General features: G+C 40.1%; 3 protein-coding genes across 3 annotated transcripts; 1 reads left to right on the top strand and 2 right to left on the bottom strand.

The window, feature by feature from the left end:
• Positions 1–3,841: 3,841 nt before the first annotated feature.
• Positions 3,842–8,071, bottom strand: LOC127619575 (heat shock factor protein 2-like). The gene is made up of 4 exons (XM_052092454.1): positions 7,738–8,071; positions 6,957–7,065; positions 6,489–6,625; positions 3,842–5,361 (listed from the first exon to the last, which is right to left on the bottom strand). Exons 1-4 carry the CDS (start codon positions 7,864–7,866, stop codon positions 4,966–4,968), a joined length of 771 nt encoding a protein of 256 aa, XP_051948414.1. The 5' UTR covers positions 7,867–8,071; the 3' UTR covers positions 3,842–4,965.
• Positions 8,072–8,425: 354 nt separating this feature from the next.
• Positions 8,426–113,152, top strand: LOC127619570 (ribosome biogenesis protein bop1-like). The gene is made up of 16 exons (XM_052092442.1): positions 8,426–8,533; positions 9,322–9,573; positions 22,097–22,249; positions 80,059–80,213; positions 80,737–80,854; positions 82,555–82,656; positions 83,387–83,599; positions 84,306–84,467; positions 86,260–86,340; positions 86,844–86,913; positions 100,429–100,561; positions 103,486–103,666; positions 105,642–105,933; positions 108,626–108,710; positions 109,098–109,205; positions 110,679–113,152. The coding sequence occupies exons 1-16, from the start codon at positions 8,480–8,482 to the stop codon at positions 110,830–110,832; spliced, it is 2,313 nt and encodes a 770-aa protein (XP_051948402.1). The 5' UTR covers positions 8,426–8,479; the 3' UTR covers positions 110,833–113,152.
• Positions 43,095–55,766, bottom strand: LOC127619576 (basic helix-loop-helix transcription factor scleraxis-like). Its single transcript, XM_052092455.1, has 2 exons — positions 54,789–55,766; positions 43,095–44,276 (listed from the first exon to the last, which is right to left on the bottom strand). Exons 1-2 carry the CDS (start codon positions 55,365–55,367, stop codon positions 44,238–44,240), a joined length of 618 nt encoding a protein of 205 aa, XP_051948415.1. The 5' UTR covers positions 55,368–55,766; the 3' UTR covers positions 43,095–44,237.
• Positions 113,153–116,443: the final 3,291 nt, after the last annotated feature.

Genomic DNA, 116,443 nt, shown 5'->3' with positions numbered 1-116,443 from the left:
AAAACGGTAATATTGTATCCCAGAGCCATTAAAGCATAAAATCATGAATTCTATTTTAATATGTGTTCATTCTAGAGCCCTGGCTTCATAATTTAAATGTTTAATATTTTCCACTAGATGGCGCCATTTTTCTTATGCTTTGCCTATGGAGCAAATACATGCTTTTTTCCTAGAAATATATTGTCATATATATAAATAATATATTTTCATACCCCTAAAATCCCACAAAGCCCAATCTTGATGCAAAGTGTTTGAATAATTATTATCCCATTTCAAAATTACCATTTGTTTCAAAAGTTATGGAAAAAGTTGTTTTGTCACAGTTACTTCCTTTTCTGAACTCGACTCAGGTACTTGAACCATTTCAATCAGGTTTTATGACTCATCACAGTACTGAAACAGCTTTATTAAAAGTGATGAACGATTTGTTACTTTGTATTGATTCTGGTGATAATGCAGTTTTGATTTCACTGGACCTTAGCGCCGCTTTTGACACGGTAGATCCTAACATCCTTTTATCATGCCTTGAAAAGCGGGTGGTCATTAAGGATACAACACTACTCTGGTTTGATTCATATCTTAAATTCAGGACATTCTCAGTGGCTATTGGCCAGTTCTTTTCATCATCTGTCTCCTGTGGGGTTCCTCAGGGGTCTATTTTGGGGCCACTACTCTTCAATCAGTACATGCTTCCACTTGGTAACATCATTAGGAAATATAACATCTCCTTCCATTTCTATGCCCATGATTCTCAGCTGTACCTGCATTTAAAATCTTGAGACTCTTTGCAGCCTCTCATGGACTGTCTTGAGGAAGGATATTAAATGCTGGATAGCAAATAACTTTCTTAAGCTCAACAATGATAAAACTTTGGTCCCTCCAAAACTAGAAGCTCTATAGTTGGTTACTTAGTCTCACTCCTTATGTTAAGTCACACGCAAAAAATGTTGGCATTATCTTTGACTCTGAGCTTTGTCTTGAAAAACAAATTAGCTCAGTTGTTAAAAACAGCCATTACCAGTTGAGAGTCATCTCCAGACTTAAATCATCACTTTCCTTTCAAGTTCTGGGAAAAGTCATTGATGCATTTATTCCCTCACGTCCGGACTATTGTAATTCCCTATACCTTGGTCTTCCTCAATCTTCATTGGCACGTGTGCAGATGTTACAGAACGCAGCGGTTAGACTGTTAACGAGTGCAAAAAAACGTGATTATATCACTCCAATTCTAGCTTTCAATTCAATATTTTGCAGATTGTTTTTAAAGCTCTTAATCGACAAGCCCCGTCTTATATTCCTGACCTTATTTATTTGCGTTCATCTAAGCCTCTCAGGTCTGCCAATAAAGCTCTCCTTTATGTCCCACTGTCACATCTTAAAATAAAAGGTGACAGAGCCTCTGCAGTTGCTGCTCTGCGCTTATGGAGTCAATAGCCACCTGACATTAAGTGTGCTCCTTCAATCTCCATCTTTAAATCTAGACTTAAGACACATTTTTACTCTTTGGTCTTCCCAGGCTCTTAACTTGTTGATTAGTAATTGTTGTCTTTTATTTTATTGTATTGTATTCTATAATTGTTATTGGTCAGTGTAAGCTGAATTTAAATGTGCTTTTAAGTAAATCAAATTGACTTATTTTCCTATTTTCTGTTTGCTGTATTATAGAGCACTGCAGGTCAGTTAAATAAATAATGCAACTAAAATTGTGTGAGTGTTTTGGTATCGATGTCAGAGTGTGTTTTGTATGTGTGTATTGAGAAATGTGTGTGTGTGTGTGTGTGTGTGTGTGTAAAAAACAACAGTGGCATTATGTAAACAAACTGGCATTTAAAGGGTTAAAATCCTGAAAATTTATGAATATTTGGTAGTTATGATCAGGACTGATCTATGTCATTGAAAGTGGAAAATAATATTAATATATCATATTTTTAAGGACCTCTGAGTAACTTTTTGTATTGACACACAAGGGTTAATATTATGGTGATGGGGAAAAAAGTTATCATTGCCAAATCGATCTAGGAACTCAATAACAGTCCCTTAAAGATGCAGTTATCAAGCTTTACACATAATCACCCTCCATTACTGACATTTATTACAGTTTTACAGCAGTAGCATATATAGTGTATATTGACAAACAACAAAAATGTAAGTATCATATAAAATTAGCAAAACCATTTAGGAGAAATCAATTATACTTTTGTGTATTTTTCAACAGTGTTGGTAAATTACTCTAAAAAAGTAATTAGTTACTAATTACAAATTACATTTTCTACAGCAGGAAACTGATGGAGTGCGTACTCCGGGTAGGGAAGGAGGTAATTCCCCAAGTGAAGGAGTTCAAGTATCTCGGGGTCTTGTTCACGAGTGAGGGGACAATGGAGCGGGAGGTTGGCTGGAGAATCGGGACAGGTATTGCACTTGTTGTCACGAAAAGAGAGTTGTTTGTTCCTACCCTCACCTATGGTCATGAAGGCTGGGTCATGACCGAAAGAACTAGATCGCGAGTACAAGCGGCCGAAATGGGCTTCCTCAGAAGGGTGGCGGGCTTCTCCCTTAGAGATAGGGTGAGGAGCTCAGTCATCCGTGAGGAGCTCGGAGTAGAGCCGCTGCTCCTTTGCGTTGAAAGGAGTCAGTTGAGGTGGTTTGGGCATCTGGTAAGGATGCCCCCTGGCCGCCTCCCTAGGGAGGTGTTTCAGGCACGTCCAGCTGGGAGGAGGCCTCGGGGAAGACCCAGGACTAGGTGGAGAGATTACATCTCCACACTGACCTGGGAACGCCTCGGGGTCCCCCAGTCAGAGCTGGATAATGTGGCTCGGGATAGGGAAGTTTGGGGCCCCCTGCTGGAGCAGCTGTCCCCGCGACCCGACATCGGATAAGCGGTTGAAGATGGATGGATCTTCTACAGTGTAATTAGATTACTGTACTAATTACTCTGTCTGAAAAGTAATTGCATTACTTATTACTAATTACTTAATAAAACCCTGATCAACCTCGACCAGATGAAAAATACAAGGATAGACATGAAACTGTTCTTTCAAATAAACCAAATAAAATAAATTATTCATGAGCTGGCCAAAGAATTTAAAGGGACAGCGTTAAATTAGAAAACATACATTTTAACTAAATTTCTATTTTAAATTCATGATTGTTTTATATAGAATTGTTCTAGAGTCTATACAGTATTTAACGCAATTATATCAGAAGTAACTGTAATAAAAGTACAGAAAAATTAAGAGTAATCCCTTACTTTACTTTTTTTTCAATAAAAAGTAATTTAATTACAATAATGAATTACTTAGTAATGCATTACACTGAACACTGTTATTCAAAACACATAATAATTAGTTATTATTGTAATAAATATATATATTTTAAATGTTTATTTATTTTTAGAAAGACTAGCTACATTGACAAAACCACAGAAATAGGGAGCCATTATTGTCTTGTATTCTTATCGCTTTGCATTATACATAGATATTAGGAAATAAACTGACCTTGTTTTGTAAACTGGCACTTTTATATTGATTTAACAATGCATTTGGAGATTTGGAAACAGTTCTCTTAAGTCCGATGAAGACGAATGCGAAACATTGAGTGAAATATCGCAATATATCGTAGTTATAGTGTCACAATAATATCGTATCATGACCTACAAATCAATATTTTGTCGTATCACAAGTTACCTTGTAATTCCCACCCCTAGAAAATATCAGTTACGCTAAAACATAAGCAAAAGAAAGAAAACAAGTAAAAATACATAAAAAAAATATTAATAAAAGGAAAAAAGATCAAAGGACTTACATTTAATAATGATTTTGATAACCAGTTTATTTTTCGACCTATAAATAGTTTTTAAGTACTGTTGCAGTTCAGAAAGCCGAATGTACAAAATGGGTTTCTGATTATAAAATGTACAAGTACATTAAACTTTGTTAACAAAATAAAAGGATTAATTAAATGAGCACTCAGCAAGTTTTTGTTCATGTCGTTTTAGATTTACACTGACACCTAGTGGCCTGGATGCAGTATAATTTAAAAGCAATAGTTTTAAATTACAGATACCAGTGTATAAATTCACAATTCACTGTCAGCCATTATTAATTTAATCCATGAGTGCAAGTGTCAAAAACAGGATGGTTACTGAGATTAAGCGAGAAGTATTTGACTGGTCAAATACTGCAAATATTGCAAAGATTTCAAACAAACTTCTTTCACGTTGTCATTATGGGGTATTGTTTGTAGGATTTTAAGGAAAATAATTAATTTAATCCATATTGGAATAAGGCTGTAACATAACAAAATGTGGAAAAAGTGAAGCGCTGTGAATACTTTCCGGATGCACTGTATATTTTCTTTCTTCTGCTGAACACAAACGAAGATTTTTAGAAGAATATCTCAGCTCTGTAGCTCCATATAGTGCAATTAAATGGTGACCAGACATTTGAAGCTCCAAAAATCATATAAAGGCAGCATAAATGTAATCCATACGACTCAAGTGGTTCAATACATGTCTTCTGAAGAGACCCAGATGGTTTTGGGTGAGAACAGACCACCTTAAATCTCCTTTTACTCTATAAACATTGCTATTGCAGTCACTGTGCACAATCAAGATTTCAAGCTCGATTACACATCCTAGTGCTTGATGCATGTGCAGAGATAAGGAGAGAAATAAATTACAACCTAAAATGCTTCACTGGCTCATCTAATAAGCAGAAACTAAATGTTATTTTGTTCCATTTATTAATGGGCAAGTGCAGAAAATAATAAGGTGCAAAATCCACACAAAAAAAAAAATCACTAGGTGAACAAAGAGAAATAAGTGAATAATGTGAATAATAATATTATGCTTTACATAAGAAATTGCAAATAAGCGTTTAAAAGTTAAAGGAGAGAACTATATTACAAAAAGGGAGACGACAAATTTGATACAACGTGAAAAAACGAAATAACAAAAGACAATCATGTTCACTTGTGCTGCTGCTGCATCTCAAACAACAGCTTGTGGACATCGAACATGGCCTGTGATCGATGTTGCTCTGGCAGCCTCCGCAACAAGTCTGCGACAGTTTCACCAAATCTAGTGTATTCGTCACCGTCTTTTAGAAGTTTCTGCTGGCTCTCCAAGCAGCGGGCCTCCAGGAGTATAAGCTGCTCGGAAAGACGTTTATCTTGTCCTCTCTTCTTTCTCTTCTGTGGCACTCTTGCACAAGTGAGTAGAGGAGAATGCAGAGGTGTTGTTGGTTTCTTCCCCTCACTGCCTGATGTACTCGGCTCAGAGGAAGAGAATACAGGTGAGCATGGAGATGGTATTTCTTCTGCTGGCATCTCGACAGCTGTTGTGCTGTAGGACTCATTTCCACCCTGGAAATGAGAAGAAAGTAGCAAAATGTTGGTAACCTGAAAATACTCTTACGTGAATTAACTCATGTGCATATAGACGATACGTCATAAATACCTCCTATTGTCTTTGTGTTATTTTTGACCAGGGACAGGTAAAGAATATGTTAAAAGACTGCATAGTTTTTGGTACTGGAACCAAATGTTGTGACTGTTAAGACCATTAAAATAAAATGAAAAAAGCATTTATTTTTGTATATAATTGTTTTTGGTTGCCATTTTCTTTTACCATTTTCTACACTTTAGCCCCACACTGTTCTCTAGGTCCCCCACATGGGGCACTGCATTGTTCCTACAAATTGCATCTTTTCACACACACATGCAAACGCACAGGCTCACGCACACACAGGCTCACGCGCACGCGCACGCACGCACTCACTCACTCACACTCGCTCAAGCCCGCTCACACACTCTCGCTCACTCGCTCAAGCCCGCTCACGCACGCATGCACGCACTCACTCACTCTCGCTTACACTCACTCAAGCCCGCTCGCTCACGCACTCACTCTCGCTCAAGCCCGCTTACTCACACGCTCACTCACACACGCATGCTCGCACGCACACTCACGCACTCACATTCGCTCAAACCCGCTCACTCTCACACGCACGCACTCACGCACTCACGCATTCACTCACACTCAAGCCCGCTCGCTCACACACTCACTCTCGCTAGCTCACACACGCACGCTCACTCACTCTCGCGCACTCGCTCACGCACTTGACTCTGCGTCTGAGACCGTCTATCCGCGCATCTTATCACGTGACTTGTTGAGTGCGTTACCGTGGAGACCTAGTGCATGTGGAGGCTTCATACTATTCTAAGCGGCATCCACACACAACTCACCACGCGCCCCACCCATGTGACTCTACTCTCCCTAGCAACCGGGCCAATTTGGTTGCTTAGGAGACCTGGCTTGAGTCACTCAGCACGCCCCACATATTAATTTTTTATCATACTCAACATTATGCCACAAATACCGAAACTAACACTTTACTCATATATTCTCAGATACGTTCACATTGAGAGTTCAGATGTATTAAAATGGGCAGATGTTATTTCTAGGCAAATGAGACGTGACCGTTTCCACTTACTGTCGTGACCTTTCTCTTAATATTCTCCAGCAGGTTTTCCTGTCCACGGACGAAATACAGATGCTGGAATTCTGTGTTGTCTTTCTCCCGTTTCACCTGTCCACCCTGCTCGATGTAGACAACTTTACGGAAACCATCTATGAGAGGGACATATGTGTATATAAGCACAGTGTTAATAGATTTGTAATGTTAACTCCTCTCTGCCTTTAAGTTTGTGAGTTTTATGTATACAGACAATACAACAGTTAATACAGAAAGATTCAGTTTGCATCCAAATTTTCAGGTTATTGAACAAAACTATAAAAAACTCCCATATTGAGTGATCTATAAGGATAAGTGAGTTTACATCAATCTGAACATGTATTATAGACATTATCAAGAATGTACAACATGACATCATCTGGGTTGGTCATTCAATTACGTTAAATGTGCAGATGATAAAAATGAGACTGATGTCCTTATACTTACACGTATTGAGCTGTCGAATGAAACTGGCCATGTTATTGTGCTTGAAGTATTTCGGAAGAACCTCTTTGGAAAATCTACCCTGGTCGAACACATGGAAGCTGTTGCCATTCTGTAAACAAACCAGAAATAATCCCGAAAACAGGAAGAGTTTAGTAAACCAACACATGGATGAAAACTAGTATCATGCTTAAGAGATGTATGGTTTTACATAATCAGAATACATGTACAATTATTGCATTTATAATCAGCATATTCGGTTCCAATGAATCCTGTTGTAAACACACCCTTCATTTTTTTTTTTTTTATGAAATATCCCAGGAGATCAGCAGTTACAGAAATGCTAAAAACAGCCCATCTGGCACCAACAATCATGCCAACGTTGAAATCACCGAGATCACATCTCCCCCATTCTGATGGTTGATGTGAACATCAACTGAAGCACCTGACCCTTATCTTCATGATATGATTTCCGCACTGCACTGCTGCCACACGATTCGCTGATTAGATAATCGCTTGAATAAGTGTGACAGGTGTGACTTATAAAGTGGCCGGTGAGTGTATATATGTATCTTCTGAAAAGTCACGATGAGGCTCTTTAGATCAAAACATACTGTGATGGAGCTCTACAAGACCACAAAAGATCAAGATACAGGGCCTTCCACTTTTTGATCAGGGTTTATATAAGGACACATTAGTCAAGGCCTTAACAGCACAAATTAAGGAAACCTGTAAATGTTACACGCACGCACTTACACTTAAATCACTTTGACTCTGAACTCACATGACTCCAACAGATTAACGGGTCCGTGTCCGGATCTTCCACCATCATCCAGAGTTTGGTGAGAAACGCAGGTACATTATTATTACCGGTGACCATCACCCCTCCGGATCCGACACTGTGATACTCCATCACAGATGATTTATCGACAATATCCGATGACAATTAATCTCTCCCCACGCCACTGTACAATAATGACTCCGTTTATTTTTCCTGACCATTCAGATCCCGTTAAAAGAGCGATATGTCAGATTAAATACATCTGAATGAGTGTTTCGATCATGTTGATCGAGCGTAAATTTCCTTAAAATCCAGAAAACAAGCGGCGTAGTTGGGGCGTCGCGCACTGATGACGCTTCCGCTACGTGAAATATTCACGCAACATTAAAACGAGCTAAAAAACAAACAAACACATTCAATAAAAGCAAGTATATTCCATTTTAATGTGTTTAAATGCATTTATAATAATTAATTTGGAAGATGTAGAGGTTTTAAAGGTGAACGCGGTCACCATTGAACTTTAACCGACCCATACGCAGTTAAAATGAAAGGCACATAAATAGAAACTATTTTAATTTTAACCAAATTAAATTCTCATTAAATTAAAAACAGTGTAATATAAAAATTATTAAGATAATAAATAAATAAAATTAACGTGAACGACTCGAGGTGTGACCCCTGACCCCGACGCGATTCAAATGCACATGGTCGCAGTTTCAGCACGCGTACGGCTCAGAACGGCACGATGAGTAAATTAAAGAGCAAAAAGAGAAATATAGAGGAGAACGAAGACGAAAAGGTATGGAAATATATGTTACGTCAATTCGAAGCGTTTAGACAGTCGTTGACAAAATACAGTGTGTTATAAGATTGTAACACGTGTGTTTATGTAGTGTGGGGTTGATTTGCAGTCTTCTGACTTGATAAAATATCTCTTCATAACTCTAATTACAACAAATCACCTTTTATAACATATTTAATAAGTGTTAATAGAGAATCTTGTCTTAAACCCTGCTACGCTCTTATTTTGTTTGTATATACACTATATGTTGTCTAATGTTTGTAGTGTACACTGTCTACCTAACTTTGCATATTTTCTATGGACTATTTTCTCATGTGAAATATATATATATATATTCAATACAATGCTAAATACACTAAAACATACATTTACATAAACAATGTAATGCCGTAAAATGTGCTATATATAAAGCAATATGCAATCTAGTAAATGAGCTGATATACAGTACAGACAGTTGGATACAGTAGATTTTATTGTGGTAGTTATAGTATTCCTAATAGGCTATAAAGGTAGTCATTTACAATTACAAATAAACCTCCTTTAACTTTGACATCACTGTCAATCATGGGTGTTGATGCCAGGGGGGATGGGGAGAGGTAACCCCCTCAATAATCAAAATAAGTATGTACAACCCCCAATATTTATACCATGATTAATGGAAAGGAGTAAATGCTTCACGCTGCAACCCCCCAATGTTCAAGCCAAATCAATGCCCTTGCTGCCAGTGGATGTTTAACTTGTTTGCTGATGCTCTCAATCTAAAGTCAATGTCACATTCCCTTCAGCTGCCCATCTTTGACAAGGACAGCAGTAAAGATGCTCATCTAGATGACAATGATGAAGATGAGGCTGATCTGTCGGATAGTGAGGAGAGCGTCTTCTCTGGACTTGAAGAATCGGGTAGTGACAGTGACGAAGATGATGAGGAGGATGAAGAAGAGGAGGATGGATCTGAAGAAGAGAACTCTGATGTAGAAAACAAGAAGAAATTTAGTGGAGACGTTCAGCTGTCTGACAAGGATGTCAGTAAACCTAAGGTACTGTAAATGCAACTTTATCTGGTGTTGGCATTGCAAATGATTCAGGGCTAGCATTTGACCTATAAGTGTTTTTTAATGGACGATAATGCCGCATTGCGGCTACATTAGGGTTGTGCCGATAGACGATGATATCAGGGATCGACGATAGCCAGAGATATCGCCAATAGCTGATGCCTTTGACGATATCAAGACATCATCCATAATGTTCTTGCGACACCGACACACGCGTCTGAGGATTATAAAAATGAAACATTGAAAATGTTTTAAAAACAGACTACAAAACTACATCCCACATCCAAATTAAATTGCAAGGTGATAGACCTATATGCACAAATTATGTCAAAAGTGCTTGTTATAAAAGAGACACATCATACAGTTGTTGTTTGAACCATGGTGAAAACGGCATCGTCATTCGTCAGCATTTTGTTTTCTTTGCACAGCACATTAACATAAAATTGTAATGATAATACTAATAACACTGCAATAACAAGTTGCGGTTATTATTATAAGATTAAAAATGATATAACCATCCATACCTCTGTAGTGTGGTTCTCCGGGATGAATGTCATTTCGAGACATTTTGCCTCCAGTTTCCAATACTCTGAAATGTCACACACATGTAGGGGGTTATGTTTATGTTTGACAACATGCCTGTTGTCAAAGTGACATAGTCAGCCGCATTCAAATCTTTAGTTCGCTCGTTTTATTGTACAGATAGCAGTGTTGGTGCTTGCGCCCCGGCAGCTCGTACTGTTTGTCAAAGGTTTGAAGTAGATCTCTAAAACTTGCCTTCTCAACTGTATGATAGGAGACCATCTCCTTTGTGATATACCGTAATTTCCGGACTATTGAGCGCACCTGAATATAAGCCGCACCCACTGAATTTTAAAAAAATTATTATTTTGAACATAAATAAGCCGCACATTTCTATAAGCCGCAGGTGCCTACCGGTACATTGAAACAAATGAACTTTACTCAGGCCTTAACGAAACACGGCTTGTAACAAAAATAAATAGGCTTTAACGAAACACGGTGTGGCAGCGGGCGTGGTCAAGCGCCCGTCCGGAGAGAAAGCGGTAAGGCGCTTACACCTGAGCTAAATTATGTCTAACACCGGTGTCTAATTTCAGTAAGCATGGGGAGAGCGGCATAAAAGGCAGCAGCCACAGAGCTGAGAGAGTGACACACGTCAGTCTAGTGTTGGCGCATAGAAGAATTGAGAAACTTTATAAAATTGATTGTAAACATTGCTGTGGCCATTAAAAGCCTTACCTGGAATGTCAAGTGCCCTGCTGAAAACTGTCACACTGGTGCCCGTGTGACAGTTTTCCCAAGAAGGACACGTGAAGCAGGGCACTTGAAATTAGACACCGGTGTTAGACATAATTTAGCGCAGGTGTAAGCGCCCTTACAGCTTTTCTCTCTCGGACGGGCGCTTGACCACGCCTCTTCTGCCACACACGGCTTGTAACAAAAATAAAAAATTTGAAGTAAACAGTAGCCTACCAAGAAAGTCATTGGTCACTATCTTCCTCCTCCTGCGCACTGAAACCACTGAAGTCATCTCCTTCGGTGTCGGAGTCAATTCCTCACGCTGCTGTTTCCAATGTCTTATCATCGACTCATTAAGACCAAGCTCCCGTGCAGCAGCCAGATCAATCGCCTTCAACTTGAAAGCTGCATCATATGCATTTCTCCGTATCTTTGCCATGAAGAGGGTGACAAAATGACTACCGTAAGGGAAGTTTGAGCACGCTCGATTTAATCTAAACAGTAAACAAAAAAGTTGTTTGACCTTAACCCGTTCGGTAATTTCATTGGTCTAATGAAAGCTTCACGCCACCAAAAAACTGAGCACGTCACAGAATTTTATTTATTTATTTTTTAATAACATTTGAAAGCGGGAAAAATCCATATATTAGCCGCGATGTTCAAAGCGTGGGAAAAAGTTGCGGCTTATAGTCCGGAAATTACGTTACTTGGAGACAGCTGCTGTGCACTGGGCCCACATTCACTGTTTCGTTTGTACTTCGTGCTTTTTGCAAAATCTCTGATGATAGATGGCTGACTTCGATCTTTGCCGACCACACCTTCTCTTGGTGCTAGCTTATCAGCATGGTGGTGGGCACGCAAATGTACATATAGGGTTGAGACTCCTTCATCGGCACAACTCTAGTGCAAAGTTTGCAAATTGCCTGTGTGATATCCATGGGCTCGCCTTTTGCATCTGGTTTAAAACCGACTAAAAACTGAAAACTGACATTTTCTCAACCAGCTTCTTGAGGAATCACCCTGGGATGCTTTTTAAACAGTATTGAAGGAGTTCCCATCAATACTGGCACTTATTAGCTGCTTTTCTTTATTATTCGGTCCAAGTCATCAATTTCAGAAACCTTTTTTAAATTTAATTTTGTAAAGAAATTATATGTTGGCACAATTATATTTTTGTCTATAAAACTAATTTCAACTATTTAAGCATGCGCCTTCAACTCAAAAGGTTTTTATGATCATTTCAGTCAAGTGACCCCAAACTTTTAAATGGCAGTGTAGACTTTAATTAGTGAACAATCCTCTCTGCCCATATTTGGATGACTTCCACCTCTGGTTGCAGTGATCTGAATCCTAAAACGATTGATTTAGCATGCCATGTTTAGTCATCTGATCCAGGAAAGCTAATATGTTTTAGCCAGATAGCACATTATGTGCTGAGTACACATTGTGCTTTGTGTGGATTATCTAATGACCTATTCATCCAATTACATTGTATATGGGCTAGTTTGAAAGTTAATCGCCTCTAAGTAATGGTGTGTGATTTGGTATTTTATGTTCTGTTTATTTTATAAGTGAAAATGCTCCATATAGGCTAAGCAACACATGTCAAAGATTATATATATTATTTTTGTCGGAGTAGAAGAAATAGGCTGATTGTATTCAACTATTTAAGAGCATATTGCACATGGCTATTTGATCAGTTTGATGTTTTTACCAATTACAATAAAATGTGCAGTGCACAAAAATGAATAAATAATCAAAACAGAGCACTTCTGATTTGTCTGCAAATTTCAAAGCACTTGTTCTGTTTTGGTCATCATGCATGCATGCATTGGAAATTAGAGCTTCTAAGCTTTCAAACAATACCTATTTTGTGTTGGTCAAGACTGTATTTATTAGTATTTAGATTTTTGACCCATCTGACCTAAAAGGGTTAAATGTGCATCAAACATATAAAATATACATGTCTAATATCTTCATTTATAAACAGATTATTCTCTTATGTCTTGAACAGTTAAAGGTTACGGTATTTTTTTTATCTTAATATTTTTGTCAACTGTATGATTTAATAAAATCGTTTAATTATCATCATGGTGAGTCTTTCATCTCGTATTCATAATCGTTGATGATCTAAAACCCATCGTCGTTTAACATATTCGTCTGTGATTTTCTTTATGGCTTCAGTATAAAGACACCTCTCGAATAAGGAAGGACATTGTCAAAACTGTCATTTTATTGCAGTTGATTTGGTCTCTATAGACCAGGGGTTTGCAAATTGGGTGAAAGTGAGCCTCCCCCATGAGAACTTGAAGACAGCCATGCTCCTCGACGGTCAAATAACTAAACTGGAAACATGTACAATAACAGCCACAGGCTACTAACGTTATCTCAGTTGAATAAGAGCTATTTTGGAGATTTTAGGCTACTTAAGCCATTTCAAATTACTTCCTGGTTTTGGTCCGTTTAGACGTCTTTGGTCCAAGTTGCGTTCATATATCAATCGAACCGCACTAGAGTTAGTTTGGAAACGGACCGAGACCCACTATTCAGGCAGTCTCGGTTCGCTTGTGTGGTGCGCAACAAGGTTCGGGTGGAAGCGTTCACAAATGAACCGCACTAACAGAGCATTCGCACCAGAGTTCGTTTTAATCAAACCAAACCTGCCAAGTGTGAACACACCCTTAATTTCACAAATAAAACCAATCAGAAGAGGAGGAATTGCGATCAAAATGATCTGTTGCCCTTCTGATAGGACTGTAAAATTGGTCCTGATGTTGCGCCTATTGCAGGTTGGCACCAGTTGGCACAGGTAGTCTTGAAAAAAAGTGTAGAATATTCTGAGAATGTCATTCAGCCGCCCATTTTGTCTACAGGGTAAGGCTAATTTAAGTTTGTGTAAAGAAAAGGCATATATAGGTCTAAAAATATATATATTTTTGTTTGGTAATTATTTTATTTGATGCTTTATTCATTTATAAATACCTTTTTCGTTGTTGATGTTTTAAATCCGCATCTGAAGTGTTCCGCTCCATGCATCAGTGCACCGTGCACAAGGCATCAGTGAAGTGATTATTTCGCCTCTAGAGGCCGCTCTCATACTGCGTAATGACAGCGAGCACTTCCCAGCCGCTCCAGCACCGGACGCAATGGGGAAAAACGATTAGTTGTGGATTTTTGCATATGCCGTAATTTCCGGACTATTGAGCGCACCTGAATATAAGCCGCACCCACTAAATAAAAAAAAAAATATGATTTTGAACATAAATAAGCCGCACATGTCTATAAGCCGCAGGTGCCTACCGGTACATTGAAACAAATGAACTTTACACAGGCCTTAACGAAACACGGCTTGTAACAAAAATAAATAAGCTTTAACGAAACACGGTGTGGCAGCGGGGGCGGGGGCGTGGTCAAGCGCCCATCCGGGAGAGAAAAGCGGTAAGGGCGCTTGCACCTGAGCTAAATTATGTCTAACACCTGTGTCTAATTTCAGTAAGCATGGGGAGAGCGGCATAAAAAGGCAGCAGCCACAGAGCCGAGAGGGAGAGAAACACACACACACACACGTCAGTCTAGTGTTGGCGCATAGAAGACCAAGAATTGAGAAACTTTATAAAATTGATTGTAAACATTGCTGTGGCCATTAAAAGCCTTAGCTGGAACGTCAAGTGCCCTGCTGAAAACTGTCACACTGGTGCCCGTGTGACCGTTTTCCCAAGACGGACACGTGAAGCAGGGCACTTGAAATTAGACACCGGTGTTAGACATAATTTAGCGCAGGTGTAAAGCGCCCTTACAGCTTTTCTCTCCCGGACGGGCGCTTGACCACGCCCCCGCTGCCACACACGGCTTGTAATAAAAAATTTGCAGTAAACAGTAGCCTACCAAGAAAGTCATTGGTCACTATCTTCCTCCTCCTGTGCACTGAAACCACTGAAGTCATCTCCTTTGGTGTCGGAGTTGAATAGCCTCAGATTTAGTTGTCTTTTTGCACTGAGTCAATTCATCACGCTGCTGTTTCCAACGTCTTATCATCGACTCATTAAGACCAAATCAATCGCCAGATCAATCGCCTTCAACTTGAAAGCAGCATCATATGCATTTCTACATGTCTTTGCCATGGTGAGGGTGACAAAATGACTACCGTAATCAGAATGATGGGAAGTTTGAGCGCGCTTGATTTAATCTAAACAGTAAACAAAAAAAGTTGTTTTGACCTTAACCCGTTCATCTAATGAAAGCTTCACGCCACCAAAAAACTGAGCACGTCACAGAATGTTTTTTTTTTTTTTTTTTTTTAATAAAATTTGAAAAATCCATATATTAGCCGCGTCATTGTTTAAGAAAATAACGGTAACCAATAGTTTCAGATATCTGTTATTGGTGCAGATTAATCGGCAAAACCAAGTGTGCCGCACAAGCCCTCAAAAGTGAAGCCAAATCGTCTCGATCGCCCCCTGGTGACTGGTCCTAGTATAGGTCATAAACCCCGCCTCCCCATGTTATTCAACGGGACGTCAGACCAACTAAACAATTAAATTACAATTCACATATCTTTTTTCCAAAGATAGTTTCTGTCATTTACTGTCTTTTCGATAACATTGATGTAATTTCAAGTGTTTGTTTTCAAAATAAGTTTGTTTTTAGTTATTTGATGCTATAAAAACGGTGCTGTGACATCATGATTGACAGCTGTGATTGACAGGTTCTCTGAGCGAAGTAGTCACTGAAGCACCAGCTGACTTTTTTCGGGATCTTCGGAGGATTGAGGAGATTGGAGCTTTAAATTTAATATCTAAATTTCTATAATTAATTATTTCACACCGTCATGAGTCAAAAGTCAAAAGTGCAGGGGCGTGTGCTTGCGATTGATTCAGCGAGAGTGAGGGCGGGGCCTTGATTTCGCAGCTTTACTTCCTGCTCACTACTGCGCAGGTCTGGTCCCGAAATCGCAACTGCGCAGACTCAAGTCCCAAGATGTCTGCTCCATATCGGGACACTGGCGGCTTCAGTTCTCACCAATGGAAAAGAGCGAAGGGGCGTCGTCCATCTTTTTTTACAGTCTATGGGTAAAACCGATATATATGTCAACCTCTACTTTTAGAAATGTAAGTACTCGCCTTGTTTTGATGAAAAGTGCTTCAGATTAAAGCAGATCGTTTCCTCCGTGTAATGTGTGTCCATCAAAGATGAGACGACTCCAATTTCATAGAATAATGTGTTTAAATATCCTTCCTGTTCTTTACAGTCAAATAAAAAGGTACAAATAAATATACATTTTAACCCCACGCAGCATGGATGAGCTAAAGAAGCGAGAGATTCTCATCGAAGTTCGTAAGATGCACGTTGAACTCTTAAAGTGACGGTGCTGTTGGTAGTGTTTTAGACTTAACAAATGTCTTTCCAAGCAGGCATGGTTACTGAATGATTCTGATAACCTCAAAGTAAATATCTTCTGATTTATCACCAGTGTAGAATATATTTCCTTCTCAGTTGACAGTATTTCATTTGTCAAGATTTCAGGTCATATCTACTCTCATTTGTCAGGATAAACAGCACCTAGAATGAAGATCGGGCCAAAGACTTGAGCCCCATATAACACCAGCGGAAGTGTCTGACTTACTGCGGGACACTATCTAGTTCTCGGCTTTGAAATCTCTGTCTGGAGTTGCGGCCGAGACCGTGGGACGATTTGTTCCTGTCTCAGCTTTTTAATCCAGCCCCCCCTCTCTCTGTTTTTTTCATTTGAGGGTCTTTCAAAAGACGGATCAGCGCTCTGATTGATGCACACCAGGCAGAATTAATGCAGCTGCCGGAGACATTACGATTCCTGCGAGAATTCCCGCCGCCCCTGCAGCCGTGTGTCTGATCCTTTCGCTGCCACGCTCACGCCGTGTCAGGGGGTGGGGGATGACATCGGGATGGGTGGGGGTGGAATAAACCAGGAGGGCTCGTCTTACTGTGAAACTTTCTCATGCTAATGCACGGTCATGCACAACGCACACCGCCGACACGTCTGGTCCACTTCCATCGACAAGACATGTGACGTGCGGGGGTCTTTCAGGGACCAATCGGGGGTTATGTGGGGGTTATTCACTTCACTGTGCATCTTGAGGGGTTTAATTGAGTAGCTACGATCTTAATTAAGTAGCAACGCGATGAGTGGCGCCGGATTGTTCCGTCCGCAACTCACTCAATAACTCAGCCAAAGTTCAGAGGAAGCATGGGCGACTTGAGGCCTTTGGAACGGAACAAAGACCGGGACAGTCTGCCAGCTGACATTAAAAACACGTTATTGGCTGGGGAAGTTGTGTGCAAACGGACGTGTGCTTGGTGCACATTTGCACACGTTGATGTGTGTGCGATTTCCAGATTGCAGGAGGTGCGTTAGTAGATTAGAAACGGATGTTTTGCAGTGTGCAGGTGTGCACCAAGGGCCTGTCAGTGCATTCATTTCTCGGCCTGATTCGTAGATCATAGATCGTACATCATTTGGAGCTTTCAAGGTGCTCAAGCGTTCATTCTGGTGGTTTTGGTGTGCAAAACCTTCAGCCCATGTTTTGTGGTCATATTGGGATTGAGCCACACAATGTTGGACGTCCTGAAGAGCTTGTTTTGGAAGGAGTAGTTCACCTAAAAATGTAAATTGATGTCATCATTTACTCTCATGCCATTACAAACCTGTATGACTTTCTTTCTTCCTGGTAACACAAAATGAGACATTTGGCAGAATGTTAACGCTGCTCTTTTCCATATAATGAAAGTCTATGGCGACTATGGCTGTCAAGCTCCAAAATGGACTAACAAAGCAACAAAAAAGAAAAAGGTCCGTCCATACAACTTGTGCATTATATTCCACACATTCTTAAAAAATGTACTTTGGTGTGCCATAGATGAACGAAAGTCAAATGGGTTTGGCGCGACATGAGAGCAAGAAAATTTCATTTTTGGGTGAACTATTCCTGGTAAAATCCACAGAAGGTGCTTGAATGGATTTGAAACGGATGTTTCAATGTGCTCCAAGAGCCTGTCAGTGCATTAATTTCTCGGTCTGATTCATAGATCATGGATCGTATGTCATTTGTAACTTTCAAGGCCCAAACGCTCATTCTCGCGCTTTTGGTTTGCAACATCTTAAGCCCACATTGGTTTTGTGGTCGCGCTGGCGTTGGGCCACGCTCCACTTGACGTCCTGCGACGGTTGTTTTTAAGTTACTACACTGTAAGCTCCTCTGTTCTGGCTGGTCGACCATCATCTGGACAAATCATCTGTCAAAGGCCGATTTCTCTTCCCCCACATCCTCGTCTTTTATTACTGAACTTGAGAAACAAGTTCAGACCCTTTACTGTCTGGTTAGCTGTGAAATTGCATCCTAGCGCTTTTACCAATTAGGTCTGGCTGACCATAGAGCTAAAAAAGTGTACGTCAGTATTTTTCAGATTTTTGATGATATTCACTTATAATAGCAAAACCTAAAAATAACCATTAGAGAACGTTCTGTAGAAGTTCTTGTTATGTTATCAGACAAACCTTCCTGCAACGTTCTGGGAATGTTAGTTTGTTTTAATAGCAAAACCTAAAAATAACCATTAGAGAACGTTCTTGTTATGTTATTAGACAAACCTTCCTGCAACGTTCTGGAAATGTTTGTTTTAATAGCAAAACCTAAAAATAACCATTAGAGAACGTTCTTGTTATGTTATCAGACAAAACCTTCCTGCAACGTTCTGGGAATGTTAGTTTGTTTTAATAGCAAAACCTAAAAATAACCATTAGAGAACGTTCTGTAGAAGTTCTTATGTTATCAGACAAAACCTTCCTGCAACGTTCTGGTAATGTTAGTTTGTTTTAATAGCAAAACCTAAAAATAACCATTAGAGAACGTTCTGTAGAAGTTCTTATGTTATCAGACAAAACCTTCCTGCAACGTTCTGGTAATGTTAGTTTGTTTTAATAGCAAAACCTAAAAATAACCATTAGAGAACGTTCTGTAGAAGTTCTTGTTATGTTATCAGACAAACCTTCCTGCAACGTTCTGGGAATGTTAGTTTGTTTTAATAGCAATACCTAAAAATAACCAATAGAGAACGTTCTGTAGAAGTTCTTATGTTATCAGACAAAACCTTCCTGCAACGTTCTGGGAATGTTAGTTTGTTTTAATAGCAAAACCTAAAAATAACCATTAGAGTACGTTCTGTAGAAGTTCTTATGTTATCAGACAAAACCTTCCTGCAACGTTCTGGGAATGTTAGTTTGTTTTAATAGCAAAACCTAAAAATAACCATTAGAGAACGTTCTGTGAAGTTCTTATGTTATCAGACAAAACCTTCCTGCAACGTTCTGGGAATGTTAGTTTGTTTTAATAGCAAAACCTAAAAATAACCATTAGAGAACGTTCTTGTTATGTTATCAGACAAAACCTTCCTGCAACGTTCTGGGAATGTTAGTTTGTTTTAATAGCAAAACCTAAAAATAACCATTAGAGAACGTTCTTGTTATGTTATCAGACAAAACCTTCCTGCAACGTTCTGGGAATGTTAGTTTGTTTTAATAGCAAAACCTAAAAATAACCATTAGAGAACGTTCTTGTTATGTTATCAGACAAAACCTTCCTGCAACGTTCTGGGAATGTTAGTTTGTTTTAATAGCAAAACCTAAAAATAACCATTAGAGAACGTTCTTGTTATGTTATCAGACAAACCTTCCTGCAACGTTCTGGGAATGTTAGTTTGTTTTAATAGCAAAACCTAAAAATAACCATTAGAGAACGTTCTTGTTATGTTATCAGACAAAACCTTCCTGCAACGTTCTGGGAATGTTAGTTTGTTTTAATAGCAAAACCTAAAAATAACCATTAGAGAACGTTCTTGTTATGTTATCAGACAAACCTTCCTGCAACATTCTGGAAATGTTAGTTTGTTTTAATAGCAAAACCTAAAAATAACCATTAGAGAACGTTCTGTAGAAGTTCTTATGTTATCAGACAAAACCTTCCTGCAACGTTCTGGGAATGTTAGTTTGTTTTAATAGCAAAACCTAAAAATAACCATTAGAGAACGTTCTTGTTATGTTATCAGACAAAACCTTCCTGCAACGTTCTGGGAATGTTAGTTTGTTTTAATAGCAAAACCTAAAAATAACCATGAGAGAACGTTCTTGTTATGTTATCAGACAAAACCTTCCTGCAACGTTCTGGGAATGTTAGTTTGTTTTAATAGCAAAACCTAAAAATAACCATTAGCGAACATTCTGTTTAAGTTCTTGTTATTAGACAAAACCTCCCTGCAATGTTCTGGGAACATTTGTTTATGGCTATATAAAATAAAACCTAAGGAGAACATTCCTCGAACGTTTAGGAATGTTTTGCTAAAACATAACCAAACGAGAACCAAATGCTAACGTTAGGGGAACGTTCTGTGTTTGCAGGGCATATTCTCTAAAAAGAAGTCTTGTCAGGTAAATGTAATATCTTGTTTTAAGGATGTTATACTGAAATAAAAGATATTGTTGGCCAAATAAAATTGATTTCAATATTCACTCAGTGTTGCTCAATTTTACATTTCCAGCTAAATCTTTGTGAACATGCATTAGGAATTTTTGATAGCACCTATTAAGAACGTCTGCTTATCCTAATACATCACGTCCTGGTTTGGCCTGCAGTTTAATGACTCCGAACAACCCTTCCTTTCTATAGCTCTTTTTCAGCTTATTTTTAAATCTTCAGTGCTTGGGGAAAAATTGGCCGTCCCTCAGGCTGCACGAGTCATTCAGGAACGCGGGACTCCTCCGTCTTGATATGGATTTAACTAGGCTTCAGGGAGGAAGTGTTTCACTTAGCTCGACAGTCCAAGAGATAGCGGGACATTAAGGAGCCGTAAATCAGTGCAGGTTACTCACCTGCACCATCACAGGCTCACGGGACACGCGGCGACTCAGAGCTGCTCTTCCTCTCGACCCTGCTCGGAGATTTTCTGCCCATACTTGAGTTTTCTCTGGAGTGATGTGCTGTGGTAAATAACAGCAAGCTTTCATCTCCGCTGTCCCGGCGACTCCCAGTATGTGAGGTTCTGGTGACGGATTTTCAACAGGACATGTGTAAATCACACAGAGGAAGTTTGTGCACGAAATGAAATAAACTGCATCTCTGAAACATGCAGATTGTCATGCTGCTATAAAAATATGGTGTCTGGAAAATGCTGAACTTAATTTGTCTTTCTAGGACCGTTTGAAAGCAGACCGGGTTAGTCACTTTAGTGATTAAAAAGTGCCGAGATTCAAAATTGATGATTTTAACGGTTTAGATGATTTAATTACTGTTGCAGTACAAGTTGAAAAATGTCACATCATAAAATATAAGGGGTAGTTTATTTTTTTTTTAACAAATAAATATATATGTCAGCATTTACTCTCCCTCATGTTGTTCCAAACCTGATCGACTTTCTTTTTTTTTTTTTCTTTTTTTTTTTTAGATTTTCATTAAAACATATATTAAATATATTTAATTCATGAAATGTCAATAAATTAATACATAAATGTATAAATAAATCCTAAAATGTGTCAAATAATTTAATGTCAAAAAATCATAAAATGTGTCAAATAAATTAATGTCAATAAATACATCATTTTTTTTTACATGTTTTTATTTATTAAAATATCTATCGAAAGATATATTAATGCCTTTAATGAAACATTAATTAATTTTTATAATATACCTCAAAATTAAAAGAAAACACATTTATTATTATTATTTTTACTATTTTCATGAAATTTAAGCACAATATCCAAATTTAGTCTTTTTTTAATATCGTTCCGTTTAAAATTATTACACTCAAAAAATTATTTTGATTTATGCATTTCTATTTCAGTACAAATTTTAATCAAATTTAATTAACTTTAATAATAATAATAATAAAAAAAACTGAATATTTTACGTTTATTAATTACATTTAGTAAAAAATGACACGGTTCAATTTGATTGAATTTTGTTATGAAATTGAAATGCACAAGTATTAAAAATAGGCTAAAATATTTAAGTGTTGAATCAGCATGAATTAGAAGTAGTGCATCAAATATTACCATTAGGTATAATATTGAAATAATATATGCAAAGAATATTGTTTTTATGGTGAATTAAAGTTTGGTGAGATTCAGCTGTAAAAGTGTAATAACATGAAATGTGTTTTTTTGTGTTTGAATGCATTTGTGAGATTTTGAGTCTTTAACAGTGAGTGTTTTCTGTTTCTACAGGCCGATGGCCAAAATTCAAAGGGAATGAAGAAGAAAAATACCAAATCTGCTTTACAGGGCGGAGGTAAAGAGAGCGTGGTGTCGGACAGAGACAGCGGCCTCAAGATTCCCTTACAGGTGGACGAGTATGAGCACGACACGTCAGATGAGGAGGTAAGAACACCTGGAACACCTGTTTGTAAATGACTGGACCAGTCACTCATATCATGAACTATAAACGCATCAAAACTGTGTCAGATCTGCCAGAAATGGCTGTCCTTACAAACAATTACCATGGTTACAACCTCATGACATTCCTGTGGGTGAACTGTCCCTCTAAACACAAACATGAGGTCCCATTATTAATTCACTAGTATTTTACAGTTGTTACTCTAGTTGTCTTGATACATTTTTGTGAGGGAGATGCTTAACGCCTTGAACTCTGGGGGTGTTTTTGGATTTCAGCCTGAATTTTGGCATACCCAAATTTGAAGGTCCCGCTTATTCACACACAGTAGTGCTCGTGCCAAATATTTTGTAATTTTACAGGAAAGCCTTTAAAATGTTCATTACAATTGCTAAAAGTGATCAATATTATTGTGTATGTTCACATTGTTATAATACATTGTTTCTGGAAAAAAAAAATCATGAAGTCTGAATTTGAATCACTCTGGGCATATGTCATAAACCTCAAATAGTTACACTTGACAGTCACCGTTCCCCCAGGACAACAGCTGGCGTGCGGGGAGCGTACCGGCGCACTATGGCTGCCGTCGCATCATCCAGGTGAATTCTGCGCACTGGTGGCGGGTGAGGAGACTCCCCTGTTCAGTGTGTAAAGCGCTTTGTGTCAGAAAAGCGCTATATAAATGTAACTATGACGTATTTTGGACCAGGAAGCATAAGGGGTCCGGAAGCGTAAGGGGTCCCAGAGTGTAAGAGGTTAATAATAAGGTTTAAATAAGCTCATTATATTCCCCTTGTCTGTCCTTGGCCAAACTATTTTCATTTTAGCAATTCTGTTTGGTGGCACACTTCAGCTTTAAAGTTGCTGTAAGCGATTTTGCCGTTCTAGAATTTCCAAAAGTTGAGCCATTGGATGAGCCACGCACCCTCTTTCCAAACCCCAAAGCACTCCAAAGATGCCCAATGAGCTTTGAGGCCGATGCCGGGCATATACGTTTGTCAAAAACAACAGCAGCACAATAGCGCCCTCAACTGACAACCATTATGAGCAAAATGGCATGAAAATGGCATTAAGCCTAAATAATTCGCTGCAACTACAACACTGAGAACGTGGCAAATGATTGACAGGCAGAAAGCGTCACCGTCCCGTGGTCCGCAGACAGTTTTTGTTTGTGACATCTCTAGACTCTGTTATCAGCCGAGACAGGTGAGATGTCACAACACTTTTTATATTGATATATTTCAGGAAGTAGGATTTTTTTTTTTGTTCACTTTCCCTAGAAAAAAATCGCTTTCAGTACCTGCGTCTGTTTTGACGTGATCTTTGCATGCTGTCCTCCTGTATTTTGTTTCCAAAGATGGCCATTTGACTTTCAGCTCTTTTATTTGGATGCATAACAAATTCATTATTTGGCTACCTCATGGCATTGTGGGTTTTTTTAAGGGATCTCTCCCAAAACACCATAAAACTCTGTGTCTTGCCTTTTTGGAAATCTAGCTGGAAGGAAAATGCCTAGGATGCTCTTGACTGAAGTTTGACTTTCCATGTACCACCGCATTGGTAGTTTGCCAAGCAAGACGTTTGGGCAAATATACTGCAGTGCTTGCATTTTGAGAAGCATTTATATTCGTTTTCTTTTTCATTTCGGTATCAGAATGTAATGCATCCTGTGCAACATAAAAACATTTTCCCAACGATTTGGACAAAAAATCGAATCGTGGTTATTTAAAAAAAATATCGCGATTGTGATTTGAACTGCAATATGATTATTAACATGAAGGGATAAAAACTAGTAAGTGTTTCCTTTTGTAAGGCAACCAGTAAGTCTTTACATTTACATTTATGCATTTGGCAGATGCTTTTATCCAAAGCGACTTACAGTGCACTTATTACAGGGACAATCCCCCCGGAGCAACCTGGAGTTAAGTGTCTTACTCAAGGACACAATGGCTGGTGGTGATCGAACCAGCGACCTTCTGATTACCAGTTATGTGCTTTAGCCCACTACGCCACCACCACTCCACTTTATAGAGTGACATGGCACTTCATAAACGAATAATAAGTACACTATAGACGAGCTAGAAATTCCGAATCTAAATATAGCGGTGGCTTTTTCAGCTGTTTGCTCAGGCACGATTACTTCAATGTTCCGTAGATGGTAAAATGGTTAGTTGTGTAATGTTTCATGTAAAGGAAAAAGATTTTGTCCTTTTCCTCGAGCTGTCTGAACCACAGTATTTGATACCGTTCCCTTATGCCTGTCAGACGTTACCGCATTTCTGTAATGTCTGTTTTGCCTTTTGCGAGTGGGGTCTTTAGGATACTGTGATGCACCTCCACAGTAAGGATTTCTGTAACGTCTCATATTTACATGTAGGACCATTAAAGAATTCGTCTCTCAGCTCTTTAATTTACATGCTTCATTGAAAATCATTGAACCCTGACACAATGTGGTCTGGATAATTTGCCAGACTGTACAAGCTAAACACAGCAGCCATCCAAAACACTTCTTGGCATTGTGCTACCAACCATTAATGTTTTGCAGAATTGTTTTTGGGAAGATCCCTGATCTTGGAGTAACACTTTATTGCCCCTTCAAAGTCATTCAGAACGCATCAGGAATGATGAGTACCTTAATAATTAACTTTGTTGAATTACTTTCTTTTTTTTAAAGGCTCTCTGTCTTTGGAGATGAGCTTTTTTTACTTTAACGACAAGATAAAATCAAATCTTAAATAAATGTGTCTTATTTTGGACCATTCACATATTTTCTCAATCTGTCCAAACGTTCAGAACTTTCTCTGCCCCTGAAACAATCTTTTCTGATGATGTAATCAAGGCCACATGGATGGAAAAACGAATCGTTTGTTTTGTCTTGATTTTTCTCCCCAAATTGGAACGCCCAATTCCCAATGCGCTCTAAGTCCTAGTGGCGGCGTAATGACTCGCCTCAATCCGGAGGGCGGAGGACGAATCTCAGTTGCCTCCGCGTCTGAGCCTGTCACCCATGCATGTTATCACGTGGCTTGAGCGCGTTACCATGGAGACCTAGCGCATGTGGAGGCTTCACGCCATCCACCGTAGCATCCAAACACAACTCCCCACCGAGTCACCGTGTGTGTGCGCATCTGTAAATGTTATATCACCCTCTTGTGGTCTCCCAATGCTATTATGCCAGAATGTTAAAGGAATAGAATTTAAATTTTTGGCTGAACTATCCCTTTAAACTGAGAGAATTGGAAAGCATGCAAAATGGGCTTCTAATTTAAATGTCGGCTAATTTTAATATATCAATGCCTCAAAAATATAATGATTAAATAACGTGCCGATCAATAATTAATATATGGATATTTTATATCCTTACTTGCAATGTACACATGCGCAGCATCAGAATATCCTTTATAGTATGCCAAAAACAGTATGCCAATGGAGCAGCATGTCCGAATCCACAGTATTCATGAAGCAGTAAGCCAGTAATACCCGGATGACCTACTATTTTTGGTGAGATTTTGAAGTGCGGATCGACTGGACACTTAATGATCCCACGGGAGCTGAGGCGACGTCACATTCAAAACACTGGATTTAAAAGACGGTGTATGAAGTATGTCCGAAATATATTTATACTAGCATGCATACATGCATATGTGCGTCCTTCGTCAAATACAGTGCATACTGTGACAGTATGTGGTTTCGGTTGCAGCAATGGTGTGAGACTGTAGGCATGGTTAAACCATCCCTAAAGTGGTACAAAATAATCTAGAAATCAAGTCCCACTCTACAATATTTACCACCTTATAATTCTTATTTTGCATGGAAATGCTTCTCATTAAAGAAGTTAAACGTGCACTCTAATATTAGTGTTTTAGTAAGTAGCGAAACTTATTGGCAAACATGCACGTCGCACAAAAACAGAAGTTCTCAGGTGCAGGAAGTCATGATTTATTTAACGAGTTAATCCAATGGTTGCAAACAATGGATTATCACGGTCTAGGAAAAATAGGCTGTACACGGACGGTCCGCGTCTTTACGGCTGAGTTTGAGCTAAACGAGTGTCAAAAAGCAGCCGTAGTGTGCATGTGTTGAACGTGTCCCTATTGACTCACGATCTAAAGAGTTTACTTTGAAAGGATGAGCGCTTGACCATGCACGAGACAGCAGATGGTAAAAATATATATACCGTAGACATTAGTATGTAGTTTGAACTCGTTTTGTATTGCTTGCTGGTCTCGTGGTCGAGATGAGAAGGCGTGAATCATTAGCTTGTCAGTCTTGTCTTTACCACCGAGGCAGCTCTCTTTGAAAGACCTCTTGGGCCTGAACTCTGCTGTGTTGTCAGATTGCACTGCGTGTGCTTCATGTATCCGCGGTTGTCGCGTTGCCATTTGGCTTATGTTAAATTAGCCCCCCCACCCTGTCGGCAGATTGGGTTGCCTCCATCTCTTCACAGCTCTCAGTACAAGTTATCTACAAATAAACCTCCAGACTTCTAAAGCCCCTGTTTTTTTTTTTTACCTCACGTCCCCCCTTTGTAATAAAGGGCTATTTCCTGTTTGCGAAGTGAAGAGGGAATACGGGAGAGTGCAGTGCCTGTCCGAGACTGATCCGGCAGGAAGGGTCTTTTCCCCCGCAATGGCTTTTCCATGTGCTCTACCAGATGAATGAAGACACATTGTGGAATAAAGGGGAAAAGGGGCTCTGGCTCCCGGCCGCAACTGCAGCTTCCTGCTTCTAAGTAGCTACCGCTTGCAAAGACCTTTCTGAGTCTGAGCCCCTATACGGTAGCCTAGGAAGAGCAACAGGGCGTGAAGTGGCTTGACAAACTGAATGAATGTACCTTCATCATCACCTTTCTTATTAACAGGAAGTGCTTTTATCATCAACTAGTCTAATAGTAGCATAACATTCAAGTCAAGCAGTATTTTCAATGCTCATGGTTTACACTCAAATTTAGTCCTGCAACAACTAATCCATAATAATAGATAATGAAAACAACAACTAATTGTATTATCGATTAGTCTGATATGTGCACTGTGCACAGAGAAGCTCTATCAGTGATGTCACTTTACAGTAGTGGAAAAATGATTTGCATGCATAAACTCTGAGTTAGAGATGTTTTGGAGTTTGATAAATTAATGAATGCAAATGTAACAATAATTTGGTCCAGTCGCCGCATCAGGGGCGTTCACTGTGTTTGTGGAGTTCTCTTATTTCTCTATAAATATTAGGATTTATCGATTTTACAGCAAGTGACTCTCTGTTCAAACACTTCACTGAGCGAGCCTGTGCACATCCGTGTCAATCAAACCATTCATAACAGAAAGGGACCAAAATATTTTATTCAATTGTGCAGTTTGATAAACATTTGTTGCTGGACATCAAATTGATGGATTAAGTGTAACCGTTAATGCAATCCAACAGTACAATTTAAAAAGTAATACTTTATAAGAAAGAACCTCAAATGTACAGTCCCTCATATTTATAGAATTAAGACATTCAAGTAATGTGGTAAATGAGGAAATGTTAGTGTTCCTTTAAAACAATGCAAAACCTCTGTTTTTGAGATTCTTTATTATACACACACTGGCGGCCAAAAGTTTGGAGTAATGTACAGATTTTGCTCTTATGGAAAGAAATTGGTGCTTTTATTCACCAAAGTGGCATTCAACTGATCACACTGGCATTCTAGCTGTCAGTTTGTCCTTATACTCCGGTGACATTTCACCCCACACTTCCTGTATCACTTGCCATAGATGTGACTGTCTTGTCGGGCACTTCTCACGCACCTTACAGCCTATCTGATCCCACAAAAGCTCAATAGGGTTAAGATCCGTAACACTCTTTTCCAATTATCTGTTGAACAATGTCTGTGTTTCTTTGCCCACTCTAACCTTTTCTTTTTGTTTTTCTGTTTCAAAAGTGTCTTTTTCTTTGCAGTTCTTCCCATAAGTCCTCCTGAGTCTTCTCTTTACTGTTGTACATGAAACTGGTGTTGAGCGGGTAGAATTCAATGAAGCTGTCAGCGGAGGACATTTGAGGCGTCTATTTCTCAAACTAGAGACTCTGATGGACTTCTCCTCTTGTTTAGTTGCACATCTGGTCTTCCACATCTCTTTCTGTCCTCGTTAGAGACAGTTGTGCTTTGTCTTTGAAGACTGTAGTTACACATTTGTGTGCCAATTTCAAGCATTGTATATTGAATAATTTCCTTCCGAAACCGCTAAATCTGTACATTATTCCACACTTGTGTGTGTACAACGATCATCCACAACATTAAAACCACCTGCCTAATATTGTGAAGGTCCCCCTAGTGGCGCCAATCCGCCTCTCAGAACAGCCTTCTGATATGATATTCTTCTCGCCACAATTGTACAGAGCGGTTATGTGAGTTACTGTAGACTTTGTCAGTTTGAACCAGTCTGACCATTCTCTGTTGTCCTCTCTCATCAACAAGGCGTTTCCATCTGCAGAACTGCCGCTCACTGGATGTTTTTTGTTTTTGGCACAATTCAGAGTAAATTCTAGAGACTGTTGTGTTTGAAAATCCCAGAAATACTCAAACCAGCCCATCTGACACCAACAATAATCCATGCGATTATCTAATCAGTCAATCGTGTGGCAGTTTTACATTGCATAAAATCATGCAGATACAGGTCAGGAGCTTCAGTTAATGTTCACATCAACCATCATGATTGTTGGTGCCAGATGGGCTGGTTTGAGTAAAAGTCCAATAATTAAATTGCATCTTTAATAATACACTTATCTCTAACTACCAGTACAGTATTTCACAACCTTTTGTGTGCCTTTCTTTACCCCCACGGCCCCATCCTTCATCAACACCCAAAAAGAGTTAAAAATCAAACCGTACATATTGTTGAATTCAAAGAGACTACTCACAAATGATTGTTTTTTTTATGAATGATTTACACCATTATAGTCTGCTGAGGTTTCATTAATAAGGCTTTTTTTGTGTTTTCTACACTTGAAAAGGAACTGGTCATTAGTTGTATCTATTACAGTCCTTATGTTTTTAAGTTGTAATTTCTAGGTTTGTTTTTATAAGTTTAAAAAAGTAATTTCAAAATCTTTCGAAGAACCCTCTGGACCCTGCGTAAAGAGGGAGTTCAAAAACTTCTGCGTAACACAAAGAGACACTATTCACTGTCTCTCTGCAATGAAAGTGAATGGAAACTGAGGCTAACATACTGTCTAACATCTTTTGTGTTCCACAGAAGAAAGTCATTCAGGTTTGAAACAACAAAAGTAAAGAATTTACATTTTTGTGTAAACTATACGTTCAAGTCCCATAGAGGGCACTGTTTCTGCTTTCTGCTGAGCATGCACAAGGCTGCAATCTCATTTCCAGTGTGCGGTAAGCCATGGATGAGTGATTCTCTTTTGAGGTTTTCTAGAACGGCTGTCTCTGGGCTCTAACGTAAAGCTCTGGTGACAGGTAGCAGATCGAGGTCACGTCTGCTAATCACATCCACTGAATCCAGACTCCCATGCAGTGACCCAATGTGGAGCTTTCATGTGCGGAGGGAACTTAACATCCTTTGCAACCTTCCTTGAATCTGGCAAACCCTGGGTTACCTTTAAAAACTCTTGCTAACCTCAGTGGTTGCATGGCAATTATTTTTGTTTTAATTGGTAAGGCTTTTTGGGTTCAGTATTTGCATATGTGTGGTTGGATTTATAAGGTGAAACCTTCAGTTTGGCAAATGGGCAAGCATGTCATGAATCTAGTTAATGTGATTGCCCCTCAAATTATGGAAGTACACATTCAGGAGGTTTTGTGGTGTGGAGTTTTAAACTCCAGTTTCTTCAGGTGCTCAAATCTTACTTTAGAAAGTTGTGGCTGTCTTTGTAATTTCCACTCTCAGAGATTTGAGAGAGATTTCGGCCCACGCCGTCTGAAAGAAAGGGCCCTGTTTGCTTTCCTGTTGAAGGTAAAACAAACACAACCTATAATGTGACCGGTCAGGTGTCCAAGATTACTCCAGAGTTAAGAGGGAACCCAGCCTTATCCTGCGGCGGTCCGTGCCACCCACTCCTCGGAAATATGATGAAATCTTTCGAAAATTAGATGAGGTACGCTTGTCTGGAGGTGAAATTTTTATTTGCTTTGCTCTCTAAATTTTGGTAATCCCAAAGTTTAATTTTGTAATTGGGGCATTTCCAACAGCCGGACTGATGAGTTCCAGATGGGTTCTCGAATGATTGCGGTTAACCTGATGACAGTTGAAAAAGGGGGAAAAGCTTGAAGTTTCAGCAGTTCTGGGCTCTTAGAAGGTTATTTAGAGAAATAACCCTGTTTCCCCAACCCTGTCCTTACTAGGATTGACAGCATTGAGCTGGCTTTTCATGCATCATTGGATATATAGCTGCGGAGTGCACAGCATGACCCAATGCCCTTTGAGTGGGGGAAGGGGTTTTGAATACAGCCTTCCTCTACCCACTGTTTAACACACTTATTGTTCTAGTCATAATTTGGCTTTTGACAAATGTCCATTTAGCCTAAATTTTGTCATGTCATTTTAAGCTGGGTGCACACTTTACAATGTTTACCATCATTTACGATTGTTGCTTGTTATCCTAGTGAGATCTTAGGTAAAAGCCTTCACTGTGTGACATTATGACCGACTGTACAATACACACCGTAGCCAAGCCTTTGGTCCCAATCATACCAAATGACAGCATTGTCTGGGTGTTGTATCTCATTTGGCCTCCAAGAGCAGTCAAACCGCTCAACCTTGATGCACAATTTCTGACATTGCCAAAACGTTGTCAGAGGCTAATGTTCATTGCAAAAGCATGTCGGTGAACATTGATGAAATGGACTCTGCCTCTATCACTGTTATTTTCTCTCTCACTTTTCCCTTGTGTGTCCCATGTTGATGGGCACTGGAAGGTTACAAGATCCTCAGTGGAGGAATATAATTTCATCGGAAGCAGTCGGTTGCTTTTTTTCCCCCTTGTCTCTTAGCACCCTTTCTGTCGAAAGGAATGCGCAAGTCTTGCTCCGTTGCATTCGAACTGTAAGCCATGTATACGTTTGGAAAACAGGACCATCCGCAGAGCACCAAGCTTGAAACATGGTTGAAAAGCTTCTGGATGCCCTAAGCTAATCACAGCCGTCAGCACACTTCTCTGGGCCGCAGTTTCTTCCACGGAGCTAGGCATTCCAAGCAGATGTAGGGGAAGGCCCTGGCTTTCCGTTCTGGCTGCATAAATCGCATCATTTTATGAAACAGGAACCAGGGGGTCGTATCCATTCACCCGTGGCGGCCCAGCACCAGTTGAGTCCTGAACTCACCTCCACCTTTTGACCCTCAGCATTCTGCAGAGGATTCGGTTCCTCTTGCAGCTTTTGCGTAACGGTCTGAGTGCCAAATGCCTACCTTCCCACACAAAAAAAAAAAACAGTTTTATTTTCCTTGCAAATGACCAAAGAACATCAGTCAATTTCTCTGCTTTATTTTCTTTTAACCCAGCTTGTTTGTAGCAAAATACCTAAAATGAATTCTGGAAAGCCTTTTTAGGCTAGATCCATGGGCCAGTTACCTCGACATAAAAGAGAAGAAACTTGCCCGTGCTGCTATAATGAAATGGTCCCACTTTATATTAGGTATCTTTAACTACTATGCACTAAGATTAAAATACATACAATACAATGTAGTTATGATATAACTACATATTGTTCTGCAAAATCCTAACAAGATTTGCATTTGCTGCTACTGAGGTTGTGGTACAGGTAGGTTTTTGAGTAGGGTTAAGGCCCGGGTATAATTTCATCGGATCGCGCCCAGCTGACCATGTTGCCTTTCTGAGAATACTTTTCTGACCACAAACGAATAGGATTGCGTTTGACGTATACGCACTACAAGTGCTTTGAGAGACTTTTTTAGTACAGTCAATGGCCAGTGCATGCGCAGATGAGGCACACAGCCATGTGCATTGATTACCACAAATAAATTCAACTTGACCCTCTTGTGTATATATAAAAAAAGCAAAAATCGAGGTTACAGTGAGGCATTTACAATGGATATACTCAACTAATTGACCAATTCGTTGTTCAACGACAGGTCAACTAGTTGGCCATCGTAACCCATTCGTAGTAGAAAGTTCATTGGGTTTAACCCAGCTCATAGGCCCATTTCCAGTGTCTGAACCTGGTTCAGAGTGTTTTTGTCTGTCACCTTGGCCAAATTCTCCTTTCTACACTAGTCCTGTTGTTAAAAGCATCGCCAGGGCCTGTTGATGTACGTTAAATGCTTTTCTTTGTCTTTTTCCCCAGCAAGCCAATTTGCTTGAGCGTTTCAGGGAAGAGAATGATTAATATGTTTTGTGCTTGAGCAGACACGGGCATGGATTTTACTAAACGTCTGCACGGTTAAAAAACAAAGAGTGGTTTTGTTCTCTTGGATCCATTGGATCAAGCCGCTCTTTAGATTTATCAAATTAGACTAAAGTGAACGTGGGTGGTGTTCTGTTACCCATGCAGAAAGGTAAAGGGGGATTTAAGGGCTGTATTCCACTGGGAGCCATTGGTCCCACACAGACCTCACACCCACGCTGTGCCTTCCAGATCGGAGTCAAGCCAATAATTTCTCCCTCTGGAAGGACTGAAGCAAATGTGCAACCTATTTGGTTTCAAACACTGAACGAATGGATTCATGTGTGTGTTTGAAAGAGGAGGAGCTACTTAAAGCTCTCTTGTACTATTTAGAGCAGAGGATTGTGCTTTGTCTTAATTCTGGGTTGAATTGATATTCTTTATTTATTTTGGGCCTTTTGTGCCAGCTCCATTGCTACGTAGAGTAGAAATAGGGCAGAACTTGAAAGATGCGAAATGGGATCGGAAAATAAGTCTGATTTGATCTATGAGTACAACTCCAAATGAATACGTTTTTGGTTGAACTCCTTTTCCGTTTCATAATGTCATTTTTATTCAATAGTATGTTGTCGAGAGAACTCTTTCGAAAGTCTCCAGTCTTGAGAGACATAAACGTAGCAAAGACGGTTAATTTTCAAATTAAAACTTTGGCCTATTAGTTTGGACGTTGCCCGAGTCATAACTTGTCTTAACAACTTGTCCACAGCGCTAACAAGATTCTTAAATCTTACCACTTGGGGCAGTATTTCTAGAAATGTTACGGTTCATATGCTTAGGTGATTCCTTTTGTTCTTTTAACAATCACATGCTTTAAATGAATCCAATCCATTTCGTAATGGTAAAACACTTTTAGGCCTGAAACACTTTAGGCAATTACGTTATTGCAAACGGTTTTAGCTAAGCAAGCTTAATTTAATTTGTTGTGACGTTTTGAAAAAAGTCAGGTCTAAATTCATTACGCAATGCAAGTACGCATTGCATTTTTAGTGCTGTCACAAGGAGCCCTGTGGCAGACATTAGCAGTCTTCTATGGTCTGGTTTCTTTTACAGGTCAACTACTGTCGTGATTGAGCAACAGTTTGGCGGGAATCTTGCTGAGGAAGTTAGTTATACTATCAAAGTGTTTTTAACTAGCCACCTGAATAACACATCAGTAGAAACATTTGAAAGTAACTTTATCGACCCTTTGAGTGCCGAAGTTTTTTACCATTACATTAACTCTATAAGTACTATACTCTTGCAATGCGTTGGCCAAGCATTCGCATCTGTGTTTACGCACTTGCGTAGAGTTAGTTTCTGGGGCACTGTAGCGTATGTTTATGTGGGCAAAATTATATTTCCAATGCACTCTTAAATCCTCGTGGTCGCATAGTGACTCCTCAATCCGGGTTGCAGAGGATGAATCCCATGTCTTAGTCCTTCAACCGGCGCATCTTATCACGTGGCTTGTTGAGCGCGTTGCTACCACACTCAACTCACCACGTGCACCACCGAGAACGAACCACATTATAGCGACCACGAGGAGGTTACCCCATGTGACTACCCTCCCTATCAACCGGGCCAATTTGGTTGCTTAGGAGACCTGGCTGGAGTTGAACTAGCGAATTCCAGGGGTGGTAGCCACTGTCTTTACCTCTCATTTTATTTATGTATGTATTTATTTTTCTCCCAAATTTGAAACGGGCAATTCTCAAAGCGCTAAGTCCTCACGGTAGCGTAGTGACACGCCTCAGTCCGGGTGGCGGAGGACGAATCTCCGTTGCCTCAGAGATCGTCAATCCACACATCTTATCCGTTACTGCTGAGATTTAGCGCGTGTGGAGGCCCAAGCTATTCTCTGCGGCTTCCACGCACAACTCGCCACGCACCCCACCGAGAGCGAGAACCACACATAATAGCGACCATGAGGGGGACTCTACCCTCCCTAGATACCGGGCCAATTTGGTTGCTTAGGAGACCTGGCTGGAGCCACTCGGCACACCCTGAATTCGAACTTGTGACTCCGGGGGTGTTAGTTGGCATTAATATACACTGAGCTACCCAGGACCCCCATTTTATTTATATTGTGATAACATTCTCTCTGTAATGTAGCGCTGGGGAAGCCAAATCATTTCAGGCAATATTTTCTTTAGACAGTTAATGTAAATGAACCAGTTATAATAAACTCTTCCCTTATATTTTACTTTTGAGAACTTCAGTTCAATTTAGCGAGTTGGTTCTTTTGGACTGTTAAATGAATTTGTTCACATAAACGATTCACTGATTCACTTGAGCCCTGCACAGCCTAATAGGATATATTTTTTTTTTTTTATTGAAGTATTTAGTTAATTAGTTGTTTAGTACTATATTAATATACATGTTTGTTCAAAGGTGGTTACCCTATTTGTTTAATCCTTACAAAATTAACCATGGCTAAACTAAAGTATTATTGTAGTATAATATTGTAGTAACCATGAGTGTAATAACCATGGTTAATTTTTTTGGCCAAGCATTCGTGTCTGAATTTTCGCTCTGAGTGTGGTTCTGGCCTTTGAATGTTTCAAGTAGCCACAGAATAGACAAAAAATGATATCGATCAGCAACCGTGCAATAGTTTTCTGGGCGGTAGGCCAAATACCCCAAGGAGCCTCTATAGATTGAGAAGTCTCAGTTGTCTTCTGTCTATAGGTAGAGAATTAAGTGATTTTGAAACCGTTCCTGTCTGAGGACACAAAGGTCTTCTTTCAGCCCAGTGTGCTCTGCTGAAATCAATAGGCTGATAAAATTGACAGATTGCTGGTAAATTATGTGGAATCTTGGCCTAACACAGTGCTGTCAGCAGGAAACCTCTTTTTAATAGTCTATTTAAGGAGAAGCAGGGATGTGTTTTTCTAAGTCGGAGGGGAATGTTGATTCAGAGGACTGGGGGTGGGGGGTCAGACTTGAAATCGCGTGCCGGTCAGACAGAGCGAACGGGACCCCAGGCTGCGGTCCACTTCACTCTTGCAGTTGTGCAGAGGTGGGGGGTAGGCGTTGGAAACCTGGGATAGAGGGAGGATTTTTTTTCTTTGAGAGCAGCCAAAGTAGCCACCTGTCGTTCCACAGTTTTTAGGATTTCCTTTTCATCCGGTCTTCAGCACAACTCCCAGTTGGGCCAGCGTGCATCCTGCCAGAAGGCCTGATTGAAACCAACTGCCAGCGGGGGCTGCCTCAGGCTCGTGGGGTGGTGGGGGAAACTCAAGGAGAGTCCCTGAGAGGCAGGAATGGAGATACGTGTTTCCAATATCTAAGGAGCTGCTTATGGAGGCAGCATTTTAAATTAATAGTCTACCCAAAAATGAAAATTAAGGCTGAAAATTCAGACTCACTCCAGACAAGTATGCCATATGACTACACAGCTACATCTTTTCCATGACTATGGGATACATCTCCAACATGGTTGTTTAAGAAAAGCTACAAACTGCATCCGATAGGTTTAAAATAATTGTTGCCAGCTGGAACCATATTAATCACTGCAAAAATGATCTAATCATATATCTGCTTTTTTAAATCAAAGCCCTGACTTTTTTTTTTTTTGCCAGGCAGAATACACAAACACACACTGATGAGACAAAACATTATGACCACCAGCCTAATATGCTGTTGGTCCTCTGCGTGCTGTCAAAACGGCTCCGTCCCGCCAAGGTATGGACTCTACAAGACCCCTGAAGTTGTCCTTTGGTATCTGGCACAAAGACATTAGCAGCAGATCCTTCAAGTCCTGTAAACTGCGAGGTGGATGCGCCATGGATCGGACTTGTTGGTTCAGCACATCCCACAAATGCTCAGTCGGATTGAGATCTGGGGAATTTGGAGGCCAGGGCAACGCCTTCATGTTTCTCAAACCATTCCTGAACAATGTTTGCAGTGTGGCAGAGTGCATGTTCCTACTAAATGAGGCCACTGCCATCAGGGAATACCATTGCCACGTACCTGGTCTGCAACAATGTTTAGGTGGGTGGCACATTTCGAAATGACATCCACATAAATGGCCGGACCTAGGATTTCCCAGCAGAACATTGCCCAGAGCAGCACACCCCCTCCACCGACTTGTCGTCTTCCCACACTGCATCCTGGTGCCATCACTGCCCCAGTTGAACGGGACACAAACATGATTGTCCATGTGATGTAAATGAAAACGGCACTCATCGGACCAGGCGACCTTCTTCCAATGCTCCAAGGTCCAGTTCTGATGCTCGCGTGCCCATTGTAGGCGCTTTCGATGGTGGACATGAGTCATCATGGGCACTCTGACCGGTCTGTGGCTACGCAGCCCCATGCACAGCAGGGTGCCATGTGAATTTTCTGTGACATGTGCCCAGAAGACCTTCTGTCGGTTAGGACCAGATGGGATAGCCTTCGTTGCCCTCGAGCATCGATGAGCCTTGGACGCCCGACACCCTGTCGCCGGTTTGTGGTTTGTCCCTCCTCGGACCACTGTCAGTAGGTACTCACACTGCTGACCGGGAGCACCCCACAAGCCTTGCCATTTCAGAGATGCTCCGACCCAGTCGTCTGGCCATAACAATGAGGCCCTTGTCAAAGTCACTCAGGTCTTAACTCCTGTCAATTTCTCCTACGTTCCACATTGTTGATTGGTTGTATATGCAATATGAGCAATTTAAGATGTTATTTTTATTTAATTTGTGTATTGAAATTATGAAAAACTAATGATATATTATATAATATTTTCGTTCTGTTCGAAGGTTCCCTGTATTATTAACAGCATTAGCTGAGAGAGAATTTCTTACATAAGCAAAATGGACATCTGAACTGAATCAGAATCTAATTGGAATTGAATTGAATCGAGATCTTGTCAGTCAAAATCAAATCGAATTGGGAAATCTGTATCAATGCCCACCCCTACATAAGACACTTTAATGCCATACAGCAGACCAAATTTTATGTTGTTATTCAGCACCGTAATCCAAAATGGTGACTATAGCAATCAATAATTGGTTTTAAGGGTGAATAGCATTTTAAGTTTTGGTCTGTTTATCACACAAAGTAATTGTATGGCTTTAAAAGACGTGGAATATAGTGCTCAAGTCTTATCGATTTCTGTTGCTGTGCTTATATTGGGGGGTGTTCTTTTTGGAACGTAACTTTTTAAGGCATTATAGGTGCCCTTTTGAAGTAAAGGCTGTTCCAAAAGTTAGCCATTTCATTTTGCTTCCTTTTAAGAGACCTTGTTTTTGCCAGATTTTTAAGGCCCAAATGTACTTCGGTATTCCACGTGCAAATTTCATCATCGGCACAGAATGCATGTACTATCTGTGTTCAGCCCAGTTTGTCTAAACACAGGGACAGTCTGCTCGAGAGACTGAAACGGCACGTGGAAAAGCAAAGTATACCCTAGCCTTTAAAAATGCTGCCTTGAAGGCAGCTACCTAGGTTTTGGAACATAGCTTGCATCTCCCCTCCACTCTAGCATAGACATTTTTTCCACATTGTGTTAAAAGTGTTTGCATGTTTTCGTAAATCGAGGGCGGAAAAATAACTGAAAGGGGAAAATATGGCCTGTTACCACCTTGGCTTACTTGCAGTCCATCTTGTTCAGATGCCTTCAGTCAGACGTTCTCTGGGCCTGTCATCAAATCTGAAACGAAAATATGCTTGCGCAACCCTAAAGGAAAACTGCTCTTCGTAACTTGCGAGACCGTGGAAGGAAAAATCTTCACGGAATTGACATCATTGGGATGTGACCGTTAATGATAGAAAGGAAAAGTCAAGCGTTGCACTGTTGTGGCTTTTGTGTTCATCTCTTAATTGACCAGAGCCGTGGTAGAGAAAAGCTTCAGGGCCACATTAGATATTTAATTTTCAATAAATAATGACTTTCTCTGAATGATGTACCGGATGCTTTGAGGCCAGGTGGGAAACCCATTTGAAACCTGCATTGCCAGAACGCAAACTTTCCACATGTGGCCTCCAAGGTTAAAGCCCCGTGTGCAAAGATCTGCAGATTATTTATTTATCGGGGTGGTGTGGTGCAGCTCGCCCAGCCTTCTTTTTCGTTGGTGGGTTCTTGCCGTAACTAATGAGCGTTTGACCTTTCAACGACCTCTTTGTGGTTTTGCTATTTTAAGAAAAACGACGGGATTTATGGCCTTTTTGGATCCTTCAGCCGTATATGTTGGAAATTAAAAGTGGGCGGTTGGCTGGACGTACAGCTGCAGGTCTGTCAGGTGCTGGAATCGGGTTTGAGCAGATACAGGCGCACTTCTTACTCTTCCTGGATCCCAAACCTGCCTGCTGCGACAGCATGGCACCTCTTTGGGTGAGGTGGTCATGAGAGGTGCATTCTGACACTGAGCAGACCAGAATTGGGGGAGACGAAGGCCTGTGCTGCTGTCATCTGTTAGCCATCCTCCAGACGTCCTCAAGGGACCCGGGGGAGGCCGGATTATTACCCCCACATCCAGCCTTTCATGGAAAGAACTCGTCCGTCTGCACTGGCGAGGGGGACGCTGTCTTTTCAGGTTTCGTTTGTGCTTGCCTATACATTGTATAACGAATGACTTCTGTAAATGTTGTAAAAATGGCCGTAGTGCATTTTATTGTTTTGAATGTTTTCTGATTTCCATGACAGAAGAGTTTAGGAAATCTGTTCCGTCTAGGGCTGGGCGATTATATTGTATGTTTACAATACATTTGTGCTGTTTTGCTGTCGATTTATAAAAATTAAGCAAGCAAAATTGTCATCGTAGTTGGTAAGTTCGATTCATTTCCATAAATCAGTTCAAACAACTCGTTTTAATGAGTCAATTCTTAGCTCGAACTCAATTATTTGTTTGCCTCATCGCTCAAAAATGGTTCGAAATCCTTGCATATCATTTTTCTTGTATTAGTGTTTTAGTAAAAACTTGTAAATATAGCTTTTTTATTTTTACTATAGGTCTTTTATTGGTCTAAATCACACTTTTAAGCCATATCAGAACAAATATATATATATATATATATATATATATATATATATATATATATATATATATATAGGGTGTAACGGTTCTCTGTAAATAAACGGACCATTTGTTTACCACCCACGGTTCGGGAAGCATTGGCACTGCGGTTCACCAAGTTTATTGACGCATCTGTAGCACAAGATTTTGTGAAGAAAAGAAAGTGTAAAATAGACACGCACAGTTACAACCTCCGCTAATGCACCTGAATGGATCTGTAAATGGATACGCTCCACCTGTTTCACACAGGTCAACTTGATGATGACATCACTGTTCTACAAGGTTGTGTGTAGTTGAAAATGGCTAGTGTGCAAAATTTTGTCTGCAAACACATGCGCTGTTTGCAGACATCGCTCGACACGAGTGCCGTATACTAGTAATACATTGACATGTGATGATTTATGCCAAAATCACCAGCGAAAGAGCCGCAGATGAGCCGAAACGGCACACACTCCCTTTCATTTTTAAGCAAGCACTCGGTGCTGATTCGAACAGGCATAAAATTATAACTTAAACGATTGGGGTGTTCATTGCCAACATTTCCCTACTCCGCTGATGGTGTTATTTCCGCGTATGATTAAAACACTCAAGCCGCATCACGACATCCCTCGTATTCATTTTAATAGCAAAGCTCCTTTTATAGTGATGTACAGCTTCTGAAAATTAAATATATGTGCAGTAGAGTTTGAAATGCATTTTATGTTATTGATATATTAATTAGAGAAAAGTTAGTTTTGTAGTTGGTTTTACATGGTTTTACAACAGTAATACTGTAGTTTCCATAAAGTAACCATTATTATAGTACAGTATACTAGTGACAGTATCCATGTTGATTTTGTGGTTATAATGTTTTTACTACAGATATCATAGTTTAACTATGGTTACTGTTGAACAATGATTTTTATACAGGGCAAACCTGTTTGTTACCAAATAGATTATCCTGTTTTTGGTTTTGTCAAAATTTCCATGTACACTGCAAATACAGAACATACCGAAACCGTGACACTAAAACCATGATACAAACCGAACCGTGAGAAATTTCAACCGTTACACCCCTATTAAATACACACACACACACACACACACACACACACACACACACACACACACACGCACACGCAGTTGAAGTTTACATACACTTCAGTTTAAGTCATTAAAACAAATTTTTTAGCACTCTAAATTTAATATTAGCAAGACATGATTAATTATTCCAACAATTGTTTACAGACAGATTATTTCACTTTTAATTGACTATATCACAATTCCAGTGGGTCGGCAGCTTGGGAAATTGAAATCATGGGAAAATCAAAAAAATCAGCCAAGACCTCAGAAAAATACATTGTGTACCTCCACAAGTCTGGTTCATCATTGGGAGCAATTTTCAAATGCCTGAAGGTACAACGTTCATCTGTACACACAATAGTACTCAAGTATAAACACCATTGGACCACACAGCCATCATACCGCTCAGAAAGGAGACGCATTCTGTCTCTTAGAGATGAACGTAGTTTTGTGCGAAAAGTGCAAATCAATCCCAGAACAACAGCAAAGGACCTTGTGAAGATGCTGGAGGAAACTGGTAGACAAGTATCTATATCCACAGTAAAACTGCTCTGCAAGGAAGAAGCCACTGCTCCAAAACTGCCATAAAAAACCAGACTACAGTTTGCAAGTGCACATGGGGACAAAGATCTTGAGATTTCTAGAGAAATGTCTTCTGGTCAAACAAAAATCTTACTTTTTGGCCATAATGACCATCGCTATGTTTGGAGGAAAAAGGGTGAGTCTTGTAAGCCAAAGAACACCATCCCAACCGTGAAGCATGGGGGGTGGCAGCATCATGTTGTCGGGGTGCTTTGCTGCAGGAGGGGGACTGGTGCACTTCACAAAATAAATGGCATCATGAGGAAGGAAAATTATGTGGATATATTGAAGCAACATCTCAAGACATCAGGAAGTTGAAGATCAGTTGCAAATGGGTCTTCCAAATGGACAATGACCCCAAGCATACTTCCAAAGTTGTGGCAAAACGGCTTAAGATCAACAAAGTCGAGGTATTGGGGTGGCATCACAAAGCCCTGACCTCAAACTGATAGAAAATTTTTGGGCAGAACTGAAAAAGCGTGTGTGAGAGCAAGGAGGCCACAAACCTGACTCAGTTACAGCAGTTCTGTCTGGAGGAATGGGACAAAAGTCCAGCAACTTATTGTGAGAAGCTTGTGGAGGGATACCCAAAACATTTGACCCAAGTTGCTACTAAATACTAACAAAGTGTGTGTAAACTTCTGACCCACCGGGAATGTGATGAAAGAAATAAAAGCTGAATTAAATCATTCTCTCTTCTATTATTCTGTCATTTCACATTCTTAAAATAAAGTAGTGATCCTAACTGAACTAACACAGGGAATTTTTTCTACGATTAAATGTTAAAATATGAAAAACTGAGTTTAAATATATTTGGTTAAGGTTTATGTAAACATCTGACTTCAACTGTATAAATACAGTTCTGTGCCAAATTTTAGGCACTTGTGAAAAATGTTGCACCCCGTGCCACCTTTCTGGCTCCACCCATGCCAGTGTGTCATTGTTCATGTATTAAAATGTTTTAGTGAAAACATGTAGGTAAATATATTAGTTTATCACAAAGTGTTGTTAGATTGGTCTTTATTCGTCTGTATTTGGTTTTAAAAAAAAAATCACATTCATCAGAACAAATATAAAAACATCAAATATCATCAAAAGGATGAAAATATTAAGATATAAGCCATATTTCTATATTAACTAATGAGGCATCACTAGGAAATCAAACAGGTAAAATTATCTTTAAATTGGGTAAAATTGATGTATTATTTCATTTACGTATTTATGTATTTATTATTAAGGAGAATCAGTTTAAAGAGTTTCGATGAATTGATTCTCGGCTCTAATGCAATGAAGTCCCTGCGTGGCATTTTCCCATGCATTACGATTGTTTTGTAAAAACGTCCATGTATCGTTAGATTGGTATTTTAATGGTCTTTTATTTTGGTGTGTAAAAAAAAAAATCACACTTTTTGATTTGGGAAATGATGCAGATTGAATACGAACTTGCGTCTTAAACGTGTACTCCAACTAGTGTATTTTATTGGCAAGTTTCTTCATGAAAAATACACAACTTATTTATTGCTAATAACTCCTTATGAGTGCACAAAAGGTGTCTGTAGTAGCTCTGTGATGACGGCATCTGTGATGGAACGGGTAACGGGGTTATGCGTGGTGATATAAAGCGGTTCTCTGTGTGCTGGTGAGATATGAGGGGATGACAGAATGACAGACCGAGGTGAACAGGGGTAAGACTCAGCGGGATATCACCTACTGTATGTGTGTGTGTGTGTGTGTGTGTGTGTGTGTGTGTGTGAGAGAGTTTTCCAGAAAGGGTTGATCGCTGGCCTTGGTTTGAGTTTTTTAGTGATTGTGTTTTTTGGTTGGAAGGATGTCTTTTTGACGTAGCAGGCGGGATAGTGAGCGAGCAAACAGGTTTTGGAGGGTGTAGGATGTGATAAGTGAGACGAGACACTTGAGGAAAAAAAGACACTTTGTCCAAACTTCCTCTTGCCCTTTTTGGGACTGTTGGGGGGCCTCTGCCAAATGCTATACCTGCGAATCCCATCAATGCCGCCACACAGAACAGCTGTCTGTCTGACAGGCCGCACTTCCAGTGTCGTCCACTTCTGTTCTTTCGTCTGGTGCGGCTCATACCCTTTCAAGAGCCATCACACACACATGCTAATCCATTGCTAATTCATTATGCTAATTCATTAAATATAGTTATGGATCCAGAATACAAGAGATATTCTACAGGGATAATGAAAGTTTATTTGTATTCGCTTTTAGCTGAAGGTGGCCTGAAAGAGGTAAAGACGTTCATTCCCCCCAAAAATTGAGCCTTAAAATATATATAATTTTTTTTTATTTACTCAATGAAGAATATATGTAATTTGCCATATTAATCATACAGTATACTGCATTTATTGAACATGTTGTTGTTGTTGCGTTTTTCATAGTTAAGATGTGTCTTTTTTCGGTTTAGCCAAATTTGTAAGACTTAAATGTGCAACATATCAAATTGCATCCACTCATGTTCTCGATACATGCACAGTCCCAAAAGTTCCCTTCGATGCTGAAAATATCAGAAGGATGGTCTTCCTTTATACAGTCAAACTCCGTAGCGGCATTTCTCCTGTTATAGTCATGTGAGCATTTTTGGTATCTTTAGTCCTCTTCTTTGGACCGTCTTCGGCTAAAAGCCTTACGTCAGCGTCCTGTAGTGAAAGCTAAACATTTGGTGTTGTCGACGTGTGGAAAAGGTGGAAGCTGTGGCTGTGAAAGTGGTCAAATGTTCAGCTCTTGCGTAAGACAAGTTGCTGCAGTCTGAGAATTCGTGTCATTTTCCAGTCGAACATTTTATCCTCCAGTAGAAATGCTGAGCTCAGTCCAAAACCATTTACAAATAATTAAATATGTATTGATATTTGCATATTTACACCACAACTTCGATTTCAGTCAACAGTTTTTGTAAATGTTTCATGTTTTGTACATCCAAGCACATGGTGAAGTCGTGGTTTAACTCCTCAGGGCTGATTTCCTCTCTCTGTTTTTGCTCTGCAATGAAAGAAAAGAAACATAGATTAGTTACGAAACATGCGTCAGGTGCAGAAAAACTAGCTTTTCTTATTTCAATGTTATTTTTGAGCTATAAACATTTTAAGCAAGTTTGCATATTACAATCATTTGGATCAACATGTCTGGAGAAAGCGCGAGAATAATGAGAATTGCATTTTTATTATATAAAAAAAAAAAATCCAAAACATTTTACGTTGATGAAAGTTTAGTTAAAATGTATTTTATTTTATTTAAATCTTTTTGTGACATTTTAAAAAGCATTATTTTACAAGTGAACAGCTATGATTTATCTTTTGAAAAGTGCAAAATTATTGCAAATTTTAATTTTTATTGTTTAAAAGTCTAAGATTAATTATGAAAACTGCAACGTGCGACAAAAATGTTTTTTGTTGTCGCATTTTCAAACAATTAAACATTTTAAGTGACATTACAGTGAACAGTTGTTTGTTATTGTATTGGAGCAAAATTTATTTTGAAAGCACAAAAAAATAATTTTATTTAAAAAAAAAAAAATGACTAACTCTTTCCCCGCCAGCGTTTTTAAAAAAAAGTTGCCAGCCACCGCCAGGGTTTTTGACGATTTTCGCTAAACTTTAATGGCCCGCAGAATATTTTCTTCCATGAATATATGAAGATGCTATATATCAAAATAAAGATCTGAGCCTCTGCTTTTAGGCAAAAAAAACCGATTTTATTTTATCTTCATTTGTTATTTTTTTATTGCGACTTGAACAGAGGTAGGTTTTGTCAAAAACAACATTTCAGACAAAAAGCTGATTAAAAGGCATGTTTATGTCTGATATTTTGAGCTTCTCAATACTCCACTTCTTCATGTTTGAGACGATCGCAGTCTGTTTCTTTGATCAAAGAGTTGCGTACTCTTTCAAAACATGCGCAGGGGTCTTCCTTACCGTATAACACCTAAAACACGGAAACCCGGAAAATTCCGTGTTTGGCGGGGAAGCGTTTTTTCATAAAACACGGAAAATTCAGTGTTTGGCGGGGAAAGAGTTAATGTCGATCTCATTTTCAGAACATAAAAAACGTTCTTTTACAAGATGACATTTGTGTAAAGTATTGCAAAAGTGCGACACAAAAACGTTTGTTTTATATATATTTTTTTAACTTTATTGGAATATTAGTTAACAAATGTCGATCTCATTATGATCTCATTTTCAGAACATTAAAAAACATTATTTTACAATACAAAACCACTTAATTACTTTTTGAAACGGGTATTGCGAAAGTGTGACGCATTGTAGTTTTATTATTAATAAAACTCGACATTTCACTTTAATGGAAGATTAGCGGATAAAAGTTCTCATTATGATCTAATTTGTAGACATGTATAAAAAATATATAGTTTACAAATGGACATTTGTGTGAAGTATTGCAAAAGTGCGACACAAAAATGTTTGTTTTATTAAAAATGCTAAAAATATTTCACTATAATGGAAGATAAGTTAAAAAATGTTGATCTCATTTTCAGATTTTCACAACATTAAAAAAAGCTGTTTAACAAATGACCAGTTTATGTATTTGATGTGAAAAGTGCAATATAAGCTAATTCAGTTGTTGTTATTAAAAATGTGGGTCTTTATTTAGCAGCTGCTTGTATTCAAAGGGAACAAGTACATTTGTTGTTGACTTATTGATGTTTCTGTTCTCCCCGCGGGTCGGTGGTTTGGCATTAACACGTCTGCTGTTTTTCTCCTATCACCTTTCCATCTACGGTAGCACACACACACACACACACACACACACACACACCTGGCATGCATTTGACAGTTTGCTTTGCTTAGAACGGGATCATATGGAACGCCGTTGTTTCGACAGTCCCCCGAAGGCGGAGCTCCTAATCAAAACACTCACCCTTAACTGATGAAGTCAGAGTCTCATTTGAAAATAACCCTGACCCTCAACATTTTCCTTTTAATTTTTCCTTCCATATTTCACCATGAACCCCCCCAGTCCCTCCTCTTCAAGTTCACTGCCACTTTAAAGTCACCAGCGCTTTGACTCCAGGGATCACTTACGCCAAACTAATAGGATCTTGTCTACATTTGCTTTTCATATCCTGTCTAACACGCCGTAAAGAAATTATTATTGCTGGAGCTTATGTCTAAACGCCCGGTTTGATCGTACGCTCGCTTACACTGAAGTCCTTTAGAAACACATTATTTCCATGTACTTTGAGGCAGAAAACGCATTAAATGTCTATATCAATAAATTCCTGTTCACATGTATAAGCCGTCTATGACAGGCCTCTAACGCAAATATTTGCCTTCACCTAAGGTTGATGGGTAACGTTGACGGCTTGTGAAATATCACAATGAGACGGTGTGTGTGTGCATGTGTGTTTAGACATGAAACTCGAGCTCTTGACAATGACAGGACGAGTAATGACTAAAAACAGTCCTTTGCTCGAGGTAATCCAGTTTGACTCCCTTTAAATGCACTGTTTACATTATAAAAACACCTTTTGATTGTTTTAGTAGTGTTTGGTTGTATTTACACAGTCCACTCGCTGCTGCCCACCACCACAACCGCTCGTTTCCTTTTGTTTATGATTATACGGCGTACCGCACCACCTGTGTTAAAGGATGGCCCAGTTTATTAGCTAATTCATGTGGCGTAACTTTCCTGAAGGCATTGAAGTATTCACACTTGGTAGTTTTATTAGATTTCACGTTTGGCCAAATGTTTCAAGATTCACTTGAAGAGAGGAAAGTTTCAGCTCTTCAGCGTACGCCGCTAACACTTCCAATCGTTTCTTATTGTGGCAAATGTTTGGGCTCCCGTCGGAGCGAATGACTCTAAACTCTTCCATATGCTCGTAACGAGAGAAGTCTCGATAATTATAAAGAAAATATGACCCAAGGATTGACTGCACGACTTCGGGACTCGCTTACCTTTACAGCAGACGCCATAATCATATGGAAAATGTGCCAAATTGTCCCAGACATCCTACATATTCATTGTTAAAAGGAATAGTGCACCAAAAAATGAAAATTCTGACATCATTTTGTTCACGCCCATGTTGCTTCTAATCCACCTGCTCTTTATTTCCTTAGTGGAACATAAGAGGACCAGTTTACCGGCCAAGCAACAGGACGAAAATTGCCTTAAACACACCGTTAAGTAGTTCAGGTGATTGGTGCACTATATTCCAAGTCTTCACAAGCCGCACCATAGTTTTGTTGGATGAATAGACCACAATCGTGGTGATCGAAGCTCACGCCCACATTACGGCACATGGACATAACTGACACCATGACAGCATTGGTTCGCAATTTTTGAATTCTGGATGCAAATGCGGGCTAGACATGAGCTTCGTCGGAAGGGAGGGTCAAATTTAGTTTTCGTAGGTTGACCGCCGTGGTCAAGATAAACCCATGCCATGCCATGGAAGAATTAGTAGCATAGAGGTTTGAAGTGACATTAGGGTGAGTAAATATTGACAGATCTATTCCTTTTAAATACATTCTCCAAAATATGTGCACATACATTTATACACATGATTTACATAATCATGTGTGGTTACGCAATCATCTTGCAATCTATCCCAACCTGTGAAAAAACACTGAGTGGACATTTCAGTCGCTTTTAGCGCCGCACAGTGGACATTTCACCCGCTTTTAACGCCGCACAGTGGACATTTCACCCGCTTTTAGCGCCGCACAGTGGACATTTCACCCGCTTTTTGCGGCGCACAGTGGACATTTCACCCGCTTTTAGCGCCGCACAGTGGACATTTCACCCGCTTTTAGCGCAGCGAAGTGGACATTTCACCCGCTTTTAGCGCCGCACAGTGGACATTTCAGTCGCTTTTAGCGCCGCACAGTGAACATTTCACCCACTTTTACCGCAGCGAAGTGGACATTTCACCCGCTTTTAGCGCCGCACAGTTGACATTTCACCCGCTTTTAGCGCCGCACAGTGGACATTTCACCCGCTTTTAGCGCCGCACAGTGGACATTTCACCCGCTTTTAGCGCCGCACAGTGGACATTTCACCCGCTTTTAGCGCCGCACAGTGGACATTTCACCCGCTTTTAGCGCCGCACAGTGGACATTTCAGTCGCTTTAAGCGCCGCACAGTGGACATTTCAGTCGCTTTTAGCGCCGCACAGTGGACATTTCACCCGCTTTTAGCGCCGCACAGTTGACATGTCTGTCGCTTTTAGCGCCACGCAGTGGACAGTTACTTTTGGCAGCGCTGTTCAGAATCACAATCAAGTGTTACTGGAGGAGTATCACCCGCTTTTAGCGCAGCGAAGTGGACATTTCACCTGCTTTTAGCGCAGCGAAGTGGACATTTCACCTGCTTTTAGCGCAGCGAAGTGGACATTTCACCTGCTTTTAGCGCAGCGAAGTGGACATTTCAGTCGCTTTTAGCGCCGCACAGTGGACATTTCACCCGCTTTTAGCGCCGCACAGTGGACATTTCTGTCGCTTTTTGCCGCGCACAGTGGACATTTCACCCGCTTTTAGCGGCGCGCAGTGGACATTTACGTTGCTTTTAGCGGTGCGCAGTGGACATTTCACACGCTTTTAGCGCCGCGCAGTGGACATTTCACGTGCTTTTAGTGCCGCGCTGTGGACAGTTACTTTTGGCAGCGCTGTTCAGAATGGGCCAATCACAATCAAGTGTTACTGGAGGATTTAAAAATATATATATTTTCTTTAACAAGTATGAATCCTTGCAACTATCAGTTTTAATTACAAATTACTCTACAGAGTGAAAAAATTTAGATCTGAGATTTGAATGCAGATCAATGGAGGATTCAGTTTTGTGAGTCGTCTAGCGCCCCCTTCTGTAAAGACAGCTTTGTGTCTCACAAAATAAGTTATTTCTGAACATTTGGGTCAATTTCAATATTTTAAGTTATAATAAGTTATTCACATTTTAACTAATATTTTCACACAAGAATATTTGGTGTTGTAACTCATGGAACCCTCAAAATGTGGTGGTGTAACCCATTTAACCCTCATTAGTTTTAACTTGCTTCATACGTGAAAATTAAATGATAAAAGAAAGAACAGCAGGCATGTTGTCCTTTTTATGAATTAATGAATGAATTGGTGCATTATGTCTGTGCAGAACAAAATGTTTACCCTCAGCATTTATTGGCAAAAACTGAACTGAATGAAAAAATGTCAATATTTTGTAAGTTAGAATGTCAATTTTTTTGGAGAATGGCCCGTTTGCAATTTCGGTCAGAATTGGATCTTTCATAAACTGACAGCAGGGCTGGACTGGTAATCTGGCATACCGGGCATTTTCCCGGTGGGCCAACGTGATTTGGGTCCGATCAGGTGCGGACTGGTGGGTCAGCCGCGAAACGCGTCGAATGGGCCACGATACGCTATAACGAGCCGCCGCGTTATGCAGAACAGATCACAAAACGGTACCGCGGTATGCAGAAAAGGTAGAAATGATGCATGTTTGGTGCTAGAGAACAATATTCAAGATTACAGCGCAGAAAGATCAGAGCTGTTGTCCACATCACTGTTGTTCTGTCGCGCGCTTCACTAGAGACGATGAGAGGACGCAACCGTTGTCATGAAGTCTTGAGGTGCGGATGGAATCAATCCGATGTCTGACGTAGCCTAATCGTTAGCAAGGCAGCTAGCATTAGCGAGTTCATCCAGTCTGACACTACGTTACCACTGGCGCGTTGTGAGTGAAGCTGAGAGCGTTTTCAATTCATTCCTATGAAAGCCGAGCGTCATGCTCGCAAGCTGGATCGTAGGATTGGCAGCGGTGCGGAGCGAGCTCTCTCCTAGCGCTGTGAGCGCCTTTGAGTGGATTTCGTCCGCCCCAGTGGAAACGCAGCCTGAGAAAGCCGAAGTGCTCGTGTTTTAGCGACACGCAGTAAATATCAAAAATTCCTCAAAAGCTTATCTTGGATTTTCTTTATCGTGATAAATATCGATATCGTTTTATCGCCCAGCCCTATGTGAAATCCCAGGCCGATTTCTCGTCCCAGTCCAGTCCTGACACAGTATGCCCACCTCTTCAGACATGACTACACAACTGCTGTATATATTGTGTATGCAGTGTGTGCAATGTGAATAATAATTTCTGACTTTTACTTTCATAACCGTCCAATCTGTAGAAGTAGTTTTTACTAGAGGTCGACCGATAGTGGGTTTTGCCTATACTGATAAATAAGGTGGTGGAAAAGGCCGATAGTTTTTCAAATTGATTTATAGAAAAATCAATGACATTTTTATTCTTTCTTTAAAGAAGAAAATTGATAAAATCCCACATGCATTTTTTTTGCCTAATAATAAACTAGAAAATAATAAAGATTTGGTACATAATGCAGGACTTTTTATAAGTATAAACAAGCCCAAAACACACTGGAGACTCTTATTTTGAAATTATGAAAACATATTGGTAACTCTCAACAGATATTTTTGCCGATAACCGATTGTTACAAAAAGCAACTATAGGCACCGATTAATCAGTAAAACCGATATATTGGTCTACCTCTAGTTTTTACTACAAAATAAAGTTTTGGATAAAAATTTTTTCTTTGTTTTGACTGAATATCATTACATCCGGTCGGGCGGTCACATACACCTTAAAAAAGGTCCGTCATTTTATCGGTATAGCTCTGAATATACTACACTAAAAATGTATTGGTTAGCGAGTAGTTACCGTAAAATATATGCAAAGAATTGTTCATATATTTAAAAAGACAATTAATGTAGTTTTACAGTATAATGTTGTCAAAAATACATTTTTAAAAGATGTAAAGTATGATTTTCCAGTGTAATTAACTACAAACATATATGATATTATAAGAGCACATGTACTTTGTACAGTAAATTGTTAATTTTGGTTAAAAAAAAAACAATAGTTGGGTTTTCCCAGAATTCCCTGCATGACCCATCATATTTAATTTATATTAATTCATATTTTAAATATCAATTATGTACATTGGGGTGTTCTGTGTTATATTTGATGTAGTTTAGTTCATGTTTACTGTATTTAATTTCACATGTGTGACATTGATGGTGTTTAGTGTTTGTGTCTCTACATGTTTATTGGTCATTACTCCTGGAAGAGCCACTATTGATGGACTTCATGTCATCATGTGCTATTCTGTCATTACTACAGTGATTTTTACAGTTTCAGAAGGTTAATATATTACGTTTATCATTTAATAATATAAACGACAATTATACAAATTTACAGGTTGTTCTGTAAAGTTTGTACTGTATTTTTTACATCATTATTCTAGCAACCACAGCTGCCAGTTTGTGTTAAAACAACTGGATTTGTTTTACAGTGTTCAGTCTTGTCACACACACACACACACACACACAACACACACACACACACACACACACACACACACACACACACATTTCAAGTCATCCAAAGCTCAAATCCGATCTGAACTTCCTCTTTTGCGGATTGCTGGAACTCCATGTGACACTCGATTAGAAATGGTTGGCTTCTTTTCGGTTGTCTGTCTTGTTGGATGCGTGAAAAAGTGGCTTAAAAATGTTTATTTGGAAATGTAGTCAAATAAAAGTATTCTGTTTAAATTGCACTTGAGTAAAGTACAAATCCCCCCCCGAAAATAATACTTAAGTACAATACTTAAGTATAACTACTCAGTTACTTAACACCCCTGAAAATGTTTAAGGTAAAATCAATCATTTTTATATAGACACCAATCTATTTTATTCCTGAACGTCTTTGCAGGCAAAAGTTGCAGTTTCTGCTGCCGGACTGTCTGCGTTTGATTGAAACGTCCATAACGCAGTTTGCAGGAGAGTCTCGATACCGCTGTCTGTTTTGTGTCAGCTTACAGACTTTACATTTTGGTGCAAACCCGAACATTTGAATTTAGTTATACTTAAGCGTCTTTCTGCTGGAGTGTGTTTTTTGTCTTTCTTTAGAAACAATAAAGCCGTGCGTTTTGGCTGAGTGATACTTTCACGGTGTAATGAGCACTAAGTAGGGGTAAAAGAGACGAGTGTGGTTTTGGAGTGCACAGACCCACTTCTGAAACTTCACTACAAAGGAAAGGCCCGGTCTGTTTCAAATATCTGCCTGCCACTGGAATTCAAAAGACATGGGTGTAATTCTCGATTGGACTTTTAAAGATCAATCATTTCGTTTGTAAGGATTAAAGTTATGGGCTGAAATGGGAGTGTTGGCCTTTGGCCTGTTGTTGTTCCCAACTATGTGGTTTTTGGGTGGTTTCTATGTGCAACGATCGGACCACAAACAGTTTAACAAACTAAATGGTTTGAATGGTAAGTTGCCAAATGTGCTGTTTTATCAGTAACAAGCTTGTATGTTTTGCTTTTATTTTAGGGCACCTATATATAAACATGCATACAGTGGCCCCAAAAATCATTTGGAGCCTAAGCCACACTCGGCATTTAGATAGCTAGCACAAGCTAACAAAGCAAAACACAAGTTTGTTAGGTTTCAAATGATAAAAAAATAAAAATGTTGTCTTGGTTTTGACCAATATTTCTAAGACTTTGTGGTTGTCAAAAATTGGTCATGTGGTTACCTTGCTAGGACACCGGTGTAAACTGATATCCACTAAAATGACACCAGTGGATTAGAAGTCATTGTAAAAATGGCCCAGAAAATACCTAGCAACATATGTTTACTGATGCCTCTGATATTTAGATGTCTAATGCAATGAAATGTCATTTTTAAGTGTGACTCAAGTGTCTGAGAAGTTTTTGGGGCCGCTGTATGTTTCACTTCTACTTCCTTGGGCGGCAATTCGCAGGTGGTAGAGCGGCTCGGCTGCTAATCGCAGGGCTGGCGGTTCGATTCCCGGCCCACATGACTCCACATGCCAAAGTGTCCTTTGGATCAGTCCAAGTTGCTTCCAATGGCAGGCTAGCACCTTGCATGGCAGCTCTGCCATCATTGGTGTATGAGTGTGTGTGTGAATGGTTGAATGGGACACAGTGTAAAGCGCTTTGGTAACCTCTATGGTTAAAAAAAGGTGCTATATAAGTGCAGACCATTTACATAATGTCCTGTGTGGTTTGTTCGATATAAAGTGGATTAGGTACAGATGCTCACGGAGTAGTTGAGTTGCTGCATATACATTTTTCAAGATTAAGGGAAACTTTTCCCGCATATTTGATTCTTTCTTTGCTGTTTTGGTGGTATACCCCCAAACATGTTCCCTGGATTCTCATGGCCTAATGTATATAGATCACGGACCATTTATGCCTCCCATTTGCAAATTTTTCATAAATGGCTTTAACTTGGTTTGTAGGAGCATCCGCTGCATAATTGGTTGATGCTGTTGTCGCTGCTCTTCAATGGTTTATTTTATTCGCATCAGACTTTACGCAATGCCTCAAATTGTAGTTTTCTGTTTTATTTTAGTTCAGTGGCGTCTGGAAGCTCCTCTTTGCGCTTGTGTCATGGCTCAGTTTAATTGTCTTAGGCATGTGGTGCATTTCAGTTATTGACAGTTCTTCGCCATGCAAGTTTAAATTACAGTTTTCCCCTGCTTTCGGTTTGGTGTCATTTGTATTCCTCGTGGCCAGAATCATGATTTACATTTTTATTTGTCAAGTGCTGCGGCTCGACGGGCGAAGGTCAGTGCAGTTGTGCTCTCCAAGGGACGGCCGGGGAGCAAGATGAACGATGAGTTTGTATATTATCTGACAGTCTTGTTGTTGATTGGATATTTTCTGCTGGGCTACGTTTAATCCGATCTTTCATTGCATCTGTGTATGAGGTCATGGTAGCAGCACACAGTAATGGAGATCTCACCCATGATGGAAAAGGACATGTGGATGAAGTCATAATTCAGCTTCATAGTGCCGAGGGTGGTTTTTAGGGTCAAATGTTATCTTTTGGAGGGTGAAATTATGACATAGATTCACGATAAAGACAAAAAGTTGGCCATTGTTGGGTATTTCATGTCAGACTGTCTCAAACCACAAGATATTCCTGCCTTGGAAAACTTGTACCAAATTATACCATATCATCTTTCTGTCTTTTTAGAAGCATCTGGTTTTCACTCATTACATTATTGGTAAAAGCAGTGCCTGTTTCATTTGGGAATATGGGAATATCTGCAAGCTGCATTAATGTTTCTCAATGTTGTTGCTTAATTTACAGTCCTCTTTTAGAAAGGAAATGAGAACTTTGTTTATAAAGCACTTTAAGCTAAAACCAGTATGAAAAGTACTCTATAAATTAAGTTTAATATGATAATATATGTATTTGGCAGATTGCATGTAAAAAGTATCTAATTTCAAATGATAAACCCAACAATAACAATCCCCTTCTCACCTCAAGTTGTTGCCCTCAATGACCTTGTTAACAGAGAACAAATCCACATACACTTTAACCCCCCTCCTGAGGTACAACGATATTTCACACATCTTTCGGCATTTCTTCTGCTTGTATTTGGACATTAACATGTTTGAATCATTCCATAACCTTCATGACAACATCTGCATATGTCTTACTCACCAGCTTCCTCTGATTGCTGAGGCAAAACGTGCAAATCTGTTTGGGTTGCGAGTTCTCAGAGTCTCGGCTTGGAGATTCATGGTGGTGGTAGTAGTTTGAGGTTGAGGGTCCCCCGCTGTGGCACGGCTGGCCATCCCCGCAAGCTTCGCCCACCAGCAACACGTTCCCCAGGTGGGAGATGTAACTGGAGGCCAACCGCAAGGTCTCGATCTTGGAGAGCTTCCGGTCAGCCGGTTCCGTTGGGATGAGAGTCCTCAATGCGGTGAACGCCGTGTTGACGCTGTTGGTGCGATCTCGCTCCCGTGCATTGGCCGCGTTGCGTTGGCGGCCCTCCGGTACCACTAAACCTGCTAGGCCAAGGGAATTTGGTGGCGTCCCTAAGAGCCGTCCACTGCCACCCCCAACGCCAGATTTCCTCTTTCTGCCTCCGACTTTCAGATCGTAACCTGAGGTGTCCAAGCGAAATGAGCGGTCATCAGAGCCAGAGCTCTCGCTACCATTCTCATCGTCCTCTGACATCATAGAGATATCTGAGTACAGGTATCGGCTTGGAGCCGGTCGTACCATCGCGAATGACATCGTCAACAGGTGCTGAAGCTTCTTTACCTCTCCAAATGTTTCTTTCAAGGCTCTAGAGATCTTAACACATGAATCTCTTCGCTTTGGAACCGAGCATCCACTTTATTGCGCTCAAGAAATTCTCAGTAGTCCTTTGGTAAAGTTGTACTCTAGTTTTACATTGCTCTGTCACTGAAGTCCTTTTTGAATTTAGTTTTTCTTTGCAGTCAAATCAGAGAAACTTGGGAAATGATCCTTAGGAGTTGTTCTTGTTGTTAAACTTGATCTCAGTCACATCCCATCAGTGCTTCTGTCCTTAAACTAAAAGCCACATCTCGTTTCTACATGAGCACATGCACTCTTCTCTGTTCCTCTCCGTCTCTTTGCAGTGCTGATTCGCCCTCTGAGTAGAGATCCACATGTGGTTTCACTCTGAGTGTTTTTAGTATGGTTGTGCTTTATATTTATAGGTTGTGGGAGTGTCTAATATGATTCCAACCTCCCTCTCTCTTACTCTCCATCTCAGTCCATCCCTCTCTTTTACTGCTTATGCAAATACCCCAGCTGGCTGCTCAGCACGGGCAGGGAGTAAAGTGGATCCGTCCAGCTGTTAATGACTGGCCTTCCTTGATCGCTTGCTTCCATGGTTTCTTGCTTAACCTCTTTCTGTCTTGCTCCTATGGTTTCTAGTTTTCTTTCTGCGTTCTTTTATTTCATTTTATTTCTGTTCTTCTTGTCCTTCCTTCCCTTCTTTTCTCTTTTTGTGTTGTCTTCCTTCCAGTGTTTGTTTCTTGCTTGTTTGTTTACTTCCTTCCTTTTTCTGTCTGTCTTTCTTTTAGTCTTCCTTGTTTTCTTGCTTCCGTCTCTATTCCCTCTTCCTTTTCCTTTCTGTCTGTCTCTCCATCTTCTATTCTTGTCTTCATTCTTTCTTTATTGCTTTTTTCCTTCCTCCGTTCCTTCCTTTTCCCTCTTGCTTTCCTTCCTTTCATTATGTCTATATTCCTTCTAGTCTTTTACGCTTCCTTTCTTTTTTCCAATCTTCCTTTCTTGCTTATTTGCTTTTCATGCCTTCCTTTCTGTCCATCCATCTTCCTTCTAATCTTTTTGTCTTCCTTCCTTTCAATCTTTCTTTCTTCCTTTTCCTTCACTCATTTTTCTATCTGTCCATCTTCTAGTCTTAATTTGAGTCTTCCTTTCCATGCTTGCTTGCTTTTTTCCTGCCATCCCTCATCCTCCTTTCCTTCCTGTCTTCATTTTGTCCTTTCTTACTTTTCTTCCTTCCTCGCTTTTTCTTTTCCTTTCTTCCTTCCTCAATTTTTACTACTTCCTTCGTTCCACACTTCCATTTTTTGCTTTCTTTTTGTTTCTTGCTTTTAGCCTTCCTTTCTGTCTTGGATCTGTCTTATTATATTGTCTCTCTCTCCTTTTGACGTCTTCAATAAATTTCTTTCTTCTGCCTTTTTCTTCCACTCTTCATTTACGGTTATATTGGATCGTAGAGCGAGCACTCGCACTCGAGGCCTTGCCACTGGAGTTGTATAAATATCCATAAAATTGGGGCAATTCTGCCCTCCTTCCCCTGAGCTCCATAACAACTTAAACTATATTATTGACATGTGTCCGAGTCTTCTCGTTATTTTTTTTTCTTCCGCTTGAGACCGTCCAGCTTTATGAACTGCTTTGTCCATGAAGATGAGTGGTTTGTCTCACACTTCATCACACCGACGTTTTCTCTGGATGGGATGGGTTTGTCACGGGAGGGAAATATCAACATAACATCATCCAGTGGGACCACAACTCAAATCGCAGCACCTGTTCCACCTTCAGTCATTACCAGCAATCATTTTATGATTAAATGAAGATAAGCCCTCTTAGAAATGGATTTTGGTCTTTTTATCTTAAGGAAGAGATTGTCTGAAAGTTGTTATATGTTCTGTCACGGTTTTGTAACTTTATAACAGGTAGTCATTAAATATATTTTTCCCAAAACATGGACTGTCCCTATTGCTTTTCTTGACGGAAAAGCACAAGAACTGTATTTTAGTGCTCAAGAAAGCTCCTCTGTCTTTAAGAACAGAAATGTAGGCATCAGAGGACATAGTCTCTAGACATACAAAGCGGTGGTGCTCTTGCGGATAACACAGGTGGAATCTGGTTTGGGAAGTCTCCCAATGCCATTTCTGTTCGTTGATCCCAATTAGTTCTGCAAAGTCCAACCTCAATCGAAAGCCAAAAAAAGCTAGGTCCAGTCTAATTTTTAATGACCATTTGAAGGAGCTCAAGTTCAATCCTTGATGTCATCATAAGTCCAATTTCTATTTACCCTCTGGAAAATATGAAGATATGATTTTGGTGGCTTGTCATTTTCCCCCTTGATTTCATATTTTTGACATAAGGTCAGGGCTAGTCTGGTGGTGTAATGATGTGGCTTTCGTAGCATTTCTCTCCAAATGGTGAACCAAAATGGAAACTCAAAGATGTTTTAAGGACTCTGAAAATCCATGTTAATGCCATCTTGTGTTAAGTCTCTTTGAAACACAACCGCATTAATGAGTGATGCACGTTAACGGCAAATTGTTCAGCCAGATGGGATATCTGATTTCCGACAAGTTCCTGACTGTTCTATCATTGCCTTTGCTCTGGGTCAGAGCCACGCAATGAGGTCTCATTTCTTGGACAATTGAAGGGACAGCTCACCTAAAAATGATAATTCTGTATTTGAGATGTTTGGCAAAACGATAGCCTCATAATTATTAATTTTCTTTGGATATTTTTTCCATTCAATGAAAGTTTCAATTCGGTGAAATGACATCAGGGATGAAGAAATGACCCACATTAATTATTTATTATTGATAATAACAAACAATCTCTTTTTGAGATTTGAGCCACTTTTTTTGCTATTTAAAGATAATTCATTCCTTACTGCTCCTAAACGCTCATTTGATACCGTCTTCGTGAAAAATGGATCGTAACACTTAACACCTGAGACGTGCTTCTTCCTTAAATTGAAGCTGGAAAACGTCTGTCTGTGGGGGTGTAGAGCCTTTGAGATGTGTTTCATGTTCTCATTAATGAAAACTATTTTGTTAATGGCTTTTTGCGAGTGAAGAGATTTATATTCCTCTGAGAGGGTGAGCACTCTTTAATTTTATTCTTGTAAAAGGGAATTTCGACTTGGTTTAACTAGCGGCAGTAAATCATTAGCCGAGTTTTTAACACAATCGTATTGATATAATGTTTTCCGCATGTCGAACCATGTACGATTATCCCACTCCAAATGGACTTTTCCTCTTTTTCAGGGCAATTGGAATGAAACCTTAAAGATGGCTTTTTTTTTTCCTCTCTTGAAACCAATTTTCAAGTAGAATTGCTTTACCAGTCACTCGTCAGACGTATTCTCTCTGCAGACTGAAAAGGATCAGTTGCATGTCTGTAAAGATTGTGTCTTCTAGAAGAGACGAGCAAACTCTGTGATATTGTGCATCTGCTTGTTTCTAATGATGTGCAATATTTTTTTTAAAACAAATTGCTCTAACCGGTTCGCAAAGCATTCGTAAAATACTCCACTTTAATGGCGAACTTTGTGGGGTAGTAAAACTGTGAAGTTAGTGAGAAGATTTAATTATCGCAATGCAGCTGAGACAACTTAAAGGAACACCAGGAGAGGATTTAATGAAAATTATGTGATGGGCGACATTTTGTAAAATGATATTACGTGGTTCATTAAACGCCATGTCTGAGGTTAAATGTCCACTAAAAGTGGAGTTGTGGTGGCGTAGTGGACTAAAGCACATAACTGGTAATCAGAAGGTTGCTGGTTTGATCCCCACAGCCACCACCATTGTGTCCTTGAGCAAGACACTTAATCCAGGTTGCTACAGGGGGATTGTCCCTATAATAAGTGACTAAGTCGCTTTGGATAAAAGCATCTGCCAAATGCATAAATGTAAATGTAAAAGTTCAAAAAAATTATTTCTTCTTTTTAACGATTTGGTCGAACTGGTTCACAAAGCATTTGTACATTTCTTAACTATAATGGAAAATTTAGTTTGGGAGTAAAACTGTGAATTTGGAATATTAAGGTAGTGGTTTTTTTTCTTCAAAATTATATTGCATGGTTCAACCAAAAGTGCTATAAAAAAACGAATGGGATGAAAAACCACATCATTAAATGGTGCTTTTATGACACTTTCTCTTTCTTTTCTATGTCCTTTGAAAAGCAATTGCAATGCTCTATCAGTTAAGGTATCGCTCAATTTGATCATGCTAGAGCAAGCTTGGAAATGTAGTTGTTATGAAATGCAAAAGTTAATTTATCAGTGTATTTCTTGTCATTTCAAAGTCATGCACTATAGTAAAAGTGTTTAGATGTCTTATGCCCCTTTTTACACTATGTAATATACACTCACCTAAAGGATTATTAGGAACACATACTAATACTGTGTTTGACCCCCTTTCACCTTCAGAACTGCCTTAATTCTACGTGGCATTGATTCAACAAGGTGCTGAAAGCATTCTTTAGAAATGTTGGCCCATATTGATAGGATAGCATCTTGCAGTTGATGGAGATTTGTGGGATGCACATCCAGGGCACGAAGCTCCCGTTCCACCACATCCCAAAGATGCTCTATTGGGTTGAGATCTGGTGACTGTGGGGGCCATTTTAGTACAGTGAACTCATTGTCATGTTCAAGAAACCAGTTTGAAATGATTCGAGCTTTGTGACATGGTGCATTATCCTGCTGGAAGTAGCCATCAGAGGATGGGTACATGGTGGCCATAAAGGGATGGACATGGTCAGAATCAATGCTCAGGTAGGCCGTGGCATTTAAACGATGCCCAATTGGCACTAAGGGGCCTAAAGTGTGCCAAGAAAACATCCCCCACACCATTACACCACCACCACCAGCCTGCACAGTGGTAACAAGGCATGATGGATCCATGTTCTCATTCTGTTTACGCCAAATTCTGACTCTACCATCTGAATGTCTCAACAGAAATCGAGACTCATCAGAACAGGCAACATTTTTCCAGTCTTCAGCTGTCCAATTTTGGTGAGCTCTTGCAAATTGTAGCCTCTTTTTCCTATTTGTAGTGGAGATGAGTGGTACCCGGTGGGGTCTTCTGCTGTTGTAGCCCATCCGCCTCAAGGTTGTGCGTGTTGTGGCTTCACAAATGCTTTGCTGCATACCTCGGTTGTAACGAGTGGTTATTTCAGGCAAAGTTGCTCTTCTATCAGCTTGAATCAGTCGGCCCATTCTCCTCTGACCTCTAGCATCAACAAGGCATTTTCAGCCCACAGGACTGCCGCATACTGGATGTTTTTCCTTTTCACACCATTCTTTGTAAACCCTAGAAATGGTTGTGTGTGAAAATCCCAGTAACTGAGCAGATTGTGAAATACTCAGACCGACCCGTCTGGCACCAACAACCATGCCACGCTCAAAATTGCTTAAATCACCTTTCTTTCCCATTCTGACATTCAGTTTGGAGTTCAGGAGATTGTCTTGACCAGGACCACACCCCTAAATGCATTGAAGCAACTGCCATGTGATTGGTTGATTAGATAATTGCATTAATGAGAAATTGAACAGGTGTTCCTAATAATCCTTTAGGTGAGTGTAAGTCTCGGGTGTCTCCAGAATGTGTCTGTCCAGTTTCAGCTCAAAATACCCCACAGATCGTTTGTTCTACCATGCGTTTATACCCGTTTTGTAGCCCTGTCAACGGGCTGTTTTCGTGTCTGTATCTTTAAATGCTAAGAAGCTGCAGCTCCCCACACCCCTTTCTGGAAGTGGGCTGTGCCTTTCCTGCTGGTGCCATGGATACCCCTGCGACAACAACAGTTACACGGAGAACACACTAAGTCAATCATCTTACTGTATTGTGCATAACAAAGGTCGAGTTATGAAATAGGAAAAACTGCTATAGTTGTCAAATACCTCTATCGTTTTTGAAATAATGACCGGTTTTATTACATGGAAAATCTTCATTGCATGACCACTCAAGCGGGACTGTGGAGGATGTCAATCAGTTTATATCGTAACCGAAATGGAGCTATAGCTTCATGTTATGGAATAAGGTAGTTAGCGACTCGTTTCTATGTTATACAAAGCACGATGTTTTCACAACAAGCGTTTTTCACGCAACGTGCCAACAAGCAATTTCAGAAAGCCAAATAGCAAACATTACAAAATTATAAAATACAAAACTTACGACTTAAGTTTGGTCAGAGTTGGTATCGACCCATCCTTGATCCTTCGCTTCGAAGCAAATCCAGCCTTGTGTTGATGAAGCAGTCCAAGTTAGCACAAGCGGCTCTAGCAAGGAGATAAATACGGCAGACTGTGCACTGCTCGCTCAAGTTTTAATGATGGTGGATCTAAGCTACTCGGGCGGATCTCTTCGCCAGCCGTGGGCGGTACCTTTCCCCTTATGATGTCATAAGGGGCTGCAAACCTGAACGGCTCATTTTAGAGACACTTTATTTATTGATGGGGAAAGGAAAGCTACAAGGGGATGGTCTTTTTCCATATTTTGTGGTTGGCTACACACACTTGGGGACACATGTTAAAAAAAATGGAAAAAGTGGATTTTGCGTAATATTTTCCGTTTAAGATGTCATTGTGTGAAAAGCGTTTATGAACTGATAATCCGCTGTTTTGACAGATCTGTGTGATCATTTTTGTTGTTGCACCTCTAGTGTTAATTTCACCAGGAAACTGCTACGATATGTACAACAAGCAATATAAAACGTGTGGTAACATTGAGACCAGGTTGGGTTCTGTTGTTGGCTTTTTTCATGTATTTCAATATTTCTTTCCAGACCCTAGCTTTGACCTTCCAGTCATTAAAGGAAAACCTCACCAAGGCAGTCTGTATATCTTACATTACATTGTATATTTTAGGAATCGGGTCATGACGTGACCACTTTCATTAGAATGAGTGAGACCACAGCAGCTCCCCTCAGATAGAATGTCTCGCTACCTCATAAAGATCGACCTCTGAGGTAACGAATGACAACACTCGTTATCTCACTGTCACACACGGGGCGGCATTTTCAGGCCCCCTTACAGTGGGGAAAACATCCCATCTGACTACCATTAGCTCCTAGTGACCTCCTCCAGTGCTTTGCGACATCTAATCCAGACCCCCATCTGCTGAAAAGTATTTTCTGGGCTCCGGTCCTCTCCCCAGGCCGCAGAGCTTTCGGTGTTTGGTTAAACACCCAAGGTGCGCTGTACTACGATCGGCCATTAGGGCATCGGCAGTCCGCTCAGATCTGCGGCTCTCTGCTGTAAGTTCGTGGGCGGATTTCGTCTGGACCGCTCCACGTCCAGGAAAAGAGCCCTGTATCACTTTCAAACCAGCGCTGGATGCTTAATCTAAGCCAGACGTGAACCAGCTGCACTCGCACACGCATACGGAACCTGCTAAGGTCACAGCAGTGACTTGAGTTAATTTATTCAAAAGAGAATGGGGGTTATACGACGGGGAAAAAAATGAACGCAATTAGGCTGGCGAAGTCCTTTGTTCTCATTGCTCTTATTGTGACTTTTCCATTGTTAAAGCGCTCTCTTACCCTGTTCGTTTTTTATGACGTGTTTTCTCTTGGGTAAATTTACAGTGCACAAAGCATATAAACAGGCCGAAACTACAGAGAGGCTTAGCAGAGCCAAAGAGTTCATTCCTTCCATTTGGAATAAGAAGGTTGGAAGACCAATTTCAGACCAGTCCATCCACACGTGACCTTTTAAACCGGTCCACCACAGAGTCCTTATTATAAAAATAATTATAATAATCTGAAAAAAGCTACTCTTTATCATGGCTACTCTAATATGTTAGCTGGCAAACCATTTTTGTTTGTTTGTTAAAAGATACAAATATCTTAAACCAGCATAAGCTGTTTTGCTGGTCTTTGCTGGTCTCACAGCCTAGTTAGGTTAGTCTGGTTACTGGTTTTAGAGGGGTTTTGTGCACTTGTTTGCCATTCAAGCAGGAATAGAAGCTGGACAACCATCAAAACCAGCTTGACAAGAGACAAGCTCAATCGGCAGCATTGTTGGCATAATGTTGATTACCACATAAAATAATTTATATAAAATTGTGGTTATAGTGAGGAACTTACAATAGCTGTACAATAGATTACAATACATTTTTCCACTATTGGGCCAGTGCAAGCCAGGGCTATTAAACTCCGCCTTTGAAATTGACCCCGCCTCACTCCCCAGTTGTCCTTGTTTGGCCCAAATGTTATCGGCGGGCCAAAGGCCATTGGCCCTGAGAAAGCCCTGAGGAGGTACGATGAAGCACCGGAAGTAACAGCGGAAATACAACTGTCCTTGGAACACACTAGCACACCCTAATTTGGCCCGATAGTGGAAATGCGGCTAATGAAAGTGAATGGGGCCAGTCCATTTATAATTAAACACAATGTTTCAAAAGCATAGCCACAATATGTTACTGTTAAGCTAGAGTCTGGAAAGAAATATGGCATTATAAGTGCCTCATTATAACCATGATTATTTGTAAATAAACTAAGGATGAGTTGAACATTTTTCCAGTGGTACTCAACATTATGCCACATATGCTGTCGATTTAAGCATAAATTGTTTTAAACCCAGAACAAGCCTTTAACTTGGTCCTCTAAATGCAGATCTTTTGTACCGTTATTGTCAGTAGTGTTCGCTTTTATTTACGGCTCTATGTTCCTTTATTGAACTCTTAATCAAGTGAAGCTCTGGTGAGCTCTTTGGAGTCTCCCATATTTTCTCATATGCCTTACGCAGGATCTTTGGGTTTATATATTATTCCATGGTCATTTTCCAATTTTTCCAGCAAGCTGTTAGTGGTCAAAGTGGCGGCGTTCTGATGGCCCGCGTGCAGCTGCCACTCACAGAAACCCACATTCACGGACGAGCACCTCGCTCTCTCTCACACACTTAATACGTGTGCACACGGATGTGGTACGCTAATACGTTTGCACACTTTCCTGCCGCAGATGCATGGCCCTGTTAGGATGGAGCTCATGGAATCATGGAAAGTGTGGAGGTGGCTTGCTTCCACCACGGGGTTGAGTTTACTGGGATTATAAATGATCGCATTAGAACGAAATGCAAACCTGCATTTGTGGGGAGGAGATGCGAGCTGCTCCGTCTGCAAATGGCTTGTTGCTCAGTGGCCCCTGCCGAGCGGGTATGCTGACAAACCTGATTCCATAAATCCCCGTTGCCTCCACCTCTCCGTCAAAAGCGAGCGTTTCTCTGCATGGAATGCCCAAACTGTACTGCCAGAGTCCAATCAGCATTGCCATTGGAAAAAAAGTCAGTAAATCAAATTACTTAATGCACTTAAATGCATTATTGAATTTGAAAAGTCCACATTTTTCAATTTTAAGCTAGATTGCCCCTAAATTGCCCCGGGAGAACTCTATAATTAATTGATTTATAAATAGACCAGTCCTGAGAAGTTAAGTGGTCATTTTTCAAAGAAAACATTAGAAATGTATGGGTGTTTCATCGGCTAAGCCCTGCTGAGTTGTAAAGGTGAGTTGTGGTCCAGACAGATCTACACATAGCGGATATAAAAATGGTATTTGCAGCTTTTCTCTTTATTTGGTGCATGTAAGAGCCAAGTCAACCCACAACACCCTGGAAAAATGTTCAGATGATTTTTGTTGATTTGGAGACTTTTACCACTTTTTATTGACAGAAAATGGGCAGAAAGTTATTGGGAAGTGAAGGAGATATCTGATCAGGACATGTTGCAAGCCGAACTCAAACCTGTTTTTACTGTATGCGCACCATAGCACAACCTGTCTGGAGCATGTACGCTAACAGCAAAGCCACGGTCAACATGATGACATTTTATAAGTGTAAAAATAAAATGATCAACTCAATCTGATGGAAACACTTGTGTATTTTTATACATGCAACTCTAATATCTGCAAGTTAAACTTGGCATTTAACCTTTTATCCAGTGATTTTTTTTGAAGTCACAATTTTAATCTTTTGGCAAATGTCCTACAAATGTAGGCAATATTTCATCATGTCATACTCGTTTGTTTTATAGTTGATAAAACTGTAGCAGACCAAGCTGTAACCAAATATGTAAATATATTTAGATAAATAATATATAAACAAATTTTATTACAATTATTTGAATATGCATCAAACATGCATTATTCAAAATTAGTATGTTCAATATGTACGATTGAATAACATGTCCTGAAATATTAGCATTTAATGAATATACTGACGTATTATTCTGGTGTGAATAATTAAAAAATGCATGCGTTAAAAATGCATTCTGACTTGAGCGTAACTTGGCTCACGTTCACCTGTTCATTGGCTTCATTGTCTGTGCAGATGCAAGTTGTAATATTGTGTTTATGTTGTGTATTTAGCTGATTAATGTTAACTATATAGGATGCATGTTATGTTAACGATGAGGTAACATAAAAATGTAAACAGACATGCAGTTTAAGTACATTGTATTTTTTCCCGTCAAAAGGCAACATGAACGTGGTTCTTCTGAGTTGACATAAAAGATAGTCATACAAGATTTAAACAAATTAAGGGTGACTAAACGTTGACATAATGTTCACGTTTTGGCGAACTTTTCTTTTAAAAGGCTTCGCTTTACCAACTTAATTCTGGTAACCTCGACTTCTTTCTTGTTGGTTCAAGCCATTCTGCCATTCGATGCTTCCTTGTCTTGGAAGTTTTCCTCTCCTCCTTGTTCTTCAGGATTGTGTCCGTCACCTTAGGTGGTCAAGTCTGGCTCTTAACAAAAACAAGGGGCTCCTTTCCTCTAGAGTTCCCCTGCCATCCATCTGAGAGACAGATCCACTGACAGATGTTTTTGTTGTTTTTTTGGCGAGAGTCGTACAGGTGCTGCATTGCCCACCCCTGGTCCCATATGCAAAGATCGCCCTGGTCAGGCAGACACTTCCATAAACGTCTGAAATATCAAACACACTTTCCTAATAGACCCTCTATGCTTGTACAGCGACCGGGGACTCAGACCACAAACCGGACCACATCCGTATCCCTCAACCTCTCCTCCAGCTGTTTAAGGCATTATCAGAGTCTGGATCAAATATCTGTGTTTAATAACGTCCCCCTTTTAACGTGTTAATTCACTCTGTCGGTTTACGTTGACTGCAACGTCGTGGGAAAACTTGGCTGCCACCGTATCAGTCATTTCCGAGTCATCACCTCACCGTAATGTGTTGTTTGTTATCAGGAACATCGTTCAATGTCAGAATCACGTTTAGACTTTCACCGCATCTGAGCATATTCGTAAATAAGTTCCATGAAATCGTAGAAGTGGTTTGGAAAATAAACCAGATGTACTTGCACATGGGCGGCCAAATGTGCCTCTATAGACAATCATCCAGCGGGGGCTGACCACAGCTTATTCGTTGTAACAAAACCTGCACTGGAGGACACTCATGCTGCGGAAAGAAGATAAACGTTAATTTGCAGCCGACCCCTGCGAATAAGTAGGAATCTGGCAATACAGTATTATCGATATCTGAGCTGTGAAATGCCAAGTTTAGTGATTATTGTGATTCAAAACTGAAATATTACACTGCAAAAACAAAATGTCTTACTCAGTATTTTAGTCTAGTTTTTAAAACTATTTTAAGTAGTTTTTTGTTATACAAGTAAAAATACTTGTTGTTTGGTAATATTTATTTATTTATTTATTTATTTATTTTTTGCAATGTAAAGAAATGTGCAGTAAGTGTTCAGAACGTTTAGCTGACTATCTGCATGTCGGTGCGTACTGGGCCGATGATGAAATTTGAGGGTTTGAGGGGCGTAGCCTTTAGGGATCGTTAAAACCACGATAGCACAACCTGTCTGGAGCATGTACGCTAACAGCAAAGCCACGGTCAACATGATGACATTTTATAAGTGTAAGAATAAAATGATCAACTCAATCTGATGGAAACACTTGTGTATTTTTATACATGCAACTCTAATATCTGCAAGTTAAACTTGGTATTTAACCTTTTATTGGAAGTGGTATTAGGGAGGCCAGCAAGGGGTGCTCACCCTACGGTCTGTGTGGGTCCTAATGCCCCAGTATAGTGACGGGGACACTATACTGTAAAAAAAGCACCGTCTTTCAGATGGGACTTTAAACTGAGGTCCTGACTCTCTGTGGTCATTAAAAATCCCAGGGCATTTCTCGTAAAGAGTAGGGGTTTAACCCCGGTGTCCTGGCCAAATTCCCCCCATTGGCCCCTATCTATCATGGCCTCCTAATAATCTCCATCCCTGAATTGGCTATATCACTCTACCATCTCCTCTCCACCAATAGCTGGTGTGTGGTGGGCATTCTGGCGCACTATGGCTGCCGTCGCATCATCCAGGTGGATGCTGCACACTGGTGGTGATTGAGGAGATTCCCCCTATATTATGTAAAGCGCTTTGAGTGCCTAGAAAAGCGCTATATAAATGTAAATAATTGTTGTTGTTTTATCCAGTGATCATTTTCAAAGGTTTTTTTTTAAGTCCCAATTTTAATCTTTTGGCAAATGTCCTACAAATGTAGGCAATATTTCATCATGTCATACTCGTTTGTTTTATAGTTGATAAAACTGTAGCAGACCAAGCTGTAACCAAATATGTTAATATATTTAGATAAATAATATATAAACAAATTTTATTACAATTATTTGAACATGCATCAAACATGCATTATTCAAAATTAGTATGTTCAATATGTACGATTGAATAACATGTCCTGAAATATTAGCATTTAATGAATATACTGACGTATTAGCTACTTTTAGACGTATTATTCTGGTGGGAATTCCTCAAACTCGTTCTTAATAAAAAATGTAAACTATATGCACAGTGCAACAAATAGAACAGAACACAGGTGTCCAAATGAGTTTTTAAAATGTAATGGTTGTACCGAGACGCAGCGCAGCGGTCAAAGACATCCGTTTAGCGCGTCTACATACAAAAAGCTTTTAAACGGTGTAGAAAGATGCAAAATTTGTGCTCAGTGTAAACCGCTCTTCCTTTACCAACCTTGTTCTGAGTTTGCATTTTTGTTTATAGAAATGGACGTGTTGCTGCCAAATGTTTCATAACACTTCCACGTCCACACTAATGCATTTTAGTTTAAAAAAAACAATACATTTTGCTACGTTTACACCTCTTCTCCACAGAAGAATGCCAGTTTTGTCCACCTAAAATGGAGCGTTATGAAAACGCTCTCCATTCTCGCATACATTGGAAAACAACGACGTTAGGAAACTGAAAATGGAGTTTGAACGAAAACAGATTGGCGTGGATGTGGCCTTACTCGAAATGGTTGTCCATCTTGATTTTCTTAAAAATATGAATGTGAAAATTTTCACTAAACTATTGATTCTTTCTGTTAGTATAGTGATACAGCTTTTAAAAGTACAAGTATTCCAATACTTGCTCTAATACCACCTTCAATCCCTGGTTTAGTACTAAAACATAGGTGGCAACTGACTAGCCAGACTGGCCCCAAAATAGTTACAATTTCTAAGGATGAGTCGCAGATGTGTTTGAGACATCGCTTGGCAGACAGCGTGGCAATTGGAAGCAGACCCTGTCTACATGGCCATCCTCATTCTGGAGTCTGGATACTTTCATTGAAAACATTTTTTTAGCTCTTTTCGAGAATTAAGTATATATATTTTCCTCCGTGCTTCCAGGATTTGGTCAGAAAGCCGAGCGGGAACGGTTCACTTCCAGGTATGCGGTTCCTGCTCCAAAAACAACTTTCATTCAGTGCTCCCAAGTGACGGCACGCTGGTGGGATGAAGGGGATGGACTGCGTTCTGACTTTTAGAGTAGAAGAAAAATGAATGAGTTTTTGGAATGATTCTGCACCTTTCTCAACTTGCGTTGTTTTCTGTAGTCGTCTTCCATGATGGATTACGGCTCATTGTGACTCACACACACGCAAGCTCATCCTGAATCACTCTTACTGACATTGGGAGGATGCAACTTTCTCCCAGAGGTCTGTTTTGCTTGACTTCAAACACCAGATTGGAGGGACATCATTACCGTAACCAAACATAATGTATGGCTGACTCGTTTAGAAGCTTTGGCAACTATGCCGATTAGTAACATGGAATTCTCAGAAAGCATAATTGCCGTACGTTTAGAAAGACTGTGTGTCTTGTGTCATAATCCCATGGGTCCAGCTTTTGTTAGAGATCATTGATTTCTGTTTTGTGTCAGGAGGCAATTCTCTGCGGTTTGGAACTGTCCGCTTGTAACAGGAATGCGAAATGTTGGTTTGAACACTTTGATGCATTTGGTTGCAATGAGGCAGTCAGCTTTTTTCCCTCTGTCTAGACGACTTCAGGTTTAAGAAAGTGTCTGTTTTAATTTTCGTTCATGGTTTCCTTCATGATGTAATACCCTGTCTGACTGACCAAGCAAATATTTGGGGATCATTTTGGGTTATGTTGCTGTAAAATTTGGTAATGCTTGACATTTATAATTGTTAGCATGAGTAAATTGTCTTTTGAATATACAATCTTAATTGTTTTTTCTTAGTTAATGTGAATTTATGAAAATACAATTATTTGTTCACGTTAGTTCATAATGGATTAACTAATGTTAAAGGTGCAATATGTAAGATTGACAACAAGCGTCTGAAATGGGTACTGCAGTCCAAAATATTGGAGAGTTGTGTGCCCCGCCCCAGACTCGAAGCTCATGCGGGTTGCTAGAAAGTTGACATGCAAATTAGCCAATTCAGCATCCGTTTTAAAGGATTTCTGGGCTTTACACTGTCTCTATCTTCCAAAGGCATCTCCAGTATTTATCCTTGTTTTACTACGCCTCTGGTCATGGTGGTTTATAGATGGATGGCGAGGCTTTTTAGGTCGGGTGGAATCTGTTATCTCTGATCCAGTTGGTTTGCTGGCTTCCATGGCTGCAGCACGTAGTGTTGTTTGTCTGCCAACTTGTTCAAATCTGGCAACCTGACGGTCATTATTTTTGAAGACATCCTCACTATGCAACTGTGGAGCGGAGGGGGGCTGGGCCGTGCTAGAATGTCGCAGGCCCGGTCCCCAATCGGCCTGATGGGGCGCGTGAGGGATAAAGGCGGCCGGTGACGACGGTTCGAGAGAGAGAGAATTACGGGCATGTTCGTGTGTTTTGGTTTTGAGTTTAATTAAATATGATTTATATTGACAAGCCGGTTCTCGCCTCCTCCTTGCCCATCTTAACCCTCTTACAGCAAAATTTAGGCACTTGTGGAAACAAATCTATTTCTTTTGATTAAAGTAGGACCAGTACATTTTTGGGGTTTTGTTAGAATCACCCTGTAAGTGCACTTTAGTTAACTACATTAGTTAATATGAAAAGTGTTACCAAAATTATCATTTTTATACTTCTGTGGAACACCAAAGGAAATGTTAGGCAGCATCTCTCTTTACTATTCTTATTAAGAGAGGTGGCTGAATTTATTTCATATCACAACATCTAAGAACACATTGTTGTAAAATGTATCATCGCTTTGGACCTTGTTCCATCTTGCTGTGACTCGACATGGCTTTCAGAACGCTTTTTATTAATGTTTGTTTTTTTCAATATTATCTCAAGCTTTTGATTTGCCCTCATTACTAAACTTGAAGTCACGACCTTTGCAAATTCCATGCTGCAATTCCAAGGATGTTCCTGTAGCCAAGGAATCCCGCCATTGGGAGCCAGAGGTCAATGCTGTTGGAAAATTTTCCTTACCGAACTGACAACAAGACTGCTCTGGGCGGGCCGCATGGATATTACAGAGTGAACACAGAGCAAGGTTGAAAGCCGAATCTATTAGTACTCTGTTTGTTTTTTTGGGGGGTTTGAGTCCTCCAGACCTGTTTTGATGGATTAACCTGTCATACGACTGCCACCGTGCGTCTTGGCGAGCCAATGTCACCGTTCTCCAGCTCCAGGACTTTGAACCTTAAGAATCCAGCCAAGAAACGCCTACTTCCCCAGGGAGCCCACCTCCTGCTTGAGTCGTCCTTTTAATGGTTATACGTATTCAATCATTCACCGCTGGAGCTCTACATACCAATTTTCATGTGACAGGTTTTGTGAGAATTACTGCCATTTTGCAATCTCTCTAGAATCTTGGTCTTGAGGCAAAACCAATTCTGAACCATGGGTCTAAATCAGTGGGGATTTCTTTAAGACTGCAAGGGAAGCTCAGCTTCCCCTATAATGTCAAAAAAATAATGGTCAAATATGTACTATTGTGTAAACAATTTATTGACTAAAAATGCATTAGAACACGTTCATCTCGAAGACGAGTTCGTTCAGAATCAGCTACATTACATATAGCAGGTCGGCTGACTCGATTTACTTCTCATACATTCCCGTAGCGTCAGTGCATTTCCCTGTTGAAGCCGAGCGTCGATTGACTTCAATGGGGCTGCTCTGAACAGTTTTTTCAGTGCTCGAAAATAGGCGGTCATTGGATAAATGCTGCGATTATGTCCGCACCACGGACGCTCAGCGTCTCTGGGGGTGAATGAGGAGTGGGCTGGCCCGGACTCCGGGCTTCCGCGTGATGATTGGAGGATCTGTCGAAAGACTGCATCTCCTTTTGATTGACAGCGAATCTTTACTATAAGAAGTCACTGAAGCTATTTCGGCTCAGTCCCATCGCGGATTTCTCAAGTGTAGTCGAAAGACAAACTGCTGCAACCTATTTCTTTATATTTGTTTGGCTGAAATTGCTAGTCAATTTGCATAATACATTTCACACAATTATACACCACATTCCTTGTTTCAGTTTTACCAAGTTTAATATATTTTTGTTTTAGAGCGTTCGTTAGTTCGTTCGTTCATTCATTCATACAGTAGGCTAGGCTAGCGTCGTACGGGTGAAACTGCTCACGATGGCAGACGGTGCTAATATTGTCGACCTGATTTTGGCGAAGCCATTTGAAAGTCTTCCTTACGAGGAAAAAATTAGAATTAAACAGCAGGGCAGATCAACACCTAAGATTGATTTAGTGCAAAAAATAGGGTAAATAAGTTTATAATGTAGGCCGAAAATGAGCTTCCCCTCTTTGAAAGACCAGCAGCCGCCACTGGTCTAAATTAATTTTGCATGCTTGAAATCTAGTATGAATGCACCTTAATAGCATTCAGTGTAGTCTTATTTATCTGTATGTGTCTTCCCTGGGAATCAAACCTATTATCTTTTTGTTGCAAGCCATATGCTCTACTATTTGAGCTGCAGGTGTTAAGAACAGTTTCATTCAGAAATAACGGTGGAGTTTTAGCCTTTTCTTGAGCTCTTTTATTCTGCTAGGGTCACTGCTCTCCGTGTGGCCTAATTTCTCGCCTCTCCAGGGTCACTTGGGCCTCTTTACGAGGGTCCCTCATGAATATCTGGGGGGTCATGTTCGCTCTACGGCCTGTGAAATGTGTGAAAGTGAGGGGGCAACTTTTTGAGTTGAGGGCGCAGTCCATTTGATGTTGTGTTGTAAAGAATTAGTTTCATGGGTGAGGCATCCGAGCAGAGACATCGTAAAGCGTCAAATATAACCTTATCGCAATCCACACTTCCTCAATCAGTGCATTTACATGCACTTAAATTTTTTTATTTCGGTTGGACTAAAACAACAAATCTTCATGTAAACGCTTCAGTCAGACTAAAATCGTACAGGACCATTTTTTGCAAAATTGGACCAAACAATCCTAGATAATGTGATTGTAGCTTGGCTTTGTCCAGCATGTTTACCCGTTAAAAACCCTTCAAGCTCTGCAGGTGTTTAAGATTTACTGTTTCAGTGGCATACCCAAAATTAAAGGCTTATGGTGCGTTCACATACAACGCGAATTGAGCGTTTCACACGGCACGATTTATGTACAAAGTCAATGCAAAGACGCAAATTTGTGGCGAATGGCGCGTTTCGAAAACGCTTCAAGCGAAAAATTTAGCTTTGCATGACGCGCCGTTGCGAAAGCCTATCAGAATTGAGATTGTCTGGATGTCACTGACATACTGACATTTTAGCGGAAGAAATCTGGAAAAATGGGTGAGAAAATGGTTGTAGCGGTGTGTGGGCACAGCGTCAACGTATCTGGGACTTCCACAACAGATACAGAGCAGCAGTCGTTGTGATATCCAACATGGTTGATAGCTGAAAGATAAGTTGTCGTAGAAGCCCCTCCTACTGTCCTTTTCCAGAAGAGAAGGGGGAATACTCACGGGTTCGCGTTACTTGTGTGAACGCGAGTTTAAGCGCAAATGTAATCCAGCTGTCAAACGAGCAATGCGAGGCTATTTTTTTGCGTTGTATGTGAACGCACCATTACAACTCGACAAAAGCAACAAGAAGGGTCAAGTGTTAGGTGTCATTATAAAGAGAACTTTTACATTTTTTTTTATTGATATCGATTAATGGTGCCTGAGTAGCTCTGAAGTGACGAGTGACTCCAGCCATGTCTCCTAAGCAACCAAATTGGCCTGTTTGCTAGGGAGGGTGGAGTCACATGGGGTAACCTCCTTATGGTCGCAATTAGGGGTTCTCGCTCTAAATGGGGCGCATGGTAAGTTGTGCGTGAGAGTAGCATGAGCCTCCACATGTGGATTGACGGTCTCAGAAGCGTAGGCAACTGAGACTTGTCCTCCGCCACCCGGAATGAGGAGAGTAACCGCGCCACCACGAGGACCTACTAAGTAGTGGGAATTGGGCATTCCAAAATTGGGAGAAAAAGGGGATACATGTTATGTAGCTGAGACTCTCAGCCTTAGAATCTGCAGAAAAATCACAAATTACTTTTTCCCTTATTTTCTTATTTTACATAATATTTCTCTGGGTGTAAAAAAGGTGGCTCTGAAAAACGAAAGTTATGGCATTACAAAATAATGTATCAAAGTGTCCAAAAACATCTCCCATGTGTCTAAAAGCCTCTCCAAACAAATAAAACATAATAATTGTACATAAGAACTCATTACACATGCAAACACAACAATGAATAAAGTTATGCATAGCATGTTTAGGGTGTTTTAATTCTTAAAATATCCTTTAACTCTGGTGAAATAACTCATGCATAGTCTCTTGTGACCTATTGCATTACCTATCTTAGGGGAGCACATGTCCAACACTAAAATGGACTTTTACCATGTCATGAAGACTGCCCTCTAAAAGCATCACATGTTTATTTTTGGATTGACTGGCTGAATTTCTCAGGTGGTTTAAAGTAAAAACTGAAAGAATATTTTCCACTTGTCTTTGGGAGTTTAATGATGTTGTGTGGAAATATCAGCCGTATAGATGCCGCCTGCCAACAGCAACGATTCTGACCGCTTCCCTCAAACTATTCAAGAACACGCTCTTGCGCACACACACACACACACACACACACACACGCACTCTCACACATACATCAGCAGTGCTCAATCTTCCCTCACATCTTTCCCTGTCTCTCAGTCCATGCTGTAATCCTAACAGGAAGTTGATAAGAGTGTGTGGTAAGGTGAGGTGCAGGCAGGGGGCTTATCGTCTGAATGAACGGCACTCTCCATCTGAGCGCTCTGACAGGGCTGCTATGGACTGACTGACACTTAATAAAGGCAGCGTTCAGCTGCTCAATTGAAAGCAGGTGAGCTGTATGTTTCTTCGGCTCTACTGGAGTGTGCCTCTGTTCTTTTGGACTGTCCCGCTGAGACAGCAGAGATGTCACAAATGACCCCGTTGACCTTGTAAGCACCCTTCAGTACTTAAAGCTAAAGTGTGAATATAATCTTTTTCTCGTATCTCATATTTTCTTTTCTTTCTCCTATCCAATTTCAATATGCAGAGACGGCAATAAGACATTTGACCAGGCCTATTCAACTGGTGGCCGACAGGCCAAATCCGGCCTGTTTGAAACCTTTAGTGTCCCGCATGAGGTTGGCAGTTGTCTCAGTTGGCAGTTCACTTGCATTTTGTGTCTGATCGCGCTGTTTTTCAATATGTTTTCCTATGTAAACTTGCGCTGGACGGACGTCATGTGCGCCAGGTGTTGCGATTTAGACGCTTTCACAGGTTGGGCTACTAATAAAAATTATTCGTAATTTTGACGAAATGGGAAGAATAAATAACTAAAGTCATGGATGACTGACAAATGTGATTTCGAAGAAATAGAAAAGTACTATTCAGTTATTTGGTCAAGAATACGTTCGATTTGAGACGTCAAAGTTTAAATTATGGCATCCTTAACAAACTTCACTGTGTTTGGTATCAGTCTGATCAACTCTCTCCGTTATGGACCAATTTTAATTTAATTATATTCTCTACTTTTTCTCCCAAATTGGAATTCCCAATGCGCTCTTAAGTACTTGTGGTGGCGTAGTGACTCTCCTCAATCCGGGTTGGTTGAGGATGAATCTCCGCTGCCGCCACGTCTGAGACCGTCAACCCACGCATCTTATCGCGTGGCTTGTTGCGTGCATTACCACGGAGATATAGCACATGTGGAGGCTTCATGTCATCCACCACGGCATCCAGGCGCAACACACCACGTGCCCAACCGAGAGCGAGAACCACATTATAGCGACCACAAGGAGGTTACCCCATGTGACTCTACCCTCCCTAGCAACCGGGCCAATTTGGTTGCTTAGGAGACCTGACTGGAGTCACTCAGCACGCCCTGGATTCAAACTAGCGCACTCCAGGGGTGATAGCCAGCGTCTTTACCACAGCTACCCAGGCCCCGCTTTTTGTTAACAAAATATTCGGGCTTGGCGCACATACCCATCTGGCCGTCTTGGCTATATTGCCCTGCTGGAGACACGGTCTCTGTGGGACTATCAAAATCTCTCTTAGTTTGAGCGGCCCATCCAGCCCGACACAGTTGACAGTGGCTCCCTTTAAAGCTTAAAAAGGACCCAAAAGTATCGTAAAAGTGGTCCATGCTATCCGTGCGTCATACTCCAAGTGTTCTGAAGGCATCTAATGAATCTCATTTGTAGAAACACGAGCAGAACGGATATTTGTGTAAATCGTTCGTAAAGTCGTTTTGACAATTTCTCAAAAAAAAGCTTTTGCGTTTTCAAAATGTTCGTTTGTACGAACAAAAAAGTAGTCCTTAAATTGAAAGTACGTTTTGTGCTATTTCAGGAAAACTGCAATGACTAGTGAAATACTTGGCGTGTAAATAATCTTAATAAATAGGGCGGTTGTTGTTTCGCTTGCTATTTTACACATATACTTAGTCGAAAATGTTCTTGGATAAATGCGTTTATTTTATTTTATTTTTTTTTAAGTATTTGCTACCTAATTTTTCTCGTTTTTCCCAGCAGAAGTTCTTGGCATGGGGCAAAAAGTTTGTGGGAAGATGCAGTTTGTCTTTGAATACCTTCTAATGTGACTGTTTGACAATTTCGTCATTTGATATAAATTCAGTGTAGATATCGCTAAATCGAGTTTATTTATTTTCTGCATGCATGCATGGTCTATTTGAATCCTGTTAAACCTACAGTATAATAAAAGCATAAAAATTGCGTTTCAGTGTAAGACCTTCTTGAGACAGTTTTGTTCATTTCTCTGAAGATTACTCCAGCACTATAAGACAAGCTTGTTTACATTGGCACGCTCGTTCACGCGAGAACTTGTGTTGTTTTAAGCACTAAAGAATGCAAGTTCTCGCGTTCTGAACGGCCATTGCATTGAAAAAAAAATTCAATTTACAAGAAGCACATCAGGCTCCCTTTTTCATTCTGAAATCCGTGTGAATGTTACGTGACAATCCATGACGCCTCCACACAGGAAATATCACATTAGCAAGTCTTACTTTGCTTCTGTTTTCCGCCAAGTTGGCATCGCTTCCTTGGAGTTGGCAAGGGAACCAGTCGCACCAGACAACACAACCACTTCAAGCGCCCACGACAGCGAAATTTCCATAGATATGTTTCGTAGACATCAGATTACATCAGATTACATCACAATGGCTCAAAGACAGCAATCGGATAGCATGTAAGATTGACCTTGACCAATAAACCAATCAAATGAGAGCTTTTCAAGATGAGTCTTGAGTGTGGGGGCCTCCACAGCTGCCTCCGGCTGTGTTTGAACACGTGACAGGGCTGCCCACTCGGACCTAATTGGATATGGTAGGGGTGTTTTTATAGAAATCACTCACAGGTGTTGCACTCGCTTTAAAGTGGCGCTTGCAGCCCATGAGAACTTTCAGCTGTTTGCTGTTACTAGTGAGAGTTTGTGCAACCGTGAGCCCCCCCAGACAAAGAAATATCTTATTTTCAGACTAAAGCTCTGTTTGGTTTATTAGCAATCCAGGCTGTATTGTGGCGTGCTGAAAAGTGGTCAGGGAAGTGAGCTGAATACAGGGTGGGTTTAGGGTGGGGGGAGGGTTTTAAGTAGGCCGCACATGCAGAACTGAGGCCTAACTGAGCTGTGGGTGCTAATAAAGGAGGTTAAGACGGTTAGCCACTCAAAATAATTTGCTTGGAGAGCGCTGGGAAAATTGGGTGAGGTCTTGTAATACCTTCACTCCACATAGAGGAAACTAGGTGCTTTACTAGCGATTCATTGTTGCCATTACAGTGTTTAATTGACATTTTAAAAAGACATTTTATAATTTTAGTCTGTCCGAAATGTACATTTAAAAGTAATTAAATAGTAAGATTTACTAAATTCAAAAGAAACATAAGAAATTATATTTTGCACATAGAAAACGAAGCCTATTTTTAGTGCCATTAAAATGTCTTTGCATTGTGACATTATTTTCATGAGTTAAAATAATTGTCAATTTTAATAACTACAGTCTTGACCAACACAAAATGGGTATCATTTGAAAGCTTAGAAGCTCTACTTTCCAATGCATGCATGATCGTGCATGCATTATGACCAAAACTGAACAAGCGCTTTGAAATTTGCAGACAGATCAGAAGTGCTCCGTTTTGATCATTTATTAAAAATAATTAAATTGCACTGTACATAATATTGCAATCAGAAAAACATCAAACTGATAAAATAGCAAAGTTATTTGAAAGCTCTCTGGGTAGAATTTGGGTCTCATTTGTTTTACTCAGACAAAAATATAGCTAAGTGTATGTGTTTGACAACTAACTTGGTGTTGCTTATATGCTGCGTTTTTGCTTAGATCTTCACGAACAATAAACTTTCACATACCATTGCTTAGAGGGGCGATTATGTTTCAAATGAGCCCACACAAATGGTAATCAGATGTATAGATCATTAGATAATCCACATGAAGCACAATGTTACATATGGCCACCAGGAGATGGCGCCAAATACACGACACAGACTCAATGATGACACAAATGGCACAGAATGAAACTCATTCTGTGAAATTGCATGACTAAAATCATGTCTGCATGCTATGCAAACCTTTTGTCATTGTTGTGTTTGCATGTGTAATTAGTTCTTATGTACAAATATGATGTTTTATTTGTTGGAGAGTCTTTTGGACACATGGAGACATTTTTGGACACTATCATAAATTGTAATGTTATAACTTTTGATTGCTTTGTCGTATCAACACAACATTTTTCTCAGTTACAGTTGACATGATTGGGAACAAAACAAAAGCAGTTGTTTTGGAGCCACCTTATTTACACATGGAGTTATATAATGCCAAATAAAAAAATGTTTAAAAGTTTTCTTTAAAATGATACCAAACACCTGACGTTTTTGTTTGTTTGTTTGTGTTTTCATATTGTAAGCCTTTAATTTCAAGTATACCACTGAAACAGGAAAGATTTAAAAACACAGGTTTAAGTGCACATTTTGCCTTCCGTTTTTCATTACTGCAATATGGAAAAAACTAGGGCTGTCAATCGATTCAAATTGAATCGAATTAATTACATAAGAAATAATTTACTAATCGGATATCAATATTTACTGCGAAAGGCCCCTAAATTAAAGTAGTTTAGAAAATAATAATTATACATTTTATAATTTGGACAATTCAAAAACATAGTGTGGCACAGACAAGCATTCAGACAATACCAAAAAAGTGTCTTTTAAAGGGTCATGAAACACTAAAACATGTTTCCAGATGATTTGTATGTGTTGTCCATTATTTACATTTATGCATTTATGCATTTAGAAGACGCTTTTATCCAAAGCGACTTACAGAGCCCTTATTACAGGGACAATCCCCCCGGAACAACCTGGAGTTAAGTGCCTTACTCAAGGACACAATGGTGGTGGCCATGGGGTTCAAACCAGCAACCTTCTGATTACCAGATTACCAGTTATGTGCTTAGACCACTACACCACCACTGTCATTTAGAACATTTTGGGACCATTTTTTAGTCTTCCTGGTTTGAAATCAACGTTGAGGAAATGACACGTGGATGAGGATTTTTGCCTGTAAATTTGGAGCGCTGGTCGCCCCCTAATTGGCACATCAATTTGGATTTTATTGGTTATTTGACATCCAGTGAGGTCAATTTTTTATTTTAAACCTGTAAATAAACTTACTGCATCACATAATAAAAAGTACGAGTTTTGGAGATTTTTGTCTTTCCCCAATCTAGTAGATAAAAGCTATATTAGCATTACTGAATATACTGTATACAGCTGCATTGGGCTGTTATTGTTTTGATTGGGACATTAGCACTAACGAGTCTTATTCTGCAGGGTTTATAGTCAAATGTTGTTTTGCAGTGATGAGGCGGTTCCAAACTCATGGTCTTTCTCTCTGTGTGCTCACAGGACATCCGTAACACAGTGGGCAACATTCCCATGGAGTGGTACAAAGATTATCCCCACATCGGATACGACCTGGATGGAAAGAAGATCTTTAAGCCAATCAGGAACAAAGATGAGCTGGATGAGTTTCTGGACAAGATGGAGAATCCTGATTACTGGTAAGAATGAACTGGACGTTTCTGAACTCATTCAGACATCATGATTGATCAATTATTAGGATTTTCAACACCCGAATGAACCTCTACATTAACATTAACATTAACGTACATCATTACATTATAAAAACAGAAGAACTTGGATGCACGGTTGCTGGTTGTGTGAAGTCACACTAATTGTACTTTTTCCCATGATGTGAAACCAAAAAGGAGAAATTTAAATGATTATTCCGGCCCTTTTAAAACAATGGCAGGTGAAAGGGACTCACTCTAATACTTAAAATATGAACTAGAGCTATCATTAAAGTAGTACTTATGCATTGTGCATCATATTTCAAGGCTTCTGATGAGACGATGAGAAATGAGCTTTTTTATTTAGTTTTTTGGATAAAAACAAATTGATTTAAAAATGCAAAATAACCATTTTTATTTTTGAAGGGGGAAAAAAGCCACATGCAGAATTAAAAATGCTCTTTATATATGTGTGTATATATATATATATAATTTATTTATTTTTCATATCTAGGCGTACTGTCCAAGACAAGACAACTGGCACCGATATCCGCTTGTCCGACGAGCAGGTCGACCTTGTGCACCGCCTGCAGGAGGGCAAGTTCGGTGACGTCAACTTCAACGAATACGAGGTATTCTTCGCTGTTGTTCGGCTCTGTTGGTGTTTTGATTCAACACAAATCTGACAGTCAAACAAAGTGTCACCTCAACATCTGCCGTCTGGTCTGTGAAAGCCTCTAAAACGGGCTTCTGGATAATAACACCAACACACGTTGGGAAAAAATGAACCTCTGCAAATTACTCCCCGTTTACGAAGCCACACAAAGCCCAACCCCAGTCTGCGCCCACTGCCGACAAATGATGTATCGAAACATTAACATGCGCACAATTAAACATACATGGGAGCTAATTCGTCTGAATGGTCTCATGCCTGTTAGTGCATACGGGCCATTTGTTTATGAGAATGTGTTACCGTCTTTTCTGGCAAACAGCAAGTGAGTCACCCCATATTTGGGTCAGTGTGTGATCAACTATTCAACCTCAGACAGACTTTAAAGTCTGTAAGCAACAAAAGCCACCTGTCATCTGACTGGGTCTTGGTTTGTGTGTGTGTGTGTGTGTGTGTGTGTGTGTGTGGGTGTGTGTGTTGCATCTGGAAGTATTGATAGCCCAGATGTGCTAATTTATACGTTACCAAAAGTCCCACTTTTTATTTTTGTGCAGAACAAAACAACTTCACACAATGACTGAGAAGTTAATCTACTCATTAGCAAACCCATTTTTATTTAAGTTGCGCTTTTTGCTGTAGATTCAACATTAGTGGCTTATAAGAGTAATTCATTTGGGAATCGGACTACACTGAATGTTTTGCGCTGTAGATTCAAAAGAACCGGCTCATAAAAGAGTCATTTGGTCAGGAATTGAACTAGTTGCACATTGCGCTGTAGATTCAAAAGAACTATCTCAGAGTAATTTGTTCGGGAGTCGGACTACACTGATCACATTGTAGATAACAAAAGAATCTGCTCATATGAGTCATTTGTTTGGGAATCGGACTACACTGATCACGTTGTAGATAACAAAAGAATCTGCTCATATGAGTCATTTGTTTGGGAATCGGACTACACTGATCACGTTGTAGATAACAAAAGAATCTGCTCATATGAGTCATTTGTTTGGGAATCAGACTACACTGATCACGTTGTAGATAACAAAAGAATCTGCTCATATGAGTCATTTGTTTGGGAATCGGACTACACTGAACACGTTGTAGATAACAAAAGAATCTGCTCATATGAGTCATTTGTTTGGGAATCGGACTACACTGATCACGTTGTAGATAACAAAAGAATCCGCTCATATGAGTCATTTGTTTGGGAATCGGACTACACTGATCACGTTGTAGATTTCAAAATAATCGGCTCATAGGAGTCATTTGTTTGGGAATCGGACTACATGGGGAGTGCTGTATGTTTCGAGCTGTAGATTCAAAAGTACTGGCTCATGAATCAGACTAACACTGATCACGCTAAATTTCACGCTGCTGATTCAATAGTGGTCTGTGCCACATGTGAGAGGTCACATGTTGACGAGAACCGTTAACAGAACCGAAAGTCACAAGGTTTCTAGGTTTGTTTTCCAACCCTGCTGGCTATAGAATGCAAAATTTCAGTATGTACGTTTATTTATGTATAAATTAATCAGCTGACCTACCACAAAGAAATCACACAAATTACTTGGTGCACTTTTAAATCGAGATGATGTCATTGATAAAAGTACGTGTACAAATCTATGTTATTTTGCCTCATATTCTTGTCTCATTTCTCTCTAGCCTGCGTATGACTTTTTCTCCAATGAAGTGATGATTCACCCGGTCACTAACAGGCCTCAGGACAAACGAAGCTTTATTCCGTCACTCATCGAGAAAGAAAAGGCAAGTTCCCACTTTTATTCTCAACTTCACACTTTGTGTTGCATTTAACATTTATGGCGAAAGTGTATATTTTCTGTGATTGAGGAAACTGCTTGAGAATAGTCATGTTTTGTCTCTTAACTGCTCACAGCTGTGCTGCATTTCAAATAATGATTCCCACATAGATTTTAAAGTGGAAAGAGGTTTGAAACTCTGCCGTAATGGGGTTCTGAAATTGGAAGCTGCAAGAAATCACACCACAAACTTTTTAGTAAAAATAAGAGACTTGCATCCCTGTTTCTGTCCCTCAGAACAATTCCGACTTTGATTCTGTTTCCTACAGTAAACGGCTTTAGAAACACATATTGGTGTTTCTTCAACTATGGGCACTTTTATGTCTCAGGCGTTGATTTTTATCAAACTAACATGTTTCAAATTTGTATCTATACCATTTTAAAAACAATTATGTAAATCATAGTTAACATGAAATTGCCCAAATTTGAGGAAACACCTATAGATAAAATGCTAGCTAGGAAATTTTCCTCCGCAAGACAAACAAGTCTGTTATTTATTTATCCATCCCAAAAAATGGTTCTGTCATTTCATATCATATTCACCACAGAATCGTTGAAGATGTTCACGACATTCCAAAAAATGGCAAAAATGACTTCCCGTTTGATGCATAGATTTGACATTCACTGTTGAAAATGTTTGAACGTCTCAGTCAATTAATACTGCCTCTCTATATTAGGTCGGGAAGTTAGTCCATGCTATTAAAATGGGTTGGATCAAACCACGCAGGCCCAAGGAGACCACCCCGATATATTACGATCTCTGGGCCAAGGAGGATCCAAACAGCATCCTGGGACGCCACAAAATGCACGTCCCCGCACCTAAAATGAGACTTCCTGGACACGAAGAGTCATACAACCCCCCTCCAGAGTACCTGCTGTCAGAGGAAGAGGTGCGTTGTACAGAAAAAGTTCCCACAAAAAAATACGATTGTCATTGTTTACTAACCCTCATGTTGTTCCAAACCCACATGCTAAAACGGATACATTTTATGCAGCTCTTTTCCAACGAATGTGTTCATACTAATGACATATGTCAAGACAAACATCATAAATGGTCTGTACGTTTTATGCACTATATTCCAAGTCTTCTGAAGTCATACGGTGACTTCAGTAGTTATTCACTGAAAATCTTCCTCTTTGTAAAAACTCTCAAATGTCTTTCTTCCTTATGCATGTTTAAACTTGCGCATTTGTGTTTAGTTACAACATGCGAGAAGCAATCGTGTATACAGAACTAAATCTAAAGTGAGCTCCAGACTAACATACGTGAACATCTAATGTGCCCAAGACTTTAAAATTTGCTGTGTCAAAACATTGGCTGATTTCCCAGAACAGTCATTTCACACCTGTGCCCTTACCTCCAGCAACAGATCCATTAGGCCTTTAAAATTTGCCTCAAAGTAATTTGCCTATGTTTTACATGCTATATTTAACTTCGTCGGAGCACGTGCATCCTCTGCAAGTTAATCTGGTCCTATAACCAAATTTTGACCCCAATTTTGACTGCACCTGTTCTTTAGTTGGGCCTTTGTCAGAATTGACAGAACGTTTGCTTTTTTCTTACATGTTTTTTTGTCGTGTGAATGTTTTGTTCAGAGGCTGGCATGGGAGCAACAGGATCCAGAGGACAGGAAGTTGAGTTTCCTGCCGCAGAAGTTCGCCTGCCTGAGAGCCGTTCCCGCGTACTCGCGCTTCATTCACGAACGGTTCGAGCGCTGTCTTGACCTGTACCTGTGCCCTCGCCAGCGGAAGATGAGGGTGAGATATTTACATATAAGCTCTAAGCTCCACGTTGGTGTGTGGTCCTACAGTGTGAGCATGTCCTTCAGTTTGCTAAGGAAAATTACTATGTGCAACTGTAGCAAATTATTTGGCTGCCACAGTATAGTATAATCAGTCCACAAAACATTTTCCCAGTAGCGTTGGTAGTGTCAAGGTGGTCTTTGGCAAACTTCAGGTATGCAGCAATGTTTTTGTTGGAAAGAAGGGGCTTCCTTCATGGTGTACTGCAATGGACAACAAGCCTGTTTAATGTTTTCCATATAGTAGACTCCTGACAGAGATGTTAACCAGTGCCAATGATTCATTCAAGTCTTTATCTGTCACTCAAGGGTACTTTCTTTAACTTATTGAGCATTGAGTCATCTTGGCTGGACGACCACTTCTAGTGGGAGTAGCTATAGAACTAAATCTTCTCCATTTGCAGACAATTTATCTAACTGTGGACAGATGAATATATAATTTTCTTGCCACTGTATATATTTAGTATAGTGTGTGTGTGTGTGTGTGTGTGTGTGTGTGTGTGTGTGTGTGTGTGTGTGGAGCGGTAGTGTAGCGATTAGCATGCTATGAACCTAGCAACCTGAGTTCAATTCCCGCTCATTGCCAATACCAGTGACGATTATCTGAACCGGTCCCGGGCCTCCCCTAGGTCGACTCAGTCTAAAATGAGTACCTGGTGCGGTGTGTAAGACATCGCCACTGGGGAAACAAAGGCGGTCGGGCCTTGTTAAGTATAGCATGTACCGTTCCGGCCTTCATAGGTGCTCGCTAACAACAAACCTGTAAAGGCTAAATGGGGGATGTGTGTGTGTGTGTGTGTGTGTGTGTGTGTGTGTGCGTGTGCGTGTGCGTGTGTGTGTGTGTGCGTGCGCGTGTGCGTGCGAGCGAGGAGTGAGAGTGTGAGTGAGTGAGTGAGTATACAGCATAAACCAGCTTGTTGGGAGGTGAAACCTTTGTAATGTGTCCGCCCGGAGTCATTACAGTGACTGACACACTACAACAGCGCTTCCCTGTCAGTGATAAAATGACGGAGAAAGGACCTAAACAATTCCAGATGGGACTTGTGATAGAAATCACCACAAAAGCACATTGAGTTTTCCTGTGGAGTTCAAAGCGACGCTTGACGCTGGCGTCACAACCCTGATCCGAATCATGAACGCAGCTTCACGATTGCTGTAACAAAGTTGATAGTCAGTCTAAAGGGTAGATCATATTGTGGAGGATGAGAGTTTAAGAGCTTAAATGCCCATTGCAATAAACACTAAACCTATGGGGACTAAAGACATCTTTACACAGCAGAGGTTGGCACAGAAGCTGCATCTGAAGTAATCTCACAGAGCATTAATAAATGCTTTTACACAGCAGTTGCAAATGCATAAATCATGTTAATAGATGAATATTTTAAATGTAAAGTTATGAGATATATAGAGAATATAGAGACTTCGGAAAAGTTTAAATTGAGATTAATATTTTAGAGCATTTTTATCTTTATACTGTGGAAGGCTTTGTGTGGAAAATATTAATAATGGATTATATTGTTACATATTGTTTTGTTTTCTTTCCTAAGATGGAAATAAATGCATTTTGACAGGAAAATAAGTATATATAGTGTCAAATGTCAGCATTTAAACGTGCTTTGTGTATGTATGTATATATAGACATATGTACGTTTGCATGCAAAATACATTTATTTGTTGCTCTGTATTTAGGGTATCTTCATATTTATGTTTGTTTCATTGTCTTCTTTCTGTCTTTGTCCATCTCTTAGGTGAATGTCAGTCCCGAAGACCTGATTCCCAAACTGCCCAAACCAAAAGACCTGCAGCCATTCCCAACCACACAGTCTCTGGTATGCAGCTTTGTGCAAGAGAACTGGTCTAGGATCAGTTTTTATAGCCTTGATGTTGATAATTAGGGTCATTACAGCTAGAGGAGCTGATTGAAGATCAGAGACTCTGATAGTTCTAGAATAGTCTCTATAATGGCAGTGAGTGTAGCGAGCTCTGATTTTATTGAGACGGGAAACCGTATTACTTACTGTACCGCGTGGGTGACACAGATCAGAAGAGTCAAATGATTGTTTTTGAAACTACGTTTGGAGACAGCTGTGTCTGTAAAACTACAGTCTTGAAACTGAAATTGTTGTGAAGTCTTTTAAAATGGAAAAGGGAATGACAGAAAAAGAAATGAATAAAGCTGTTTAGTGGAAACAGATTAATGTGAAATAATAGAGTCTCCTGCTGGGTAACGAGTTAGCATGTCCTTAAATGATCTCCTGTGGTTCAGATTTCTTCTCGGATGAGCTGTCGAGATGGTGTGTTGACTTTGGTTATGTTTATTCTGTCCTGACAGGTTTATCGTGGACACACCAGTTTGGTTCGAAGCATCAGTGTTTCTCCGAGTGGACAGTGGCTCGTATCCGGTCAGTTCCATGTTTGCCCTTTTTGTTGTATATTCGGATCCTTTGTTAAAAATGACCATCAAATAGGGACGTATAAAGGTAGAAACTGATGTGAATGGGAAGTGAAAAACATTTGCACAAACTTTTTCAGTGCAGCGACCCAACAAGTGCATGATTCGAACGCGATGCCTCACCGTACCGGGACATATCTAAATGCTTGTCTTGCTTTAGTGTGCATCAAAGCCATGAACCATGATGTTGTAAGGCATTGGTGGGTGGTATTGGGGGGGGAGGGGCATTCTCACATGACTGGACAAAAATGTGTATACAGGTCATTGACGAATGAAGTTGTCTGGGGTGATAAAAATTTGAAATCTTTTAATGATCTAGTTTCAAACACGTCAAGGTCGTAGAAATGAAATCTTTGTTTGATGTTGATATCATACAGTTTTGAAAAACATGTTACAGCATTTTCAATGTCAAGTGGTGTAACCATCAAGTAACAGATATTAAAATACTAAGTTTACACACAATAAATAATTTTTGAAAAACATTTATGGCATTTTCTACAAATAATGTCATGAATTAATTACTTTAAAAATGTCATGTGGTGTAACCGTCAAGTAACGTGTATTAACCTGTTGATACGCATTTCCCCTCACGCGGTAGTGACGTCACTCTGCTTACATTTAATATATAATTTACTGTCTATAAATGAAATTAATGTTAACACATTATACATCTTTTCAAAGGTCTAAGGGTTCAACATTGATATCCGATCTCTGTTTCACGATAGTAATGCTCCAGAAACAGCGATTGAGTTATATGTGCAGGAGTACAAATGAAAACATGCAACATCAAAACGGGACTTTTATTATGAAAACACGAACGCCAGATGAATCCAGTTCAACACACTTGGGTCAATCGTCCATGACAAGCGTTCATTGACAAACATCCAAGAGCACTTTATGTCCATAAAAGTGATAAATCTGAGAAATATTGATATATTCTCCATGTTTACAAGAGATCTCGCCTTCATCATCGTTCTTCAACAAACTGCAATATGAGCAGCATTCATGTTGTAAATCTGTATATGATCTGATATATTAGTTTCTCATAAACAAAACCAGCCCGTCTCCAAAGTCTATTTTTAAAAATGCGGCGTAGTTTTATTCATAATAGTCGAGCAGTGCCGTCAGATTTAGTGTCGTCTTGAGAGGCGGAGCCTTAATTTTACTCTGAACACTTCCGGTGAGTTTACAGAGTTTAAAGCTGCAGGAACCTCATTTATTATTCGATCATCTTCAGATTAGAAACGAAACTTCTTCAGACTCGTGACTTTGAGAACATTGTATTTCTGGGTTGTCTTGGCACTTTTATTATAGTTTTTTTAGATTATAAAAACAGGTTCAGCACAAAATATGTCCATTACTATAAACTTCAGCTTCTCTAACTTACATATAAATATAAATAACAACATATATTAATTCTGAAACTTGGGAATAAAGCCCAAAGTGTCTTCTTTCAAAAGATACTTCACCTGTGTCCGTACTCCAAACGGTCCCGTAAATACAAGCATTTCAGTTCAGGTAAAAGGGGGTGTGTATCAACAGGTTAAAATACTAAGTGAAGTGTACACTATTTATTTTTAATTTTCCACAATTAATGTAATGAATTAACTACTTTAAAAATGTCAAATGGTTGTAACCATCAAGTAATGGGTATTAAAATACTAAGTGTACTGTACTCAACATAATATATTTTAAGGTACATAATATTACAAGTCACAAATATTCACTTGACCTGAACAAAATGTGCCTTTTTCATAAAATGCCCAAATATCTGATATTCAAAACTTCATACTGTCATGAAGGTCTAAAGCAGCGTATCTTAAACTACGGGGCGCACAGCCATACATGTTGGGTCGCGATGTATTTAATAAATGTGTAATCATATTGTGATTAACTAAAGAGAAAATGTGCTCTCTTCTGTCCAATCTTCCACGCTATTGCGCTGGCCGGGACTGTCTTCCACCTTCACTCTTAAATCGTTTATTAGGCACGCGCTCTCTCTCCGCGGTATGCAGCGGCTAACAGAAAGATGACAAATTTCCTCTATTCATTTGTTGGTGTCGGTTTTGTACGGACCGGTTTTGCAAGTGTCAGAAAGTGCGTGCAACGGCCACAATGCGTTATGTGTGCAAAGAAATGAATCTCTTTTAATAATAATATCAGAGAAAGACTCCTCCGGACCCGCAGGCGAGAAAAAGCAGCGAAAATTGGAGAATTGAGAATCGGCTTTTCATGTAAGTCAGAAATAGTTCCGACTTTGCGAAACGTAAAGATAAGCAGAAATGCCTGAGTTTTGATTATAAAAGTGGGATGAGCAAGATGCTAACAAACAATTGCTGTCATGCATTTTTCATAGTTCAATCTTAAATAGGGAGACATCAGTATGACAGTCTGCCTAAATATAATAGTTACTGCAATTATTCTAACTCACATGGGGTAACCTCCTTGTGGTGGTGATTTAGTGGTGCTCGCTCTCAAAGGGGCGTGTGGTGAGTTGTGTGTGGATCGTGGAGAGTAGCTGCGAGTCCCCGCGGTGTCATGCACAACGAGTCACGTGATAAGAGTCGCGGATTGACGGTCTCAGAACTGAGACTTGTCCTCCACCACCGGATTGAGGCGAGTAACTGCGCCACCACGAGGACCTACTAAGTAGTGGGAATTGGGCGTTCCACATTGGGTGGAAAAGGATAAAAACAAGAAATATGTTCATCAAAAATACATGAATGCATGACGTGATAGACCAACTTTAAGATAATTTGTGATTTAAGAAAGCAGGTTTTAAATATAGTTTTCGTGCATTGTTGAACATTTAGGAAACTATTGTGCGTTTACATTTCAGACGTCATAATGATTGAGAGTCCTGGTCATTATCCGAGCTGATATTGGACAGATTATTGAGGTAAAGTCTGTTTGAGCTCTCTTACTCAGCAGTAGGCCGTCACTCAACCACCATGATGTCATAGCTGTTGCCGGGGAGGGGGGTGGGGTGGGACTCGTGACCCTTATAGAGATGAGAGGTGGGAGGCCTGAGGGTTTGGACGAGCCAGGACGAGCACATGTCATATTCACTGGCACCCACCAATGCAGATAAATCTATCATGAGTTGGCCAAGATGCATCTCTTTCTTTCTTTCGAGACGGACGCCATTCTTTCGTTTTTATGGGTTTGGCAGCGCTGCTTTATTGTGTCATTCTGCGAAGTGATTTCATTTGTTGTTGTCTTCATATGGAATATAATTTATTTTGAAACCGGGACCCATATGGCAAAAAAATACATGAATATCATTTTTAAAATCTAGAAATAAATGGCTGAAAAGTATACTTTGAGCTGTTTATTTTGTAGCCTTGGCTCATACAGCGAGGATCATTTGTGTAATTTATACTTAAAATAAATTTTTATGAATGTCTTTTTTTTATTCATTGGCCATTTTTGTATCATTTTAAAATATATGTAAATATTGTCCAAATATACTTAAAAAAAAAAACTGTATACTGCATTTACAGATTGAATTAACTCATTTGACAGATGCTAAGATGACTTTCAGTGCATTAAATTATCCATTTTACCATGTATGTTCCCTGGGAATTGAACCCATGACCCCAGTGTTGCTAATTTTCTTGCCCCTAAATACTTTTGTAATATAGCCTATTCTGAAACTTAAGGTTAAAAACTAGGGGGCGGAGCCAGGAGTTTCTCAAAAGGGTGGCCAGGCAGGGGCAAGCGACCAGTCTGTGAAATTTTCAGTCACAGAAATTTTTGGGCAGGATTTTTATATTGTCTGAATGTGGGGGCGAGACGGGGGCGACGGGTGTTGAGTGGATACAGTGACACCCAGGACGGAGAGGTTTGGCGACCTTGGTGTGCGCACATGTTAAGTTTGTACATTTGTATAGAGATTATTTCACCTCTAAAGAACAAAATTATGGCGAAAAATGACTAAAACCGCAATAGCGAGTGGGCCAATGGGGTGGCTAGGCTTCAGTCCATGGTGGCCACCCCCTAGCTCCGCCACTGTTCAAAAAGATATTTGTAATAAGATGGAAAAATAAATTTAATTCATGCTGATTACAATGCGTTTCAAATATATTTTTGCAAGAAAAAAATTTTGTCGTATGGGACAAACATTGTAACTTTCTAAATCTCGATTTTCACCAGTATAGAAGAAAATGTGAATCAGATTTATTTTAAATAATTTTTTTTAATGCATTTGGCAGACGCTTCTACCCAAAGCGACTTACAGTGCACTTATTACTGGGACAATCCCCCCGGAGCAACCTGGAGTTAAGTGCCTTGCTCAAGGGCACGATGGTGGTGACTGTGGGGATCAAACCAGCAACCTTCTGATTACCAGTTCAGCGCTTTAGCCCACTACGCCACCACCACTCCAGTTCAAATTGCAAGACTGCTTTTTAAAACACATTACTACAAGTACAGTATGTGTTGGTATGAAAAGATTTCATTCGTAATGGACAAAAACCCTCTCCCGAGTATAAATCTGGGTCTGTTCATCATTATCCGTATTTTAGGATTGGAGTTCCTTTAGAAACATAAATGCACGCTATTACACTGTTGCGTATTCCCTCAGTAGGGCCTGAACATCTGATTGATATTAACTTAAGGGGATATAAATTACTAGAATGAAAAGAGTAGGAAGAATCTTTTAAAAATGCACACAGTCAATTTCACTCAATGTTACCGATGGGAGTGGTGCTGCCAAATCCACAAACCAAATGATATTCGGACAGTATGAAAATGTGGTTGCATTTGTTAGTCTAATTTGAATGAGGTGATTCAGGTAACAAAACCACTCTGGTACTGGTAGAGTTTGACCCTAGGGACGCCAAAGTCATGGGTTAGATTCCCAGGGAACACCAAGGCAGATAAATGTATAGCTTGAATGTGCTTTTGTAGTCGGTTTGCATTAAAGTGTCTGCCAAGTGAATAAATGTCAAATGGCTTTCTGAAACAGGATGATGGTGGTTTCCCCATAATGCTTTGTTCTTGGCGGGGGGTTCCCATGGTCATGTTATTATTTACTCACCCTCATGTCATTCCAAAGCCATATGAAACACAAAGTGAGATGTTAAATAGAATGACGGGCTTTGTTTTCCATGCACTTTCCAAAGTGAATGGTGACTGAGGGTTGGGGAGTCTCCCGAAACCTGTCAAGAAAATGACCTGGTCCTACTTTGTTCCAAAATCAAAAGAAACAATTAAATGATATTTTGCATGTAGAAAACGAAGCCTATTTTTAGGGCCATTTTACATTGTGAGATTATTTTCATGCCCGTTTCCTAAAAATATTTGCACAGCATAATAGTGCTTCATTGATGTTACTGTCTTTTTAATTTGTTCATTTTTATTTTTAAAAACATACAACGGCATTGTCACGTGTTATGATAATGAGAATCAGGGCTGGAATGGGAAGAGAAATCGTCCCGGCCCACTCGGTTCTCCCGATGGCTAGTCCGCCCCTGATCGCCCCGCAAAGTGTGTCGGCCCACCGGGAAAATGCCCGGTATGCCAGATTACCAGTCCAGCCCTGATGAGAATCATCATTGAAAACAATGAGAATATTAAAAGTAAAACACACTGATGTGTTACGGTAATGAGAATAGGCGAAGTACGTGCTTAAAGTGTTGTGAAAATATTGTCACAATGCAAAAAACTTAATTGTTCTAAATGTAGGCACTTTTTTTTTTGTGCAAAGGATAATTGAAGATTTTTTGTATTGATTTGGGGCTAAAAAATGCCCTGGGCTGTTTTTCCCAATATCGATCGATCTTAGCATTTAACTCTTTCCCCGCCAGCGTTTTAAAAAAAAAGTTGCCAGCCACCTTTATCAAAATAAAGATCTGAGCCTCTGCTTTTAGGCAAAAAAAACGATTTTATTTTATCTTCATGTGTTCTTTTTTTATTGCGACTTGAACAGAGGTCGGTTTTGTCAAAAAACAACATTTCAGACAAAAAGCTGATTAAAAGGCATGTTTATGTCTGATATTTTGAGCTTCTCAATACTCCACTTCTTCATGTTTGAGACGATCGCAGTCTGTTTCTTTGATCAAAGAGTTGCGTACTCTTTCAAAACATGCGCAGGGGTCTTCCTTACCGTATAACACCTAAAACACGGAAACACTGAAAATTCCGTGTTTGGCGGGGAAAGAGTTAAGAGCGTTTTTCTACGATGAATTTTACGAACTTTCGTTATTTTTTTGACGTGGGTTTCCCAAAAATGTACTTAACAAGAGAGTCGCTCTCCGTGTGTCAGTGCTGAAATGTGACCGTATAGTGCTGCTCGTCAATATATTTGTGCAATATCTTTACTTTTTGTTACATTTTACATTTTTTTTTAATTGTCTTAAATATTTGACCTAACTAAATGCATATTCACATTACAATTTTGTGCATAAAGATTTTTACACAATCTGCTTCCATAATCAGGTGTGCATTTATAATATTTCATTTTCACCATTCCTCTCGATATAAACGCTTCCAGGATTAGTGAAGACAGTGGAGGCCATTTGTGTTGATCCTGCTAATTAAAAGCATTCATTGAATATTAATCTGTGTTATCAAGTGCTTTATGTACATTCACCAACAAAGCGGAGGTCTGCACTTTACTCCTAAAAGTGATAACGGTGACCAGCAATGTTACATGTGTGATGCTACACAACTTGTAGTGCTGGCCAGAGAGCCTTTGTATGTCAGAGAGAAAGAGGAGACGAGGATAAAAGCATCTGCCAAATAAATGTAGGATGATGAGCAAATATATACGGGTGACTTTTCATGCACGGTAGCAAGTTATTGACCTTTTCTTCTCTTTCTAATATTGATTTATACAGTTGTCTGCATCAGTCGTGCCACAATCTTGTTGTTGCCAGCTTTCCAACTAGCCCACAACTTTATTTGCTTACCAATTCATCTATTCATCCATTCAGACCATTTATTTTATGTATTTCATTATAATAATAATAATAATAATAATATAAATGCATATATCCTGATATTAACTCTTTCCCCGCCAAACACGGAATTTTCCGGGTGTCCGTGTTTTAGGTGTTATACGGTAAGGAAGACCCCTAGCATGTTTTGAAAGAGTACGCTAACTCTTTGATCAAAGAAACAGACTGCGATCGTCTCAAACATGAAGAAGTGGAGTATTGAGAAGCTCAAAATATCAGACATAAACATGCCTTTTATCAGCTTTTTGTCTGAAATGTTGTTTTTGACAAAACCGACCTCTGTTCAAGTCGCAATAAAAAAGAACAAATGAAGATAAAATAAAATCGTTTTTTTTTGGCTAAAAGCAGAGGCCCAGATCTTTATTTTGATATATAGCATCTTCATATATTCATGGAAGAAAATATTCTGCGGGCCATTAAAATTTAGCGAAAATCGTCAAAAACCCTGGCGGTGGCTGGCAACTTTTTTTTTAAAACGCTGGCGGGGAAAGAGTTAAAGTCTCAGCATAAAGTATAGCTATTGGTATTTAAATGGTATAAAGTGTAATTTCAAGATTGTCCTGCAGGTGTCCTTACGATGCTCTTAGCGGTGCACGATTACTCGAGCCCACGTTAATCTACAGGGCAGTGGTGGCTTAATCTACGGGCCAGTGGTGGCTTAATCTAAGGGCCAGTGGTGGCTTAATCTAAGGGCCAGTGGTGGCTTAATCTACGGGCCAGTGGTGGCTTAATCTACGGGCCAGTGGTGGCTTAATCTACAGGGCAGTGGTGGCTTAATCTAAGGGCCAGTGGTGGCTTAATCTACGGGCCAGTGGTGGCTTAATCTACGGGCAGTGGTGGCTTAATCTACAGGGCAGTGGTGGCTTAATCTACGGGCCAGTGGTGGCTTAATCTAAGGGCAGTGGTGGCTTAATCTAAGGGCAGTGGTGACTTAATCTACGGGCCAGTGGTGGCTTAATCTACAGGGCAGTGGTGGCTTAATCTACGGGCCAGTGGTGGCTTAATCTAAGGGCAGTGGTGGCTTAATCTACGGGCAGTGGTGGCTTAATCTAAGGGCAGTGGTGGCTTAATCTACGGGCCAGTGGTGGCTTAATCTACGGGCCAGTGGTGGCTTAATCTAAGGGCCAGTGGTGGCTTAATCTACGGGCCAGTGGTGGCTTAATCTATGGGCCAGTGGTGGCTTAATCTACGGGCCAGTGGTGGCTTAATCTAAGGGCAGTGGTGACTTAATCTATGGGCCAGTGGTGGCTCAGCGGTTATGGCTTTAAGGGTTACTGACCGAAAGGTCTGGGGTTCAGGTCAGAGCACCGCCAGGATACCACTGTTGGACCCTTGAGCAAGGCCCTTTACCCTATCTCCTCCAGGGGCGCTGTTTCATGGCTGACCCTGCGCTCTGACCACAGCATAGTTGGGATATGCGAAAACAACTTCATTTCATTGGCTCTGTACCTGTACTCTGCACAATGACTATAAAGTTTAATCTCAATTTTCAAGAACTAGAGTTACGATGCTTTTGGGATACGAGCTGCAAAACGAAGATGAATCGCAAGTTGGATTCAACGATCTACTCGGGCTTACGATACTTTTGGGAAACGAGGTTCTGGACGTTTTCTAAACTGGTTTCGTGAGGAATCATTCTTGCAATCGGTTCGGTTCACTCATCGGTGTAAATGATTTCTTAAAGTCTGTATGGGGTTATCACAAATGACTGGAAAGTTCATGGAAATTCAGAAAGTGTGGGAACCCTGTTGTGGTTCTCAAAAAAAAGGAGCGCTTGAGAGAAAAGAGCAAATCAGGGGGAAATATAAAGGGGGAATGGGGAAAAAATATGGATGGAATGATAAAAATAACTGGGTCGGTTGCACTTTAGTGGCAATATCTGTTAAGTCAAACATAAAGAACTCCATAAAGCCCAAATGCAAAACCACTACAGTCGGGGGTTGCTCTTTTGTCTAGCTATAAAATATATTAAACTAGTAATAAAGTGGCCTTTCCCACAGTTAAAAAAAAGCAGTTGACAAACCCTCCATGCATTGCACCGCTTCTCGTCCAGAGCATGGGCTGCTGCACCCTTCTTTCCTTCACTTTGTTTGGCGGGTGTGTGTTTAATAGAGATCATTTCTTCCATATCAGTGGGTTTAGGCTTCGGTGTGACTCTTTTGTCCCAGGGCTTTGTTGCCTAATTTGTGTTGCTGCTTTTGGAAATGTAGATGCAAGCAAATTGGATGTTTTTATTGAAATATTGAAGAAAACAAAAAACGTGGAATAATTTGTTATAAAAGAAGCGATTTTCTGGCCAGTTTTGTTTTATTTGTATATATCGTGGTGTTTGCTTGGGAAGCATCACTGTTAATATTGTTCATGGTGTGCTATTACTTATATAAGTGAGAAGACTTGTGATTTAAGCTTCTGAACAGTTAAACAGACAATTGACAATTTTATTTGTACGTTCATATTTACACGTTATATTGTACGAGTCCTGAAGCGCACACAAAGTCGATACATGAACTGAAAATGTCATAAAAGCTCCACAAAATGACGACGTTGCTCCAGCAAAAAAAGACACTGTCGGTTAGGTTTAGGTTGAAGGTTTAGGGTAGGTCGGTCGGTCTGTTTTGTCGATTTAAAACTCAAAATTTAAACCGTTTTTGGGCGAAAATTCAACTCTCTTTTAGCGCCACTCAGTGGACAGTTCACAAGCGGAACTGATGCTTAATATAATGTTGCAAACATGTCTCCAAAGTTGCATTATTTTCATTAGATCAGGCTATTTTTATGTGCAATTTACCAAATTTCCCAATTTAAGAGAAAGTTTCGCTTTTCCGTACTGGACTGGATTGAGGAAATTTAAAGAGTAAGAGGAATTTGCCGAAAAGGAAAGATGTTTCAGAGGCGGAGCAAGATATTACAATTTAATAAAGGATTACAAAGACACATTTTTTTAATTAGTGTGCACGATAAGACCAGGAGCGTGCATTAAGTATGTAAGGTCAATTTTGGTTTAATTTAAATGTACAAATATACCATGTAGTGTCTAAATTAATATGAGGTCTCGAAAGCTGCATATATTGTACAAAAAGTAACAAAAACATTTTGGTAACACTTTCTGTTATGCCCATATTTATAATGAATTGCAAAGGCATTAGTAATGTCAAAGTGCACAGGCATTAGTAACCTCCCCCCCATACCCCAATCTACACCCCTGGTATAACCGCAGGCTGTCAGACATGCACTGCTAGATGCGTTCGGTCTGAAACCCGCCTCCTGATATCACGCGGTGAACAGTTACCGTCTGAGGATGCCGTAAAATCTCTGTTTAACTTTTATACCTGCATGCTTCATAAACGCAGGGAAAACAGCGAGGGGAAACGGGCCGGGCATGGAGGGTGGAGTGAAATAACTCCAAAACCCATAATCACTCTGTGGTGGTCAGAGGCCCGTCTGCTACGCACAGCTGTGGTGTCTTGCACAAACCCGCTGTGACTGGCCAGCACGACTCACAATGCGGACGCGTGTGTTTGTGTATTTTGTGCAGGGGACACCAACACTTTCCTGTGGCCGCTTTGGACAGTGACCATAAATAAAATGGAGCTGACAGTAATATTTGCCATCATGGAGGAAGCAATCATGCTAAAATCGTACTTTATAGGGCAGTAGTGCCACGTTGAGACCGAGAATAAACAACATAAATTCAAAACTCAAACCCCCATGCTTCCATAATGTGACGTATTAATGAGTGAAACAGGATATTCAACAAAAATTTAAATGTAGAGCTTGATCTTATCCATTGGGAATTGATTGGATTGTTAAAAGTGAATAAGTGTTCATTTTGACTCTGAGCTGTAATGTTAAATCATCATTTTTACAGCTATTTTACGGTTTGTGGTGTTGCAACATAATGGAAGCGAAGTTGTGTAATTGGCTTTGACTTTACATAGAAAAGGTTAGTAAGGAAGTGACGAGGAGGGGGGCGTGGCCGGGCCGTGATTGTGCATGGCCGGTGCTGAATCGGCCAATCAGAGGGAGAGTGAGATAAAGATACATTTGAGAGAGAGAGAGAGAGACACACACGGCCACGTTGTGTTTGTTTGTTTTATGTTAAGTTTCTGATTAAACGTTACATTGACTGTTCATCCCGCCGCCTCCTTGCCCTACCTTAGACTGTTACAGTGATTTTATCATGGAAATATCATGTACACACACACGTTTACATCTTGTGGCTATACTTTTAAACAGCGAGTATTTTAACGTTTACGGATTGGCCCAATTCACTTCCATTGTAGCCACAATTTTATAGAAAATACGTTTTCTGTGATTAATCAACATTATGCAACAGATGCTGTTGATTGAGCTTGTATTGAACCCGGAATATTCCCTTAATGTAAAAACAATTACAGTATAGTATATGTAAAAATCTACATTTTATCAAGTTTTCAAATGGTGTAAAAGTATTGTTCATTGCTAATTCAGGTTATCCCATTAAGTTTGAATGGTCCGGGCCTGTTAGAAGAACAAAAAGCATCAATATATTAACAACTACAGTCTTGACCGACACAAAACGGGTATCGTTTGAAAGCTTAAAGCTCTACTTTCCAATATATACAGGCATTATTACCAAAACAAGTGCTTTGAAATTTAAAGACAAATCAGAAGTGCTCAGTTTTTATCATTTATTTAAAAAAAAATCCCCTGTACATATTATTGTAATAGAGTAAAAACATCAAACTGATGAAATAGTCATGTGTCATATGTTGTTGTAAAGCTACGTCTGTCTCATTTGTTTTACACAGACAAAAATAGCAAATAATAGCTAAGTATATGTCTTTGATGTCAATTATGTTGGTGTTGCCTATATGCCACTTTTTCATTTATAACTTCATGAAAATTAAACGGAACATAAAATATCACTTGCCATTACTTAGAGGAGGTGATTATCTTTAAAACGAGCCCATGCACAATCTGATGCAATCTGACGATCATTAGATAATCCACATGAAGCACAATGTTACATATGGCCACCAGGAGATGGCGCCAAATACACGACACAGACTCAATGATGACTCAAATGACACAGAATGAAACTCATTCTGTGAAATCTCATGACTATAATCATGTCTGCATGCTATACAAAACTTCAGTTGTTGTGTTTGCATGTGTAATTAGTTCTCATGTACAATTATTATGTATTATATGTTTGGAAAGTCTTTTGGACACTATCATAATTTATATTTGTAATGCTATAACTTGTGATTGCTTTGTCGTATAAATGCAAAATTTCTCAGATACAGTTGACATGATTGGGAACAAAACAAGAGTAGTTTTTCGGAAGCCACCTTGTTTACACCCAGAGCTATATAATGTTAAATAAGAAAAAAGTAATTTAAAAAAAAATTCGATGAACAACGCTACCTCGTGTAAGAACTGTTCGTTGTTATAATTAGTGGTATTGGCAAAGGCGATCCTAATTACTGTGGCTCATATTGGGGTAACAAACCACTAACCATATGTAATAAACTTTTGCATTGAAACATTTTGGTGACGGGCATGAACAGAAGCTCAAAAGTGTGGCGTGTTCAGGATAGGTGTGCTAATACTATTCCAATCATTCAGACTTTGATATTCACCTGTCAAATTAAAAATCCCAAAGCCGTACACTCGAAGGAGGATCTCACGCCATAGCTAGAGAATATCATGGAGACTTGGGTATGGGTTCTTTTGACTTGGGACAGTCAGGAGCCACCTAGCAACCAACCAAGACACCATAGTAACGCACTAAAAATCACTCCGAACACATTGGCAACCACAGAGAAGTGATACGTTTTGCACAAAAAGTAGAATCTAGTTTATTATAGAAATCGGTTCAGGATTTTCAAATATACGTCCCAAATCAAATAAATCCTCTGAAATGGAAAGTTCCACTGAGTAAAGCAGATGGTGTGGACTGCCACTTCATCGGCACCCGAGTTTATAGTGTCCTGAGTGACAGTGTTACGCGAGTTTTTATAACTCCGCTGCCGCCGTGCTCCTTCGTTTAGCCACATTGTTAGTGAGGAATGCCCGTTTGAGGTACGAGGCTCTTTTAGGCCATCATCTCAGCTTTATAAACGTCAATATATACACAGCCGTCTAACCTCGGCACTTCTAGACCACATTTTCTCTTGCCATAGATTGGAATCTGACTACAGTGCACAAACTGTAACTGTAGGTTTTGCGTATTGTAATTACAGTGTTTTCTAAAACGTACGTTTTGCGAGAGTCTCATCATTGCCGCATCTTTTAGAAAACAAGTGTTAAGAGAAAAAACATTTGTTTGCATTTCCTGAAGAACTGAAGGGGGTTGCCAGAGCATTGCTATATGCTTGTTAATTATGTTCTTGTTATTACACACACTATTTCCTCTGTCTGTGACATCACATTCAGGGCTGCCTCCACATCTGACCTCACCCAAAGCAGATCTGTTTCATCTTCCTGACTGAGTTTGTGGTTTGACCTTTTGACCACAGGCTCTGATGACTGCATGGTGCGTTTCTGGGAGGTCAACACAGCGCGCTGTCTGAAGACTGTGGAGGTGGGCGGAGCCGTAAAGGCCGTGGCCTGGAATCCCAATCCTTCCGTCTGTCTGGTTGCAGTCAGCTAGTAAGATCCGCCCCCTTTTCCTTCATCCGTTTTATTGCTGTAATGTTGTGTTCTGTATCTTATTTAACAGCAGATGTTTGTTTGGATAGGCGTAGCATTACAGTCTGGTTAATTACCACATTGTAATGCCACATTGCATTGCTAATTAGGAAAATGTTCATTTCAGGATTTCAGACACTAACATTTAGAAAGCTTGACTTTTAACATTTGACAAGTAAATGAGTGATTAGTCCAGCTTTCCAATACAGACACTGTATTGAGTTTACAGACAGACAGCGTCCTGATAATTCTCCAATTCTACTTTTGCATTAAAATTGGTATGCTAATTTTTTACTCAAGTATGCAATTCGAAAATGTGTGCATGTATAATAAATTGAGATTTTGTGTGTGGGAATTCCCACCACAGTGTCATTTCCAGCCCATCTCAAATTCTGATGTATTTAAAGGGACCGTTCACCCAAAAATGAAAATTCTCTCATCATTTCTTCAATTTCGTGCCATCCCAGATGTGTATGACTTTCTATCTTCTACTGAACACAAACAAAGATTTTTGGAAAATGTCTCGGTTCTGTAGGTCCTTTCAATGCAAGTGAATGGTGACCTTTGAAGCCCCAAACGGCACATAAAGGCAGAAAAAAAGTAACCAGATGACTCAAGTGGTTTAATATGTGTCATCTGAAGCGATGCATTCACTTTTTAATCAATCCTTTTTCACCATAAATCTCCATTTTCACTTTTTACTTTCAGAATTTGAAAGTGAAAGTAGAGATTTAGAGTAAAAAAAGGACTTTCTCACCCACAACTATCATATCGTTTCTAAAGATATGGATTTAACAAATGCAGTCATGGATTACTTTTATGCTGCCTTTATGTGCTTTTTGGAGCTTCAAATGTCTGATCACTATTGACTTGCATTGTTTGGACCCACAGAGCTGAAATTATCTTATAAACATCTTCATTGTGTTCATACACATCTGGGAGGGTATGAAAGTGAGTAAATGATGAGAGAAATCTGTATTAGAGAATTCTGTAGTGGAAATAATGCTGAAGAAAATATGAATTTTTAAATATATATAAATGGCCAACTCCTTTGTCTTACAAATACAATTAAATAATATTTTCACACTTCTTCTATAATTTGGCTCTCAAGGTATCATTGCCCTTGATTTTTCATCTCAAGCATGCTCTTCACTGACACGTTTGTCAACTTGGTTGACAAGTACACTAACTTAAATTTTTTTTAAATTAAAATAGTTTGGTGTGGTGGAAATGATGCCACAACTGTGGGATAGTTTTCATTTTTTTTTAATTTATCAATTATTTTCACAATAAATATGGTTCATTTCATTCTTTGTTTAGATTATCATAGTTTTAAACATGTAACGATGTATTTTTTTTATTATAATTGATTTTTTTCATTGTTTAATATTGAAAATATTAAAAGGCTAAAAAGTACATAAAAGGCATTTAAATGGTACCAAAAATAAATGATGATGGCCTGGTCAAAATGTCCAATATTCCTGTAACAAAAAGAATATATATATATACACTGGTGGTCAAAAGTTTGGAGTAATTTTACTCTTATGGAAAGAAATTGGTACTTTTATTCACCAAAGTGGCATTCGACTGATCACAATGTATAATCAGGACATTAATAACATGAATAATTACTATTACAATAAACTACTTCAAAGAGTTCTCATCATAAAATCCTCCACGTGCAGCAATGACAGCTTTGCAGATCCTTGTTATTCTAGCGGTCAGTTTGTCCAGATACTCAGGAGACATTTCCCCCCACACTTCCTGTTGCACTTGCCATAGATGTGTCTGTCTTGTCGGGCACTTCTCACGCACCTTACAGTCTAGCTGATCCCACAAAAACTCAATGGGGTTAAGATCCGTAACACTCTTTTCCAATTATCTGTTGTCCAATGTCTGTGTTTCTTTGCCCACTCGAACCTTTTCTTTTTGTTTTTCTGTTTCAAAAGTGGCTTTTTCTTTGCAGTTCTTCCCATAAGTCCTCCTGAGTCTTCTCTTTACTGTTGTACATGAAACTGGTGTTGAGCGGGTAGAATTCAATGAAGCTGTCAGCGGAGGACATGTGAGGCGTCTATTTCTCAAACTAGAGACTCTGATGTACTTCTCCTCTTGTTTAGTTGTACATCTGATCTTCCACATCTCTTTCTGTCCTTGTTAGAGACAGTTGTTCTTTGTCTTTGAAGACTGTAGTGACACCTTTAGATGAAATCTGCAGTTTTTGAGCAATTTCAAGCATTATATCGCCTTCATTCCTCAAAACAATGATTGACTGATGAGTTTCTAGAGAAAGTTTATTTTTTGACATTTTTGTCCTAATATTGACCTTAAGACATGCCAGTCTATTGCATACTGTGCAACTCAAACACAAAGACAAAGACAATGCTAAGCTTCATTTAATGAACCAAATATCTTTCAGCTGTGTTTGATATAATGGCCAGTGATTTTCTAGAACCAAATTATCAGTTTATCATGATTACTCAAGGATAAGGTGTTGGAGTGACGCTGCTGTCTAGATTTGATCAAAAATGACTTTTTTCAATTAATGATGATGCTGTTTTTTAAGTTAAGTCAATTTTATTTATATAGCGCCTTTCACAAGAATTATTAGTCTATGTTTTCCATTTCAAGATCGTAGTCCATCAATAGACCGAGGTGATGCAGGCTGAGATCAGGGACGTGAAACGCAGTACAACCTGGCCGGTAATTCCGGTGTGGTCCATCCTAAATCCAAGGTTCAGACAATGGCATATGAAGTATCCCATGTCTTATGGTTGGAGTTGCACCAGTAATGTCCTGACTATACTTTGTGATCAGTTGAATGCAAATATAGTATTAATTTATGGCTGAACTATGTGAATCTTCATTGTGATGTAATGTGTGTGTAGTGATGACACTGTACTCCTCATGAACCCTGGTTTGGGTGACCGGCTGGTGTTTAATGCTACGGATCAGCTGATCTCATCCTTTGAGGATCCAGAGGAAGTGAAAGACCAGCATGTGCAGTGGACCGTCTCAGAGGGCGAAGGTCACGAGCAGGGTCACCGCCTCACCCTCAAACACCCTAAGGTAAAGAAAAACATCCACAAACCCTTTGATACGTCAATAAACGCACTGTTGAAACACATTATAAAATATTAAGAATTATTTTTAAGACACTAGTTGCTGGATTTTCCACAGTTTGCAAGGTTAAGGGGATCGAATATTTGTAAGATGTAAAAAAATTTGAATAAAATGTAATTATGCAAGACTCTTAGTCGCAATTAAACAAGATGGAGATGCTCTGATGGGGATCGGCCGATATTCGCGTCCTATGACTCGATTGGTGATCGGTAATTTGGACGATCGTATAAACCGATCGCTCGGGTCACAAAAGACTTGCGACTCCTTTAAGACTTCAGCAGCACTGTGATGACATCATGGAGGGTGGGGAATTCTGGCATAGTGTTGTAAGACAACAAACTTGATTCAGCAGTCAAGAACAATGCAGTGGGAGAGGTTTGGCGAATATGACAAGTTTGTGTACTGTACTGTGAAACGGCTCTTATCGTTCGTGGTGGCAGCTTCTCAGTCTCCGTGGCGCATGGGCATCTCCGTAATAATGTGAATTACAAGATGTGGAGTCCAGAAACATGCACCCTTTCTCCGCTTTCCTTTCACCTCTTGCCATCATGAGAGTGCGCCTGTTTCCCTCATTAAAGTTCAAGCAGCAACAAGTGACAAATTAATGTTTTTTTCTCTCCCCAATTTGGAATGCCCAATTCCCGATGCGCTTTAAGTCCTCGAGGTGGCGTTGTGACTCGCCTCAATCCGGGTGGCGGAGGACGAATCCCACGTCTGAGACCGTCAGGCCACGCATCTTATCACGTGACTTGTTGAGCACGTTACCGTGGAGAAGTAGCACGCGTGGAGGCTTCACGCTATTCTCTGCGATCCACGCACAACTCGCCACACGCCATGTGACTCAACCCTCCCTAGCAACCGGGCCAATTTGGTTGCTTAGGAGACCTGGCTGGTGTCACTCTGGATTCGAACTCGCAACTCCAGGGGTGGTAGTCAGCGCCTTTAAGCTTGCATATAGTAAGCCAATTATGACCGAGATCCTGATAAAAGGTGAAATGATCCGGATCGGTATTGGCCAATCGGGTGACAAGAAGAGTGGCGATCGGCTGTAACAATCCTGAACGGAGCGTCCCTAAAACAAGATATCCTTGTTGACACCTGTATACTCCATATAATGATAATAAACCCATAAACATAGCTCTAATTTTCTTTGTTTATCCTACCTCTGTTGGTCTCTTTCGGTCTAAATGGGCGGGGTTTTTTTGGGCGAGAATAAACTGCAAAGTTGACCAGACCTTATGCTGATAGTCAAAAGTCCAGCTACACAAGATTAGGACAGAAGTGCACACACACATTGTTATGAAATTATGCTTTTCCCCCCCTTTATTATAACTCGTTTTCTATCCCCTATGAGACAGTCCGTCCCTCACGTGAGCTGAAGCCAGGAGGCTTTTAACCATTGGCAGAAGCCACGAGCTTGTGGTTGTCTTTTTCCTGAAATGGAAAGAAATTTAAGACGCCTCTTGTGTCCAATTAAAACTACTGGAAAAAGCAAAGCAGCGACACGCGTTGGCAGACTGGCAGAGGCAAAGCCAGCATTAATAACGGCCGTAAATCGAGTCTCAGTGTGTCTTTGGGGTTATAATTGGATTAATTGCCTGTGGATTTACCACAGAATGACTTTGACCTCTGACCTTTGAATCTTCTAAACACGTGGAATAGTTGGATGACCGACTACATTAGCCAAAATAGCCAACAGGGCATCAACAGAGCGCTGTGTGCCGTATCTGAAAATGCAATACATCTCTTTCTTGATTCATTCATTTAAAGACTGGCAAATGTCTTAGACAAAATTTGTTGATGTTTCAAACAGTGTTGTTGAGCTGTGTGGCACTTTTAATTCATTGTAGCATGCTAATTTAGAAATAAGGTATGTAGCATATTATGTGATCCAATTTTAAGCCACTTTCTTTCTCTGAAGACTGTAAGACAGGTAACGTGGCACGTGAAGGGAGATTACCTGGCGTGCGTGATGCCCGACAACAGCAGCAATCTACAGGTTGTGATTCATCAGGTGAGCAAACGGCGGACGCAGAACCCCTTCCGCAAGAGCAAAGGCCTGGTGCAGTGCGTATCCTTCCACCCGGTCAGGCCCTATTTCTTTGTGGCGACGCAACGCTACGTACGCGTGTACAACCTCATCAAACAGGAGCTCACCAAGAAACTGCTGGCCAACTGCAAGTGGATCTCCAGCATGGCCATTCACCCGGGAGGTGGGTAACTGTGGCGTGACACACGATTCTGTCATCATTTACTCACCCTCATGTCTTTAAAACCCATATGACTTTTCAGTTCTTCAGTGGAACACAAAACAAGATATTTGGAAGTGTCTCATGACAGTAGCTCAGCTATTTTCACAATAATGTACCTTTTCTAGTAACGAGCTACATTTTCTGACGAGTAGCACTGTAGTGTCACAAAACACTACATTTGTCACATTTACACACATGGAGTAATCAAACGCATTCAAAAAAACACCCCCTCGATCGCATATGTTGCGCAGGAAAATCCAAATCATTTAAATTAATCTGTTCTTTCAAGGGCTCTGTGATGGAGCGCGTTGTCCACTTATCGCAGGGTTGGCGGTTCGATTCCTGGCCCACATGCCGAAGTGTCCTTGGGCAAGACACTGAACCCCAAGTTGCTCCCAATGGCAGGCTAGAGCTCTGCAGTCATTGGTGGGTGGGTGAGTGAGTGGGTGAGTGAGTGAGTGGGTGAGTGAGTGGGTGAGTGAGTGGGTGAGTGAGTGGGTGAGTGAGTGGGTGGGTGAGTGAGTGAGTGAGTGAGTGAGTGAGTGAGATGCCGTGTAAAGCACTTTGAATACCGCTAAGGTTAAAAAGGCGCTATATAAGTGCAGACCATTTACAATCTTTCAGACAGTTCATATAAATTAACCGCTTAAAATAAAAGATTCACTTATATTTAGCATTGGAAACTCAACTTGATTTTAAAGAGTCGGTTCGCTCCGATCCAGGTTCATTGAAATGAATTATTTCACATAATTGACTTGAGCCCCACACATCCTTAACCTCCAACTCTGCTGACCCGCCGGCGGGTCCAAAAGGGGCGCTATGTTGCAAAAAAAGTTCACGCTTAAACTGTTAAATTCTCCGAATACATAAGTCAGGCACATGGCACATAAAGGCCTGAAAACATTTGTGTTGCAAATCAGCGCCACCTAGAGGTCATGTGGTAGAAATATTCATATGAATATAAAAGTCTTTCAAATAGCACTTAATAATAGACCAATCACATATCAAATTAAAGCTCTCATTCTCAAGAATGCAACTGTATAGTTTATTTTGATGCCGTAATTCCACAGTTTACAAGATTTTCAAAAGAATCACAAAGTGAAATATGATTTCTGTAAGACGTCAAATATAAACGTCTCTTTTATGCGCCGATCACTGCTGCTTTAAGTGATACCTCCAAATACCTAAAAACTAAAAAAGTCAGTTTTCTAAAACATTAGCCATTTTTTTATTGTCTTTGAGCGTGCTTGTGTGAATAATCCAAAGTTATATCTTACACGGTGTCCTAACCAGCTGCGACAGGGATTTCTATTTTTGGAATGGTTTCTATTTCTGTGGCGTCGCACACCAGGCAGGGGGTCTAAAACTATTCAAGCCGGCATCTCACTAGTTGGTTCACAACAACTTGATTTAGGGGTGTCTCACACCTATCGAATGTTGTGCTTGAGGTCTTGCTCTCTTCAGCCAGAGCTCTGTCTCTCACACACACACACACACACACACACACACACACACACATACACACACACCAGTTCAGAATGGCAGTGGGGAGACATATCGGCTTATTCTGACTTTCTCTCCGCTTCCCTGTCACGTGCAGATCGGCGAAATAACAACAGGTGTAACACGTGAACATGAACCATTGTAACAGACTGAATAAGGATGCCATTCATAAAGTAACCTTGCCCTGTGCATGTGTGTGATTTGTGTATTTATCCCCTAGGGGCTTGCCGTAGAAAGCGATACAGAGCTTATATGAGAAAATGAGTTGCGTTCAATAAACGGACTGTTCCGTCTGTGATTTCTCTCTTTTCTACATTTTTAGATGTCCAGAACAAAATATGCGGTAAAAGTATACTTTAAAAAATCATCATATATATATATACGTTATTGACTATAGATAATAACAATAACGAATCATCGTCGCAAAGGGGAGAATCCCAGCTTTCTAATGACACTTAGATTGAGCTTCTGGTCCACTCAGAGACAGAGATATTCGATGAAACAGTGGGGGTGGTGCTTGAACTGAAAATTAGACTGAATGTCTATGGACAAGCACATCTATGAGGGGTAAAATGCGTCGGAGCGCCACCTACATTTCAGATCACCATTTTGTGATGAAAGGTGAAAGAGGAACCTACACAATATTAGGCATGTGGTTTTAATGTTGTGGCTGTTCGGTGTGTGTGTATATGTATATATATATATATATATATATAGGTATATTTTATATATATGTAGGTTTATTAGCTTCAATGTAATTAGCTACTTTTTTAGTAGCTTGTAGTGTAACTTTTTGAATAGTTATGAATAGCTTGGGAAACAAACACCGATCGATGAAACTTGTGAAAGCCTTATGGACTTGGAACAACATGAGGGTGAGGAATATGACCATCATTTCAATTTTGGGTGACGTTTGAGTGTTAGCCTTCTTCAGTAATCTTGAAAATGAAAACTGGCATCATTCTTAAGTCTGTTACAGTATATTATGTAAATGTGTGACCCAGGAAAGACCTACTGGGAATTCATCGGTGTCTTTGTTTCTCGAAAACGTCCTGCAAACAAGGGACATCTGACTTCATTGACCACTCTTGGGACGTCTTATTTGATTTGTTTCTTACGCATGTCTCTCTGTTCTACCCATTATCCTCAGGTGATAATGTGATCTGCGGCAGCTACGACTGTCGTCTGGCCTGGTTCGATCTGGACCTGTCTACAAAGCCTTACAAAGTTCTCCGGTGAGTCGCACAGGTTTTGATCATTTGGGGCAGACTCGAGGGAATTTGTTGATAATGTTGGAGCTGTCTAATAAATGTTCTTCTGATGGAAACTGGACGGTGAAGACACTGAACCCCAAGTTGCTCCCAATGGCAGGCTAGCGCCTTGCATGGCAGCTCTGCCATCGTGTGTGTGTGTGTGTGTGTGTGTGTGTGTGTGTGTGTGTGTGTGTGTGTGTGTGTGTGTGTGTGTGTGTGTGTGTGTGTGTGTGTGTGTGTAGAGAGAGAGAGAGAGAGAGAGAGAGAGAGAGAGATGCAGTGCAAAGTGCTTTGAATGGTTAAAAAGGTGCAATTTCCCTCTGCTGATGGGACACTTACCAACTCTCTATTGTGTCTCCGTCCAACCAGACACCACAAGAAGGCTTTGAGAGGCGTGGCTTACCACAGACACTACCCGCTGTTTGCGTCCGGTTCTGATGATGGCAGTGTTATCGTCTGTCACGGGATGGTCTACAAGTAAGTCTGATTATTTTCATTTTTTTAGTAGGGCTGTTATCCGCTTATTCCATGTATTCCGAAAACGTTCCTGCTGCAAATATAGGAGGACTAGTTAAACGATTGCCATTCATAACACACCCGTCTCTGTTCAGTGTGTGCAGCTCTATCTCGTCTCTTTGTTTCTCTGTACATCGGCATATGTCCAGTGTATCTGCAGGGGTAGACTATCGTTCCGGCCGTATGTGACAAACGCTTTTTGAGCAGATCTAATGATGCGTGTACGGTCGAGGGCAGAGCGTGATGGGGATGAAAATATGCCCTTAGGGGATGCCCTTAATAGATCTCTTTATACTCAAACTGAGGATGTAATGTTATTTTTCCACTTCTTGCTTTTCCCCAGTCAAACTGTTGATGCATATACAGCAAACCATATTTCCAGTATTCTGTGTTTTATGGCCATTATATTCCTGTTAGGAAACAGTTGCATGACATTTGAGTCGTGTTTTTGCTGGGATGGGACAGGATAATTGTCTAGCTGATTAGTGAGGTTGTCACGTCGTTTTATGTTGTCGTTTATTTCTCTTTAAAGTTAATTTTAGCTTTAATATTTAACGTTATGTCTACACTAGAAACTTGATCACCTTTGAGCCGTCTACACATGAAGCATCCATTGCATCACATTGACACATTGTCAGTTGACGAACGCTTCACTTGTTTTTTTGACATGTTGCAATGCTACTTCAGTCCGTCTGAGATAAAACATTTTATTTAAGCCTTTTGTGACCTTCTGGACATTTTTGTCTTTTCCATCATTTTGGCTGTTAATTCCAACGGCATACATTTGGCCAAAGGTGTGTATTTTGGGGGGAATTTTGATATTTCAACCTCCTATAACACACACATCTATAATACACAAAAGGACCTTCGGGACAAAAATGTCCCCCATTAAAACTGCAACATTTGATCTCAGTGCCATTAAAGCATACAATAATTAATGATATGATATTATGCTTTCATTCTGGAGCCCTGGCTTCAAAATTGACACTTCTTTACTTTCCACTAGATGGCGCCATTTTTGTCATGTTTAGCCTATGGAGCAAATACAAGCTTTTTTCCTATTCTCTGTTTGCTGTATTATATAGCACTGCAGGCCAATTGAATAAATAGTGCGCGTGCGTGTGTGCGCGTGCGTGTGTGCACGTGCGTGTGTGCGCGTGCGTGTGTGTGCGTGTGTGTGTGTGTGTGTGTGTGTGTGTGTGTGTGTAAAATATTACAGTGGGATTATATAAACAAGCTGGTATTTAAAGGGTTAATATCCTGAAAATGAATTTATATTTGGTAGTTATGATCAGGACTGATTGTTGATCATTTTACATTTTTTTGAAGTGCCGTACACATCTGCAAAAGAATTACCGGCATGAAAATCATTTGGTGGATGAACCGGTGATCCGTTCGCAGCCTTACTAATCCTTGTCTGTTTCCCGTTCACAGTGATCTGCTTCAGAATCCTCTGATTGTTCCTGTGAAAGTTCTGAAGGGTCACACCATCACTCATGACCTGGGCGTCCTCGACGTGACCTTTCACCCCACTCAACCCTGGGTGTTCTCTTCCGGGGCAGACGGAACTGTCCGTCTCTTTACCTAGAAACGGCGTCCGTGGCTCGCAAAAACCTCTCTCCGCCAGGAGCCTCAACCTTGACTTTCTAAACCAGAAATCACACACCAGTTAAAACTGAATGAGCTTTTAGACTCCAGAACGTTTCAAGATGAATCCATCACTCTGCTCCCTGAAGACATCAAGATGTTGCTGGCAGAAATCAAGTGCCTGATCTGATATTGAACATGTCATTATAATATGTGTTAGTGCTATGTTTTGCTTTTTTATGTTTCGAGAAAATATATCCAGCCGTGTCTAGATTCCCACAGGACTGTTGTCCGGTGTAACTGACACTGTAAAAAGAGACAGGTTTGGTTTCAAAACCCAAAACTGTGAGCGCTCAGGAAGGCCCGTTTCCGTATATCGGGCTGTTGGTGCCCCACAGCAAATCAAATCCAACCGCTAATCCTTGGAAACAGAATTTGAAATAAAACAAAAATGTCAGACGATGTGGGCCATGCCAAAGCAAATAACGCATGAAACAATCTGTTCTTGCAGACGTTTGGCCGACAATCACATCTCCAGGAGTTTATTAAAGCGATAGTTCACCCAAACATAAAACCGATGTCATTATTTACCCACCCTCATGATGTTCCAAACCAGTATGCTTTGATTTTTTTTTTCTGTGGAACTCAAAAGGAGAATCTTCTTGCATTATCCCAATATAAAGTCACATCTTTCAAGACCAAAAATGACGTTCAAACGCCAACACGAAAAGTAGTAGTCCATACGACTGGTGCGCTATATTCCAAAGCTTCAGAAGCCATACTATAGCTATGTGTGAGTCGTTATTTACTAATCCACATTCCCCAAAACTCTCATTTAGTCTGCAGTTCATGACCACAATTTGAATTACGTCTTACATTTGGGATCTTGACAGACGTGGTCACTGTGACCATGCAAAGAAAAGCTGAACTATCCCACTAAGTTTTTAATCCTAAAACAGAACGTCCGCCACCCACCAGTGCTAACGACGCACCAGTTTGCGCTCGCTTTCTTTTCTTTTCTACTTGTTGACTTGTGAAACCTTTACACTTGTATTTCAGAGAGCAGTTCCTTTCTAATTAAACACGGTGTTCCTTGAAGAGCGTTTGGAGTTTGTTTTTTCCTTCACTTCTGGTTTTTCGCCAGCGAGGGTCAGAACGGGTGAATTATATGCAGCAAGGGGTTGGGGAATAGGTTTCGTTTCCTCCGCCGGGAGGCCCAGACGTGTCTGATCGGACAGCTATGTGTGTTATAGATCATATTTCGCAAAGGCCGTCCACCTGCGGGTCCCTCTCTCGGCTCGAGGCGCCGGGCTCAAGGCTGTGGGCCTTGTAGGCCATTGTTAAATAATGGCTACTTGCTAAATATATAACTTAATGGATATTAAATTTAAATTAGTTTAAATTTAAATTATGTGCGAAGCGCAAAGTGATACAAGAGAATTCTGATTGAATGAGCCGTATTTTAACGTGTCGTAAAATAGTCGTTATGACCGCGCATCAGTTTAATTCAATAACATGACGAGTTGTGACGTCATGTATTATTCTGTGGTTATGGTTTAGTATACAAATGCCGTAGTTGAACTAGTGTTTTACTTTAGTAATATTGTTGACTTCAGTAACCAGTTTGTGGTGGATATCATCTGTCTATAGTAATATTGTAGTATAGTTTGAAATCAGTCATTCAATCCATTTCATTGGTAAATATCTTTGTCATTTACATTTACATGTATGCATTTGGCAGACGCTTTTATCCAAAGTGACTTACAGTGCACTTATTACAGGGACAATCCCCCCGGAGCAACCTGGAGTTAAGTGCCTTGCTCAAGGACACAATGATGGTGGCTGTGGGGTTTGAACCAGCAACCTTCTGATTAACAGTTATGTGCTTTAGCCCACTACGCCACCACCACTCACTGTAATGTGTAGAGTGACATTATGTACAGTCTCAAACCCTGCCAGGGATTTATTTTGCAATAATGACGAGCCGACTGTACGTTACACAGATTTTGCAGCCCAAACAATTATAAACCAAACCAACAAAATAGAATAATTAACCTGAAATTAACTCATTTAAAGGAATAATCCTGGTGTAATACAAGTTAACCGTCCTATTCTGATCAATGGTCTTAATGTTGTAAAGTCTCACCCCTTCATTTTTTAATGCTGATTTATATATTGTATTTGACAATTAAAAAGAATTGCTGTTTTTTTAGTCTTTCCCTTTCATTTACTATAGTCAGTCAATTTTGACCTCGAACAGCAACGTTGTCTTATTTGTATTTTATTTAATGACCACTTAAACTTATTGAATCCTGTGTCTGTGTGTGTGTGTGTGTGTCTGTGTGTCGTGTGTGTCTGTTTGTGTGTGTCTGTTTCTGTGTGTGTGTGTCTGTCTGTGTGTGTGTGTGTGTGTCTGTCTATCTCTCTGTGTGTGTGTGTGTGTGTGTGTGTGTGTGTGTGTATCTCTATCTCTGTGTGTGTGTATCTCTATCTCTGTGTGTGTGTATCTCTATCTCGTGTGTGTGTGTGTGTGTGTATCTCTGTGTGTGTGTATCTCTATCTCTGTGTGTGTGTGTGTGTGTGTGTGTGTATCTCTATATCTGTGTGTGTGTATCTCTATCTCTGTGTGTGTGTCTCTATCTCTGTGTGTGTTTCTGTGTGTGTTTCTGTGTGTGTCTGTGTGTGTCTGTGTGTGTGTGTGTGTGTGTGTGTGTGTGTGTTTCTGTCTCTGTGTGTGTGTTCAGATGCCAAATGGAGTTAAAGTCACCAACTCGTCAACCAATCTGATAAACAAAACCATCATTACATCAGAAAAATAGATTTCGGTCAAAAATGACCGAACAGAATAGGAAGGTTTGGGCCAATTTTTGGAGTGACATTCTGTTAAAACATGAAATATTTAAGCTTGATTGTCTCTTACTCTAGAACAAAACTATATAGCTCATTACATCATTTACTGAAATGCCCTTATTACCATATGAATTTCAATTAAAATGCCACGGGTACATTTTAGCACACAATATCAAGAGCATAAACAAGCTGTAGAATCTGACTGCAGTGGCAAGTAAAACCCTCATGATTTCATTACTTGAAATGCTCCAGGCCGTGTGATTGCCTCCCATTATTGGATTGTTCAAGTAAAAAACCTGTTGGTTGAGCTAGAAAACTGGCCCAGCTGCTTTTCAGGTGGATTTGCTTGGGTTTCGTGGGTCAGAATGGTCATGACGTGTGGGTATTCCAAAGAAAAATCCGCTGACAACATCGCTAATCGCCAACTCAAAATCCTACAGCTCTCCGCGGCTATCCCAAATTAGCTTGAGAGTGAATCAAAGCCTCAGAGAGCCTCACGACTCCAGCAGGGACTCTCAGTTTTTCCACTTATGCTGGAATGTGGCCTTCCAAGTGCCCGGTCTCTTAACACCAACTATTTGCTGTTTGTTTTGACCATTTTCCCTGCGGGGAGGGTGAGCCGAAGAGGAAAACTGTTTCGAAAAAGCAAATGGAAACACTCAGCAACTGCCAAGCATGCATCCATTTTCTTCTGAAACTATTCGAAATGATGCAATGGGACTGTTATTGGGTTTCACTGACAGGAAACCACAGGTACACACACACACACACACATATACGCAGTCCAGGGTTTGTGGGCGAGACGGCGTGATAGACTTCCAAAGGGCTTTCTTACCAGACGGTTTCAATGCCACTGTCTGAAGTCATACTCCAATTATGTAGAGCCAAGATGCAAAGTATGCACCACACTTTATGTCTCTGCACATAACCTGGATAAAACACAACCGAATTCAGTCTTCACTGTCTAGCAGACCTTGTAAAAGGACGTTTTTACGGTGGGGTAGACACTCTCTGATGTGTCATCAAAGCAGAGCTTCTGACAGGCTCGCTCTGCCCGCTAACAGGGGCCCAACCGGAGGAAGTCATTATGAGGTCACCTAGTCTCCCCGAGCACTTATGATGTCACCTCGCAGACTGGAGGTTTTTCCGTGGAATGCATCTTGTGCCATTTTTGGGTTTGGAACGAGCACGTGTCTGGACGGCTCGTCTGCACGCATTAACGGGCCACCGTGTGCTGTCACTTCGTTCGTTACGCACCACAATTCTCAAGCTTAATACGTGTCGTCAACCAAATGCTTTATGACCTCTTTGGTTTACCACTCTTGTGAATTTTGAGAAAATCCCTTTGTGTTGATTAAATGTATCTTTGTTTCCTTGTCATGCTGAGGGGAGCATGGAAACATGGGTACACATGCAATCAATTGTGTCATTTCTTTTGCTACTGTCTTTGCTAATTTCAAGATTGGAAACAGAGAAGTGTGTTTTATGAGCCATGGCGTGCTCACTACAACTTAATATCAAATTTATTAACATTTTAGTCTAAAACATCAGATGTGATTTTAAAGAAGTCTACTGATAAGCGCCATTTATTCCATCCAACGGCCAAAGTTTGGCTGGTTCGCATGGTCCAGTTAGTTCCTAGTGTCCTACGGGTGGGACATGTCCTTAACACTTTTTTTGTCTTTTCAGATTTTGTCCCCACTTCTTTTTGAAATGGTTTCATCATGTAAGTGTCTAATGCAGGAAAAAACATCTCCAGGTCTTGAGCACTTGAGATGCTCTTGAGTTTCCATTTTGGTCTTGCATTACATGAGGTGGCAATCCTGCATTAGAGTTTATTTTGTGCACTATGTTATCAGTCGCGTTGACTGACAGCGGGCAGCGGTATTCTCTCGTGCACACACATGCACACTCACTCCACTGTCCCACAGCTCGTGCTACTTTCCAGTTAAATTGCAAATCCATTGGCGTACAGATGCAATTTTTGATTAGATATTAGGGCGGATTAGAAGCCAGATCTCCTTGTACTAGAGGCGGAAACTTTACTGTGAGACCAATCCGTCATATCTGATTAAAGTTAGGCCTACTTATTCATGCATTTATCCACTGACTAACGAAATCCCAGTACTGACAGTGTCACGTACGGATCAAGTTATTAAATTAATTTAGCAAAGTATCTATTGTAGCGCTTTTATCAAAATGGCTATTTATCAATACAGTAGAATATTATTTGACTCTCTGTACATAAACTATATTAATATTCAAATACTCACACAACCTGCCTCCAAACTGTCTCCACCACTTTTTAAAACATGCTGCTGGTATATGCCACAACTACACCATTCTGGTGGCAAAAAAAAATGCATCTTTCACTGAAGGCCATTCCGACGAAAACTATTTGTGCCAGTCGAGCAATATTGCTCAACAGTCTGATTCTGGAAGTAAGAATCTCATAAATGGTTTTCAGTAGGGGAGCAATGAATTTTACAGATGGTCTGCACTTATATAGCGCCTTTTTAAACTTAACGGTATTCAAAGCACTTCACACTGTAACTCAGGGGTGCCCAATAGTCGATGGCGATCTACCAGTGGATCGTAAAGGCAATGCTGGTAGATCGCACAAAATGTAAATGTACTTTAGTTAAATTTTTATAAAAATAAATATAATGTCTTTCCTTCTTTTAGTTTCTGTCTGACTTGCACTTGACGAGTAAATATTGACCAGGCGAGGTTTTGTTTGTTTATTCAGTTGCCATGACAAC

This window comes from Xyrauchen texanus, chromosome 26 (genome assembly GCF_025860055.1).
Source record: "Xyrauchen texanus isolate HMW12.3.18 chromosome 26, RBS_HiC_50CHRs, whole genome shotgun sequence".
Lineage (NCBI taxonomy): Eukaryota > Metazoa > Chordata > Actinopteri > Cypriniformes > Catostomidae > Xyrauchen > Xyrauchen texanus.
Note: the sequence above shows the minus strand (reverse complement) of the source record. Positions and strands in the feature narration are given on the sequence as shown.

Excerpts from the sequence above, each read along its gene's own strand:
- LOC127619576 (XM_052092455.1), bottom strand. The coding sequence starts at position 55,367 with ATGTCATTCGCGATGGTACGACCGGCTCCAAGCCGATACCTGTACTCA. Across the intron at positions 44,277-54,788 it reads TCAGCAATCAGAGGAAGCTG|AGCAAAAACAGAGAGAGGAA; the intron begins GTGAGTAAGACA and ends CTTTCATTGCAG.
- LOC127619575 (XM_052092454.1), bottom strand. The coding sequence starts at position 7,866 with ATGGAGTATCACAGTGTCGGATCCGGAGGGGTGATGGTCACCGGTAAT. Across the intron at positions 6,626-6,956 it reads CATTCGACAGCTCAATACGT|ATGGTTTCCGTAAAGTTGTC; the intron begins GTAAGTATAAGG and ends TCCCTCTCATAG. Across the intron at positions 5,362-6,488 it reads TTAAGAGAAAGGTCACGACA|GGTGGAAATGAGTCCTACAG; the intron begins GTAAGTGGAAAC and ends TCTCATTTCCAG.
- LOC127619570 (XM_052092442.1), top strand. The coding sequence starts at position 8,480 with ATGAGTAAATTAAAGAGCAAAAAGAGAAATATAGAGGAGAACGAAGAC. Across the intron at positions 8,534-9,321 it reads AGGAGAACGAAGACGAAAAG|CTGCCCATCTTTGACAAGGA; the intron begins GTATGGAAATAT and ends CATTCCCTTCAG. Across the intron at positions 80,855-82,554 it reads TCAACTTCAACGAATACGAG|CCTGCGTATGACTTTTTCTC; the intron begins GTATTCTTCGCT and ends ATTTCTCTCTAG.